This window comes from Salmo salar, chromosome 17 (genome assembly GCF_965601325.2).
Source record: "Salmo salar chromosome 17, fSalSal1, whole genome shotgun sequence".
In the NCBI taxonomy this organism is placed as follows: Eukaryota; Metazoa; Chordata; class Actinopteri; order Salmoniformes; family Salmonidae; genus Salmo; species Salmo salar.
In genome coordinates, this window is record NC_138307.1 from 28806531 (window position 1) to 28947509 (window position 140979).

General features: G+C 47.2%; 8 protein-coding genes across 19 annotated transcripts in view; 3 read left to right on the forward strand and 5 right to left on the reverse strand.

Moving 5' to 3' along the window:
* The window catches only part of dis3 (DIS3 exosome endoribonuclease and 3'-5' exoribonuclease), a 17663-nt gene extending 13575 nt beyond the window's left edge, over positions 1-4088 (reverse strand). The window contains exons 1-7 of the mRNA XM_045699552.2: positions 3757-4088; positions 3192-3349; positions 2241-2434; positions 1594-1667; positions 1220-1387; positions 607-882; positions 244-381 (exon numbers count right to left, since the gene is read on the reverse strand). Coding sequence (XP_045555508.1) covers positions 244-381; positions 607-882; positions 1220-1387; positions 1594-1667; positions 2241-2434; positions 3192-3349; positions 3757-3975 — 1227 coding nt within the window. The 5' untranslated portion in view covers positions 3976-4088. The remainder of the gene's footprint in view (positions 1-243; positions 382-606; positions 883-1219; positions 1388-1593; positions 1668-2240; positions 2435-3191; positions 3350-3756) is intronic.
* A 7801-nt stretch (positions 4089-11889) lies between these two features.
* LOC106575921 (uncharacterized) lies at positions 11890-19783 on the forward strand. Of its 2 annotated transcripts, XR_014381149.1 has the most exons (10): positions 11890-12743; positions 14453-14632; positions 14904-14978; positions 16008-16052; positions 16188-16268; positions 16398-16925; positions 17829-17897; positions 18668-18773; positions 19258-19344; positions 19423-19783. XR_014381149.1 is itself a non-coding variant. In XM_082963742.1 (9 exons), exons 2-9 carry the CDS (start codon positions 14481-14483, stop codon positions 19279-19281), a joined length of 1080 nt encoding a protein of 359 aa, XP_082819868.1. In that variant the 5' UTR covers positions 11891-12743; positions 14453-14480; the 3' UTR covers positions 19282-19783. The 2 variants fall into 2 exon arrangements, 1 of the variants encoding a protein (XP_082819868.1); XM_082963742.1 differs by having other exon boundaries at positions 11891-12743; positions 19258-19783.
* On the reverse strand, positions 19739-34714 carry LOC106575919 (transforming growth factor, beta receptor associated protein 1). Of its 3 annotated transcripts, none has more exons than XM_014152657.3 (12): positions 34360-34714; positions 31349-32056; positions 31054-31248; positions 30152-30306; positions 27309-27547; positions 26976-27161; positions 26636-26693; positions 26236-26379; positions 25877-26047; positions 24637-24796; positions 23781-24229; positions 19739-23482 (listed from the first exon to the last, which is right to left on the reverse strand). In XM_014152657.3, the coding sequence occupies exons 2-12, from the start codon at positions 32034-32036 to the stop codon at positions 23291-23293; spliced, it is 2637 nt and encodes an 878-aa protein (XP_014008132.2). In that variant the 5' UTR covers positions 32037-32056; positions 34360-34714; the 3' UTR covers positions 19739-23290. The 3 variants fall into 3 exon arrangements, with proteins under 3 accessions (XP_014008132.2, XP_014008131.2, XP_014008130.2); XM_014152656.3 differs by having other exon boundaries at positions 31349-32098; positions 34360-34713; XM_014152655.3 differs by having other exon boundaries at positions 31349-32059; positions 34360-34712.
* A 1583-nt stretch (positions 34715-36297) lies between these two features.
* On the forward strand, positions 36298-63874 carry LOC106575909 (cullin-4A). 5 transcript variants are annotated; one of them, XM_082963743.1, is made up of 19 exons: positions 36305-36934; positions 37583-37698; positions 39342-39445; positions 42175-42244; positions 42362-42435; positions 42702-42864; positions 43484-43573; positions 43715-43797; positions 43952-44019; positions 45412-45530; positions 46491-46683; positions 46877-47092; positions 49573-49658; positions 52275-52382; positions 52684-52797; positions 55757-55862; positions 60305-60477; positions 61410-61562; positions 63103-63874. In XM_082963743.1, the coding sequence occupies exons 1-19, from the start codon at positions 36793-36795 to the stop codon at positions 63196-63198; spliced, it is 2274 nt and encodes a 757-aa protein (XP_082819869.1). In that variant the 5' UTR covers positions 36305-36792; the 3' UTR covers positions 63199-63874. The 5 variants fall into 5 exon arrangements, with proteins under 5 accessions (XP_045555519.1, XP_045555521.1, XP_082819870.1 ...); XM_082963744.1 differs by lacking the exons at positions 55757-55862; positions 60305-60477; positions 61410-61562; positions 63103-63874 and adding an exon at positions 53026-53163 and having other exon boundaries at positions 36300-36934; XM_082963745.1 differs by lacking the exons at positions 55757-55862; positions 60305-60477; positions 61410-61562; positions 63103-63874 and adding an exon at positions 53563-53622 and having other exon boundaries at positions 36301-36934.
* A 4959-nt stretch (positions 63875-68833) lies between these two features.
* On the forward strand, positions 68834-92569 carry LOC106592791 (lysosome-associated membrane glycoprotein 1). The gene is made up of 9 exons (XM_045699566.2): positions 68834-69137; positions 82680-82798; positions 82965-83181; positions 83423-83584; positions 85904-86112; positions 86201-86326; positions 86693-86759; positions 86962-87129; positions 91223-92569. The coding sequence occupies exons 1-9, from the start codon at positions 69086-69088 to the stop codon at positions 91360-91362; spliced, it is 1260 nt and encodes a 419-aa protein (XP_045555522.2). The 5' UTR covers positions 68834-69085; the 3' UTR covers positions 91363-92569.
* A 93-nt stretch (positions 92570-92662) lies between these two features.
* On the reverse strand, positions 92663-101807 carry LOC106575911 (growth hormone-regulated TBC protein 1-A). 2 transcript variants are annotated; one of them, XM_082963746.1, is made up of 8 exons: positions 101016-101807; positions 99377-99528; positions 98339-98506; positions 97328-97452; positions 95940-96036; positions 95347-95519; positions 94173-94358; positions 92663-93840 (listed from the first exon to the last, which is right to left on the reverse strand). In XM_082963746.1, the coding sequence occupies exons 1-8, from the start codon at positions 101111-101113 to the stop codon at positions 93748-93750; spliced, it is 1092 nt and encodes a 363-aa protein (XP_082819872.1). In that variant the 5' UTR covers positions 101114-101807; the 3' UTR covers positions 92663-93747. The 2 variants fall into 2 exon arrangements, with proteins under 2 accessions (XP_082819872.1, XP_045555524.2); XM_045699568.2 differs by having other exon boundaries at positions 99377-99880; positions 101016-101805.
* Positions 101808-108967: 7160 nt separating this feature from the next.
* adprhl1 (ADP-ribosylhydrolase like 1) lies at positions 108968-127500 on the reverse strand. Of its 2 annotated transcripts, XM_045699569.2 has the most exons (7): positions 126906-127447; positions 118871-119035; positions 117794-117919; positions 113821-113961; positions 113514-113641; positions 110316-110448; positions 108968-110181 (listed from the first exon to the last, which is right to left on the reverse strand). In XM_045699569.2, exons 1-7 carry the CDS (start codon positions 127117-127119, stop codon positions 110012-110014), a joined length of 1077 nt encoding a protein of 358 aa, XP_045555525.1. In that variant the 5' UTR covers positions 127120-127447; the 3' UTR covers positions 108968-110011. The 2 variants fall into 2 exon arrangements, with proteins under 2 accessions (XP_045555525.1, XP_045555526.1); XM_045699570.2 differs by lacking the exon at positions 117794-117919 and having other exon boundaries at positions 126906-127500.
* Positions 127501-130763: 3263 nt separating this feature from the next.
* Positions 130764-140979, reverse strand: part of LOC106595652 (DCN1-like protein 2) — a 24181-nt gene continuing 13965 nt past the window's right edge. For all 3 annotated transcript variants that reach the window (XM_045699579.2, XM_045699578.2, XM_045699580.2), the window contains exons 5-7: positions 135551-135633; positions 134784-134880; positions 130764-134440 (exon numbers count right to left, since the gene is read on the reverse strand). In XM_045699579.2, the coding sequence (XP_045555535.1) occupies positions 134361-134440; positions 134784-134880; positions 135551-135633 (260 nt within the window). In that variant the 3' untranslated portion in view covers positions 130764-134360. The remainder of the gene's footprint in view (positions 134441-134783; positions 134881-135550; positions 135634-140979) is intronic.

Sequence of the window (140979 nt, forward strand, 5' to 3'; positions counted from 1 at the left end):
GAAGGAGAGGAGGAGAGAGGGGTGGGTGAGGAGAGAATGGTGCCTAGTCTCTGCTAGCTCCTCGAAGACAGAAAGAGGAGAGAGAAGCAGTTGACTATGATTGAGGTGCGTTCCAGGTCCTCTTCATTGCAGTCACGCTGCACATCTCATGTACATCCTACACTTCTCCAGACATTGATATCCGGTAATGATACGTGATCATCTGAGCAGCCCAGCTGTAATAAAGACCTGAGAGACACATACATTAGGGTATCTGGAGTGCTTGGGCCAGCCGTCGATGGCCACCATGATCCTCTGTCCTGCCAATGTGGCCGCCTGGCGCGTCTCGATACGGATCCTGGGGATACGACGGTCAGCTGGGGTGAAGAGGTGACGGGTCGCCTGGGAAGGGAAGAAGGGGTAAAAGACCAGGAACAATGAGATATCTTTGGTCTTGTCCACATTCGTCAGCACAAAACAAGTACGACAGACGACAAATAATCACAAGAGAAACCAAAGCATGGTGGTATATGCATCCATATTGACAAATACTCATGTAGGAATTCTGAAGGGTTTGATTTGATTGATGTATTGATTGACAGAGCAGAGTGAGGTGACGCTAGCCACCTCTTTGATTTGGGACAGGAAGAGCATGCCACAGAACGGTCTCCAGTTCCTCTTGATGATCCCCACCACCCTGCCTGTGGGCTTCCGTGACCCCGCCCCCGACGGACCACTCTTCAACTCTGCCTCCTCCTCCTCTGTGACATCATCCTCCTTGGGCCCCTCGTCCTGCAGCACCACAGAGGACGGAGCCACCCATTGGTTCAGAGGCAGGATCTCCACAGCAACCAGGTCCTGATGGACAGCCCTGTTCAAGTTCTGTAGGCCTTGGATGAGAACCTGAGGGGCGGGACAGGAAGAGGAAGTGTTACCATGGTAACCAACGCTGCTTCGTTTACATTTCCCATCCAATCACTCGCTCACTCACTCATCCCCATGTCACCAGCTGGCTCTTAGAACAGCATCAAAGATTCTCCACTCCCATCCAATGGTAAAGGAAAAATAATACTGTTGATAACTCACTTTTCAAAACCAGGTACATGAACAGAGGAGCTAACTAACAATGAGGAAATATTCAATAACTGTTGGAGGACTTAAAGAATGTTCCATACTTCTATGGCAGGTTACACGGCCAGAATACACAAATGAACATGAGCTATGCTTTAGCAGCACTCACCTCTGTACTGTCATCTCCTTCTCCGTGGACAAACACAGTAGCCTCCAGGTAGTTGTCTCTGCTAGCCCGGAACGTTCCCTGTTGGAAGGTCCCACTCTTAATCCCAGACTGGATCCTAGACAGGGGCAGGTGCTCCGAGAACAACACCTTACTGCTGGTGATCTCATTCTGGGGGAGGGAGGGAGGGAGGGAGGGAGGGAGGGAGGGAGGGAGGGAGGGAGGGAGGGAGGGAGGGAGAAATTAAACAAATAACCATGAATATGCAGATCTAACATTCTTTATGAATATGCAGATCTAACTTTCTCTATGAATCTAAAATAGCTGCTGCAGAAAGTACATGTGTGTAAATGTGATATTGTGTAGATATTAGTTACCTTGTCATCGTTGGTCAAAGCCAGTCGATCCACCAGCTCAGGGTTGGCTATCAGACTCTTGACGTACTCCTCACCTGTGTGGAACAGAGGATGGATGTAGTCGGCATCTCCTAAAGTAAACATGTAGTCGGCATCTCCTAAAGTAAACATGTAGTCGGCATCTCCTAAAGTAAACATGTAGTCGGCATCTCCTAAAGTAAACATGTAGTCGGCATCTCCTAAAGTAAACATGTAGTCGGCATCTCCTAAAGTAAACATGTAGTCGGCATCTCCTAAAGTAAACATGTAGTCGACATGTTGAACCTATGTAGTATTGTGACCTTGTGATTAAGGTTAAAGACATGAACAGCGGTCTCATCTTGGAGTATTGAGGTAACAGATATTGTGATATTAAAGACATGAACAGCGGTCTCATCTTGGAGTATTGAGGTAACAGATATTGTGATATTAAAGACATGAACAGCAGTCTCATCTTGGGGTATAAGGTAGTTGTTGTGAAATTGTTAGATTACTTGCTGTTACGATATTACTGCACTGTCAGAACTAGAAGCACAAGCATTTCGCTACACTCGCATTAACATCTGCTAACCATGTTTATGTGACCAATAAAATGTGATTTGAGGTAACAGAGGTGTGTTGTTTCTTACATCTGTATGTGAGCAGGCCGGCCTCCTCTGCTTTCTCCTTGTTGCCCCGGTCATTGGTCAGCAAAACAACCTTTAACCCCTTGTCCGTGGGGGTGTTGTTCAGGTGATCACTGTACCACTTTGTAGATATGCGGATGGCTCTGTCATTACGATCGTTGGCGCTTTCCCCCTGCTCTCTCTCTATATACGTTTCTCTGGAACAGAACAATACAACCATACATTGCTTTGAAAAGCATTGATCGGTCACAAATGGTTGGACAGTTAAGGCGTCAGCATGCTTCAGTTCGGCTGGCGACTAGCCTGAGCTCGGTTAGCTGAACGAGTGTACTCTCAAACTTAAAAAGACCTTGGCTTGAAAAACAAGAGAAAAAAATGGCAATAGTACTGTTTGTCCATTTTGAGACGCCATAGCCAGTATACACTTCCACAAAATAGTCAGAATTAAGATAACTCAATAAATCTGTCATAAATTTACTTTTTTGCCTAGGAAATCTTAGTCATGCAATTTTTCATCTGATTAGGATGTTTGGTGCAGTATTTCTCAAGAGAAACCGTGAATGAGGACGAGTCGTTACTCGCTGAACGACAGCAGGCACTTCATTGAAGAATCCCTACTGTTGACCAATCAGCGATTAAGGCGTAGACTTCGGTTTGCCTCAAGAACAAAATGTGTGCACGAACAGCTTAAAAAACCCTTGTCAAAGTACAAAAAACTAAACAAAAACTAAACAAAATGGCATCGTAATATATGCGCAAACTCTTCCAAACTGTTTTGGCTGGGAAACATGCTGACTTCAGTCTTGCTTCAACTTATTTCAGTCAATTGGTACATCTGCGTCAGTGGTGGGATAACCCCAAGGGTCACTGATTCAAAATCAAGTTAGGCTGCACCCCCTTAAATCACTACAAAACAGTCAGTTATCTAAGGCAAACAGCAGATCTATTTTCTACCTGTGATGTTCGTTAGTGAAAGTGTAAAAGTGTTTTTCCTTGTCGTGAAGGATGTCTTTCAATCGCTTGTAGATGGGAGCGCTCCTGTGGCGGACCTCTTGGAGTACAGTCTGCAGAATGATCACGTTCTTGATCAAGGGATCCTCCAGGATATCAATCTACAGACATTAAAAGGGATATTGATTCAGCATGGTAGAATGTCACAGCTGAAAGTTAGTCAAATTAGTGTTAGCTAGATCAGGGTTTCCCAAACTTGATCCTGCACGTTTTGTTTTTTGCCCCAGCACTACATAGCTGACGCAAATATCCAACTCATCATCAAGCTTTGATTATTTTAATCTGCTGTGTAGGGCAAAAACCAAAACGTGCACCCGGGGGACGGGGCAGGACCGAGCTTGGGAAACCCTGAGCTTGATAAATTCACACTTTCACCAGAGGCGTGTCAGACATCTAAACTGTAGTTATGCGGTGGGACAATCTAGAGTTTACTTTAGACATGTACTTTTTGTATTGATTTGTTGTTAATAATAACGTTTACGTTAGACATTATTCCACAGTAACTTACCTGGCTCAACACAACGTTTGTGTCTGGGAGTAAATAGTGTGGGAAAGAACACAAGTTGCTTTCAATGCAAGCGTCTTTCTGCAACACAGACTCTTCTTGCTTGCATTCTGTACAAACTTCACTCCCGCACCAAATATCGTCTCGCAGGTAGTGCTCACGGACTATTTTCATGATCCCGCCTGATCGGGTTTTCTTTACGAAAGTTTTTGATTTCAACATTACTACGATAAATATATATTACAACAGTAATTTTGATACGTTTCTACTCATAGGTATACATCAACAAGCATTCCACCCGAGACCGATGTACACACGTGGGAGGAGGGAAGATAAAAACATTCCCGGGGTTCCTTGTGACGGATCATATCTGATTCAGATTCTATTGTGAACGTTACCAGATACTTTGTGTACTTTTTATACATGTATCAATTAAATGTGTGTATTTTAGAAACAATTTAGAGGGAATTTTATGCTAGATAATTAAATATGTCATAATATAATAATTTCCAACTCTGTGTAAAACGTTTTAAGGCCATCTTCTTTTTCTTCTTCATTTTAATCGTGGTGTGCAAACCAACCTTCAGAAGCATTACAGCTCCATAGCGGGCTGGAGTGTGATAGAGACAGCGCAAGTCCTAATCAACAACACTTGCATGCATAATCAGGTTGGAATACGTCATCTTGTTTCCTTGAAAACTATAAAGAGGTCTGTAGCGACTGATAATGTAATAACTGCCAATAATGTAATATCGGCTAATAATGTAATAACTTTCACATTTAACATTTTATAAATGCTGATAATGTAATAAATTGCCAATAATGTGTAATAAATATGCTGAACGCATAACGTAATAACATTTTTGAGTATAATGTAATAGTTACTACAGTTAGTTATTACATTATGCGTTGATTATGACATAAAGTGTGTAACTTTTTTTTCATCAATAGTGTAATGACTTCAACCAATGATGCAATAACAACCTAAAATCACTATCTTTGTTTAATGTCATGCATATTAAGTGTCACACACTTGAGGAATACTTTTCATTTGCATCCATTGCCACAACAGACTTGCAGGGGGAGGGGTTCACTAACAGACTGACTGACTGACTGACTGATTCACTCACTAACACTTAACCCATTGACCCAAGGTCAAAATCTCTGTTTTTCCACCACTTTAATTTATCTGCCTTTACAGTCCTTTTATGTGCCTCACCTATGGAAGTATGACACCTTTTCTTTTTCAGGTCAAACAGTACAAGAACCTTTTAATAGAAAGTTGCCTTAACAGCTCTATTTTACATATGTTCTGGTCTTGTGTAGATGTGACAACATTTTGGGACTGTATTATCTGTAATATCTAAGTGTGTCAGAATTCAAATGCCTCAATCTCCCTGTTTATCTCGGCTGGGAAACATGAGTATGGGCCCTCAGAGGGGTTGGATTAAATGCGGAAGACACATTTGGGACTGTATTATCTGTAATATCTAAGTGTGTATTACATTATCAGCATGTATTACATCATCAGCATGTATTACATTATCAGCATGTATTACATCATCAGCATGTATTACATCATCAGCATGTATTACATCATCAGCATGTATTACATTATAAATGCAAAAGATAATATCTTACTACCAACTATTACATTATTGGCAGTTGTTACATCATCAACTGCCATTTCAGGGCAGATCTCAGTGACCCCTCTGAACAGATGGGGGCCACTAAGTGCAGTGGTTACCTTGGTTACATCATATATGAAGGTACCTCGTAGGTAAGGGGACATTGATTTGTTTATTCAGGTAAGGGGACATTGATTTGTTTATTCAGGTAAGGGGACATTGATTCGTTTATTCAGGTAAGGGGACATTGATTCGTTTATTCAGGTAAGGGGACATTGATTTGTTCATTCAGGTAAGGGGACATTGATTTGATCATTCAGGTAAGGGGACATTGATTTGTTTTTTCAAGTAAGGGGACATTGATTTGTTTATTCAGGTAAGGGGACATTGATTTGTTTATTCAGGTAGGGGGACATTGATTCGTTTATTCAGGTAAGGGGACATTGATTAGTTTATTCAGGTAAGGGGACATTGATTTGTTCATTCATGACGTATGATTTGTCGTTATCTATTCTGCATGTGTGTGGTTGCCCTACTTCTTGCCAATGTCTGCTGCACTCTAATACTGTCCATGGATAGGTTACTGTCTCATACCATCACACTGTCCATGGCTAGGTTACTGTCTCATACCATCACACTGTCCATGGCTAGGTTACTGTCTCATACCATCACACTGTCCATGGCTAGGTTACTGTCTCATACCATCACACTGTCCATGGCTAGGTTACTGTCTCATACCATCACACTGTCCATGGATAGGTTACTGTCTCATACTGTCCATGGATAGGTTACTGTCTCATACCATCACACTGTCCATGGCTAGGTTACTGTCTCATACCATCACACTGTCCATGGATAGGTTACTGTCTCATATTATCCATGGCTAGGTTACTGTCTCACACTGTCCATGGCTAGGTTACTGTCTCATACTGTCCATGGATAGGTTACTGTCTCATACCATCACACTGTCCATGGCTAGGTTACTGTCTCATACCATCACACTGTCCATGGATAGGTTACTGTCTCATACTGTCCATGGCTAGGTTACTGTCTCATACTGTCCATGGCTAGGTTACTGTCTCATACTGTCCATGGCTAGGTTACTGTCTCATACTGTCCATGGATAGGTTACTGTCTCATACCATCACACTGTCCATGGCTAGGTTACTGTCTCATACCATCACACTGTCCATGGCTAGGTTACTGTCTCATACCATCACACTGTCCATGGCTAGGTTACTGTCTCATACTGTCCATGGCTAGGTTACTGTCTCATACCATCACACTGTCCATGGCTAGGTTACTGTCTCATACCATCACACTGTCCATGGCTAGGTTACTGTCTCATACCATCACACTGTCCATGGCTAGGTTACTGTCTCATACTGTCCATGGCTAGGTTACTGTCTCATACTATCCATGGCTAGGTTACTGTCTCATACTGTCCATGGCTAGGTTACTGTCTCATACTGTCCATGGCAAGGTTACTGTCTCATACTGTCCATGGCTAGGTTACTGTCTAATATTGTCCATGGATAGGTTACTGTCTCATACTATCCATGGCTAGGTTACTGTCTCATACTGTCCATGGCTAGGTTACTGTCTCATACTGTCCATGGCTAGGTTACTGTCTCATACTGTCAATGGCTAGGTTACTGTCTCATACTGTCCAGGGATAGGTTACTGTCTCATACTGTCCAGGGATAGGTTACTGTCTCATACTGTCCATGGCTAGGTTACTGTCTCATACTGTCCATGGCAAGGTTACTGTCTCATACTGTCCATGGCAAGGTTACTGTCTCATACTGTCCAGGGATAGGTTACTGTCTCATACTGTCCATGGCTAGTTTACTGTCTCATACTGTCCATGGCTAGGTTACTGTCTCATACTGTCCATGGCTAGGTTACTGTCTCATACTGTCCATGGATAGGTTACTGTCTCATACTATCCATGGATAGGTTACTGTCTCATACTGTCCATGGCTAGGTTACTGTCTCATACTGTCCATGGCTAGGTTACTGTCTCATACTGTCCATGGATAGGTTACTGTCAAAAACTGTCCATGGCTAGGTTACTGTCTCATACCATCACACTGTCCATGGCTAGGTTACTGTCTCATACTGTCCATGGATAGGTTACTGTCTCATACTGTCCATGGCTAGGTTACTGTCTCATACCATCACACTGTCCATGGCTAGGTTACTGTCTCATATTGTCCATGGATAGGTTACTGTCTCATACTGTCCATGGATAGGTTACTGTCTCAGGATAGGTTACTGTCTCATACCATCACACTGTCCATGGCTAGGTTACTGTCTCATACTGTCCATGGATAGGTTACTGTCTCATACTGTCCATGGCTAGGTTACTGTCTCATACCATCACACTGTCCATGGATAGGTTACTGTCTCATACTGTCCATGGCTAGGTTACTGTCTCATACCATCACACTGTCCATGGCTAGGTTACTGTCTCATACTGTCCATGGATAGGTTACTGTCTCATACTGTCCATGGATAGGTTACTGTCTCATACTATCCATGGATAGGTTACTGTCTAATATTGTCCATGGATAGGTTACTGTCTCATACCATCACACTGTCCATGGCTAGGTTACTGTCTCATACTGTCCATGGCTAGGTTACTGTCTCATACTGTCCATGGCTAGGTTACTGTCTCATACTGTCCAGGGATAGGTTACTGTCTCATACTGTCCATGGATAGGTTACTGTCTCATACTGTCCATGGCTAGGTTACTGTCTCATACTGTCCATGGATAGGTTACTGTCTCATATTGTCCATGGCTAGGTTACTGTCTCATACCATCACACTGTCCATGGCTAGGTTACTGTCTCATATTGTCCATGGATAGGTTACTGTCTCATACTGTCCATGGATAGGTTACTGTCTCATACTGTCCATGGCTAGGTTACTGTCTCATACTGTCCATGGCTAGGTTACTGTCTCATACTGTCCATGGCTAGGTTACTGTCTCATACTGTCCATGGCTAGGTTACTGTCTCATACCATCACACTGTCCATGGCTAGGTTACTGTCTCATATTATCCATGGCTAGGTTACTGTCTCATACTGTCCATGGCTAGGTTACTGTCTCATACTGTCCATGGCTAGGTTACTGTCTCATACTGTCCATGGATAGGTTACTGTCTCATACCATCACACTGTCCATGGCTAGGTTACTGTCTCATACTGTCCATGGCTAGGTTACTGTCTCATACTGTCCATGGCTAGGTTACTGTCTCATACTGTCCATGGATAGGTTACTGTCTCATACCATCACACTGTCCATGGCTAGGTTACTGTCTCATACCATCACACTGTCCATGGCTAGGTTACTGTCTCATATTATCCATGGCTAGGTTACTGTCTCACACTGTCCATGGCTAGGTTACTGTCTCATACTGTCCATGGCTAGGTTACTGTCTCATACTGTCCATGGATAGGTTACTGTCTCATACCATCACACTGTCCATGGCTAGGTTACTGTCTCATACTGTCCATGGCTAGGTTACTGTCTCATACTGTCCATGGCTAGGTTACTGTCTCATACTGTCCATGGCTAGGTTACTGTCTAATATTGTCCATGGCTAGGTTACTGTCTCATACTGTCCAGGGATAGGTTACTGTCTCATACTGTCCATGGATAGGTTACTGTCTCATACTGTCCATGGCTAGGTTACTGTCTCATATTGTCCATGGCTAGGTTACTGTCTCATACTGTCCAGGGATAGGTTACTGTCTCATACTGTCCATGGATAGGTTACTGTCTCATACTGTCCATGGCTAGGTTACTGTCTCATATTGTCCATGGCTAGGTTACTGTCTCATATTGTCCATGGCTAGGTTACTGTCTCATACTGTCCATGGCTAGGTTACTGTCTCATACTGTCCATGGCTAGGTTACTGTCTCATACCATCACACTGTCCATGGCTAGGTTAGTGTCTCATACTGTCCATGGATAGGTTACTGTCTAATATTGTCCATGGCTAGGTTACTGTCTCATACTGTCCATGGCTAGGTTACTGTCTAATATTGTCCATGGCTAGGTTACTGTCTCATACTGTCCATGGCTAGGTTACTGTCTCATACTGTCCATGGATAGGTTACTGTCTAATATTGTCCATGGCTAGGTTACTGTCTCATACTGTCCATGGCTAGGTTACTGTCTAATATTGTCCATGGCTAGGTTACTGTCTCATACTGTCCATGGCTAGGTTACTGTCTCATACTGTCCATGGATAGGTTACTGTCTAATATTGTCCATGGCTAGGTTACTGTCTCATACTGTCCATGGCTAGGTTACTGTCTAATATTGTCCATGGCTAGGTTACTGTCTCATACTGTCCATGGCTAGGTTACTGTCTCATACTGTCCATGGATAGGTTACTGTCTAATATTGTCCATGGCTAGGTTACTGTCTCATACTGTCCATGGCTAGGTTACTGTCTCATACTGTCCATGGATAGGTTACTGTCTCATACTGTCCATGGCTAGGTTACTGTCTAATATTGTCCATGGCTAGGTTACTGTCTCATACTGTCCATGGCTAGGTTACTGTCTCATACTGTCCATGGCTAGGTTACTGTCTCATACTGTCCATGGCTAGGTTACTGTCTCATACTGTCCATGGCTAGCAAAATATAGTCATTACTACATCCCTTAATAATGGCAGCCACACATCCATGGTTGATTACCACTGTTGTTGCTTTGTAGAGCAGCTCATTGAGTTTTGTCTTGATGAGTTCTTTATTATCATCCTCCAGTGTTTTTCCAGTCTCACTGATAACAGTCGACTCAGGTAACTCACCTTTCAGGTTTACATGTGTGTACTGTTTTGGCTCAGAGTATGCCACACCTCCCTCCCTGACCACCTTACCCTTCAGCACCTTACCCTTCAGGACCTTACCCTTCAGGACCTTACCCTTCAGCACCTTACCCTTCAGGACCTTACCCTTCAGGACCTTATCCTTCAGCACCTTACCCTTCAGGACCTTACCCTTCAGCACCTTACCCTTCAGGACCTTATCCTTCAGCACCTTACCCTTCAGCACCTTACCCTTCAGGACCTTACCCTTCAGCACCTTACCCTTCAGCACCTTACCCTTCAGGACCTTACCCTTCAGGACCTTACCCTTCAGCACCTTACCCTTCAGCACCTTACCCTTCAGGACCTTACCCTTCAGGACCTTATCCTTCAGCACCTTACCCTTCAGGACCTTACCCTTCAGCACCTTACCCTTCAGCACCTTACCCTTCAGGACCTTACCCTTCAGGACCTTACCCTTCAGGACCTTACCCTTCAGCACCTTACCCTTCAGCACCTTACCCTTCAGGACCTTACCCTTCAGCACCTTACCCTTCAGGACCTTACCCTTCAGGACCTTACCCTTCAGCACCTTACCCTTCAGGACCTTACCCTTCAGGACCTTACCCTTCAGCACCTTACCCTTCAGCACCTTACCCTTCAGGACCTTACCCTTCAGGACCTTACCCTTCAGGACCTTACCCTTCAGCACCTTACCCTTCAGCACCTTACCCTTCAGGACCTTACCCTTCAGGACCTTATCCTTCAGCACCTTACCCTTCAGGACCTTACCCTTCAGCACCTTACCCTTCAGCACCTTACCCTTCAGGACCTTACCCTTCAGGACCTTACCCTTCAGGACCTTACCCTTCAGCACCTTACCCTTCAGCACCTTACCCTTCAGGACCTTACCCTTCAGGACCTTATCCTTCAGCACCTTACCCTTCAGGACCTTACCCTTCAGCACCTTACCCTTCAGCACCTTACCCTTCAGGACCTTATCCTTCAGCACCTTACCCTTCAGGACCTTACCCTTCAGCACCTTACCCTTCAGCACCTTACCCTTCAGGACCTTACCCTTCAGGACCTTACCCTTCAGGACCTTACCCTTCAGCACCTTACCCTTCAGCACCTTACCCTTCAGGACCTTACCCTTCAGCACCTTACCCTTCAGGACCTTACCCTTCAGGACCTTACCCTTCAGCACCTTACCCTTCAGCACCTTACCCTTCAGGACCTTACCCTTCAGGACCTTACCCTTCAGGACCTTACCCTTCAGCACCTTACCCTTCAGGACCTTACCCTTCAGGACCTTACCCTTCAGCACCTTACCCTTCAGCACCTTACCCTTCAGGACCTTACCCTTCAGGACCTTACCCTTCAGCACCTTACCCTTCAGCACCTTACCCTTCAGGACCTTACCCTTCAGGACCTTATCCTTCAGCACCTTACCCTTCAGGACCTTACCCTTCAGCACCTTACCCTTCAGCACCTTACCCTTCAGGACCTTACCCTTCAGGACCTTACCCTTCAGGACCTTACCCTTCAGCACCTTACCCTTCAGCACCTTACCCTTCAGGACCTTACCCTTCAGGACCTTATCCTTCAGCACCTTACCCTTCAGGACCTTATCCTTCAGCACCTTACCCTTCAGGACCTTACCCTTCAGGACATTACCCTTCAGCACCTTACCCTTCAGGACCTTATCCTTCAGCACCTTACCCTTCAGGACCTTACCCTTCAGCACCTTACCCTTCAGCACCTTACCCTTCAGGACCTTACCCTTCAGCACCTTACCCTTCAGGACCTTATCCTTCAGGACCTTACCCTTCAGGACAGAAAGGGTAGAGAGAGACAGAGAGAGACAGAGAGCGAGAAAGACAGAGAGAGAGACGGAGAGAGAGAGAGAGAGAGAGAGAGAGAGAGAGAGAGATAGACGGAGAGAGAGAGAGAGAAAGATAGAGTGAGAGACAGAAAGATATAGAGAGAGACGGAGGAGAGAGAGAGACGGAGAGAGAGAGAGAGAGAGAGAGAGAGAGAGAGAGAGAGAGAGAGAGAGAGAGAGAGAGAAAGATAGAGACAGAGAGAGAGAGAGACGGAGAGAGGGAGAGAGAGAGAGAGACGGAGAGAGAGAGAGAGAGAGAGAGAGAGAGAGAGAGAGAGACGGAGAGAGAGAGAGAGAGAGAGAGAGAGACGGAGAGAGAGAGAGAGAAAGATAGAGTGAGAGACAGAAAGATATAGAGAGAGACGGAGGAGAGAGAGAGACGGAGAGAGAGAGAGAGAGAGAGAGAGAGAGAGAGAGAGAGAAAGATAGAGACAGAGAGAGAGAGAGACGGAGAGAGGGAGAGAGAGAGAGAGACGGAGAGAGAGAGAGAGAGAGAGAAAGATAGAGCGAGAGACAGAAAGATATAGAGAGAGACGGAGGAGAGAGAGAGACGGAGAGAGAGAGAGAGAGAGAGAGAGAGAGAGAGAGAGAATATTCGAAATTCCACGATCATCAGCCACTAACTATTGTGAACATTGGTCTTCTTCACGGTGAGTTAAACAGATACATCTATCATTTTCTATAAAGGGGGTACATCTTTGGTAGTGGTCTCATACCGTTGCTGAGTTTCACAGTTTGAAATGATCCTACATGATACTGACTGAGAGATGCATCATTAAGAGCAGTTGGTAGCTGGGATTTCCGTATTCCTGTGTGTTTTTCTGAGATGTTTAACTTTGTTTGTTAAGGAAAGGCTATGGCATGGTTAGTGTTCTGTTATCACAGTTCTCAATAAGGTGCAAGCCATAACACTATTATGCTATAGCAACACTATTAATCTATAACAACACTATTAAGCCCTAACAACACTATTAAGCCCTAAAAACACTATTAAGCCCTAACAACACTATTAAGCCATGTCAACACTATTAAGCCATGTCAACACTATTAAGCCATAACAACACTATTAAGCCATAACAACACTATTAAGCCATAGCAACACTATTAAGACATGACAACACTATTAAGCCATAACAACACTATTAAGCCATAACAACACTATTAAGCCATGTCAACACTATTAAGCCATAACAACACTATTAAGCCATAACAACACTATTAAGCCATGTCAACACTATTAAGCCATAACAACACTATTAAGCCATAACAACACTATTAAGCCATGTCAACACTATTAAGCCATAGCAACACTATTAAGCCATGTCAACAATATTAAGCCATGACAACACTATTAAGCCATAGCAACACTATTAAGCCATGTCAACACTATTAAGCCATGACAACACTATTAAGCCATAACAACACTATTAAGACATGACAACACTATTAAGCCATAACAACACTATTAAGCCATAACAACACTATTAAGCCATAGCAACACTATTAAGACATGACAACACTATTAAGCCATGACAACACTATTAAGCCATAACAACACTATTAAGCCATAACAACACTATTAAGCCATGACAACACTATTAAGCCATGACAACACTATTAAGCCATGACAACACTATTAAGCCATAGCAACACTATTAAGACATGACAACACTATTAAGCCATGACAACATTATTAAGCCATAACAACACTATTAAGCCATGACAACACTATTAAGCCATAGCAACACTATTAAGCCATAGCAACACTATTAAGACATGACAACACTATTAAGCCATGTCAACACTATTAAGCCATGGCAACACTATTAAGCCATGACAACACTATTAAGCCATGACAACACTATTAAGCCATAGCAACACTATTAAGACATGACAACACTATTAAGCCATGACAACACTATTAAGCCATAACAACACTATTAAGCCATGTCAACACTATTAAGCCATAACAACATTATAAAGCCATAACAACACTATTAAGCCATAACAACACTATTAAGCCATAACAACACTATTAAGCCATAACAACACTATTAAGCCATAACAACACTATTAAGCCACATGGAACCAAAGTCTGTTGTTCTCAACCAGTTAAGTTTGTGATTGTTCAATCATAACTTATGTTCTGTGTGTTGAACATTATTGCTTAATCAAACATACCATCTAGCATGCCATTCTTAACCACATCAGGAAGCGTTCATCATAAAACAGATAAATCCACATTCAGGTATGTCCTCAGGACAGGTAATTGGAATGTTGGAACGTGGCAGGTGACCCAGGTAGGTGAGTGTTCATCACACCAATATCTTTGTTACATTTCATTTTTCTTCTAGCACAGATTGGAACATCCTCGCCTGCTTTCTACAATGTCTGTTTTCAGTCAGAAGTCTAAGCCTGTCAGATGGAGTAAGGAGATGAGTGCCAGTCAAAACATCGCTGACAGCAGCAGGAAGAAGACCAGTCTGCTGAAAGACAACAGCTGGATCAGACGCAGCATGGAGGAGGAGGAGCTAGTGGAGTAAGTGGGACACACACACACACACACACACACACAAAAACACACACATCCTTAGAGACAAACACATACACGAGTACACACACACATACCACACACTACACACACACACACAGTGTGGAGAGGTTCTGAGCTGTCTCAAATCTACTGACACTGTCACCATGGTAAGAAGTTTACCAATGTCAAACATCTAAATGATTTGACAATATCAAATTTGGTAAAATTCTCTCTCTCTAACATCCATCTCCCTCTGTCTGTTTGATGCTAACCACAGCCTGCAGTCTGAAGTGGGCCAGCCCAACCCTTCCACTGCCAGCCCTAGCACCCCAGTCAACCATCTGACCAAGAGGTACATTTACATTATGTTTATCTTAGCAGTGTTCCTGCCTAGAAGGCCAGCATCCCGGAGTCGCCTCTTCACCGTTGACGTTGAGACTGGTGTTTTGCGGGTACTATTTAATGAAGCTGCCAGTTGAGGACTTGTGAGGTGTCCGTTTCTCAAACTAGACACTAATATACTTGTCTTCTTGCTCAGTTGTGCACCGGGGCCTCCCGCTCCTCTTTCTTTTCTGGTTAGAGCCAGTTTGCGTTGTTCTGTGAAGTTTCTTGGCAATTTCTCGCATTGAATGACTTCATTTCTCAGAACAAGAGTAGACTGACGAGTTTCAGAAGAAGGTTCTTTGTTTCTGGCCATTTTGAGCCTGTAATCGAACCCACAAATGCTGACGCTCCAGATACTCAACTAGTCTAAAGAAGGCCAGTTTTATTGCTTCTTTAATCAGAACAACAGTTTTCAGCTGTGCTAGAATAATTGCAAAAGGGTTTTCTAATGATTAATTAGCCTTTTAAAATGATAAACTTGGATTAACTAACACAACGTGCCATTGGAACACAGGAGTGATGGCTGCTGATAATGGGCCTCTGTACGCCTATGTAGATATTCTATAAATAAAATCTGCCGTTTCCAGCTACAATAGTCCTTTACAACATTAACAATGTCTACACTGTATTTCTGATAAATTTGATGTTATTTTAAATGGACAAAAAAAATTGCTTTTCTTTCAAAAACAAAAACATTTCTAAGTGACCCCAAACTTTGAACGGTAGTGTATATCTACTATCTGGTAGTCACAGTGTTTTCTTTAAGTCTATATCTACTATCTGGTAGTCACAGTGTTTTCTTTAACTCTATATCTACTATCTGGTAGGCACAGTGTTTTCTTTAACTCTATATCTACTATCTGGTAGGCACAGTGTTTTCTCTAACTGATAGTCACTCTCTACCTGTATCTTCATCATATTTAGTCATTCTCACACAGGTGTGTCTCTTTACCTCACAAATGTATTTGTGTTTTTCATTTGTTTCGTTTTACCTCAGCCCTCCACTTCCTCCAAAGACCAAGACTGTGTCCTTCGTTTTAAGGTAAAGAGGTCCAAATTCTAACTCAGGGGACTAAAATTGTACCAAACTCACCAAAAAACTGTCAGACCCTCCTATTCGTGCACTTATCCCTCCTATTAGTGCACTGAACCGTAACTGTCTTCCCTCTCCTCACAGCACCCCCTCAAAGAGCATGAAAGACTCCAAGACAGCCAGAAGTCCTGGCAGCACCTCCCCAAAGTCCCTAAACTCCCCCACGTAAGTCAGACACATAGAACAAGTGACTTTACATGAATTTAAAGTTTGATTATGTATGTGAGCTTTTATTTAATGCTGTATTACAGTAACTGACCAAAAATCTTGTTTCATTTCCGTGTGGTCATGTAGAAGCTCATCGCTGAAGAGCCCATCCTTGTCCCTCTTTATGGCAAGGGTCTTTTCCTCCCCCAAAAAACGATTCTACTCCCCACTAAGCCCTCCAGAAGTACTCCCCCACTCCATTACCCACATCACTGATGAAGAGCCACCGGCAGTCCCAACAACTCCACCACCTCCAACATCTCTACCTCCACCACTGCCTCCAACAACTCTACGACCACCACCTCCTCCAACAACTCCACCACCACCACCTCCAACAACTCCAGCACCACCAACAACAACTCTACCACCACCACCTCCAACAACTCCACCTCCAACAACTCCACCACCACCACCTCCAACAACTCCACCACCACCTCCAACAACTCTACCACCATCTCCATCAACTCTACCACCACCTCCAACAACTCCACCACCACCACCTCCAACAACTCCACCACCACCACCTCCAACAACTCCACCACCTCCAACTACTCCACCACCACCACCTCCAATGACCGAGTCACCAATGCCCCAAGCTTCAATCAGTGAGATCAGGTACTTCTGACATAATGAACATTGATGATTGGCAGTATGCATTCAAAGTCATGACTACAATGAACAGTTATTTTATTGTGTTACTATTTCCTGTTTTATTTAGCAAATTCTTCTTACTTTTTAACTCCGCACTGTGATTATTATTTGATCCTGCTGGTCATCTATGAACGTTTGAAAATCTTGAAGAACGATCTGGCCTTAATGACCATGTACTCTTATCTCCACCCAGCACAGCCAGAAGAGGAATTTGCTAAATGTATGATATGTTACGAATTCCAATTTGTTGTGGCTTACGTTGGCTAGGTGGCTAAAGCTAATGTTAGCGAGGTGGATAACATTAGCTAGGCTAGGGGTTAGGGTTAAGATTAGGAGTTAAGTTAAAGGGTAGTTGCAATGTTGCTAATTGGCTAAAATGCTAAAGTTGTCCATGATGAGATTTGAACACGCAACATTTGGGGTTTTGCCTTAAGTAACCTTCTGTCTTATGTAACCATACCCAACGTAACATATCATACTGATTTGTCCTGGAATTATTTTTACTATGTTACGTCTAGTCTATGAGACCAGGCTGTCATAAGGGGGAAGATTTGTTTTTAGAATTCTCTAAATATTTCCAATGTTATTCATTTCTATGTTGGCTTTATGCCTGGAAATGCCTTTCTCCGGATTTCAAACTCTCCAAAAAAGTGTTTAAAATTCTAAAAACTGAAAAAGGATTTAATGTATTTTCTTGCAATAGCCCTCTCTGACTTTAAATAATATTTATCTCAAAACTGTGATTCCGATAAAATGTGTCCGGAGATTTGATCAAATCTGTCAGATTTGTCTAAAATCCTAAATGAATCAGGACTGAGCAGGGTCAGCGACACCATAACAACCCTTCTTCATTCTCTCCTCTCTCAGTTTAGAGACCAGACTCACTGACCCTCCGTCCCTGACTCCAACCCAGACTCTACTCTCCATACCTAACAGGTCAGTCCTGACTCCAACCCAGACTCTCCTCTCCATACCTAACAGGTCAGTCCTGACTCCAACCCAGACTCTCCTCTCCATACCTAACAGGTCAGTCCTGACTCCAACCCAGACTCTCCTCTCCATACCTAACAGGTCAGTCCTGACTCCAACCCAGACTCTCCTCTCCATACCTAACAGGTCAGTCCTGACTCCAACCCAGACTCTCCTCTCCATACCTAACAGGTCAGTCCTGACTACAACCCAGACTCTCCTCTCCATACCTAACAGGTCAGTCCTGACTCCAACCCAGACTCTCCTCTCCATACCTAACAGGTCAGTCCTGACTCCAACCCAGACTCTACTCTCCATACCTAACAGGTCAGTCCTGACTCCAACCCAGACTCTCCTCTCCATACCTAACAGGTCAGTCCTGACTCCAACCCAGACTCTACTCTCCATACCTAACAGGTCAGTCCTGACTCCAACCCAGACTCTACTCTCCATACCTAACAGGTCAGTCCTGACTCCAACCCAGACTCTCCTCTCCATACCTAACAGGTCAGTCCTGACTCCAACCCAGACTCTCCTCTCTAGTCCATACCCAACATGTCAGCCATTTGTTTTGTGTTCATGTAGCAAATCAATTTGTCTGAACAGTTCAATAAATGTTAAAGATTATAATGTGTAAATTAACACTGTATCAGGGCTGTGTTTGTCTTATTGAACATCACAGGTGCTAACACTGTGTTCTCTCTATACCCAACTCACTACTGCCCTCTGCTGTACAGGAGTGTGACCAAGGGCCTGTGTTCGTACTGCTGTAAACCAATGGTGGCTGGATCCAACATGATCCTGGAGGATCTTCAGATCTACAGCCACTCATCCTGCTTCAAGGTAAAGCAACACACCTGTCTATTCAACATATATCTATGTGTGTCCCAATTGCCTCTCCTAAGCTCTTTAAACTGCACTACTTCAGACCAGGCCCAATGGATCCTATAGGCTCTGGTCAAAAGTAGTGCACTATATAGGGAATAGTGTGGCATTTTCACACACCTACAGTACGTCTCACACATCTACACGTCTATCTATTCAACACACATCTACACAACACACATCTACATGTCAATCTATTCAACACACATCTACAGGAAGTCACACATTCCACATAGTTGTGCTGTAGTGATAACTGGATATGCCCTCTAGATGTGTATCATGTGTGCAGTCAGGCAGTCAGTCAGTCAATCAGCAGTCAGTCAGTCAATCAGCAGGCAGTCAGTCAATCAGTTGGCAGTCAGTCAATCAGTAGGCAGTTATTCATGTGATTGAAATAATCTGTCTCTGAACCCATACTGTATGTAACCATCTTCCTCTACAGTGTGAGGTGGAGACCTACATGTAGGAGACAGTATGTGGCTCCACAGAGGGACAGTGCACTGTGAAGGCTGCTTCAGCACAACCAGAGGTGTGTGTGTGTGTGTGTCCACAACAAATCCGTCATGCTGGCTTGGCTCTAATCCAGTCCCGTACGGTTTCTTTACAGAGAAGTATCTCCTCTAGGGAAGGATGACAGAACGCTCTCGTCTCCACGGTAACACAGACAGAACAAGGAGACACCGCTTCAGAAGTCATAAAAGGACACATTGCTTTTACATGGGTGGATCTGGTGGTTGACTCAACAGTAAATTACATTTTATAATGTAATCTGGATCTATAATCTTCACAACCTCTCTTGCTAATTATTGTCTCATATAGAATCAGATCCAATGATCTGGATGGATTCTTTATGTACTTGTGTATTTATCTACTTTCATGTGATGTGATTTAACAAATCGTCATATTACAATATAACCACCAACTGACATCAGCATGTAGACATGTTTATTAAAATGGACATCTTCACATGTTGTACATTCCACCTACATTGATTTACAAAGCAACAAACTACTATATATACAGTATATACACATACCAGTATCTATATAAAATACATCAGGAGAGAGCCAGAGAAGGAGGTTTGTTTAAGGTCATGTTTATACACATTGTGTTATTGGTGTCAGGGGAGAAGGCAGAAGACAGTAAGTCCTTGTTTGTGCAGAGTAAACCACTGCATCCCAAATGGCACCCCATTCCCTATATAGTGCACTACTTTAGACCTGAGCCCATGTGTATAACGTCGACAGCCCAGGCACTAAACAGAAGGAAGCCTGGAACCAAAGTTAAGATGTTATTCAACATGTAACAATCTAAAAACAGGCCAATCTTGAAATCAGACGTCACTGAAACGATGGGTCCATTTTGAATAACCATCCAGAGATGACCATACAGAAGGATGGATGGTACTGAAGCTGTCTGAAATGGAACCCAATGTCCTATATACTGCACTACTTTTGACCAGACCCATTATGTGCCCTGGTCCAAAGTAATACACTACATACTAAATAGGGTGCCAGACAGTGTTAAAGGTGTTGTCCATCCACTGACATCATCTCCTCCAAAACGTGCCACTCTTGGGGGGGGGTGGAGTTACTGTGATTAATGTGTCCAATCGGTACGCCTGACCTAGTTATCCTGGCCAATCACTGTGCATGGAATCAGCGACTGGAATAGTCCGCCATGCCCACAAATATGCTACTGGCTTTACACACACAATAATTATTATTTTTTATTTGTGTTTTCCCCAAATATCAGGGGAACAATACCTTTGGCGTGTAACAAAACCTTGAAGACTGCTCAGTCTGGTATTCTACACTTCCATCCTACTTCACCCTCTTTCAATGATTAAAGAAACATCATTTAGATCTTCAATCATGTAACAGACAGTGATTCATTCCTTTATGAAATAACAGAACATTAAGTACAGAACCGGTGCAGGTGCCAATAGGGAATCAAAGCAGTAGTGAAGTATGGAGGGAATAGAGAGGCAGACAGCAACACCTTCATCTACAACATGTAGAGTCATACCTGGCTGTTTCTATTCACATGGTAGCACTGTGATCAGGACTGGCTTTTCAATTAAAGGCTGAATTAAAAATAAACATTGTTTTGATCAGAGCTCCATCCCCAAAGACAGAGGGTGCATCCCAAATGGACAGAGGTCCTGGTCAAATGTAGTGTATTATATAGGAAATAGGGTGCCACCTGAGAAACAGACAGAGACACAACACCCTTCACCAACAGAGAAACAAACTGAATCTTCATCATAGAGAAGAAGAACCGAGAAGGAAGTGTGTGTGAAAAGAGGTGTTTCACTTAGTCTGTGCTCATCAAATGGTCTATTGCAAAATCCATCAAAAGTTTGACATTTCACACATTTTAAAAAGTCAAAATAGTTTGACAGATAAATCAGTTCGCTATAAACCTTGCAAGCAGCGTGAGAACAAAACAATTAAAGCAAATAGACTGCAATGCATTTTCCCTTTTACTGTTCACAAAATGCTCATCTGGTTCTAACGCATCGGTACTAAAACTATTTATATTTTACCGGCTAAGTTGCATAATTGAAGGATTCCCTGTAAATCAATGTGTTAATACAAAGGCTGATTTCTTGCTTTGTTCGACCCACAATCATGTTGTTCACTGATCTACATGAACTGGGACAGGACCATAGAGATGTATAGAGATCATTACTTGGAAATAACACGATTTGCATGAGCTTTGCCACTGAGCGCTTCCACCATTTTAAAGTAGTGAACTGGACAGTGCTTCCTATGAGTTGGGAGTGATCAGTCAATGATCAGAGCATTGTCTTCTTCAAAATTGGTTTGCTTAGTTTATAAATGGCTTTAAGCTACATCACTGCCTTCTAGTGGCCACAATAAATTAATTAATTACAAGATTTGGTTCAAGACCCCAGACAATGCAGGTGGCGGTAAATCACTAATATGAGCGATACACCTTTTCAAACATCAAAAGAATTAGAAAATGTACTACTTTAAAATGGTGATGGCCTCAGTGGTGCTGCCCATGCTGTCACTGACACCATAATGGGACAGATACAAGGCTGAGAACTCTATAAATAGGACATAGCTTAGCCTGAATGCCAGTCTGTTTGTGTCACCATGACAACTCCTTGTCACTCATAGTCATGCCAAAAATAATTGGCATGACTAATAGCAATGAAGTTGGCATGAGCACGAACAGATCTGGGACCAGGTTAAACGTAGCTTTGGTTAGTGAAACATTAGCCAATTCTTCTGTTCAGTGTTTTAGCATTTCACATCCCATAGAGCTGGGTCACGTTCATCAGGGAACACCGAAGCAAAACGTTTTGCAGTGGAAAAGGAAAACAAGTTTGTTTTTCGAGATGGCTCAGCTAGTCCCTCTCCCGTTTTCTTCAGTTTGGTGCCTAATGAATACGGCCCTGGTCTGAGCTGAAACCAGCTAGCATCAGGTTAGCTGGATGTTTCAACCCCACCTTGGTTAGCAAAGTGAAAACCAAACCATTGTTTTTTTGCTTGAAGGCAGAGAGACAGTTCTTGAGAAGTGTGGACACAAGGTTTGGGTTGGGGAGCAGGTTGGAGGGGTGAGAGAGCGTGTGCAACACAGCAGAACATTTAGCAACACTTAGGAACTCTCCTGGCTGTGAACGCAGCCTCACTGGGGAATCATCGTCTTCAAGTTCAGTCTCAGATACCAGCAGCAGAGAGGAGCCACTGTAGTGAAGGAGGTGCCTAACTGGTCTGCTAGTACTGTGTTCTGCAGTAAGACCCTGCCCAGGGATAGACTCAAACTCACCTCAGGTTTGGGCCTGGACCAGGACAGACATAGCAGAGGAGGGGTTCAGCACTGGACCAGGACAGACATAACAGAGGAGGGGTTCAGCACTGGACCAGGACAGACATAACAGAGGAGGGGTTCAGCACTGGACCAGGACAGACATAACAGAGGAGGGGTTCAGCACTGGACCAGGACAGACATAACAGAGGAGGGGTTCAGCACTGGACCAGGACAGACATAACAGAGGAGGGGTTCAGCACTGGACCAGGACAGACATAACAGAGGAGGGGTTCAGCACTGGACCAGGACAGACATAGCATGTTTAGAGTCATTATGGATGATGTGGAGTTAGTTCTTGTTGTACAACTTCATTCACAACTCAGTCGGTCATCAGTCTCCCTGTTGTTTATGAATGGTGGCACTGGAATAAATACCTTCCTTCATTCATTCACAAATGAGCACACACACACACACGGTAGAGAAGTGCAGTCAGCTCTGTGTTTCTGAGTATGCTCCAGGGCTGCTCCCACTATGCTGGACCACGGTAGCCATGGTAACCGCTGTGCTTTTATCCACCATAGTCATCATCTGATGTGACCCCCCACACGCAACCAATCACAGCCCGGGCTGTTGCTAGGCTCCTCCCATCACACTGGCTCTGGGCGAGGCTTGGGTGGTGGTGGGAAGGGGCTTCATGTGTGGTTGTTGCTATTGGCTAGTTGTCTCCTGGTGGGCGAGTCTCGTACCACCCTCTGGGCGGCACAGTGTGTGTGTACGGGCACGCCTCCTGGAAGACACACGCAGTCCGGCTCGCTGAAGGTGTTGTGACACAGAACACAGCCCTTCTTCTCTGATACCAGGACTGGGCTTCTCCTCTGCTTCAACTGATGACACGACAACATGGGCAGAGTTACATCTCACCTTCATCATGACTCAGCAGAACGTAGGAGCAATTACAAACATTTAAAATCACAAGAGCTTTGTAGTAAATACATAATACAGAGTTGTGTGTGTATTGTTGTGAATGGTTAGATATTACTACACTGTTGGAGCTAGAAACACAAGCATTTCGCTACATCCACAATAACATCTGCTAAACACGTGTATGTGACCAATAAAGTGTGATTTGATTTTGTGTGTGTGCGTGATTGACGTGTGTGTGTCTCATCGTTCCAGTCTCACCCTGTTGTGCTGCAGCTGTAGGTTCTCTGACCTCGCCAGCCCCAGTGCAACCTGGGAGGTACGGCAGGCGTGCATACTCCCCCGCAGGGCGCGTCCGAGGAACGGGCGAAGCAGCTGCAGGGACCACCCTTCAGGAAGCAGGTCCAGCACGCGCACCGCGTCAAACAGCTCCCCATGCCGGTTTAACAGATCCACCGCTGCCATCTCCAGCTCCCCGGTGCCGGTACTACTGGGAAGGTCCCGGTCCAGATAGACCCCCAGAAGGAGGTGGAGGAGGCGCTGCTGGTAGGCCGGGTCCCGGGAGGCGGAACCCCTTACGCAGTAGGCCTCAGCAGCGGGGAAGTCTTTGAGCTGGTGCACCAGGATGTGTAACGCCTTATCGTGCTCCTCTAGTTTCCCGTGGAGCGTGGCTCTCTCCAGAAACAACTGGTCATACTCCTGGATCTTACCTGAGGGAGGGAGGGAGGGGAGGGAGGGAGGGAGGGAGGGAGGGAGGGAGAGACAGACAGAGCCATAGGTTATGGTAGGTTATAGCCATGTCATCATGGATAAAACCAGGGTTATAGCAGGTTATAGACATTCTCTGGTTACATGCCTCATACCATGTCCTTTTGGATGACCCCATTATTCTGCCAGGAAACTAAATGTGGGGTATTGGTATTGTCTCATGTTTAAACAGTAACAATACTTCAACTGGACTACATCAAACTAACATTTAACGTGGAAATCAACAACATTGACCACCTCCAAAATTACACCCCATTTCCTGACGTAGTGCACTACTTTTGACCTGAGCCCTATTCAATGTATACGGAATAGGGTGTCATTTGGGACACAATTACAATGGACAGCTCACCCAGTAGTAGTTGGACGCGGTACAGGCTGGACTCCCTGAGGAGGAGCTGGAGTTTGTCCCGTGCTAGAGACACCTGTTGGTCCGCTGTGGGGGACTGAGACAGGAGAGACAGGACTCTGTCTGTATACTGCACTGCCAGGTGGGTGTGGAGCTTCTCTTTCTACAGAGACAGACAGACAGCGTGAGAGAGAGAGACAGAGAGAGAGACAGCGTGAGAGAGAGAGAGACAGCGTGAGAGAGAGAGAGACTGACAGACAGCGTGAGAGAGACAGAGAGAGAGAGAGAGAGAGAGAGAGAGATAAAGAACAAGCACCAGGGAAAGTTGAAGGAGGTAAATCGTGGAGTAATATGCAGAGGGACTAGACAGTTATAATATAATATATATAATATATAATATAATAGTTGAAGGAGGTAAATCGTGGAGTAATATGCAGAGGGACTAGACAGTTATAATATAATATATATAATATATAATATAATAATTGAAGGAGGTAAATCGTGGAGTAATATGCAGAGGGACTAGATAGTTATAATATAATATATATAATATATAATATAATAATTGAAGTAGGTAAATCGTGGAGTAATATGCAGAGGGACTAGACAGTTATAATATAATATATATAATATATAATATAATAATTGAAGGAGGTAAATCGTGGAGTAATATGCAGAGGGACTAGACAGTTATAATATAATATATATAATATATAATATAATAGTTGAAGGAGGTAAATCGTGGAGTAATATGCAGAGGGACTAGACAGTTATAATATAATATATATAATATATAATATAATAATTGAAGGAGGTAAATCGTGGAGTAATATGCAGAGGGACTAGACAGTTATAATATAATATATATAATATATAATATAATAATTGAAGGAGGTAAATCGTGGAGTAATATGCAGAGGGACTAGACAGTTATAATATAATATATATAATATATAATATAATAATTGAAGGAGGTAAATCGTGGAGTAATATGCAGAGGGACTAGACAGTTATAATCAACCAATGTCAACAATCGTTACGTCTCGTCCGTTGTAAATGCTCGGCACTGCTTATGAATGGGTTATAGTTGTGCTATGAATGGGTTCTAGTTGTGCTATGAAGTCCTAAGTAGGTACTCTTCAAGTGAAGTATTACCATTATAGATGCTGTTGTTGTAATTATGGCATTTCTTATGAACATGTTCTGAATATGTTCTCTAGTCCTATGTAGTGTATGTTCTGACCTGTATCCGTTGGCCCAGCACCAGGTGTTCCAGGTACAGCAGCAGAGCCTGGCTGTGTTTCCCCAGGTACGTGATGACGTCGTCTGGGTTCACCTGCTCCTTAACTTGGTCCTTCTGCTCCTTAACCTGGTCCTGACCCACCGGCCTCCTGGTGAAGATCTGCACCCCTATCTAGAGAGAGCACAGATAAACACCCATAGAATTACAATAAGTAGAGTCTTCTTTACTCCTATGGGTTTATCCAAAATGGCCGGCAGTCGACATCATTACTTAGTTTCTGCTAGAACTTAGGGCCCTGGTCAAAAGTAGTATACAATATAGGGATTAAGGTGTCATTTGGAACGCAGGCAGAAACATACCGTCTGGTCTCTCTGCAGGGCCCAGTCTGCATATTTCCACACCAGGTCCGGGTTGGAACAGAAACTCAGGAAGTCCACAATGTACTCATACAGATCAGACCTGGTAGAGTCCTGAAGGTCCCCATTCACTACCCGCACCCACAACTACAGGAGGAGAGGGGAGGCAGAGGAGAGATGTATTCTACAACCCCGTAGTCATTTCATTACAATTCATATTAAATAATAATCAAGATAATGGATTGGATTTATAGGGCTTTTCGACCTAGGTGCTCAAAACGCATTAGTTTAAGATGTGACCATGTTGGATTAGATTTATTAGGATATGACTTGCCATATAAGAGCCATGGTGGTACTGTCACCGTGTTCAAACTAAGGTACTGTACAGTAGTAGCATGTTTACCTGTAGAGCAGCTGAATCCTGTCCGTTATAATGGTAGAGGAGGCCTAGTGCAAAATACCTGATGTACAGGAGAAAGATAAACCAACATAAAAACACACTCATTACACACTTTGAAGGCAATAGCATAGCAGGCTACTTTGAAGGCAATATCTTAGTGCCCACTAGGCTGGGCTAGCTTCCGTACCCACTAGGCTAGGCTAGCTGCAGTAACCGCTAGGCTAGCAGCAGTAACCGCTAGGCTAGCAGCAGTAACCGCTAGGCTAGCAGCAGTAACCGCTAGGCTAGCAGCAGTAACCGCTAGGCTAGCAGCAGTAACCGCTAGGCTAGCTGCAGTACCCACTTGTGGTGTTTCTCTAGCCAGGGGGCGCTGTCTGCCAGTAAACAGGCGTTGGGGGAGGCCAGCAGGTCCAGAAGACTCTCGTGGTCCTGCTCAGCGTACAGCTTCAACAGAGCCGTGTCCACATCCTCCCGGCAGCCGTTAGCCCCCTCCGTGCTTCGCACCTCACCCAGGTACGTGATGAGGAACCTATAATAATAATAGCCATTTAGCAGGCACTTTTATCCACTTTTATCTGTATTTTACGTACAGATGGTCCTGGGAATCAAACCCACTATTATGGTGTTGCAAACATCATACTCTACCAACTAAGCTACAGAGGACCACATCTCTTACCTCTTGCACCTCTGGACCTTCTCCTGGTCCCCCTGCGCCAGGTGGTTGAGGTCGGCGAACTCGTGGAGCGGCGGGTGGCAGCGGGTGAAGGAGGAGGAGGCTGGGAGGAGGAGAGGGTAGAGGGAGATCAACTCCCGGACGTCCAACTGACCTGTCCTGAAGTGTTCTTTTGCTTCTAAAAACTGAAGCTGTCCAAACTGTATGAATCCTGCTTGCTGGAGGATTCTTTTGTGCAATATCTGAGGAAGGGGGGGGTAATGAAAGAGAAAGTGAATGATGCATCACATCTCATCCCTCCTATTCTATATTTTACATTTTATAAGGACACAATCACCCCAGTTAAATGAGCCACCTGGAAACACATGATGCATCACTGTCACAATAACCCCCTGGACTGTACTCACAAAAGACCAAAATAAACTATAGAAATCAACTTTTTGTTGTTATTAAAAATAAAATAAAAACATTTTTACCCCCCTTTTCTCCAATTTCGTGGTATCCAATTGGTAGTAATTACAGTCTTGTCTCATCACTGCAACTCCTGTACAGACTCAGGAGAGGTGAAGGTCGAGAGCCATGCGTCCTCCGAAACACAACCCAACCAAGCCGCACTGCTTCTTGACACAATGCCCACTTAACCCGGAAGCCAGCCGCACCAATGTGTCAGAGGAAACACTGTACACCTGGCGACCGTGTCAGAGTGCATTGCACCCGGTCCACCACAGGAGTCGCTAGTGCGCAATGGGACAAGAACATCCCTGCCGGCCAAACCCTCCCCTAACCCGGACGACGCTGGGCCAATTGTGCGCCGCCCCATGGGTCTCCCGGTTGCAGTCGGCTGCGACACAGCCTGGACTCGAACCAGGATCTCTAGTGGCACAGCTTCACTGCCTTAGACCCCTGGTCCACTAGGGAGGCCAGTGTCTTAGACCCCTGCTCCACTAGGGAGGCCGCCAGTGCCTTAGACCCCTGGTCCACTAGGGAGGCCAGTGCCTTAGACCCCTGGTCCACTAGGGAGGCCAGTGCCTTAGACCCCTGGTCCACTAGGGAGGCCAGTGTCTTAGACCCCTGGTCCACTAGGGAGGCCAGTGCCTTAGACCCCTGGTCCACTAGGGAGGCCAGTGCCTTAGACCCCTGGTCCACTAGGGAGGCCAGTGCCTTAGACCCCTGGTCCACTAGGGAGGCCGCCAGTGCCTTAGACCCCTGGTCCACTAGGGAGGCCGCCAGTGCCTTAGACCCCTGGTCCACTAGGGAGGCCAGTGCCTTAGACCCCTGGTCCACTAGGGAGGCCGCCAGTGCCTTAGACCCCTGCTCCACTAGGGAGGCCAGTGTCTTAGACCCCTGGTCCACTAGGGAGGCCGCCAGTGCCTTAGACCCCTGGTCCACTAGGGAGGCCGCCAGTGCCTTAGACCCCTGGTCCACTAGGGAGGCCGCCAGTGCCTTAGACCCCTGGTCCACTAGGGAGGCCAGTGCCTTAGACCCCTGGTCCACTAGGGAGGCCGCCAGTGCCTTAGACCCCTGGTCCACTAGGGAGGCCGCCAGTGCCTTAGACCCCTGGTCCACTAGGGAGGCCGCCAGTGCCTTAGACCCCTGGTCCACTAGGGAGGCCAGTGTCTTAGACCCCTGGTCCACTAGGGAGGCCGCCAGTGCCTTAGACCCCTGGTCCACTAGGGAGGCCAGTGCCTTAGACCCCTGGTCCACTAGGGAGGCCAGTGCCTTAGACCCCTGGTCCACTAGGGAGGCCGCCAGTGCCTTAGACCCCTGGTCCACTAGGGAGGCCGCCAGTGCCTTAGACCCCTGGTCCACTAGGGAGGCCGCCAGTGCCTTAGACCCCTGGTCCACTAGGGAGGCCAGTGCCTTAGACCCCTGGTCCACTAGGGAGGCCGCCAGTGTCTTAGACCCCTGGTCCACTAGGGAGGCCAGTGCCTTAGACCCCTGGTCCACTAGGGAGGCCGCCAGTGCCTTAGACCCCTGGTCCACTAGGGAGGCCGCCAGTGCCTTAGACCCCTGGTCCACTAGGGAGGCCAGTGCCTTAGACCCCTGGTCCACTAGGGAGGCCAGTGCCTTAGACCCCTGGTCCACTAGGGAGGCCGCCAGTGCCTTAGACCCCTGGTCCACTAGGGAGGCCAGTGCCTTAGACCCCTGGTCCACTAGGGAGGCCGCCAGTGCCTTAGACCCCTGGTCCACTAGGGAGGCCGCCAGTGCCTTAGACCCCTGGTCCACTAGGGAGGCCGCCAGTGCCTTAGACCCCTGGTCCACTAGGGAGGCCAGTGTCTTAGACCCCTGGTCCACTAGGGAGGCCGCCAGTGCCTTAGACCCCTGGTCCACTAGGGAGGCCAGTGCCTTAGACCCCTGGTCCACTAGGGAGGCCGCCAGTGCCTTAGACCCCTGGTCCACTAGGGAGGCCGCCAGTGCCTTAGACCCCTGGTCCACTAGGGAGGCCCAGTGCCTTAGACCCCTGGTCCACTAGGGAGGCCAGTGCCTTAGACCCCTGGTCCACTAGGGAGGCCAGTGCCTTAGACCCCTGGTCCACTAGGGAGGCCGCCAGTGCCTTAGACCCCTGGTCCACTAGGGAGGCCAGTGCCTTAGACCCCTGGTCCACTAGGGAGGCCAGTGCCTTAGACCCCTGGTCCACTAGGGAGGCCGCCAGTGCCTTAGACCCCTGGTCCACTAGGGAGGCCGCCAGTGCCTTAGACCCCTGGTCCACTAGGGAGGCCAGTGTCTTAGACCCCTGCTCCACTAGGGAGGCCTAGAAATCAGCCTTTTGATCATCTGTTTTCAGCTAGTGGCGAGTATTGAAAAGCTCTCTAGCAGAAACACTATTTGTGGCAGACAGTCTGTACCTGGAACTTGTCTTTGGGAATGTTCCTCCTGGCTCCCTCTGTAAGGGTGAGGGCCTCCTCCACTCTGTGTCCAGCTAGCAGCTCCTGGATCTGTCTCTCCAGAGGTAGGGGCACCAGCACGTACACAGCCTTAGTGGAGGCCAGAACCACCTTACCTATAGGGACAGAGACATGGGACAGGGACACAGTTAGGGACAAGGGTAGGGGCACCAGCACGTACACAGCCTTAGTGGAGGCCAGAACCACCTTACCTATAGGGACAGAGACAGTTAGGAACAGAGACAGGGGACAGGGGTACGGACATAGACAGAGTTAGGGACAGAGACATGGGACAGGGACACAGTTAGGGACAGGGGCACCAGCACGTACACAGCCTTAGAGGAAGCCAGAACCACCTTACCTATAGGGATATAGACAGTTAGGAACAGAGACAGGGGACAGGGACACAGTTAGGGACAGGGGTAGGGGCACCAGCACGTACACAGCCTTAGAGGAAGCTGGAACCAGATTACCTACAAAAACACCAACAGGGACTGGTCAGGGACAGGTCACGGTTAGGTTTAGGGACACGGACAGGTCAGGGTTAGGTTTAGGGACACAGACAGGGATAGGTCAGGGTTAGGTTTAAGGACACAGACAGGGATAGGTCAGGGTTAGGGACACAGACAGGTCAGGGTTAGGTACACAGACAGGTCAGGGTTTGGGACACAGACAGGTCAGGGACACAGACAGGTCAGGGTTAGGTTTAAGGACACAGACACAGACAGGGATAGGTCAGGGTTAGGGACACAGACAGGAACGGGTCACCATCTCCACAGCCATAGATACTGTAGACATAGGTCTACTGAGGTAAGCCAACAAGGTTAGACATTTATAGAAGTGTAGGGGAGCCATGTTGGGACCTTCAAAGTCCTGTAGGATGTGTCCGTCTCTGAAGGAGAGGGTCTGTTTGAGCTGCTGGTCCAGCATACTGTGGACGGTGACGAAGCCCTCGTCTAGCGCCACCACATAGGGAAAGCACACCGCTGCTCCCATCACACTCTCTGACCAGTTCACTGGGGCACGCTGGGATATACCTTCTGCATTGGCAAACATACCTGAGAGACAAAGCGAGACAGAGAGCATACTTCACTAGTGATATGTTAGTAATAAGATCATTTGATAAATCATACAGCTGCTGTTGTTGTAATGACTCACCCAGGCCACCGGGGGCAGCCAAGAGGAACTCCTCCCTGCCGATCCTCTTGACGATGGGCTTCCTCTCCTCGCTGTCGTAGGGGAACAGGTCCTGCGCGGCCCCTGTGCTGTAGTTAAGGATCATGTACTGCGTGGAGAGGGCCAGGCACAGGAAATAACCGTCCAGACTGACCGCACATGGCTGCTCCGGTGTGTTGACCTCTTTCACCAGTTGCACCCTGTCCTCGTACACCATGTATATCTGCACGGTGCGCCGCCGGGCCGAGATCACCCCGATCTCCACGCAGAACGGGTCCCCGTTCACCGGGTTCTCGTTGACGCAGAACGCGGCCACGCCCTTAATCTTGGCCCCGCCCGAAGGCACGGGTTCTAAGGTGATCATGTCAACAACACTAACTGTAGCATCACAGAGCACAATGATGCGTTCTAACGCTGAGGCGGCCTTCAGGGCCTCCACAGGCTTTTTCAGGCCCAGGTACCTGAACAGCAGCTTCTGGACGGTGTAGGATAGCATCCCCTTGGTCGTGGCATGCTCCTCCAGCAGGAAGTGATGTATGAAGCAGTCGTTGGTGCCCACGTACAGGTGCTTGCCGCAGCACTCAATGCACTCAATGTTGATGCGGGCCTTGTCTCCCATCAGGAGCTCCCGCTCCACGGCAGGGACCAGCTCAAATGCCTTCACACTCATCTTGAAGGCACAGCACACATCTACTGCAAGAGAGGAGGAGATCAGGTCAACACAGACATCTCCTGCAAGAGAAAGGGGGATCAGGTCAACACAGACATATACTGTACGAGTCAGGAGGGTGAGATCAGGTCAACACAGACATATACTGTACGAGTCAGGAGGGTGAGATCAGGTCAACACAGACATATACTGTACGAGTCAGGAGGGTGAGATCAGGTCAACACAGACATATACTGTACGAGTCAGGAGGGTGAGATCAGGTCAACACAGACATATACTGTACGAGTCAGGAGGGTGAGATCAGGTCAACACAGACATATACTGTACGAGTCAGGAGGGTGAGATCAGGTCAATACAGACATATACTGTACGAGTCAGGAGGGTGAGATCAGGTCAACACAGACATATACTGTACGAGTCAGGAGGGTGAGATCAGGTCAACACAGACATATACTGTACGAGTCAGGAGGGTGAGATCAGGTCAATACAGACATATACTGTACGAGTCAGGAGGGTGAGATCAGGTCAATACAGACATATACTGTACGAGTCAGGAGGGTGAGATCAGGTCAACACAGACATATACTGTACGAGTCAGGAGGGTGAGATCAGGTCAATACAGACATATACTGTACGAGTCAGGAGGGTGAGATCAGGTCAACACAGACATATACTGTACGAGTCAGGAGGGTGAGATCAGGTCAACACAGACATATACTGTACGAGTCAGGAGGGTGAGATCAGGTCAACACAGATATATACTGTACGAGTCAGGAGGGTGAGATCAGGTCAATACAGACATATACTGTACGAGTCAGGAGGGTGAGATCAGGTCAACACAGACATATACTGTACGAGTCAGGAGGGTGAGATCAGGTCAACACAGACATATACTGTACGAGTCAGGAGGGTGAGATCAGGTCAATACAGACATATACTGTACGAGTCAGGAGGGTGAGATCAGGTCAATACAGACATATACTGTACGAGTCAGGAGGGTGAGATCAGGTCAACACAGACATATACTGTACGAGTCAGGAGGGTGAGATCAGGTCAATACAGACATATACTGTACGAGTCAGGAGGGTGAGATCAGGTCAACACAGACATATACTGTACGAGTCAGGAGGGTGAGATCAGGTCAACACAGACATATACTGTACGAGTCAGGAGGGTGAGATCAGGTCAACACAGACATATACTGTACGAGTCAGGAGGGTGAGATCAGGTCAACACAGATATATACTGTACGAGTCAGGAGGGTGAGATCAGGTCAACACAGACATATACTGTACGAGTCAGGAGGGTGAGATCAGGTCAACACAGACATATACTGTACGAGTCAGGAGGGTGAGATCAGGTCAACACAGATATATACTGTACGAGTCAGGAGGGTGAGATCAGGTCAATACAGATATATACTGTACGAGTCAGGAGGGTGAGATCAGGTCAACACAGACATATACTGTACGAGTCAGGAGGGTGAGATCAGGTCAACACAGACATATACTGTACGAGTCAGGAGGGTGAGATCAGGTCAACACAGACATATACTGTACGAGTCAGGAGGGTGAGATCAGGTCAACACACGTGGATGCGTCCCAATTCTCCACCCTTTTCCCAAAGTGGCTTAAAGGTTATTTCTGTAACAATGGTGGAAATTTCCTTCAGCTAATTACATAGATCCAATGCTTTTAAATCCATGCACACTTTGGGAGAAGGGTGGATAATTGGGATGCATCCTGTAAGTGCAAAGAAACAGCCTTTGCAATAATATTTTACAAGCTCTCTGAGAGTCCCAACTCCAAGGCTAGTGTGGAATCAGTAAGACCGGGAACTTTTCCTGATCACGTGAACGGACCTGGAAAAACTCTAGGGCCTAACTAGTTAGCGAGGAGGATACCGAAATAATGGTACAACTAGAGACTACTAGCAATTATCACTTGACAGTTAGCCATCATGCTAGCTAGCCTAGCTGGCAACAAACCTTCTCTATACGATAATTTCTAGAGATATTCTGGGGCACTTGGATTAGCAAACCCAGAGCCAAAAATGGGCAGTTAATTACCTAGCAACATCATGCAAATATTGACTATCAGTTGTGGAAGTAGAGCAATGACTGAAGTAAAGTAAGCTCTCCAGCTAATGTTAACCAGTTTTAGCAGCTAGCTAGCTAGCTGACTGGCTGTATGTAACTAGCTACTAAGCAATGACTCAGGCCGTCATTATTGGTAAATCGGTGCAGCTGTTTACTGTAAAAAAAAACGTTCGAAAACAGCTATTTACATGTCCATACAAAGACGATAGCTAGAAGCTGTCATACCCCAGCCGTAGCCACTGCAGATCTAGTATAGGAGACGCCGATGTACCACGGCCTTCCTTCCTGCCTTTTCACTTCTCAATCTCTCCACTCCCTTCGCTGCTAACTGCTTGCTAACCGCTAGGGAGAGCTGCCGCTTCGTTTTCAGCTCGAAGAAGGTCATGAGGAGGTTGTGCTTCCTGTTTACGATGCATTGGGGCAATATATGCATATATTGACAAAATACATGTCTTTCCGCCCTAAAATGGGAGTTGTTGTCCACAAAGCGTAAGGGCGGGCTGTTTAGCTCCCAGCTATCCTTTCTTTGGATTAGTGGAATTTATATTCAATCAAATAAACCTCACGTTGCAGATAAGACATTCATTGTTTTGTTGACCAATTTTTTGACTAACACTCCTTCACCTCCATACAAAAACTCCTTGCTTGGTGGGCGAAAAAACGACACCTGCTGGAGGGAGACAGATTTTCCCCAGAGTTGAGCCTCTCTTCCTGGTTGGTGGGAGGAGCTATAGAAGGATGGGCTCATTGTAATGGCTGGAATGGATTTAATGGAACGGAGTCAAACATGGAGTTTCCATGTGTTTTATGCCTTTCTATTATTCCATTCCAGACATTACAATGAGCCCATCCTCCTATAGCTCCTCCCACCGTCCTCCTCGTGAGAATGCAATTGAGATTCTCCCAGACATTAAAACCAGATTAGGGGCTAAAGATCCTGCCAGCTTGTAGTCCTAAAAAACGGAAATGAGTTACCTATGGTTCCTTCAGCCATTTCTATGCCGATAATAAGGTCTGAGGTTAACACAGGCTTAGGAGATCTTATTCGTTTTGTGAGATAATATCAGTCAGTTAACATGACCTTTATGAATTTTAAAACCTTTATGTGCTTTTGATTACACAAATGCTTCAAAATTCACAAAAAGTGACATTTGCTGATGAAAATGATGAAAATGTACAAGATCTCATAAGCCTGTGTTTTACCACAGACCCCATTATCACAGTTTATCCAAACACCCTACAAAAACTCCATTCATTTCCCCATAGGCTTTGTCCTTCAACTCTTGGTGGAGTACCAGAGCCTACAAACATATGCTTGGTCTGTTCCAATAGTGTGTGATTGCGGCCCGCAATTCGGGGCGTTCCTTCATATGGGCACGCCCACCTCGAGCATTCCATTGGTTACTGCATGAACGTCCCCCGTCGAGCATCCCATTAATACCTGCATGAACACCCCCCCACCCCTCGAGCATCCCATTGGTTACTGCATGAAGGTCCCCGTTGAGCATACCATTAATAGCTGCATGAACGCCCCCCCCCCCCCCACATAAACACAGACACACACAAGCATCCCATTGTTTCCTGCATGAACACACCCCCTCAAGCACGCCATCTTCATGTTTGCATGACACTTTTTATATTCTAGATTTCCTCTGATTGTCTATGCGATTCAAAATTGACCAATAGAAGTATAAAGAGGGGTTCCCAAAGATGCAGCAATGCCCCAAATTGCAGGCTGCAATTACACCTTTCTCGTCTGTCCAAGAAAATGAAATCATTTAAACATGTTTAAAATTAGCAACTAAATGTAGAATACTGTACTCTATCATACCTTTTAATCTAGTTAACTTTTAGAACAGGGTAAACTGATAAAATCACGATGCACCAATCCTGCACCAATTTATATTCCACCATCACAGTTGGAAACACATATTTTCAGCCTTGAGTCTACATCATTTGAATAAGAGTTTTATGTGTTATTGCTTGTACCTAAAATGCTTTTACATCATGCAAAATCGACAAAAGTCGATGAATTTCACTGAAGTAATTGAATAGGAAATGTAATTGGGACCCTTTAAAGATGAACTCTTGTAAGATTTTTTTTTTAAAAGGTCAAAATACTGTTGAAGATTCAAACATCACATGGGTAGAATGCGAATCTCCCAAGATGCACTTGTCAAGGGGGGTGTAGAAAGCCATTTTGTTATGTTTGCTATGTGGCTAGCGCCACATCTCCAGCGGTAGCATAATGCTGGATCATTTCAGATTGAATATAGCTTTTAATTTGTTTCACACATGGAAGTCTGAAATATATAACATTTAATATTTGCCTAATTTTAATACGGGCCAGGGAGGGACGCAGCGGATATACTAAATTGTTTGATTCGCTAACGCGTTAGCTTACTTGAACGAAATCTAATTTTCAGTTGTTCGGTTCATCCAAAGGTTTCCCTGAGTTTTATGGCTTTGGTCTAAGTATCTACTTTTGCTCAAGTGAGGGATCGGACTAAGTGGTGCATCGTAAATGATTTAAGAAACAAGGTCAGAGTTGTATAATCCAACTTTAGGCTCGTTTGAGAGGACGAGTAGAAGTGCCGCTGACAGGCTAACGTTAGCTAACAACTCTTCACAACAACGGCCCTCTGCATTAATCTAATAATGGCAGAAGACATACGACAGGACAAGAAAGCAAACTTCTCTGCTCTGACGGAGCACAACAACAACGGAGTGACGAAGATTTCTGGCCTGGCCTCCAACAAAACTGGCGCCTCCAAGAAATTAGTTATTAAAAATTTCAAAGGTAACGCGTGCTGAATAGCTAGCTAGCTAAACGTTATTTAGCCGTTTTGCCTGACAATCAACTATCTGTTAGTAATTGGCTAACTAGTTAACTCTACTTATGTAACTCCCCATAAATGGCAGCGTAACTAAAGTTCATATTTGAAAGTTGTCCATGATGGCCAGCTGGGTAGCCTAGGACGTTTCTAGACCAAGTTAGCTTGTGACATATTTGAAGCAATTGATAGCCATGGCATGTAAACAACAGAATATTCCGTTGCAACCAGACCCTGGAAATATTGCTCAACTCTGTTTACGTCATCTAGCTAACTTTACCAAGCTAATGACATTCTGGCAGAATAAATATATATATATATATAGATATATATATATATATATATATATATATATATATATATATATTTGCATCCTATTACATTTTTGACATTTGTTGACTGTCCCTGCCAGATATTTACATATGGTTGAGCATGCAAACAATAGTGAACTGTTTACAAACAATATTCTCCTTGTTTACAAATAAACTTTACATTTCTCCTCATTTAAATGAGGTACCCAGCTAGAGGCTTAAAAAAACCAATGGTTGCATTGATTGTCTGTCTAACCATTTTGCTTTACCTTGGTGTGGCGTAACTGTGTTGTGTGTTCCCAGACAGGCCAAAGCTAGCGGACAACTACACTGAGGACACCTGGCTGAAGCTGAGGGATGCGGTAGGAGCCATCCAGAACAGCACCTCCATCAAGTACAACCTGGAGGAACTCTACCAGGTCAGGCCTAAAGCATCAAACATCATGCACACAGTGGCACTTTCAGGACATGAAACGCATCGTTTGTGGAGAGCTACAGCCCATATTTGCCTTTCTAAAATAGGCCAAGTTCATGTGCCCACCGGGCCTTGATGACATGCCTATAGCCAAGTCCGTGTTTCCATGTGAATAATATGTACCGATATGGGCACTTTTATTGTCTGCATCTGTATGACACCATTACTCCAGCTGTCTTGTCATGTGACCTGCTGTTCGCCCTTTACTGTCTGTATCTGTACCATTACTCCAGCTGTCTTGTCATGTGACCTGCTGTTCACCCTTTACTGTCTGTATCTGTACCATTACTCCAGCTGTCTTGTCATGTGACCTGCTGTTCACCCTTTACTGTCTGTATCTGTACCATTACTCCAGCTGTCTTGTCATGTGACCTGCTGTTCACCCTTTACTGTCTGTATCTGTACCATTACTCCAGCTGTCTTGTCATGTGACCTGCTGGTTGTCCTTTACTGTCTGTATCTGTACCATTACTCCAGCTGTCTTGTCATGTGACCTGCTGTTCACCCTTTACTGTCTGTATCTGTACCATTACTCCAGCTGTCTTGTCATGTGACCTGCTGTTCACCCTTTACTGTCTGTATCTGTACCATTACTCCAGCTGTCTTGTCATGTGACCTGCTGGTTGCCCCAGCCAGTCTGGGTTGGTGGTGCCAGTCTGGGTCGGTGGTGCCAACTGACACCCTATTCCCTATGTGGTGTACTATTTAGGGTATAGGGTGCCATTTGGGACGTTACCCGATTCCAACTGGGGCAGCATAGATCGGTCCTAGGACACACTGCCTCTCTAGTCTCAAAGTATTGGAGAGGAGCGCTGCTCCATGCCAACCAGCAGGTTCTGTAGCTCACATCAGCAGTCAGTATACCCAACCACCGTGCTGACCATTCACCAGCCTGTTGACTTGGTTAACCCTATCACTCTGACCATTCACCAGCCTGTTGACTTGGTTAACCCTATCACTCTGACCATTCACCAGCCTGTTGACTTGGTTAACCCTATCACTCTGACCATTCACCAGCCTGTTGACTTGGTTAACCCTATCACTCTGACCATTCACCAGCCTGTTGACTTGGTTAACCCTATCACTCTGACCGTTCACCAGCCTGTTGACTTGGTTAACCCTATCACTCTGACCGTTCACCAGCCTGTTGACTTGGTTAACCCTATCACTCTGACCATTCACCAGCCTGTTGACTTGGTTCACCCTATCACTCTGACCATTCACCAGCCTGTTGACTTGGTTCACCCTATCACTCTGACCATTCACCAGCCTGTTGACTTGGTTCACCCTATCACTCTGACCATTCACCAGCCTGTTGACTTGGTTCACCCTATCACTCTGACCATTCACCAGCCTGTTGACTTGGTTCACCCTATCACTCTGACCATTCACCAGCCTGTTGACTTGGTTAACCCTATCACTCTGACCATTCACCAGCCTGTTGACTTGGTTAACCCTATCACTCTGACCGTTCACCTGCCTGTTGACTTGGCTAATCCTGTCTTTCCTGTTATAAAGCCACTAAACAGGAAGGGATGACTTCCAGAATTGAGGAATACTTAGTATGTTTCCCTGTCTCTGTTTCAGGCGGTGGAGAACCTGTGTTCGTATAAAGTCTCCCCTACACTCTACAAGCAGCTGCGTCAGGTCTGTGAGGACCATGTCCAGGCCCAGATACATCAGTTCAGAGAATATCCTTCACACTGTGTGTCTGTGTCTTTGTGTGTGAAAGTGTGTTCCTATATCTTTGCCAGTGTGTGTGGATGTTTATAAAAGCCTGTTTGATAGGTTACAAGTCGACTTGATAAGAACATCTGTCATTTTTTATGCTGCATGACAGTGTCTCCTCTGAGGAGATAAACATGTTTTATAGAAATGTTGATTTGTATCGCTGCACCTTGTTTCTTGGCTATTTACATTGTTTTGTTCACAACCTACGTTGTTTTTCAATGTTTGGCTTTGCTTCAACTACCAGTGAAGACGTCAGACTAGTCTACTGTGTTATAACCTGGCTGGTTCCAGCCCTGAATACTGATTGGCTGACAGCCGTGGTATGACATAACATTTTTTACTGCTCTAATTACGTTGATAACCAGTTTATAATATCAATGAGGCGCCTCAGGGATTTGTGGTATATGGCCAATATACCTCAGCTAAGAGCTGTATCCAGGCACCCTGTGATGTGTTGTGCCTAAGAACAGCCCTTAGCTGTTGTATATTGGCCATATACCACACCTCGGGCCTTATTGCTTAAATATTTCACAGGCACACTGTCACAGACCATCCAGCGGCTGGAATACCATCATTGCCACGATAACCTTGGCCTGGGTCTCTCTGATAACACTTGTTTATCTGGTTAGTTGTGACTGGTGGGGCTTAAAAGGAACCTGGCAGCCTCCTGTCTTAGAGCTGTCTTCTCAGCAGGCTGCTGTGTAGTAGTCTCTCTGTACCAGCTGTATGTCTTCTCAGCAGGCTGCTGTGTAGTAGTCTCTCTGTACCAGCTGTATGTCTTCTCAGCAGGCTGCTGTGTAGTAGTCTCTCTGTACCAGCTGTATGTCTTCTCAGCAGGCTGCTGTGTAGTAGTCTCTCTGTACCAGCTGTATGTCTTCTCAGCAGGCTGCTGTGTAGTAGTCTCTCTGTACCAGCTCTATGTCTTCTCAGCAGGCTGCTGTGTAGTAGTCTCTCTGTACCAGCTGTATGTCTTCTCAGCAGGCCGCTGTGTAGTAGTCTCTCTGTACCAGCTGTATGTCTTCTCAGCAGGCTGCTGTGTAGTAGTCTCTCTGTACCAGCTGTATGTCTTCTCAGCGGGCTGCTGTGTAGTAGTCTCTCTGTACCAGCTGTATGTCTTCTCAGCAGGCTGCTGTGTAGTAGTCTCTCTGTACCAGCTGTATGTCTTCTCAGCAGGCTGCTGTGTAGTAGTCTCTCTGTACCAGCTGTATGTCTTCTCAGCGGGCTGCTGTGTAGTAGTCTCTCTGTACCAGCTGTATGTCTTCTCAGCAGGCTGCTGTGTAGTAGTCTCTCTGTACCAGCTGTATGTCTTCTCAGCAGGCTGCTGTGTAGTAGTCTCTCTGTACCAGCTGTATGTCTTCTCAGCAGGCTGCTGTGTAGTAGTCTCTCTGTACCAGCTGTATGTCTTCTCAGCGGGCTGCTGTGTAGTAGTCTCTCTGTACCAGCTGTATGTCTTCTCAGCGGGCTGCTGTGTAGTAGTCTCTCTGTACCAGCTGTATGTCTTCTCAGCAGGCTGCTGTGTAGTAGTCTCTCTGTACCAGCTGTATGTCTTCTCAGCAGGCTGCTGTGTAGTAGTCTCTCTGTACCAGCTGTATGTCTTCTCAGCAGGCTGCTGTGTAGTAGTCTCTCTGTACCAGCTCTATGTCTTCTCAGCAGGCTGCTGTGTAGTAGTCTCTCTGTACCAGTTCTATGTCTTCTCAGCGGGCCGCTGTGTAGTAGTCTCTCTGTACCAGCTGTATGTCTTCTCAGCAGGCTGCTGTGTAGTAGTCTCTCTGTACCAGCTGTATGTCTTCTCAGCAGGCCGCTGTGTAGTAGTCTCTCTGTACCAGCTCTATGTCTTCTCAGCGGGCCGCTGTGTAGTAGTCTCTCTGTACCAGCTGTATGTCTTCTCAGCAGGCCGCTGTGTAGTAGTCTCTCTGTACCAGCTCTATGTCTTCTCAGCAGGCTGCTGTGTAGTAGTCTCTCTGTACCAGCTGTATGTCTTCTCAGCAGGCTGCTGTGTAGTAGTCTCTCTGTACCAGCTGTATGTCTTCTCAGCAGGCTGCTGTGTAGTAGTCTCTCTGTACCAGCTGTATGTCTTCTCAGCGGGCTGCTGTGTAGTAGTCTCTCTGTACCAGCTCTATGTCTTCTCAGCGGGCCGCTGTGTAGTAGTCTCTCTGTACCAGCTGTATGTCTTCTCAGCAGGCCGCTGTGTAGTAGTCTCTCTGTACCAGCTGTATGTCTTCTCAGCGGGCCGCTGTGTAGTAGTCTCTCTGTTCCACTACGTTTGACATGTTGTTCATTTAGCAGACACTCTTATCAGAGATACTAACAGGAGAAATTAGGTTTACGGTGCTTTGCTTAATGGCACATAGACATATTTTCTCCTAGTCGGCTCGGTATTCTAACCAGCAGCTTTCTGGTTACTGGCCCAACTCTCCTAACCGCTAGGCTACCTGCCGCCCAGGGGGCACTTTGGACCTCTTCAGCCAGCTAGCTGCATACAGCGACACGCTGCTTGGACTGATGGTACATAAAACAACAATGAACATCCCTGTAACGGGGATCTCTATAAACTAACTACAGTTTGTAGTCATCGGAAGGTCATGTTTTTTAACCACAACCTGGTGCGACCCAAGGCCCCGTCCAAAGAGAGAGTGTTTGACTGTTGTTTGATTGAATTGAGGCCTGTTCCTTAACCTTAGCGCCTCACAGAGTCCCTGGACAGCCTGTCTTTCCTGAAGAGGATGAACCGATGCTGGCAGGACCACTGCAGACAGACGGTTAGTCAGACAGCCTTTATCTCACCTTTGTGTTTATCATGTGACATTTCATCTGTCTAAAGTGTATGTTGTAGATTAGTCTGATGTAAGTGTGTTGTGTAACCTGGTTTACTGCAGATCATGATCCGGAGTATCTTTCTGTTCCTGGATCGTACCTACGTGCTCCAGAACTCCCTGCTCCCCTCCATCTGGTAAGAGCCTTGTCCACTAGCTATTAGAAACACACACATTCATCCATTCTCTGGCAAACGGCTTTTCCTGTTCTGAGATGGGCAACGTTTGTTTCTGTCCTCTGACAGAGACCATGTCTGAAATGGTTCCCTATTCCTTACGTAGTGCACTACCTTTGACTAGGTCCTGATTGGGCTAAAAGAGTTCACTGTGTAGGAAATAGGGTGCCATTTGGGATGCAGACCATTACTGTTCACCGTCCACCGTGACTGTGTGTGTTCCACAGGGATACCGGGCTGGAACTCTTCCGGAACCACATCGTGAGCGACGGGGCTGTCCAGAAGCGCACGGTCGATGGGATCCTGGAACAGATCGAACGTGAACGCAACGGGGAGACCGTGGACCGCAGCCTTCTCCGCAGCCTACTGGGCATGCTCTCAGATCTGCAGGTGATTGGTCAATGCTTCATAAAGCTTGTCTTACCATTTGGCCAATGAACCAATCAAGTCAAGGCAGTCAATTGCTAGTCATATGAGTGCATTTTCTTAGCAGTCTAAAACTATTGTTCCATAGGCAGATAGTATGTAGATTCTCTAATCTCCTGGTGTCTATTGTCTCTCTCCTCAGGTCTATGTAGATTCTCTAATCTCCTGGTGTCTATTGTCTCTCTCCTCAGGTCTATGTAGATTCTCTGATCTCCTGGTGTCTATTGTCTCTCTCCTCAGGTCTATGTAGATTCTCTGATCTCCTGGTGTCTATTGTCTCTCTCCTCAGGTCTATGTAGATTCTCTGATCTCCTGGTGTCTATTGTCTCTCTCCTCAGGTCTATGTAGATTCTCTGATCTCCTGGTGTCTATTGTCTCTCTCCTCAGGTCTATGTAGATTCTCTGATCTCCTGGTGTCTATTGTCTCTCTCCTCAGGTCTATGTAGATTCTCTGATCTCCTGGTGTCTATTGTCTCTCTCCTCAGGTCTATGTAGATTCTCTGATCTCCTGGTGTCTATTGTCTCTCTCCTCAGGTCTATGTAGATTCTCTGATCTCCTGGTGTCTATTGTCTCTCTCCTCAGGTGTATAAAGAGTCGTTTGAGGAGCGTTTTTTGATGGAGACTAACAGACTGTACGCTGCAGAGGGACAGAGGCTGATGCAGGAACGAGATGTGAGTGACAGCCGCCAATCAAGTGCTTTAATTCCATATTATGACCACGCCCCTATATAGATGGCATACCTGGCTTTCTCCTAGTGACGGTCATAAGTGACGTGTGTGTGTGTGTGTGCGTCCGTCCGTCCGTCCGTCCAGGTGCCGGAGTACCTGCATCACGTGGCTCGTCGGTTGGAAGAAGAGAACGATCGTGTCATCAGCTACCTCGACCAGAGCACTCAGTAAGACCCGCCTCTTCCTCCACACCCCTTAGACTGACAGGCCTGTGGTCCAATCAGAGTACACTAGATCATCTCACAGATTTGAACCACTTTACTTTCTCTTTCACCCCCTCCATCTCTTTATCATGTCTCTCTCTCTGTTTGTATTCAACAGGAAGCCACTTATCTCTAATGTAGAGAAGCAGCTGCTTGGAGAACACATGACGGCCATCTTACAGAAAGGTATCTATCAGCAGTATGTGATATTGACCCTCTCCTCCAGGTCTCAGTATTCTGTTAGACGGTAACCGGGTGATATTGACCCTCTCCTCCAGGTCTCAGTATTCTGTTAGACGGTAACCGGGTGATATTGACCCTCTCCTCCAGGTCTCAGTATTCTGTTAGACGGTAACCGGATGATATTGACCCTCCCCTCCAGGTCTCAGTATTCTGTTAGACGGTAACCGGGTGATATTGACCCTCTCCTCCAGGTCTCAGTATTCTGTTAGATGGTAACCGGGTGATATTGACCCTCTCCTCCAGGTCTCAGTATTCTGTTAGACGGTAACCGGGTGATATTGACCCTCTCCTCCAGGTCTCAGTATTCTGTTAGATGGTAACCGGGTGATATTGACCCTCTCCTCCAGGTCTCAGTATTCTGTTAGATGGTAACCGGGTGATATTGACCCTCTCATCCAGGTCTCAGTATTCTGTTAGACGGTAACCGGGTGATATTGACCCTCCCCTCCAGGTCTCAGTATTCTGTTAGACGGTAACCGGGTGATATTGACCCTCTCCTCCAGGTCTCAGTATTCTGTTAGATGGTAACCGGGTGATATTGACCCTCTCCTCCAGGTCTCAGTATTCTGTTAGATGGTAACCGGGTGATATTGACCCTCTCCTCCAGGTCTCAGTATTCTGTTAGATGGTAACCGGGTGATATTGACCCTCTCCTCCAGGTCTCAGTATTCTGTTAGACGGTAACCGGGTGATATTGACCCTCTCCTCCAGGTCTCAGTATTCTGTTAGATGGTAACCGGGTGATATTGACCCTCTCCTCCAGGTCTCAGTATTCTGTTAGATGGTAACCGGGTGATATTGACCCTCTCCTCCAGGTCTCAATATTCTGTTAGATGGTAACCGGGTGATATTGACCCTCTCCTCCAGGTCTCAGTATTCTGTTAGATGGTAACCGGGTGATATTGACCCTCCCCTCCAGGTCTCAGTATTCTGTTAGATGGTAACCGGGTGATATTGACCCTCCCCTCCAGGTTTCAGTATTCTGTTAGATGGTAACCGGGTGATATTGACCCTCCCCTCCAGGTTTCAGTATTCTGTTAGACGGTAACCGGGTGATATTGACCCTCTCATCCAGGTCTCAGTATTCTGTTAGACGGTAACCGGGTGATATTGACCCTCTCCTCCAGGTCTCAGTATTCTGTTAGATGGTAACCGGGTGATATTGACCCTCCCCTCCAGGTCTCAGTATTCTGTTAGATGGTAACCGGGTGATATTGACCCTCCCCTCCAGGTCTCAGTATTCTGTTAGATGGTAACCGGGTGATATTGACCCTCTCCTCCAGGTCTCAATATTCTGTTAGATGGTAACCGGGTGATATTGACCCTCTCCTCCAGGTCTCAGTATTCTGTTAGATGGTAACCGGGTGATGGAGCTGGCTCTGCTCTACCAGCTCTTCAGTAAGGTGAAGGGAGGACTCCCCACTCTGCTGCAGCACTGGAGAGACTACATCAAGGTACGCTCTCTGTCTCGCTCTCCTCTCTCTATACTACTCTCACTCGATCTCCTCTCTCTCCTGTCTCTCCTCTCTCTATACTACTCTCTCTCCGGTCTCTCTCTCTCTCCTGTCTCTCCTGTCTCTCCTCTCTATACTACTCTCACTCGGTCTCTCTCTCTCCTGTCTCTCCTCTCTCTATACTACTCTCTCTCCGGTGTCTCTCTCTCCTGTCTCTCCTCTCTCTATACTACTCTCTCTCCGGTGTCTCTCTCTCCTGTCTCTCCTCTCTCTATACTACTCTCTCTCCGGTGTCTCTCTCTCCTGTCTCTCCTCTCTCTATACTACTCTCTCTCCGGTGTCTCTCTCTCCTGTCTCTCCTCTCTCTATACTACTCTCTCTCCGGTGTCTCTCTCTCCTGTCTCTCCTCTCTCTATACTACTCTCTCTCCGGTGTCTCTCTCTCCTGTCTCTCCTCTCTCTATACTACTCTCTCTCCGGTGTCTCTCTCTCCTGTCTCTCCTCTCTCTATACTACTCTCTCTCCGGTGTCTCTCTCTCCTGTCTCTCCTCTCTCTATACTACTCTCTCTCCGGTGTCTCTCTCTCCTGTCTCTCCTCTCTCTATACTACTCTCTCTCCGGTGTCTCTCTCTCCTGTCTCTCCTCTCTCTATACTACTCTCTCTCCGGTCTCTCTCTCTCTCCTGTCTCTCCTCTCTATACTACTCTCTCTATACTACTCTCACTCGGTCTCTCTCTCTCTCCTGTCTCTCCTCTCTATACTACTCTCTCTCCGGTGTCTCTCTCTCCTGTCTCTCCTCTCTCTATACTACTCTCTCTCCGGTGTCTCTCTCTCCTGTCTCTCCTCTCTCTATACTACTCTCACTCGGTCTCTCTCTCTCTCCTGTCTCTGCTTTCTTTATACTACTCTCACTCTGAAAGACTTCTATTGATTCCTTTCTCACTGAGATGTCTCCTAACAGAGTTTTGGTGGTGAGATTGTGGGCACCCCAGAGAAGGATAAGGACATGGTTCAAGACCTGTTGGACTTTAAGGATAAGATGGACAACGTGGCTCAGGGCTGTTTCAACAGAAACGAGAGCTTCATCAACGCTATGAAGGAGGCCTTTGAAGCTTTCATCAACAACAGACCCAACAAACCTGCTGAACTCATCGGTGAGGACAAGACCGCTGTGTGTGTGTGTGTGTGTGTGTGGCAAAGAGTCAGGGCAGGAGATATTTAAAGGCACCTACCTGGAATCTTAAAACGAATTGCTTATAATACCAGTCAGAGGTCCAACGCCTGGTATGTTGATATGAGTGTTTCCTGTATGTTTTATCTAACTGGCGATGTCCTGTCTCTGCACAGCGAAGTACGTGGACTGTAAATTGCGGGCGGGCAACAAGGAAGCTACCGAGGAGGAGATGGAGAGGATTCTAGACAAGATCATGATCATCTTCCGCTTCATCCATGGGAAGGATGTGTTCGAGGCCTTTTATAAGAAGGACCTTGCCAAACGCCTGCTGGTTGGGAAGAGTGCCTCCGTGGACGCTGAGAAGTCCATGCTGTCCAAACTCAAACACGGTAAGTTGTCCAAACACTATGATAACGGGATACAATGCAGTGATCTCCAATGCAGTGTTATGATATGTGTTGTAGCAGGCTTTGTCTGTGGGTAGGGACTAAAACTAACTTTTTGGTCTACCAGCCACTCCAGTTTTATTACCAGACAAAATATTGTTTTGTTACAAAAGAAACCAATGAGCAAGCTTTGTAATACTTCCAAAACAAATGTATTACTAGTAAGAAGTGATGTGGTATAGTGCTAATCATTTGAACAAACCTTTTTAACCAAAATATCGCAGATGAGACATGTTAAGCCGCCCCTTTAAGGGCGGCAGGTTACCGTGGCAACGATGGTACTCCAGCTGCTGCTGCCTGTGAGATATTAGAGTAGATGGTCTGACTCGTAGCTGACGTCTTCACTGGCAGATGAAGCAAAGTCAAACATTGAAACTCAAACGTAGCTTGTGAACAAAACAATGTAAATAGCCAAGGAACACAAGTTCTCACTTCAGTGGACTTTCCAGTAAATTAGACTTCTATGCCTGTGCATCTTGAGCACTTTCAATCCCAGTGTTCACAGCTCCCCAGCCAGGCATTGTTGCTGTGCCTCACTGGATATATATATATTTTAGAGGATACCTAGTTCTTTGTGATTATCTACCATCTGAAACAAAACGACACAGTTACTGCATCATTTATTTAGTTATAAATGTTCTCCTACTTGACTTCTAACTACATGTTTATTTGTAAATGTAAGTGAAATGCTCGAGCTCTGTTGCCCTGACCACCCACCAACATGGCTGGTGACATGGACGTCTCTACCCACCAACATGGCTGGTGACATGGACGTCTCTACCCACCAACATGGCTGGTGACATGGACGTCTCTACCCACCAACATGGCTGGTGACATGGACGTCTCTACCCACCAACATGGCTGGTGACATGGACGTCTCTACCCACCAACATGGCTGGTGACATGGACGTTTCTACCCACCAACATGGCTGGTGACATGGACGTCTCTACCCACCAACATGGCTGGTGACATGGACGTCTCTACCCACCAACATGGCTGGTGACATGGACGTCTCTACCCACCAACATGGCTGGTGACATAGACGTCTCTACCCACCAACATGGCTGGTGACATGGACGTCTCTACCCACCAACATGGCTGGTGACATGGACGTCTCTACCCGCCAACATGGCTGGTGACATGGACGTCTCTACCCACCAACATGGCTGGTGACATGGACGTCTCTACCCGCCAACATGGCTGGTGACATAGACATCTCTACCCACCAACATGGCTGGTGACATGGACGTCTCTACCCACCAACATGGCTGGTGACATGGACGTCTCTACCCGCCAACATGGCTGGTGACATGGACGTCTCTACCCGCCAACATGGCTGGTGACATGGACGTCTCTACCCGCCAACATGGCTGGTGAAATAGACATCTCACCCACCAACATGGCTGGTGACATGGACGTCTCTACCCGCCAACATGGCTGGTGAAATAGACATCTCACCCACCAACATGGCTGGTGACATGGACGTCTCTACCCGCCAACATGGCTGGTGACATGGACGTCTCTACCCGCCAACATGGCTGGTGACATGGACGTCTCTACCCGCCAACATGGCTGGTGACATGGACGTCTCTACCCGCCAACATGGCTGGTGACATAGACGTCTCTACCCGCCAACATGGCTGGTGACATGGACGTCTCTACCCGCCAACATGGCTGGTGACATGGACGTCTCTACCCGCCAACATGGCTGGTGACATGGACGTCTCTACCCGCCAACATGGCTGGTGACATGGACGTCTCTACCCGCCAACATGGCTGGTGACATGGACGTCTCTACCCACCAACATGGCTGGTGACATGGACGTCTCTACCCACCAACATGGCTGGTGACATGGACGTCTCTAATGGCTGGTGACATGGACGTCTCTACCCGCCAATGTCAAAATCTACCCGCATTTGGCCGGTGTTTTTATTTTAGGCCCTGTGTCTGTGGGATAATGTCAAATGTCCTCCGGCAGATTCTGATTGTTGCCTCAGCAGGGAGGTTAGCCCATCGGTGGTTTGTCACTACCGCTGGTGTGTGACTGTAAACCACCACCACAGTCAACAGGTCATGCAATGTATTTAAGCAGTAAGGCCTGTAGCAGGTGTGGTATAGGGCCAATATACCATGGCTAAGGGCTGTTCTTAAGCACGACGCAACGCGGAGTGCCTGGATACAGCCGTTAGCCGTGGTATATTGGCCATATACCACAAACCCCTGAGGTGCCTTATTGCTATTATAAACAAGTTATCAACGTAATTAGAGCAGTAGAAATAAATGTGTTGTCATACCCGTGGTATACGGTCTGATATACCACGGCTGTCAGCATTCAGGCCTGGAACCACCCCGTTTGTAATACTCTATAAAACTTGTTAACAGGAAGTGAGTGTGATGGTTTGTGACTTCCTGTCCCTGCAGAGTGTGGAGCGGCCTTCACCAGTAAGCTGGAGGGGATGTTTAAGGACATGGAGCTCTCCAAAGACGTCATGATCCAGTACAAACAGGTTAACACACACTCCTCAATATCACTGAAGTAGTTACTGTAATATACATTTACCACCAGGGAATCATAGGTTAACACACACTCCTCAATGTCACTGAAGTAGTTACTGTAATCATCCACGGATCTGGTCCCACCCAGCCGGACGCCCCCGGAATCATAGGTTAACACACACCTCCTCAATGTCACTGAAGTAGTTACTGTAATATACATTTACCACCAGGGAATCATAGGTTAACACACACTCCTCAATGTCACTGAAGTAGTTACTGTAATATACATTTACCACCAGGGAATCATAGGTTAACACACACTCCTCAATATCACTGAAGTAGTTACTGTAATATACATTTACCACCAGGGAATGATAGATGCCATCTGACTTGAGACAATGTTGTCGTCACTCCTCCGTGACGCTCGTCTTGTAGGTCAATTCCTCCGTGACGCTCGTCCCTCAACCCATCTGTCTTGTAGGTCACTCCTCCGTGACGCTCGTCCCTCAACCCATCTGTCTTGTAGGTCACTCCTCCGTGACGCTCGTCCCTCAACCCATCTGTCTTGTAGGTCACTCCTCCGTGACGCTCGTCCCTCAACCCATCTGTCTTGTAGGTCACTCCTCCGTGACGCTCGTCCCTCAACCCATCTGTCTTGTAGGTCACTCCTCCGTGACGTTCGTCCCTCAACCCTTCTGTCCTGTAGGACGTGGAACTCGTATTTGAATATTTAGTGTCCACCATTTTAAAATCAAAACATACTGTAGTACCTCATTGTTTTATTTCACTGCGCTCTCGGTATGACTCCATGAAATAGGAAGAATAACTAGCTAAATTATTACAAATGTTGTGACAGGGATTTATCAGTTTGCAATTGTGAGAAGGAAGAAAACGGGTATCTGTCTCCTGTACAAGTTGTGTGGCAGGACGTTGGTCACCAGTGCCGTGACTTTCAGCTGTGGAGCTGTTGTAGCTAGCCACCCTACTGACATGGCTACAGTTGTAGCTAGCCAGCCTACTGACATGGCTACAGTTGTAGCTAGCCAGCCTACTGACATGGCTACAGTTGTAGCTAGCTAGCCTACTGACATGGCTACAGTTGTAGCTAGCTAGCCTACTGACATGGCTACAGTTGTAGCTAGCTAGCCTACTGACATGGCTACAGTTGTAGCTAGCTAGCCTACTGACATGGCTACAGTTGTAGCTAGCTAGCCTACTGACATGGCTACAGTTGTAGCTAGCTAGCCTACTGACATGGCTACAGTTGTAGCTAGCTAGCCTACTGACATGGCTACAGTTGTAGCTAGCTAGCCTACTGACATGGCTACAGTTGTAGCTAGCTAGCCTACTGACATGGCTACAGTTGAAGTCGGAAGTTTACATACACTGAGGTTGGAGTCATTAAAACTCGTTTTTCAACCACTCCACAAATTTCTTGTTAACAAACTATAGCTTTGGCAAGTTGGTTAGGACATCTACTTTGTGCATCACACAAGTAATTTTTCCAACAATTGTTTACAGACAGATTATTTCACTTATAATTCACTGTCACAATTCCAGTGGGTCAGAAGTTTACAAACACTAAATTGACTGTGCCTTTAAACAGCTTGGAAAATTCCAGAAAATGTCATGGCTGTAGAAGCTTCTGATAGGATAATTGACATCATTTGAGTCAATTGGAGGTGTACCTGTGGATGTATTTCAAGGCCTACCTTCAAACTCAGTGCCTCTTTGCTTGATATCATGGGAAAATCAAAAGAAATCAGCCAAGAACTCAGAAAAAAAATGGTATTCGTCCACAAGTCTGGTTCATCCTTGGGAGCAATTTCCAAACGCCTGAAGGTACCACGTTCAGCTGTACAAAAAATAGTACGCAAGATTAAACACCATGGGACCACGCAGCCGTCATACCGCTCAGGAAGGAGACGCGTTCTGTCTCCTAGAGATGAACGTACTTTGGTGCGAAAAGTGCAAATCAATCCCAGAACAGCAGCAAAGGACCTTGTGAAGATGCTGGAGGAAACAGGTACAAAAGTATCTATATCCACAGTAAAACAAGTCCTATACCGACATAACCTGAAAGGCCGCTCAGCAAGGAAGAAGCCTCTGCTTCAAAACCGCCATAAAAAAGCCAGACTACGGTTTGCAACTGCACATGGGGACAAACATCAAACCTTTTGGAAAAACGTCCTGTGGTCTGATGAAACACAAATGGAACTGTTTGGCCATAATGACCATCGTTATGTTTGGAGGAAAAAGGGGGAGGCTTGCAAGCCGAAGAACACCATCCCAACCGTGAATCACGGGGGTGGCAGCATCATGTTGTGGGGGTGCTTTGCTGCAGGAGGGACTGGTGCACTTCACAAAATGGATGGCATCATGAGGATGGAAAATTGTGGATATATTGAAGCAACATCTCAAGACATCAGTCAGGAAGTTAAAGCTTGGTCACAAATGGGTCTTCCAAATGGACAATGACACAAAGCATACTTCCAAAGTTGTGGCAAAATGGCTTGAATGTATTGAATCAGGTTGTCTGTCTCCTCCAGTACATGAATGTATTGAATCAGGTTGTCTGTCTCCTCCAGTACATGAATGTATTGAATCAGGTTGTCTGTCTCCTCCAGTACACCCAGAACCAGAGTGAGCCCAGCCAGCTGGAGCTGACGGTCAACATCCTCACCATGGGCTACTGGCCCTCCTACACTCCTATGGAGGTCCACCTGCCCCCTGAGGTATGTCTGTCTGTCTGTGTGTGGTTGGGTGGTGTGTATGCTAGCAAAAAGTATTGAGGAAGGTATGAATCTAATCTGAGTGTTGGTTAGGTTTTATGAAGCCTATATAAAGTTTCTCTCCCCTCCCTCCTCACTCTTCCCCTCCCTCCTCGCTCTTCCCCTCCCTCCTCGCTCTTCCCCTCCCTCCTCGCTCTTCCCCTCCCTCCTCGCTCTTCCCCTCCCTCCTCGCTCTTCCCCTCCCTCCTCGCTCTTCCCCTCCCTCCTCGCTCTTCCCCTCCCTCCTCTCTCACGCTCTTCCCAGATGGTGAAGCTCCAGGAGGTATTCAAGCTGTTCTATCTGGGGAAACACAGTGGCAGGAAGCTCCAGTGGCAGCCCACCCTGGGCCACGCTGTTCTGAAGACTGAGTTTAAAGAGGTGAGACTGAAAGGGATCCCTACAATAGTGCTTCTCTGGTCCTCAAATACCCACCAGGTTAAACATGCTGGGATACAATAGAAATGGTAGGTGAAGACCAGAGCAACACTGTCCTAGAAGATGGGCAGCTTTCTTTGTTTGAAATGTTACATTTGTAATGTGTTTTTTTTACCAAGGAGCTGCAGGTCTCTGTTCCAGACGTGTCTCTAACTGTGTGTCTGTCTACAGGGTAAGAAGGAGCTGCAGGTCTCTGTTCCAGACGTCTCTAACTGTGTGTCTGTCTACAGGGTAAGAAGGAGCTGCAGGTCTCTGTTCCAGACGTCTCTAACTGTGTGTCTGTCTACAGGGTAAGAAGGAGCTGCAGGTCTCTGTTCCAGACGTGTCTCTAACTGTGTGTCTGTCTACAGGGTAAGAAGGAGCTGCAGGTCTCTGTTCCAGACGTCTCTAACTGTGTGTCTGTCTACAGGGTAAGAAGGAGCTGCAGGTCTCTGTTCCAGACGTGTCTCTAACTGTGTGTCTGTCTACAGGGTAAGAAGGAGCTGCAGGTCTCTGTTCCAGACGTCTCTAACTGTGTGTCTGTCTACAGGGTAAGAAGGAGCTGCAGGTCTCTGTTCCAGACGTCTCTAACTGTGTGTCTGTCTACAGGGTAAGAAGGAGCTGCAGGTCTCTGTTCCAGACGTGTCTCTAACTGTGTGTCTGTCTACAGGGTAAGAAGGAGCTGCAGGTCTCTGTTCCAGACGTCTCTAACTGTGTGTCTGTCTACAGGGTAAGAAGGAGCTGCAGGTCTCTCTGTTCCAGACGTGTCTCTAACTGTGTGTCTGTCTACAGGGTAAGAAGGAGCTGCAGGTCTCTGTTCCAGACGTCTCTAACTGTGTGTCTGTCTACAGGGTAAGAAGGAGCTGCAGGTCTCTGTTCCAGACGTGTCTCTAACTGTGTGTCTGTCTACAGGGTAAGAAGGAGCTGCAGGTCTCTGTTCCAGACGTGTCTCTAACTGTGTGTCTGTCTACAGGGTAAGAAGGAGCTGCAGGTCTCTGTTCCAGACGTCTCTAACTGTGTGTCTGTCTACAGGGTAAGAAGGAGCTGCAGGTCTCTGTTCCAGACGTGTCTCTAACTGTGTGTCTGTCTACAGGGTAAGAAGGAGCTGCAGGTCTCTGTTCCAGACGTGTCTCTAACTGTGTGTCTGTCTACAGGGTAAGAAGGAGCTGCAGGTCTCTCTGTTCCAGACGTGTCTCTAACTGTGTGTCTGTCTACAGGGTAAGAAGGAGCTGCAGGTCTCTGTTCCAGACGTCTCTAACTGTGTGTCTGTCTACAGGGTAAGAAGGAGCTGCAGGTCTCTGTTCCAGACGTGTCTCTAACTGTGTGTCTGTCTACAGGGTAAGAAGGAGCTGCAGGTCTCTGTTCCAGACGTGTCTCTAACTGTGTGTCTGTCTACAGGGTAAGAAGGAGCTGCAGGTCTCTCTGTTCCAGACGTGTCTCTAACTGTGTGTCTGTCTACAGGGTAAGAAGGAGCTGCAGGTCTCTGTTCCAGACGTGTCTCTAACTGTGTGTCTGTCTACAGGGTAAGAAGGAGCTGCAGGTCTCTGTTCCAGACGTGTCTCTAACTGTGTGTCTGTCTACAGGGTCAGAAGGAGCTGCAGGTCTCTGTTCCAGACGTCTCTAACTGTGTGTCTGTCTACAGGGTAAGAAGGAGCTGCAGGTCTCTGTTCCAGACGTGTCTCTAACTGTGTGTCTGTCTACAGGGTAAGAAGGAGCTGCAGGTCTCTGTTCCAGACGTGTCTCTAACTGTGTGTCTGTCTACAGGGTAAGAAGGAGCTGCAGGTCTCTGTTCCAGACGTGTCTCTAACTGTGTGTCTGTCTACAGGGTAAGAAGGAGCTGCAGGTCTCTGTTCCAGACGTGTCTCTAACTGTGTGTCTGTCTACAGGGTAAGAAGGAGCTGCAGGTCTCTGTTCCAGACGTGTCTCTAACTGTGTGTCTGTCTACAGGGTAAGAAGGAGCTGCAGGTCTATGTTCCAGACGTGTCTCTAACTGTGTGTCTGTCTACAGGGTAAGAAGGAGCTGCAGGTCTCTGTTCCAGACGTGTCTCTAACTGTGTGTCTGTCTACAGGGTAAGAAGGAGCTGCAGGTCTCTGTTCCAGACGTGTCTCTAACTGTGTGTCTGTCTACAGGGTAAGAAGGAGCTGCAGGTCTCTGTTCCAGACGTGTCTCTAACTGTGTGTCTGTCTACAGGGTAAGAAGGAGCTGCAGGTCTCTGTTCCAGACGTCTCTAACTGTGTGTCTGTCTACAGGGTAAGAAGGAGCTGCAGGTCTCTGTTCCAGACGTGTCTCTAACTGTGTGTCTGTCTACAGGGTAAGAAGGAGCTGCAGGTCTCTGTTCCAGACGTGTCTCTAACTGTGTGTCTGTCTACAGGGTAAGAAGGAGCTGCAGGTCTCTGTTCCAGACGTGTCTCTAACTGTGTGTCTGTCTACAGGGTAAGAAGGAGCTGCAGGTCTCTGTTCCAGACGTGTCTCTAACTGTGTGTCTGTCTACAGGGTAAGAAGGAGCTGCAGGTCTCTGTTCCAGACGTGTCTCTAACTGTGTGTCTGTCTACAGGGTCAGAAGGAGCTGCAGGTCTCTCTGTTCCAGACGTGTCTCTAACTGTGTGTCTGTCTACAGGGTAAGAAGGAGCTGCAGGTCTCTGTTCTAGACGTGTCTCTAACTGTGTGTCTGTCTACAGGGTAAGAAGGAGCTGCAGGTCTCTGTTCCAGACGTGTCTCTAACTGTGTGTCTGTCTACAGGGTAAGAAGGAGCTGCAGGTCTCTGTTCCAGACGTGTCTCTAACTGTGTGTCTGTCTACAGGGTAAGAAGGAGCTGCAGGTCTCTGTTCCAGACGTGTCTCTAACTGTGTGTCTGTCTACAGGGTAAGAAGGAGCTGCAGGTCTCTGTTCCAGACGTGTCTCTAACTGTGTGTCTGTCTACAGGGTAAGAAGGAGCTGCAGGTCTCTCTGTTCCAGACGTTGGTGCTACTGATGTTCAACGAGGGGGAGGAGTTCAGCGTGGAGGAGATCAAATCAGCCACTGGCATAGGTACAGCTCCTCCCTCTGTCTGTCTGTCTTCATAGGTACAGCTCCTCCCTCTGTCTGTCTGTCTTCATAGGTACAGCTCCTCCCTCTGTCTGTCTGTCTTCATAGGTACAGCTCCTCCCTCTGTCTGTCTGTCTTCATAGGTACAGCTCCTCCCTCTGTCCCTCTGTCCCTCTGTCTGTCTGTCCCTCTGTCTGTCTGTCCATCTGTCTGTCTGTCCGTCTGTCTGTCTTCATAGGTACAGCTTGTCCCTCTGTCTGTCTGTGTCTTCATAGGTACAGCTCCTCCCTCTGTCCCTCTCTGTCCCTCTCTGTCTGTCCCTCTGTCTGTCTGTCCATCTGTCTGTCTGTCCGTCTGTCTGTCTTCATAGGTACAGCTTGTCCCTCTGTCTGTCTGTGTCTTCATAGGTACAGCTTGTCCCTCTGTCGGTCTGTCTGTCTGTCTGTCTGTGTCTTCATAGGTACAGCTTGTCCCTCTGTCTGTCTGTGTCTTCATAGGTACAGCTTGTCCCTCTGTCTGTCTGTCTGTCTGTCTGTCTGTCTGTCTGTCTGTCTGTCTGTCTGTCTGTCTGTGTCTTCATAGGTACAGCTTGTCCCTCTGTCGGTCGGTCTGTCTGTCTGTCTGTCTGTCGGTCGGTCTGTCTGTCTGTGTCTTCATAGGTACAGCTTGTCCCTCTGTCTGTCTGTGTCTTCATAGGTACAGCTTGTCCCTCTGTCTGTCTGTCTGTCTGTCTGTCTGTCTGTCTGTGTCTTCATAGGTACAGCTTGTCCCTCTGTCGGTCTGTCTGTCTCTTCATAGGTACAGCTTGTCCCTCTGTCGGTCGGTCTGTCTGTCTGTGTCTTCATAGGTACAGCTTGTCTCTCTGTCGGTCGGTCTGTCTGTCTGTGTCTTCATAGGTACAGCTTGTCCCTCTGTCGGTCGGTCGGTCTGTCTGTCTTCATAGGTACAGCTTGTCTGTCTGTCTGTCTGTCGGTCTGTCTGTCGGTCGGTCTGTCTGTCTGTGTCTTCATAGGTACAGCTTGTCCCTCTGTCTGTCTGTCTGTGTCTTCATAGGTACAGCTTGTCCCTCTGTCGGTCTGTCTGTCTGTCTGTGTCTTCATAGGTACAGCTTGTCTGTGTCTTCATAGGTACAGCTTGTCTGTCTTCATAGGTACAGCTTGTCTGTCTTCATAGGTACAGCTTGTCTGTCTTCATAGGTACAGCTTGTCTGTCTTCATAGGTACAGCTTGTCTGTCTGTCTGTCTGTCTGTCTGTCTGTCTGTCTGTCTGTCTGTCTGTCTGTCTGTCTTCATAGGTACAGCTTGTCCCTCTGTCTGTCTGTGTCTTCATAGGTACAGCTTGTCCCTCTGTCGGTCTGTCTGTCTGTCTGTCTGTCTGTGTCTTCATAGGTACAGCTTGTCCCTCTGTCGGTCTGTCTGTCTGTCTCTGTCTGTCTGTCTGTCTTCATAGGTACAGCTTGTCCCTCTGTCTGTCTGTCTGTCTTCATAGGTACAGCTTGTCTGTCTGTCTGTCTGTCTGTCTGTCTGTCTGTCTGTCTGTCTGTCTGTCTGTCTGTCTGTGTCTTCATAGGTACAGCTTGTCCCTCTGTCGGTCTGTCTGTCGGTCGGTCTGTCTGTCTGTGTCTTCATAGGTACAGCTTGTCCCTCTGTCGGTCTGTCTGTCTGTGTCTTCATAGGTACAGCTTGTCCCTCTGTCTGTCTGTCTGTGTCTTCATAGGTACAGCTTGTCTGTCTTCATAGGTACAGCTTGTCTGTCTTCATAGGTACAGCTTGTCTGTCTTCATAGGTACAGCTTGTCTGTCTTCATAGGTACAGCTTGTCTGTCTTCATAGGTACAGCTTGTCTGTCTGTCTGTCTGTGTCTTCATAGGTACAGCTCCTCTGTCTGTCTGTCTGTCTGTCTGTCTGTCTTCATAGGTACAGCTTGTCCCTCTGTCTGTCTGTCTGTGTCTTCATAGGTACAGCTTGTCCTTCTGTCTGTCTGTGTCTTCATAGGTACAGCTTGTCCCTCTGTCGGTCTGTCTGTCTGTCTGTCTTCATAGGTACAGCTTGTCTGTCTTCATAGGTACAGCTTGTCTGTCTTCATAGGTACAGCTTGTCTGTCTTCATAGGTACTGTCTGTCTGTCTGTGTCTTCATAGGTACAGCTCCTGTCTGTCTGTCTGTCTTCATAGGTACAGCTTGTCTGTCTGTCTTCATAGGTACAGCTTGTCTTCATAGGTACAAAGGTCTACATGAATTTTCTCTGGTCCTTTCCTTAGATCAAACTAACTACTCTCCTTATTTATCTCCAGTTTAGATTGATTAGGATCCCCTTTAGCCGATGCCAATGGTGACAGCTAGTGTTACTGGGCTCCGACACATCATGAAGAAGACATTCCAGACTGATTTTACAATGTACAAACATTTAAACATTAACATGTAGTCTTGTCATTGTAACCAGAAAATAAAGTAACATCACGGCACCAGGCCTCTCCCCATGTGACCTGCCTGTTGTCTGTCCGTTCCACGTACATGTCAGTACACACACACACGTAGGTCACATGGGGAGAGTCGTGGTGCCGTGATGTTTGCTGTCCACTTGCGCTCTATAAGACGGAGGAGTTCCATGCAGTCATGGCTCTGTATAATACTGTACATTTGTTCTGGACCTGGGGACTGTAAAAAGACCCCTGGTGGCATGTCTGGTGTCAGTTGACTAAGCAAACCATTTGGAATTTCCAACAGTGTTTTTATAAAAACAAGAAGTGATGCAGTCAGTCTTTCCTCAGCTCTTAGCCAAGACAGACTGGCATGCATAGTTTCTACATTATCCCTCTGATTACAATGAAGAGCAAGACGTTCTGCTCTGTTCTGGGCCAGCTGCAGCTTAACTAGGTTTTTCTTTGTAGCACTTGACCACATGACTGGACAATAATCAAGATGAGATAAAACTAGAGCCTGCAGGACTTGCTTTGTGGAGTCAAAAAGCAGAGCATCTCTTTATTGCGGCTATTTAGTCTCCTCAACTTGTTCAACAGCCACACCATTCATTACCAGATTCAGCTGAGGTCTAGAACTTAGTGAATGATTTGTACCAAATACAATGCTCTTAGTTTTAGATGTTCAGGACCAGTTTATTACTGGCCACTCATTCCACAACAGACTGCAACTCTTTAAGGGTTTCAGTGACTTCACTAGCTGTGGTTTCTGATGTGTTTAAGGTTGAATCATCAGCATACATAGACACACATGCTTTGTTTAATGCCAGTGGCAGGTCATTGGTAAAAATATACTGAACAAAAAATGTAAACGCAACAATTTCAACAGTTTTACTGAGTTAGTTCATATAAGGAAATCGGTCAATTAAAATAAATAAATTAGGCCTGAATCTCTGGCGCAGCCAGTCCCAGCCAATCAGAATGAGGTTTTCCCCTCAAGGGCTTTAATACAGACAGAAATACTTGTCAGTTTCATCAGCTGTCTGGGTGGCTGGTCTCAGACTAACCTGCAGCTGTGGCAGTCCTGGGCTGGTGTGGTAACAGGTGGTCTGCTGTTGTGAGGCCAGCTGTGGCAGTCCTGGGCTGGTGTGGTAACAGGTGGTCTGCTGTTGTGAGGCCAGTTGGACGTACTGCCATATTATCTAAAACTACATTGGCTGCAGTTTATGGTAGATAAATGAACGTTCAATTCTCTGGCAACAGCTCTGGTGGATGTTCCTGCAGTCTGCATGCTAATTGCACACTCCCTCAAAACTTCAGACGTCTGTGGCATTGTGTTGTGACACAACTGCACATTTTAGTTGCCTTTTATTGTCCCCAGCACAAGGTGCTCCTGTGTAATGATCATGCTGTTTAATCAGCTTCTTGATAAGCCACACCTGTCAGGTGGATGGATTATCTTTGCAAAGGAGAAATGTTCACTAATGGGGATGTAAGCAAATTTGTGCACAAAATTTGAGAGAAATACGCTTTTTGTGGTTATGAAACTTTTCTGGGCTCTTATTTCTGCTCAGGAAACATGGAACCAACACTTGTTGTGTTTATATTTTTGTTCAGTATAGAAAAAGTAGAGGACTTCGAGCGGCCCTGCGGTACACCACACTTTACATGTTTGACATTAGAGAAGGTTTTATTAGATTACCATATCGTAGATTCAGAGCTGAGGTTAGAAAACCCACGTTTTCTCAACAACCGGTTAGGGTCAATAATATCAGGCTTCACTGAATTCTAACAGTACAGCTCCTGCAATCTGATCCATTTCTTTTAACCAGTCATTAGTGATTTGTGTCAGTACCGTACATGTTGAGTGCCCTTCACATCACCTTTATCTCTCTTCTACATTAATCTCATTGCGTATTTGGGGTAAATAACATTTTGGCTCATTCATGAAACGCAAGTAATTTCCCCAATTAAACTTGATGAAAGGAGGTAGTGTAACCGTGATCTGTGTCCCCTTTCCGTCCCCAGAGGAGGGTGAGTTGAGGCGTACCCTGCAGTCTCTGGCCTGTGGGAAGGCGCGCGTCCTCAATAAAAGTCCCCGGGGGAAGGACATAGAAGACGGAGACCGCTTCAACTTCAACAACGACTTCAGACACAAACTGTTCCGCATCAAGATCAACCAGATTCAGATGAAGGAAACGGTAGGGTTAACACCTCTCTCTGTCTCTGTGAAGGAAACGGTAGGGTTAACACCTCTCTCTGTCTCTGTGAAGGAAACGGTAGGGTTAACACCTCTCTCTGTCTCTGTGAAGGAAACGGTAGGGTTAACACCTCTCTCTGTCTCTGTGAAGGAAACGGTAGGGTTAACACCTCTCTCTGTCTCTGTGAAGGAAACGGTAGGGTTAACACCTCTCTCTGTCTCTGTGAAGGAAACGGTAGGGTTAACACCTCTCTGTCTCTGTGAAGGAAACGGTAGGGTTAACACCTCTCTGTCTCTGTGAAGGAAACGGTAGGGTTAACGCCTCTCTCTGTCTCTGTGAAGGAAACGTTAGGGTTAACGCCTCTCTCTGTCTCTGTGAAGGAAAATGGTAGGGTTAACGCCTCTCTCTGTCTCTGTGAAGGAAACGGTAGGGTTAACGCCTCTGTCTCTGTGAAGGAAACGGTAGTGTTAACGCCTCTCTCTGTCTCTGTGAAGGAAACGGTAGGGTTAACGCCTCTCTCTGTCTCTGTGAAGGAAACGGTAGGGTTAACGCCTCTCTCTGTCTCTGTGAAGGAAACGGTAGGGTTAACGCCTCTCTCTGTCTCTGTGAAGGAAACGGTACATTGTCAGGTCTGTGCCTGCCTGTTGAACAGAAAGGAGTGCTGACTCCTCTAATCATTCTGTTATATCAGACTAATTCATCCATATAATGGTGCTTTCCACTGAGGTTGACACCTCAAGTTCCCGTCATTTAAATCTTATTGCCTAAGTTTTGAGTTCTCCCTTGCCCATCATTGGAGGAAGTGTGGCCATCATGCATTCACACAGTCAACTCCAGAGTTGGAGTCATTTCATTCAGGAAGTGAAACGTTCACAGAAAATAAATGGTGAATTACAATTGTTTGTGTTGTTTCTCTGTGTGTGTGTGTCCAGGTGGAGGAGCAGGTGAGCACCACTGAGCGTGTGTTTCAGGACAGACAGTACCAGATCGACGCGGCCGTTGTACGCATCATGAAGATGAGGAAAACTCTGGGCCACAACCTGTTGGTGTCAGAACTATACAACCAGCTCAAGTTCCCTGTCAAGGTACTCTTTCATTTTCACTCTCTCATTTATTTTCTTTCGCGTTTGTTCTTTTTTTCCTACCCTGAAATATAGTCACATGCGAAACAGGCATTCACATCAAGTTAGCTGCACTGTATACCCTCAGCTCTAAGCTGCATATCCTTCAGTGTCATTCCTCTGTGTTCTCTCCTCAGTGTGTCATTCCTCTGTGTGTTCTCTCCTCAGTGTGTCATTCCTCTGTGTGTTCTCTCCTCAGCGTGTCATTCCTCTGTGTTCTCTCCTCAGTGTGTCATTCCTCTGTGTGTTCTCTCCTCAGTGTGTCATTCCTCTGTGTGTTCTCTCCTCAGTGTGTCATTCCTCTGTGTGTTCTCTCCTCAGTGTGTCATTCCTCTGTGTGTTCTCTCCTCAGCGTGTCATTCCTCTGTGTGTTCTCTCCTCAGCGTTCCATTCCTCTGTGTGTTCTCTCCTCAGCGTGTCATTCCTCTGTGTGTTCTCTCCTCAGTGTGTCATTCCTCTGTGTGTTCTCTCCTCAGCGTGTCATTCCTCTGTGTGTTCTCTCCTCAGCGTGTCATTCCTCTGTGTGTTCTCTCCTCAGTGTGTCATTCCTCTGTGTGTTCTCTCCTCAGCGTGTCATTCCTCTGTGTGTTCTCTCCTCAGTGTGTCATTCCTCTGTGTGTTCTCTCCTCAGTGTGTCATTCCTCTGTGTGTTCTCTCCTCAGCGTGTCATTCCTCTGTGTGTTCTCTCCTCAGTGTGTCATTCCTCTGTGTGTTCTCTCCTCAGTGTGTCATTCCTCTGTGTGTTCTCTCCTCAGCGTGTCATTCCTCTGTGTGTTCTCTCCTCAATGTGTCATTCCTCTGTGTGTTCTCTCCTCAGTGTGTCATTCCTCTGTGTGTTCTCTCCTCAGTGTGTCATTCCTCTGTGTGTTCTCTCCTCAGTGTGTCATTCCTCTGTGTGTTCTCTCCTCAGTGTGTCATTCCTCTGTGTGTTCTCTCCTCAGTGTGTCATTCCTCTGTGTGTTCTCTCCTCAGCGTGTCATTCCTCTGTGTGTTCTCTCCTCAGCGTGTCATTCCTCTGTGTGTTCTCTCCTCAGCGTGTCATTCCTCTGTGTGTTCTCTCCTCAGCGTGTCATTCCTCTGTGTGTTCTCTCCTCAGTCGTGTCATTCCTCTGTGTGTTCTCTCCTCAGCGTGTCATTCCTCTGTGTGTTCTCTCCTCAGCGTGTCATTCCTCTGTGTGTTCTCTCCTCAGCGTGTCATTCCTCTGTGTGTTCTCTCCTCAGCGTGTCATTCCCTCTGTGTGTTCTCTCCTCAGTCGTGTCATTCCTCTGTGTGTTCTCTCCTCAGTGTGTCATTCCTCTGTGTGTTCTCTCCTCAGTCGTGTCATTCCTCTGTGTGTTCTCTCCTCAGCGTGTCATTCCTCTGTGTGTTCTCTCCTCAGCGTGTCATTCCTCTGTGTGTTCTCTCCTCAGCGTGTCATTCCTCTGTGTGTTCTCTCCTCAGTCGTGTCATTCCTCTGTGTGTTCTCTCCTCAGCGTGTCATTCCTCTGTGTGTTCTCTCCACAGCCTGGAGACCTGAAGAAGCGGATTGAGTCGCTGATCGACAGAGACTACATGGAGAGAGACAAGGAGAGTCCCAACCAGTACCACTATGTGGCCTGAGGGGGGCGCCACCTCCATCCTCACCACCCCTCCGGTGCCCTGCCAGTGGGCTCAGCTAGTCAGCATCAGCTGTCCCTGATATAGCCCCACCCCTTCACCGCCCTTCTCCCCTGCTTCTGGGGCCCCAGCTCTGAGAGGGCCAGTCTGGAGGCCAGAGACCAACCTGGTCCAACACCAGCCCAGCCAACACCACCCTCGGGGTGGGGGAAGACTCAGGGCAGGCTGGGTCCTGGGGCTGGAGGAGTCTGTCTGGTGGGTGGAAGGCCGGCCGGCACAAATCACCGCTGACGATGCTAACAACAAGAACAATGTAGCACTTTCTCAAATGTGTTGTTTTGGGTGGGGGGGGGGGGCTGTGATCCATCCACATCTATCTTTATCAGTCTCAGTTCCACTGTAGTTTAGCTCCTGTTGATGATCTTTTTTCTGTGAGGTAACTTAACGTACCGGCCTGGGGTAACACTGGCAGTGTTGTCAGACGGTGCAGGAACAGTTTGGGGGGGTCACGTAGATACCGATACAAGGAGTGACAAGGGGAGGGATGATTTTGGGTCGGGGGACACTCTCCTGTGTTTTGATCAACACTTTCCACGCTCTGAATTTTGTAGACCAGATTGTATTCTTTGTAAGAGAGAGAAAGGAAACATGAATAAATTGATATTTAATGAAGAGTTAATTCATGGTGTGAACATCAAATGGATTGAGTACTTGTGTATAACATAAGTGGTGTGACTGAGTAGTTGGTTGACCTTGTGAGAAATAATCCTCGACTGAATCTCAAGTGTTCTCCGTTCATCCTTTCAACTGTGTTCACCAACATGATGTTAATGTGTGTCTATGGAGGGGCTCCGGGCCGACGGTGCGCGGCTCCGGGCCGACGGTGCGCGGCTCCGGGCCGACGGTGCGCGGCTCCGGGCCGACGGTGCGCGGCTCCGGGCCGACGGTGCGCGGCTCCGGGCCGACGGTGCGCGGCTCCGGGCCGACGGTGCGCGGCTCCGGGGCCGATGTGATTTCTGCCTGTGAAGCGTAGTCATTCCTCAGAAACAAATTCTAATTGCTTTAGTGGGAGGAGCATGAGTGACCTGTGATGTCAGAGATTCTGGTCCCAGCTGGTCTCCTCATCCCTGGGTGTCTAAAGTGGCTTCTTCTTGTCTCCTCTCCATCTCAACTAAAACTCAGTCTGTTTACCAGCAGTTTGCTATTGAATAATGAAATTATTTCACAAGTACAGTAAAGCAAGGTATTTTAAACTATTGCAATTCTCTTTAGTGAGGCTGCCGCTCCACTCCTCCCAACAGGATGTATGTGGCTTAGTGATGAGTCAGAGGAGCTGCTGCTGCTTGTAAGTGTTGCATTTAGAGTAGTCCTCTTATCACACCACCACCCCTACATTCTCAACAACCTTACTGGCTAGGACCCCTGAAGAAATCAACCTTACTGGCCAGGAGCCCTGAAGAAATCAACCTTACTGGCTAGGAGCCCTGAAGAAATCAACCTTACTGGCCAGGAGCCCTGAAGAAATCAACCTTACTGGCTAGGAGCCCTAAAGAAACCAACCTTACTGGCCAGGAGCCCTGAAGAAACTAACCTTACTGGCCAGGAGCCCTGAAGAAACCAACCTTACTGGCCAGGAGCCCTGAAGAAACCAACCTTACTGGCCAGGAGCCCTGAAGAAACCAACCTTACTGGCCAGGAGCCCTGAAGAAATCAACCATGTTGTTTTAGTCAAATAAAACCCACATACGCACACACACAACACACACTTTTACACATTTGAAACTTATTATCTATGATGCCTAGTCACTTAACCTGCCTTGATGTACATATCTACCTCAAATAGCTCGTACCTCTGCATGTTAATCTGGCACTGGTACTCCTGTATATAGCTCCACATTGATCTGGTACTCCTGTATACAGCTCCACATTCATCTGGTACTCCTGTATATAGCTCCACATTCATCTGGTACTCCTGTATATAGCTCCACATTCATCTGGTACTCCTGTATATAGCTCCACATTGATCTGGTACTCCTGTATACAGCTCCACATTGATCTGGTACTCCTGTATACAGCTCCACATTCATCTGGTACTCCTGTATATAGCTCCACATTCATCTGGTACTCCTGTATATAGCTCCACATTCATCTGGTACTCCTGTATATAGCTCCACATTGATCTGGTACTCCTGTATACAGCTCCACATTCATCTGGTACTCCTGTATATAGCTCCACATTCATCTGGTTCTTCTTGTATATAGCTCCACATTCATCTGGTTCTTCTTGTATATAGCTCCACGTTGATCTGGTACTTCCTGTATTATAGCTCCACGTTGATCTGGTACTTCCTGTATTATAGCTCCACGTTGATCTGGTACTTCCTGTATTATAGCTCCACGTTGATCTGGTACTTCCTGTATTATAGCTCTACGTTGATCTGGTACTTCCTGTATATAGCTCCATTGTGTATTTCATTCCTCTTGTTACCATTATTTTTAAACTGCATTGTTGGGGGGCTCGTAAGCAAGCATTTCAAAGTGAAGTCTACACCAGTTGTATTCAGCGCATGTGGCAAATAAAATTGGATTTGATATATTTGTTTGGGCTTCTTACAGTCAAATTGCAGTCTACAAATATATATTTTTTTATCAGCCCGCAACTGAATCTAGTTGATGATCCCTGAAATAGACGGATGAAACCGAAGATGAGAAAGTCAAACTAACTGAAGGCGAGCCACCAGTTGTCTCATATCTCGCCTTGATACTGCTTGTATCCCAAACGGCACCCTAGTCCCTATTTAGTGCACTACTTTTCACCAGAGCCCCTATAGGGTGCTGTGATAAGAGGTCAACATAACTATGTATTGTTGTAGTGATAAAGGTCAGACTAACAGTACTACTGGAAGTCCAGGCATTCATGGCTTCACTCATTCCTTCCCAGGTTCCCGCACCCCCTCCTCAATTGCTAAAGAGAGAGAGAGAAAGTCGATACACACCCCAAATGACACCCTATTCCCTATATAGTGCACTACGTTTGAACAGAGTCCTTAAGATCCATAGTGCTCTGGTCAAAAGTAGTGCACAATATAGGGAATAGTGTGCCATTTGAAACACCGAAACAGTCAGCTGACTGCCCAGGGTGGTACTCTACCCTGACCTGGCTCCTCACATGGCTCAGTCTCAATGCCTTTCCTCTTTACTATAAGACACTGACTACTGCTGTCTGCCTTTCCTCTTTACTATAAGACACTGACTACTGCTGTCTGCCTTTCCTCTTTACTATAAGACACTGGCTACTGCTGTCTGCCTTTCCTCTTTACTATAAGATACTGACTACTGCTGTCTGCTGTTCCTCTTTACTATAAGATACTGACTACTGCTGTCTGCTGTTCCTCTTTACTATAAGATACTGGCTACTGCTGTCTGCCTTTCCTCTTTACTATAAGACACTGACTACTGCTGTCTGCCTTTCCTCTTTACTATAAGACACTGACTACTGCTGTCTGCCTTTCCTCTTTACTATAAGACACTGACTACTGCTGTCTGCCTTTCCTCTTTACTATAAGACACTGACTACTGCTGTCTGCCTTTCCTCTTTACTATAAGACACTGACTACTGCTGTCTGCCTTTCCTCTTTACTATAAGACACTGGCTACTGCTGTCTGCCTTTCCTCTTTACTATAAGATACTGGCTACTGCTGTCTGCCTTTCCTCTTTACTATAAGACACTGACTACTGCTGTCTGCCTTTTCTCTTTACTATAAGATACTGACTACTGCTGTCTGCCTTTCCTCTGTACTATAAGACACTGACTACTGCTGTCTGCCTTTCCTCTTTACTATAAGATACTGGCTACTGCTGTCTGCCTTTCCTCTTTACTATAAGATACTGACTACTGCTGTCTGCCTTTCCTCTTTAGTATAAGAGACTAGCTACTGCTGTCTGCCTTTCCTCTTTACTATAAGACACTGGCTACTGCTGTCTGCTGTTCCTCTTTACTATAAGACACTGACTACTGCTGTCTGCCTTTCCTCTTTACTATAAGACACTGGCTACTGCTGTCTGCCTTTCCTCTTTACTATAAGATACTGACTACTGCTGTCTGCCTTTCCTCTTTACTATAAGATACTGACTACTGCTGTCTGCCTTTCCTCTTTACTATAAGATACTGACTACTGCTGTCTGCCTTTCCTCTTTACTATAAGACACTGGCTACTGCTGTCTGCCTTTCCTCTTTACTATAAGATACTGACTACTGCTGTCTGCCTTTTCTCTTTACTATAAGATACTGACTACTGCTGTCTGCCTTTCCTCTTTACTATAAGATACTGACTACTGCTGTCTGCTGTTCCTCTTTACTATAAGACACTGGCTACTGCTGTCTGCCTTTCCTCTTTACTATAAGATACTGACTACTGCTGTCTGCCTTTCCTCTTTACTATAAGATACTGACTACTGCTGTCTGCCTTTCCTCTTTACTATAAGATACTGACTACTGCTGTCTGCTGTTCCTCTTTACTATAAGACACTGACTACTGCTGTCTGCCTTTCCTCTTTACTATAAGATACTGACTACTGCTGTCTGCTGTTCCTCTTTACTATAAGACACTGGCTACTGCTGTCTGCCTTTCCTCTTTACTATAAGATACTGGCTACTGCTGTCTGCCTTTCCTCTTTACTATAAGACACTGGCTACTGCTGTCTGCCTTTCCTCTTTACTATAAGATACTGGCTACTGCTGTCTGCCTTTCCTCTTTACTATAAGACACTGACTACTGCTGTCTGCCTTTCCTCTTTACTATAAGATACTGGCTACTGCTGTCTGCCTTTCCTCTTTACTATAAGACACTGGCTACTGCTGTCTGCCTTTCCTCTTTACTATAAGACACTGACTACTGCTGTCTGCCTTTCCTCTTTACTATAAGACACTGGCTACTGCTGTCTGCCTTTCCTCTTTACTATAAGATACTGGCTACTGCTGTCTGCCTTTCCTCTTTACTATAAGATACTGGCTACTGCTGTCTGCCTTTTCTCTTTACTATAAGATACTGACTACTGCTGTCTGCTGTTCCTCTTTACTATAAGATACTGACTACTGCTGTCTGCTGTTCCTCTTTGCTATAAGACACTGGCTACTGCTGTCTGCCATTCCTCTTTACTATAAGACACTGACTACTGCTGTCTGCCTTTCCTCTTTAACATAAGACAATAGACTTTATATATCTCTCCACATAGATCACAGACAAGTTATAAAACATTGGCTACCATCCTTTATTTAACCAGACAGGTCACATTGACATCTTTTCCAAGTGAGCCAAGACAGCAGTATACATAGTTAACCAACATAAAACACATAAATCTACTAGATCATTAGTACTTGTTTATCTGCTATGTAAATATGTTTTTCCTTTTTGAGGGTTGCTCGGGCCTCCCCGTGGCCTATAAATAGCTGTTGTTTTTAAATATCCAGAATGAAATAACCCATTCTATGATACAGTATTTTACAGTAGAAATCTGATTCTGATTTGAGCAGGGTTTGCCAGTAGTAGCATAGTACTGAGTTGTGTCTGGGAGGGGAGCTGTAATAAGAGGGTGTTGCTGGCCTCCTCACGTGACGGTGCTGGGTGCTTCTAAAGCTGGGTTCACGTGACTGGACGTTCCCTCCTCGTATGAAGGACATGAAAGGGAGCGATACTGTCAGACTTCTGCAACCTGCTCGGAAAACAGGACCACGAATATGAAAAAAGATTAAATAACCGCCAAATAAAGGGGACTAACAAGAAAAGGAAGGTAGATCTTTACTTTTCGGGGTTGTTATTGCACTGCCTGGACAGCTGCGTTGGACAAGCGGTGTGTGCTATCCATTAAACTGAACTCTGGACTTGAAACATGACTCGAACATGTCCATTCGTTGTCGGGATCGCCTGCTTTGCGATTCTTGGTAAGTGTTTATTATAGTGGTGGTCGATCGAGGACCGTTACTGAGACGGAGGGGGACATGAAACGACGTCATAATCTCCGCTAGTGTTATATTATCGTGTAGTATGGTGACTGTTAATTCGGCGTAAGGAAGTTGGAAATAAATAGATAATTCTTTAGGAGCCTATGACATAAAGCATATTCTTTTATTATGTATTTGGATATACGTTTTTATTTATGGACGTTTCAGTGTAACGTGTTATTTTTTTCTCTCTGTCGTATTTGTACACATGTTGATTTCGTCACGATGTCCAGGACATGTTGTGTGACAGACAGTAGAAGGTCAAGTGAATCAAATGGGAACAGACAAACGGGCAGTTTGTTTTCCTAAAATCAACAACGCGTCTGTCTCTCTGTCAACCCATTGTTCCGGGAACGCTTCACGTGACTGTAGAGGTGCTTTGTGTGTTGAAACACTGGCTCCTCTATGACCGACCATTAGCTGGCCGGTGGCCGCTCAGACTGAGTGACACACACACACACACACACACGAACACACAGATGTGTTGTCACAACACTGTCACTGTCAACCGACTATAAGCTATAGGCCTAATGTAGGTTTGTTTCTACTGTTTTGTGGACAGTTTGTGTGCTGTGCTGCTGTTCATGGACCAGGTCACAGTTTGTGTGCTGTGCTGCTGTTCATGGACCAGGTCACAGTTTGTGTGCTGTGCTGCTGTTCATGGACCAGGTCACAGTTTGTGTGCTGGGCTGCTGTTCATGGACCAGGTCACAGTTTGTGTGCTGTGCTGCTGTTCATGGACCAGGTCACAGTTTGTGTGCTGTGCTGCTGTTCATGGACCAGGTCACAGTTTGTGTGCTGTGCTGCTGTTCATGGACCAGGTCACAGTTTGTGTGCTGTGCTGCTGTTCATGGACCAGGTCACAGTTTGTGTGCTGTGCTGCTGTTCATGGACCAGGTCACAGGTTCATTGACATTTGAAACATTTGCCTTTATTTAGTATTTAATGTTGATAAGATCCAGGCCTACATAAAAGGGAATCAGGATGCTAAGGTGTGTGTGTGGTAGTTAACCTGTGATTACAGTGTTGAGTCACATGTCTTCTCTCTACTGCTGTGGAAACAGTATTATAGTGTGGTTGCTCTTTTTTTTCAGTTGTGTGTGTGTGTGTGTGTGTTTTAGGGAGGATGTGAGGCAGGCAGGGTCATGTTCAACCCCTGGAGTAAAACTCCCTGAGTCATCACACACACACACACACACACACACACACACACACTCCTTTTCTGGTCTATATCTGTGTGATGTGATCAATCAGTTTATTCCAGTTATTCCAGTTAAGAATAAAAATTATGATTTTTATTTTAACAGTTCCAACCTGGACTAGTTTTCAACAATAATGTCTACAGTGAGATGTACAGTAGGCCTGATCATTTCTACAGTGAGATAGATGTACAGTAGGCCTGATCATTTCTACAGTGAGATGTACAGTAGGCCTGATCATTTCTACAGTGAGATAGATGTACAGTAGGCCTGATCATTTCTACAGTGAGATAGATGTACAGTAGGCCTGATCATTTCTACAGTGAGATAGATGTACAGTAGGCCTGATCATTTCTACAGTGAGATAGATGTACAGTAGGCCTGATCATTTCTACAGTGAGATAGAGTACAGTAGGCCTGATCATTTCTACAGTGAGATGTACAGTAGGCCTGATCATTTCTACAGTGAGATGTACAGTAGGCCTGATCATTTCTACAGTGAGATGTACAGTAGGCCTGATCATTTCTACAGTGAGATGTACAGTAGGCCTGATCATTTCTACAGTGAGATGTACAGTAGGCCTGATCATTTCTACAGTGAGATGTACAGTAGGCCTGATCATTTCTACAGTGAGATGTACAGTAGGCCTGATCATTTCTACAGTGAGATGTACAGTAGGCCTGATCATTTCTACAGTGAGATGTACAGTAGGCCTGATCATTTCTACAGTGAGATAGATGTACAGTAGGCCTGATCATTTCTACAGTGAGATGTACAGTAGGCCTGATCATTTCTACAGTGAGATGTACAGTAGGCCTGATCATTTCTACAGTGAGATGTACAGTAGGCCTGATCATTTCTACAGTGAGATAGATGTACAGTAGGCCTGATCATTTCTACAGTGAGATGTACAGTAGGCCTGATCATTTCTACAGTGAGATGTACAGTAGGCCTGATCATTTCTACAGTGAGATGTACAGTAGGCCTGATCATTTCTACAGTGAGATAGATGTACAGTAGGCCTGATCATTTCTACAGTGAGATAGATGTACAGTAGGCCTGATCATTTCTACAGTGAGATAGATGTACAGTAGGCCTGATCATTTCTACAGTGAGATAGATGTACAGTAGGCCTGATCATTTCTACAGTGAGATAGATGTACAGTAGGCCTGATCATTTCTACAGTGAGATAGATGTACAGTAGGCCTGATCATTTCTACAGTGAGATAGATGTACAGTAGGCCTGATCATTTCTACAGTGAGATAGATGTACAGTAGGCCTGATCATTTCTACAGTGAGATAGATGTACAGTAGGCCTGATCATTTCTACAGTGAGATAGATGTACAGTAGGCCTGATCATTTCTACAGTGAGATAGATGTACAGTAGGCCTGATCATTTCTACAGTGAGATAGATGTACAGTAGGCCTGATCATTTCTACAGTGAGATAGATGTACAGTAGGCCTGATCATTTCTACAGTGAGATAGATGTACAGTAGGCCTGATCATTTCTACAGTGAGATGTACAGTAGGCCTGATCATTTCTACAGTGAGATAGATGTACAGTAGGCCTGATCATTTCTACAGTGAGATAGATGTACAGTAGGCCTGATCATTTCTACAGTGAGATAGATGTACAGTAGGCCTGATCATTTCTACAGTGAGATAGATGTACAGTAGGCCTGATCATTTCTACAGTGAGATAGATGTACAGTAGGCCTGATCATTTCTACAGTGAGATAGATGTACAGTAGGCCTGATCATTTCTACAGTGAGATAGATGTACAGTAGGCCTGATCATTTCTACAGTGAGATAGATGTACAGTAGGCCTGATCATTTCTACAGTGAGATAGATGTACAGTAGGCCTGATCATTTCTACAGTGAGATAGATGTACAGTAGGCCTGATCATTTCTACAGTGAGATAGATGTACAGTAGGCCTGATCATTTCTACAGTGAGATAGATGTACAGTAGGCCTGATCATTTCTACAGTGAGATAGATGTACAGTAGGCCTGATCATTTCTACAGTGAGATAGATGTACAGTAGGCCTGATCATTTCTACAGTGAGATAGATGTACAGTAGGCCTGATCATTTCTACAGTGAGATAGATGTACAGTAGGCCTGATCATTTCTACAGTGAGATAGATGTACAGTAGGCCTGATCATTTCTACAGTGAGATAGATGTACAGTAGGCCTGATCATTTCTACAGTGAGATAGATGTACAGTAGGCCTGATCATTTCTACAGTGAGATAGATGTACAGTAGGCCTGATCATTTCTACAGTGAGATAGATGTACAGTAGGCCTGATCATTTCTACAGTGAGATAGATGTACAGTAGGCCTGATCATTTCTACAGTGAGATAGATGTACAGTAGGCCTGATCATTTCTACAGTGAGATAGATGTACAGTAGGCCTGATCATTTCTACAGTGAGATAGATGTACAGTAGGCCTGATCATTTTATCTTCATCTGTACTGTTACTTAGTGTTGCACTATCAGTAGCTAACTTGCTTTGGTGAATGTTTGCTATTAGCTGTGTACAAGGCCAGGGGATTGTTTGAAAGAGAAACTCACATCTACTACCATGAGAGTTCGTTAGTACTCCCTTATTTCTGCTTCTCATCACCTGTTATAAAATGACAACAATGCCTTGCTAGTTGACTTACTTTTCCACTGTCGAAGCGCTGTTTCCTGAAGCATTCTGCCCTGTTCTGAAAGAACTCCCTGGGTTTACCATCATGCTGTGGATGTTTGGTCAGGATATGTCGTTTTATTAATTTGTTCCTTATGCGAGACTCATTACTAAGTACTTCCACACACAAAACACATTGTGGGCGCTCCTCGTTATAAGTTTGTATGAAAGAGAGAGAAACTCATCGCTGTATTTGCGTTTAATGACAATTGAGTTGAGTCAGAACTTGCTGTGGCTAGCTTGACTCCATTTAATGACAGCGGTGAGTGGGAACAACAAGTCATTGGCTGACAGCGCATCATCTGCTGCTGAACCACAGCACTGCGTCGTGTGGGTCGCGGAGTGATCTTCAAGAAAACTGCAGAAAAAAGATCCGGTAAACCGTGAAGCACACCAGGCATCTCCCTCTCCCTCACACTCGCCCAGCTGCCAAACTGACCAGAGATCACTGCTTAAGCAGAAAGCGCACTGAACAGAGAGCAGATGCATTTGGCCAAATCAATTCCAGTAATTAATGAAACCAGAGCCAGCATCAGGCCTCGTCAGGCTCCCTGCTCTGGATGCTGATGACCTCATCTTAGACAGGCTGTGTCTCAAGTGGCACCCTATTCCTAATGTAGTGCACTACTTTTGACCAGGGCCTATAGGGGATAGTGCACTACTTTTGACCAGGGGCTATAGGGGATAGTGCACTACCTTTGACCAGGGGCTATAGGAAATAGTGCACTACCTTTGACCAGGGGCTATAGGAAATAGTGCACTACCTTTGACCAGGGGCTATAGGAAATAGTGCACTACTTTTGACCAGAGGCTATAGGAAATAGTGCACTACTTTTGACCAGGGGGTATAGGGGATAGTGCACTACCTTTAACCAGGGCCTATAGGGCTGCTCAAAAATAGTCCTGGTCAAAAGTAGTTCACTATATAGGGAATAGGATGTCATTTAGAATTCACTCTTAGTTCATCTGACATTCATTCTGTCTGAACACTAGTGCTGATTTGGATGAATTGATCCTCTGAGGAGAGATAGGAAGCCAGTCTAGACTATTGAGGCACGCCCTCTGGTCAGGTACTCCTTAGCCACACACTAATAACCTGACCTTTAAAGAGTATGTTGGTAGACACATATTTAACCCCTCGACCTCTGTCTGTTGTGGTAGCCAGCAGCTGTAAATGAGTCTGAATAGTGCACTATATAGGGTGTGCCATTTGGAACAGGTATTAGTCTGTAGTAGGCTGTGTGTGCCAGACTAGAGGGTTGGTAATAAATGGTTTGGTAATGGTACATGGTATTAATAGTCTGTCGTAGGCTGTGTGTGCAGGACTAGAGGGTTGGTAATAAATGGTTTGGTAATGGTACATGGTATTAATAGTCTGTCGTAGGCTGTGTGTGCAGGACTAGAGGGTTGGTAATAAATGGTTTGGTAATGGTACATGGTATTAATAGTCTGTCGTAGGCTGTGTGTGCAGGACTAGAGGGTTGGTAATAAATGGTTTGGTAATGGTACATGGTATTAATAGTCTGTCGTAGGCTGTGTGTGCAGGACTAGAGGGTTGGTAATAAATGGTTTGGTAATGGTACATGGTATTAATAGTCTGTAGTAGGCTGTGTGTGCCAGACTAGAGGGTTGGTAATAAATGGTTTGGTAATGGTACATGCGAAGGAGGAGGGAGGGACCTGCCAGTTTTACATCTGTACTGTCCTTACATCATCACGGGAAACATTCTAGAACTCCTCTCATGCTTGGAACTGAACTGCTAGAACTTAATTTGGTCGTACGGACAGGTGGTGATGCTTCTCAGCTGTAGACCTGAGGGTTCTGGATTATGTTCTAGACTTGTGTTCAGGCTGTGAAATCACTTATCTGTCTATCTAGATTGAAATGTGACCTGAGTCCCTGTCTCAACTCTAGATTGATATGTGACCTGAGTCTCTGTCTCAACTCTAGATTGATATGTGACCTGAGTCTCTGTCTCAACTCTAGATTGATATGTGACCTGAGTCTCTGTCTCAACTCTAGATTGATATGTGACCTGAGTCTCTGTCTCAACTCTAGATTGATATGTGACCTGAGTCCCTGTCTCAACTCTAGATTGATATGTGACCTGAGTCCCTGTCTCTCTCTCAACTCTAGATTGATATGTGACCTGAGTCCCTGTCTCTGTCTCAACTCTAGATTGATATGTGACCCGAGTCTCTGTCTCAACTCTAGATTGATATGTGACCTGAGTCCCTGTCTCAACTCTAGCCCTCTACTACCCTCTGCTGGTCATTGCTTAGTACTGATGTTTCCCTGCACTGGATGGAGTTTGCTTGATGTTGTTGCTCAGGTTGTACAGTCGTGGCCAAAAGTTTTGAGAATGACACAAATATTAATTTCCACAAAGTTTGCTGCTATTGTGTCTTTAGATATTTTTGTCAGATGTTACTATGGAATACTGAAGTATAATTACAAGCATTTCATAAGTGTCAAAGGCTTTTATTGACAATTACATGAAGTTGATGCAAAGAGTCTTTTTCAAGACCTCTGCAATCCGCCCTGGCATGCTGTTAATTAACTTCTGGGCCACATCCTGACTGATGGCAGCCCATTCTTGCATAATCGATGCCTGGAGTTTGTCAGAATTTGGGGGGTTTTGTTTGTCCACCCGCCTCTTGAGGATTGACCACAAGTTCTCAATGGGATTAAGGTCTGGAGAGTTTCCTGGCCATGGACTCAAAATATCTATGTTTTGTTCCCCGAGCCACTTAGTTATCACTTTTGCCTTATGCAAGGTGCTCCATCATGTTGGAAAAAGCATTGTTCGTCACCAAACTGTTCCTGGATGGTTGGGAGAAGTTGATCTCGGAGGATGTGTTGGTACAATTCTTTATTTATGGCTGTGTTCTTAGGCAAAATTGTGAGTGAGCCCACTCCCTTGGCTGAGAAGCAACCCCACACATGAATGGTCTCAGGGTGCTTTACTGTTGGAATGACACAGGACAAGCTTTTTTCCGGATGCCCCAAACAATCGGAAAGGGGATTCATCAGAGAAAATGACTTTACCCCAGTCCTCAGCAGTCCAATCCCTGTACCTTTTGCAGAATATCAGTCTGTCCCTGATGTTTTTCCTGGAGAGAAGTGGCTTCTTTGCTGCCTTTCTTGACACCAGGCCATCCTCCAAAAGTCTTCACCTCACTGTGAGTGCAGATGCACTCACACCTGCCTGCTGCCATTCCTGAGCAAGCTCTGTACTGGTGGTGCCCCGATCCCGCAGCTGAATCAACTTTAGGAGACAGTCCTGGCGCTTGCTGGACTTTTTTTGGGTGCCCTGAAGCCTTCTTCACAACAATTGAACCACTCTCCTTGAAGTTCTTGATAATGCGATAAATGGTTGATTTAGGTGCAATCTTACTGGCAGCAATATCCTTGCCTGTGAAGCCCTTTTTGTGCAAAGCAATGATGACGTCACGTGTTTCCTTGCAGGTAACCATGGTTGACAGAGGAAGAACAATGATTCCAAGCACCATCCTCCTTTTGAAGCTTCCAGTCTGTTATTCAAACTTAATCAGCATGACGGAGTGATCTCCAGCCTTGACTTCGTCAACACTCACACCTGCGTTAATGAGAGAATCACTGACATGATGTCAGCTGGTCCTTTTGTGGCAAGGCTGAAATGCAGTGGACATTTTTTGGGGGATTCAGTTAATTTGCATGGCAAAGAGGGACTTTGCAATTAATTGCACTCTTCATAACATTCTGAAGTATATGCAAATTGCCATCATACAAACTGAGGTAGCAGACTTTGTGAAAATTAATATTTGTGTCATTCTCAAAACCATGACTGTACAGCAGCTGTGAGATGAGACTAGCACCACAGAATTTCTAAACCAAGACTGCTTACGAAGCGCATCACACAGGAATGCTTGCGAAACAGACCAGGCCGAGGTTTGGGGTTTGAGAAGTCAATAAGAGAAGTGAAGAATTCTTCCTTAGTAGTTGGTTTTCTCTAAATCTTGAGTCACAACCTAGATTGGAGGCGATGTCTGAAGTAGTTGAACATGTTATTACTCCATGTAAGAGTTTCTAGTTTGGCTGGTTCTAGTGAATGGTGATGGCCACCCAGGGGCTCCTGACAGAGTGACTGATTCAAAACTTCTCTTCAACCACTTGGATCCATTTCTATTCAACCAGGTCAATCAGAGAACAGTGAAGTTATAGGATGTAATATGTATGTATGGTTTCTGTAACTGATGGAAACAAGTATTAAGGTTTAAATAATCAATGGAACAATTACATTTACGTCATTTAGCAGACGCTCTTATCCAGAGCGACTTACAAATTGGTGCATTCACCTTATGATATCTAGTGGAACAACCACTTTACAATAGTACATCTATATCTTTTTTTTGGGGGGGGGGGGGTTAGAAGGATTACTTTATCCTATCCCAGGTATTCCTTAAAGAGGTGGGGTTTCAGGTGTCTCCGGAAGGTGGTGATTGACTCCGCTGTCCTGGCGTCGTGATAGAGCTTGTTCCACCATTGGGGTGCCAGAGCAGCGAACAGTTTTGACTGGGCTGAGCGGGAACTGTGCTTCCGCAGAGGTAGGGAGGCGAGCAGGCCAGAGGTGGATGAACGCAGTGCCCTTCTTTGGGTGTAGGGACTGATCAGAGCCTGAAGGTACGGAGGTGCCATTCCCCTCACAGCTCCATAGGCAAGCACCATGGTCTTGTAGCAGATGCGAGCTTCAACTGGAAGCCAGTGGAGTGTGCGGAGGAGCGGGGTGACGTGAGGGAACTTGGGAAGGTTGCGGCGTTCTGGATGAGTTGTAGGGGTTTAATGGCACAGGCAGGGAGCCCCGCCAACAGCGAGTTGCAGTAATCCAGACAGGAGATGACAAGTGCCTGGATTAGGACCTGCGCCGCTTCCTGTGTGAGGCAGGGTCGTACTCTGCGAATGTTGTAGAGCATGTACCTACAGGATCGGGTCACCGCCTTGATGTTAGCGGAGAACGAAAGGGTGTTGTCCAGGGTCACGCCAAGTCTCTTAGCACTCTGGGAGGAGGACACAATGGAGTTGTCAACCGTGATGGCGAGATCATGGAACGGGCAGTCCTTCCCCGGGAGGAAGAGCAGCTCCGTCTTGCCGAGGTTCAGCTTGAGGTGGTGATCCGTCATCCACACTGATATGTCTGCCAGACATGCAGAGATGCGATTCGCCACCTGGTTATCAGAAGGGGGAATGGAGAAGATGAATTGTGTGTCGTCAGCGTAGCAATGATAGGAGAGACCATGTGAGGATATGACAGAGCCAAATGACTTGGTGTATAGCGAGAATAGGAGAGGGCCTAGAACTGAGCCCTGGGGGACACCAGTGGTGAGAGCACGTGCTGCGGAGACGGATTCTCGCCACGCCACCTGGTAGGAGCGACCTGTCAGGTAGGACGCAATGCAAGAGTGAGCCGCGCCGGCGATGCCCAACACGGAGAAGGTGGAGAGGAGGATCTGATGGTTCACAGTATCAAAGGCAGCAGATAGGTCTAGAAGGATGACAGCAGAGGAGAGAGAGTTAGCTTTAGCAGTGCGGAGAGCCTCCGTGACACAGAGAAGAGCAGTCTCAGTTGAATGACCAGTCTTGAAACCTGACTGATTTGGATCAAGAAGGTCATTCTGAGAGAGATGGCAAGAGAGCTGGCCAAGGACGGCACACTCAAGAGTTTTGGAGAGAAAAGAAAGAAGGGATACTGGTCTGTAGTTGTTGACATCGGAGGGATCGAGTGTAGGTTTTTTGAGAAGGGGTGCAACTCTCGCTCTCTTGAAGACGGAAGGGACGTAGCCAGCGGTCAAGGATGAGTTGATGAGCGAGGTGAGGTAAGGGAGAAGGTCTCCGGAAATGGTCTGGAGAAGAGAGGAGGGGATAGGGTCAAGCGGGCAGGTTGGTGGGCGGCCGGCCGTCACAAGTCGCAAGATTTCATCTGGAGAGAGAGGGGAGAAAGGGGTCAAAGCATAGGGTAGGGCAATGTGAGCAGGACCAGCGGTGTCATTTGACTTAACAAACGAGGATCAGATGTCGTCAACCTTCTTTTCAAAATGGTTGATGAAGTCATCCGCAGAGAGGGAGGAGGAGGGGGGGGAGGGGGAGGAGGATTCAGGAGGGAGGAGAAGGTGGCAAAGAGCTTCCTAGGGTTAGAGGCAGATGCTTGGAATTTAGAGTGGTAGAAAGTGGCTTTAGCAGCAGAAACAGAGGAAGAAAATGTAGAGAGGATGGAGTGAAAAGATGCCAGGTGCGCAGGGAGGCTAGTTTTCCTCCATTTCCGCTCGGCTGCCCGGAGCCCTGTTCTGTGAGCTCGCAATCTGTCGTCAAGCCACGGAGCAGGAGGGGAGAACCGAGCCGGCCGGGAGGATAGGGGACATAGAGAGTCAAAGGATGCAGAAAGGGAGGAGAGGAGGATTGAGGAGGCAGAATCAGGAGATTGGTTGGAGAAGGTTTGAGCAGAAGGAAGAGATGATAGGATGGAAGAGGAGAGGGTAGCGGGAGAGAGAGAGAGAGAGAGAGAGAGAGAGAGAGAGCGACGGCGGCGCAATACCATCTGAGTAGGGGCAGAGTGAGTGGTGTTGGAGGAGAGCGAGAGAGAAAAGGATACAAGGTAGTGGTCGGAGACTTGGAGGGGAGTTGCAGTGAGATTAGTAGAAGAACAACATCTAGTAAAGATGAGGTCAAGCGTATTGCCTGCCTTGTGAGTAGGGGGGGACGGTGAGAGGGTGAGGTCAAAAGAGGAGAGGAGTGGAAAGAAGGAGGCAGAGAGAAATGAGTCAAAGGTAGACGTAGGGAGGTTAAAGTCACCCAGAACTGTGAGTGGTGAGCCATCCTCAGGAAAGGAACTTATCAAGGCATCAAGCTCATTGATGAACTCTCCAAGGGAACCTGGAGGGTGATAAATGATAAGGATATTAAGCTTGAATGGGCTAGTGACTGTGACTGCATGGAATTCAAAGGAGAAGATAGACAGATGGGTCAGGGGAGAAAGAGAGAATGTCCACTTGGGAGAGATGAGGATTCCAGTGCCACCACCCCGCTGACCAGATGCTCTCGGGGTATGCGAGAACACGTGGTTAGACGAGGAGAGAGCTGTAGGAGTAGCAGTGTTTTCTGTGGTAATCCATGTTTCCGTCAGCGCCAAGAAGTCGAGGGACTGGAGGGTAGCATAGGCTGAGATTAACTCTGCCTTGTTGGCCGCAGACCGGCAGTTCCAGAGGCTGCCGGAGACCTGGAACTCCACGTGGGTAGTGCGCGCTGGGACCACCACGTTAGAGTGGCAGCGGCCACGCGGTGTGAAGCGTTTGTGTGGCCTGTGCAGAGAGGAGAGAACAGGGATAGACAGACACATAGTTGACAGGCTACAGGAGAGGCTACGCTAATGCAAAGGAGATTGGAATGAAAATTAACTAAACAATTGGGGAAGCGAGAGAGCAGGGCCTCCCTCACTAACCATTCACTGAAACACTCAAATATAACTTTTCCAACTTCCACTTTAGAAATGATAATTGATGTAAACTTCAGTGGTTCAATGTTCCCAGGAATAGGCTCAAACTTAGTTTGTTCAGCTAGATAACTTGGTATAGTATTCTTCCGTGAAACCCACCCAGTGCACCGTTTCCTATGACGCCGTAGCGAACTAGCATGCTAGCATCCAATAACACATGGTTAGCACCAATACTTGGTTACAACAAACTACCAATGAATCATTCGTGTCCGTGTCTAGTTCCTTTCATAACGCAGAAGTAATTAAATGTTGGCTAGCTAACACAAAGTCAGTCCTGCTAGCTACACAAGTGGACTACACGTCTCGAAAGTTCAGAAAGTTAAGCTTACGTTGCAAAAATCTTATTGACTATAAATTATACAGTGCTGGTAGAGTTGGCTAGCTAGCAATGGCTGCGTTTACCTTTATCTTTGATACAAAGACAACTATGTAGCTAGCTAACATTACACTAATCAAAAGGTTCCGTTGTAATGTATTTAGTTTCTACAGTACTGCTAGTTGGTAAAGTTGGCTAGCTAGCTGTGGTGTTGTGGTGTTGACGCCGTTTTCGCTGCGTCGCTGCGAACGAATACAGCTGGCTAGCTAACCTTGTTAGTTTCTCAAAGCTACACCTTTATCCTTGATACAAAGACAGCAAAGACAACTATGTAGCTAGCTAGCTAGCTAGCTACTCAAATCGTTCCGTTGTAATGTAATATTACCCGCGGAGCGAAGCACAGCACGACTACTCACTCCAGCATCCGGTCCAGAATTAGCATTATAAAAGATAAAACCTTAACATACTGTGAACTGATCAAAGTACACGATTGTCCTAAGGTAATAGACAGAGGTTAGTAGGCTACAGTTAACCCAATATTTTTAAATGTTTATTTATTTAACTAGGCAAGTCAGTTAATAAGAACAAATTCTTATTTTCAATGACAGCCAAACCCAGACGACGCTGGGCCAATTGTGCACCGCCCTATGGGACTCCCAATCACAGCCAGATGTGATTCAGCCTGGATTCAAACCAGGGACTGTAGTGACACCTCTTTCACTGAGATGTAGTGTCTTAGACCGCTGCGCCACTCGGGAGCCCTAATATAATATAATGGGCCCTAGGGCCTTCGATAGGCTATAAAACATCATTGTGTGTGTGTGTGTGTGTGTGTGTGTGTGTGTGTGTGTGTGTGTGTGTGTGTGTGTGTGTGTGTGTGTGTGTGTGTGTGTGTGTGTGTGTGTGTGTGTGTGTGTATATATGTATGTATATATTAAACATAAAGGACCATAAGTAGCATAATGTGAACCACAACATGTGGTCCTTAGGTCAATACATACCTGAATGGGCCCTAGCAAACCATATGCTAAAGGCTACTAGTTAGCATTATCATACAACATGGGTTCTACAATCTATTAACAGTATGTCCTTAATATAGCACAGGACACAGATAACTCGCTTAGTCAAGAAGGCATACTGGAGAGTTCTCTGATGGCTACCAAACAATGTCTGGTGTAGTGTGTGTGTGTGTATGCTGGTCAGCTGGGGACCATCTGATGCGTCAGGTGAGCGGTCAGGTGACTAGGCGGCCATTTTGGAGAAACACTTTGCCACTATGATAGTGAGTTTTGTAGTGAACTGGGAATAATCCACAACACTCCAACCTCATGAGAGTGAAAAACTTTAAATTTTCCTGAAAAACAACTTAATGTGAAAGGAGGGTCTTTGATTTGACGGCATGCACACGTGCAGTTTGGCACGAGACCACCGTTAGAACAGATAACGTGTTTCTGCACATGAGCTTGATATCACTTTATAAGCCTGATCATGGATTTCTATTGGAGAAGCAGTTTCTGCCTGTCTTCATACTGTACTGACTGATAATACTACTCAGTTTGTGTGACCGTAGTCCAGTCAGTCATGGTTATAGTGGTAATGATGATATCTCCTCCCAGGTTGTGTGACAGTAGTCCAGTCAGTCATGGTTATAGTGGTAATGATGATATCTCCTCCCAGGTTGTGTGACAGTAGTCCAGTCAGTCATGGTTATAGTGGTAATGATGATATCTCCTCCCAGGTTGTGTGACAGTAGTCCAGTCTCAGGTCACTCTGGAGGTGACAGAGGGAAACTCCACCTGTATAAAAGCTGAACTCTCCGCCTCCTTCTCCATCACCTATGACACCGCCAACGGCACGGTAAACTACATCCCCCACAATCCTCTCCGGCTTAGAGAAACAGATTGTACTTTTGATAATGTCCTGAACATAAGTCTCTCTTCCCAAGACAACTGTGTGCATGAGTTTGGGCAAACGATACTATCCTGAACATGTTTTAAATGTACAAACTTCTTCTTCTCTCCAGCGTACGGTGATGGTGCCCCTCCCAGGGTCGGCGGTGGTGGGTGTGGCCAGCTCGTGTGGGGGTGACGGCCGCTCCCCCTGGCTCGTGGCGTTGTTCGGGGATGGCCACGCCCTGGGCCTCGGCTTCTCATCCAATGACAGTCTGTACAGCGTTGCTAACCTCACCCTGCAGTATAACCTCAGTGATGTCTCCAACTTCCCAGAGGCCAACAGCACCGGTGAGAAAGAGACACGCACACACACACATACTAACACACGGAGGCACGCTACACACACATACTAACACACGGAGGCACGCTTCACACACACACATTAACACACGGAGGCACGCTTTGCGCATACACAAACACACACACACACACACACATTAACACACGGAGGCACGCTTTGCGCATACACACACACGGAATGGATTATTATTTGATTTCTGACCAATGTGTCTTGTCTGTTTTTCTACAGATGTGGTAACTGTGGAGACGACCTCTGTAGGGATGGTTGCTAGGGTCAACACCACCTACAGATGTATCAGTGCCTCACCTGTCATTGTGGGAGGAGCCACCGTCACCTTCTCTAACGTCACCATGGAGGCCTTCATGACAGGAGACGATCTGAGCCCCAACGGTACAGCCCCCAATCCCACCCTTTTCCCTAAATAGTGCACTACTTTGGACCAGGGATAATTTGGGATGCAGCCTTATTGTCCATCACTGACCATCAACCATTAACAACTGTACACTGACCATTAACAACTGTACACTGGCCATTAACAACTGTACACTGACCATTAACAACTGTACACTGACCATTAACAACTGTACACTGACCATTAACAACTGTACACTGACCATTAACAACTGTACACTGGCCATTAACAACTGTACACTGACCATTAACAACTGTACACTGACCATTAACAACTGTACACTGACCATTAACAACTGTACACTGACCATCAACAACTGTACACTGACCATTAACAACTGTACACTGACCATCAACCATTAACAACTGTACACTGACCATTAACAACTGTACACTGACCATTAACAACTGTACACTGACCATCAACCATTAACAACTGTACACTGACCATTAACAACTGTACACTGACCATTAACAACTGTACACTGACCATTAACAACTGTACACTGACCATCAACCATTAACAACTGTACACTGACCATTAACCATTAACAACTGTACACTGACCATCAACCATTAACAACTGTACACTGACCATTAACAACTGTACACTGACCATCAACCATTAACAACTGTACACTGACCATTAACAACTGTACACTGACCATCAACCATTAACAACTGTACACTGACCATTAACAACTGTACACTGACCATTAACAACTGTACACTGACCATCAACAACTGTACACTGACCATCAACAACTGTACACTGACCATTAACAACTGTACACTGGCCATTAACAACTGTACACTGGCCATTAACAACTGTACACTGGCCATTAACAACTGTACACTGACCATTAACAACTGTACACTGACCATCAACAACTGTACACTGACCATCAACAACTGTACACTGACCATTAACAACTGTACACTGACCATCAACCATTAACAACTGTACACTGGCCATTAACAACTGTACACTGGCCATTAACAACTGTACACTGGCCATTAACAACTGTACACTGACCATCAACCATTAACAACTGTACACTGACCATTAACAACTGTACACTGACCATTAACAACTGTACACTGGCCATTAACAACTGTACACTGACCATCAACCATTAACAACTGTACACTGACCATTAACAACTGTACACTGGCCATTAACAACTGTACACTGACCATCAACCATTAACAACTGTACACTGACCATTAACAACTGTACACTGACCATTAACAACTGTACACTGACCATTAACCATTAACAACTGTACACTGACCATTAACAACTGTACACTGGCCACCAACCATTAACAACTGTACATTGACCATTAACAACTGTACACTGACCATTAACAACTGTACACTGACCATCAACACTTTGGTTATTCCTTTACATGTTTGACTTTGACCACTTACCTTATGGTGTTTAAATGAACAGTATGAGGGTATTGACCCGTGTTGTGTTGTGTGATAGTTGGTCTGAACAGTATGAGGGTATTGACCCGTGTTGTGTTGTGTGATAGCTGGTCTGAACAGTATGAGGGTATTGACCCGTGTTGTGTTGTGTGATAGTTGGTCTGAACAGTATGAGGGTATTGACCCGTGTTGTGTTGTGTGATAGTTGGTCTGAACAGTATGAGGGTATTGACCCGTGTTGTGTTGTGTGATAGCTGGTCTGAACAGTATGAGGGTATTGACCCGTGTTGTGTTGTGTGATAGCTGGTCTGAACAGTATGAGGGTATTGACCCGTGTTGTGTTGTGTGATAGCTGGTCTGAACAGTATGAGGGTATTGACCCGTGTTGTGTTGTGTTGTGTGATAGCTGGTCTGAACAGTATGAGGGTATTGACCCGTGTTGTGTTGTGTGATAGCTGGTCTGAACAGTATGAGGGTATTGACCCGTGTTGTGTTGTGTGATAGCTGGTCTGAACAGTATGAGGGTATTGACCCGTGTTGTGTTGTGTGATAGCTGGTCTGAACAGTATGAGGGTATTGACCCGTGTTGTGTTGTGTGATAGCTGGTCTGAACAGTATGAGGGTATTGACCCGTGTTGTGTTGTGTGATAGCTGGTCTGAACAGTATGAGGGTATTGACCCGTGTTGTGTTGTGTGATAGCTGGTCTGAACAGTATGAGGGTATTGACCCGTGTTGTGTGATAGCTGGTCTGAACAGTATGAGGGTATTGACCCGTGTTGTGTGATAGCTGGTCTGAACAGTATGAGGGTATTGACCCGTGTTGTGTGATAGCTGGTCTGAACCGTCTGTACTGTTCTTCCCAGAGAGTGTGTGTACTGCTGACCAGAGCTTCACCACAGCCCCGCCTCCACCCCCCTCCACCACCACAGCAGCCCCCGCCCCCGTCCCCACCCCCCCTGGAACCCCCAGCCAGGGCAGCTACTCTGTCTCCAATAGCAACGGGACCGTCTGTCTGCTGGCCCGCATGGCACTGCAGCTCAACATCTCCCACTTCTCTGCCTCGCAGAATAAGGTAACCCACACACTCATGTACACACACATACACACACACATTGTCCCAGTAACACACAATAACCTGTCCCTCTCCTCCTCATTGACAGACTATCCAGGAAGTAGTAAACCTGCTGCCCAATCAGACGACCAGCTCAGGATTATGTGACCCCACCAGCGCCACCCTGGTGCTGACGCAGGCCAATGCCACGAACCTCAGCTTCCTGTTTAGTCTGGTGACATCATCACTCTACTGTTTACCTGTCTGTCAGTCTTTTACACTTTTGTCTGTGTCTGTCTGTCTGCCTCCCTGCCTATCTGGTTATCAGTCTGTCTGTTTACCTATCTGTCTGTCTCCCTGTCTGTTTACCTGTCTGCCTGTCTGTTGGTCTGTTTACCTATCTGTCTGTCTGCCTGTCTGTCGGTCTCTACCGATCTGTCTGTCTGTCTGTCTGTCTGTCTGTCTGTCTGTCTGTCTGTCTGTCTGTCTGTCTGTCTGTCTGTCTGTCTGTCTGTCTGTCTGTCTGTCTGTCTGTCTGTCTGTCTGTCTGTCAGTTCTCTCTCCTCTCCTCCGTGACTGATGTTCTTTCTTCTCTTTCCAGAACAGCACGTCTAACAGGTACCACCTGACTGGTCTGTCTGTGGTAGCAGCTTGGTCTGATATGACAGGTTAGTGTTTCCTCTGTTATCAATAGTGTCCATATAGACCAAACAGGACTGAGATTATATATACTACCCCTCACCTTTACCACCTCTCTCTCTCTGTTGAGGATTTACTGTTCCATAACAATGTCTGGATCTCTGTTCACCTCTACCTCTCTACACTACCCCTCTCTCTCCCTCCCTCCGTCCTGTCTCTCCCTCCCTCCAGCCCCGTTCGACACCAGTAACAGTAGTCTGGACTACCTGCGTGGCTCCCTGGGCCGTAGCTACATGTGTATTTCAGAACAGACTCTGGCTGTAGACCAGAACTTCTCCCTCAACACCTTCCAGCTGCAGGTCCAGCCCTTCGGCATCACCAGAGGACAGTTCGCACAAGGTACTGGACACGATCTAATCTAGTGTTCTCTCTCTCTACCCTTTCATATGATCTATCCATCTCTCCTCTCTCTCTCTACCCTTTCATATGATCTATCCATCTCTCCCCTCTCTCTCTCTACCCTTTCATATGATCTATCCATCTCTCCTCTCTCTCTCTACCCTTTCATATGATCTATCCATCTCTCCCCTCTCTCTCTCTACCCTTTCATATGATCTATCCATCTCTCCTCTCTCTCTCTACCCTTTCATATGATCTATCCATCTCTCCTCTCTCTCTCTACCCTTTCATATGATTTATCCATCTCTCCTCTCTCTCTCTCTCTACCCTTTCATATGATCTATCCATCTCTCCTCTCTCTCTCTACCCTTTCATATGATCTATCCATCTCTCCTCTCTCTCTCTACCCTTTCATATGATTTATCCATCTCTCCTCTCTCTCTCTCTCTACCCTTTCATATGATCTATCCATCTCTCCTCTCTCTCTCTCTCTCTACCCTTTCATATGATCTATCCATCTCTCCTCTCTCTCTCTCTCTCTACCCTTTCATATGATCTATCCATCTCTCCTCTCTCTCTCTCTCTCTACCCTTTCATATGATCTATCCATCTCTCCTCTCTCTCTCTCTCTCTACCCTTTCATATGATCTATCCATCTCTCCTCTCTCTCTCTCTCTACCCTTTCATATGATCTATCCATCTCTCCTCTCTCTCTCTCTCTCTACCCTTTCATATGATCTATCCATCTCTCCTCTCTCTCTCTCTCTCTACCCTTTCATATGATCTATCCATCTCTCCTCTCTCTCTCTCTCTCTACCCTTTCATATGATCTATCCATCTCTCCTCTCTCTCTCTCTCTACCCTTTCATATGATCTATCCATCTCTCCTCTCTCTCTCTACCCTTTCATATGATCTATCCATCTCTCCTCTCTCTCTACCCTTTCATATGATCTATCCAGCTCTCCTCTCTCTCTCTCTCTCTACCCTTTCATATGATCTATCCATCTCTCCTCTCTCTCTCTCTCTAACCTTTCATATGATCTATCCATCTCTCCTCTCTCTCTCTACCCTTTCATATGATCTATCCATCTCTCCTCTCTCTCTACCCTTTCATATGATCTATCCATCTCTCCTCTCTCTCTACCCTTTCATATGATCTATCCATCTCTCCTCTCTCTCTCCCATCTCTCCTCTCTCTCTACCCTTTCATATGATCTATCCATCTCTCCTCTCTCTCTACCCTTTCATATGATCTATCCATCTCTCCTCTCTCTCTACCCTTTCATATGATCTATCCATCTCTCCTCTCTCTCTCTCTCTCTACCCTTTCATATGATCTATCCATCTCTCCTCTCTCTACCCTTTCATATGATCTATCCATCTCTCCTCTCTCTCTACCCTTTCATATGATCTATCCATCTCTCCTCTCTCTCTACCCTTTCATATGATTTATCCATCTCTCCTCTCTCTCTCTCTCTCTACCCTTTCATATGATCTATCCAGCTCTCCTCTCTCTCTCTACCCTTTCATATGATCTATCCAGCTCTCCTCTCTCTCTACCCTTTCATATGATCTATCCATCTCTCCTCTCTCTACCCTTTCATATGATCTATCCAGCTCTCCTCTCTCTCTCTCTCTACCCTTTGTCAATGGTTGTCCTTGATTAGAAGTTCTCTATTTGTATCAATGACCTTGACATTATTTTTTCTGTGTCTCCTCCCTCCACATCCCTCCTCCCTCCTCCACATCCCTCCTCCCTCCCTCCACATCCCTCCTCTCTCCCTCCACATCCCTCCTCTCTCCCTCCACATCCCTCCTCTCTCCCTCCACATCCCTCCTCTCTCTCCCTCCTCTCCCTCCCTCCTCTCCCTCCACATCCCTCCTCTCCCTCCACATCCCTCCTCTCCCTCCACATCTCTTCTCTCCCTCCCTCCTCTCCCTCCCTCCACATCCCTCCTCTCTCCCTCCCTCCTCTCTCTCCTTCCACATCCCTCCTCTCTCCCTCCACATCCCTCTCTCCTCTCCCTCCACATCCCTCCTCTCCCTCCCTCCTCTCTCTCTCTCCCTCCACATCCCTCCTCTCCCTCCCTCCACATCCCTCTCTCCTCTCCCTCCACATCTCTCCTCTCCCTCCTCTCCCTCCCTCCTCTCTCTCTCTCCCTCCACATCCCTCCTCTCTCTCCCTCCACATCCCTCCTCTCTCTCCCTCCACATCCCTCCTCTCCCTCCCTCCTCTCTCTCCCTCCCTCCTCTCTCTCCCTCCACATCCCTCCTCTCTCTCCCTCCACATCCCTCCTCTCCCTCCCTCCACATCTCTCCTCTCCCTCCCTCCACATCTCTCCTCTCCCTCCCTCCTCTCTCATCCCTCCTCTCCCTCCCTCCACATCCCTCCTCTCCCTCCCTCCACATCCCTCTCTCCTCTCTCTCTCTCCCTCCCTCCTCTCTCTCTCTCCCTCCACATCCCTCCTCTCCCTCCCTCCACATCCCTCCACATCTCCCTCCCTCCACATCCCTCCTCTCTCTCCCTCCTCTCTCTCCCTCCAAATCTCTCCTCCCTCCCTCCACATCCCTCCTCTCCCTCCCTCCACATCCCTCCCTCCACATCCCTCTCTCCTCTCCCTCCACATCCCTCCTCTCTCTCCCTCCTCTCTCTCTCTCCACATCCCTCCTCTCCCTCCCTCCTCTCTCTCTCCCTCCACATCTCTCCTCTCCCTCCCTCCACATCCCTCCTCTCCCTCCACATCTCTCCCCTCCCTCCTCCCTCCTCTCTCCCTCCACATCCCTCCTCTCTCCCTCCACATCCCTCCTCTCTCCCTCCACATCCCTCCTCTCTCCCTCCACATCCCTCCTCTCTCTCCCTCCACATCCCTCCTCTCTCCCTCCACATCCCTCCTCTCTCCCTCCCTCCACATCCCTCCTCTCCCTCCCTCCACATCCCTCTCTCCTCTCCCTCCACATCCATCCTCTCCCTCCTCTCTCTCTCCCTCCTCTCTCTCTCTCCCTCCTCTCTCTCTCTCCCTCCTCTCTCTCTCTCCCTCCTCCTCTCTCTCTCTCTCCCTCCTCTCTCTCTCCCTCCTCTCTCTCTCTCTCTCTCTCTCTCTCCCTCCACATCCCTCCTCTCTCTCCCTCCACATCCCTCCTCTCCCTCCCTCCACATCCTTCTCTCCTCTCCCTCCACATCCCTCCTCTCCCTCCCTCCTCTCTCTCTCTCCCTCCACATCCCTCCTCTCCCTCCCTCCTCTCTCTCTCTCCCTCCTCTCTGTCTCTCCCTCCACATCCCTCCTCTCCCTCCCTCCTCTCTCTCTCCACATCCCTCCTCTCCCTCCCTCCTCTCTCTCTCCCTCCACATCTCTCCTCTCCCTCCCTCCACATCTCTCCCCTCCCTCCTCTCTCTCCCTCCACATCCCTCCTCTCTCCCTCCACATCCCTCCTCTCTCTCCCTCCACATCCCTCCTCTCCCTCCCTCCACATCCCTCCTCTCCTCTCTCTCCCTCCCTCCACATCCCTCCTCTCCCTCCCTCCACATCCCTCTCTCCTCTCTCTCTCCACATCCCTCCTCTCCCTCCCTCCACATCCCTCTCTCCTCTCTCTCTCTCCCTCCACATCCCTCCTCTCCCTCCCTCCCTCCACATCCCTCTCTCCTCTCTCTCTCTCCCTCCACATCCCTCCTCTCCCTCCACATCCCTCTCTCCTCTCTCTCTCTCCCTCCACATCCCTCCTCTCCCTCCCTCCACATCCCTCTCTCCTCTCCCTCCACATCCCTCCTCTCCCTCCCTCCACATCCCTCTCTCCTCTCTCTCTCCCTCCACATCCCTCCTCTCCCTCCCTCCACATCCCTCTCTCCTCTCTCTCTCTCCCTCCACATCCCTCCTCTCCCTCCCTCCACATCCCTCTCTCCACATCCCTCTCCTCTCTCTCTCTCCCTCCACATCCCTCCTCTCCCTCCCTCCACATCCCTCTCTCCTCTCTCTCTCTCCACATCCCTCCTCTCCCTCCCTCCACATCCCTCTCTCCTCTCTCTCTCTCCCTCCACATCCCTCCTCTCCCTCCCTCCTCTCTCTCCCTCCACATCCCTCCTCTCCCTCCCTCTAGCGGAGGAGTGCCAGTTGGATCAGGACAACATGTTGATTCCCATTGTTGTGGGAGCCGCTCTGGCCGGCCTGGTTCTCATTGTTCTCATCGCTTACCTCATCGGCAGGAAGAGGAGCCATGCTGGATACCAGACCATCTGAGAACACTGACACACAACCTGTGTGTATCAAACGGCACCCTATTCCCTATATAGTGCACTACTTTTGACCAGAGGTCTATGGGGTAGTGCACTACTTTTGACCAGAGGTCTATGGGGTAGTTTACTACTTTTGACTACATTTTACATTTTAGTCATTTAGCAGACGCTCTTATCCAGAGCGACTTACAGTAGTGAATGCATACATTTCATACATTTTTTTTTTTTTCCCTCCGTACTGGTCCCCCGTGGGAATCGGACCCACAACCCTGGCGTTGCAAACACCATGCTCTACCAACTGAGCCACACGGGACTAGAGGTCTATGCGGATTCTGGTCAAACTTAGTGCACAATATAGGGAGTCTTTTCAGACAGATTGCAGAGAGCCTGACGCTCCAACCAACCACTGCTTCTGATGACTGACTGGACCATGTACAAACCAAGCCCTCTCTGCAGTGTGTGTGTGTGTGTGTCCTCTGTATATTGTTATTCACAGCAGCTCATGCTCTGCTACCTACTAACAGACTACTGCCTGGTCAAACCTACTATCCCCCTCGTCTCTCTGTCTCTAGCCCATCTCCACTGCAGCTGGCTCAGTATACCTTTTTAGTTCTGATATCATTTCATGTTTGACTTGGATGGATTCTCACTTAAAAAGGAATTTAAAGATTTTTTTTAAATAGCAGTTTTTGTGTAAATGAATCTGATATTAAATGATATAGTATTCTCTTATGGAAGAGTGGGTCTTTCCTAGAACCACATTTTGTGATGGACTCAACCAGCTTCCCTTCCTTCCTCATCTCCTTTCCTTCAGGACCACCATCTTTTCTATGACATCACCTAGGGAGGTCTGAAGACTCCTGTGGGGGAAAAAAAGGGAAACTTCAATGTCTAACAACTCCACTGTGGTCAGAAATACTGACCGGATTATCTTGTAAGTCACAAGAACATTTGACAGGCCTTATGGGGGGGGTTGTGTTTTTACTGCATTTCAAAACAAAGGGTTGTGGACGGTGTTAGACTGAGGAACAGAACAAGGTTGTTACATGGATGTGTTGAACTGGTGTGAAATATAGTGGAACTCTTCCTCTCCTCCCATGAGATTGTGTTGATATCGATTGTAGCAAGTTGATCTTATTTTTGTAGAGAATGCTTTGATCATTTTTCTTATATGCATCTTGCTAAGGTCAATAAAAGACGTTTGAAACTTTCTTCTGCTTCCTGAGTTGAGAATAGATGGGGTTTGTAGTTCCCAGCACTAGGGACTACAAAAGTATCAGAAAGAACAGACGGGGGTCACACGATTGAAGGAGGAATGAGTCAGTAGTTTATTTAATAGTGTCTGGTGTACAAAGAATCAGGCTAGTTTATAGTGAACTACAACAGACACTATCATTCATGTATGACAACATACCATATGCTTCTAGTCTACTTCCCATCATCAGTGATCTCATCACTCAGGAGAAGAGTGCAAAGTCATAGAATCCAAATCTTGTTCTTAAATAAATGTTAAGATGAGCTTCAGTCAGCAACATACTATGTAGGGAATAGGGTGTATAATGGAATCCTCAGTTAGCAGGGTGTGAGTTAAGACATTACACTCATACATTCAGGTCTACATTAACTATCTCGCTACATGTCATACCGCACATGTATACATTCAGGTCTACATTAACTATCTAGCTACATGTATACATTCAGGTCTACATTAACTCTCGCTACATGTATACATTCAGGTCTACATTAACTATCTAGCTACATGTATACATTCAGGGCTGGTTTCCCCCAATGCTGGATTAAAACTCTAGACTTCGTGCATCTCTACAGTGCACTGTGCAGCCCCCATTTGATGAATGATATCCAGCGATGTCACTCATTAGGTCTACGTCAGTCTGGTAAACTCACCTGATGTGTCCACTGCTGATCGCTAAATGTCACTTACTGCCAAACCACATCGCATCTGAGCGTATTCCATGTTTTCATGTCCATTCGCTAAATATTTTTATTTCATGTGACTTTCATACAGTAATGATAATAGTGTAATAGCCAAAAGGTTTCATGGGCATCTTTGTTGTTAATTACTGTGATAGGCTCATGTTTAACCGGTACGGCGTACCCCCACAGCATAGTTACTAATTCATTTGCCGGTACTCCTAACACCTTATTTTCACCCCTAGTAGTCTACATAGCTACGCGGTAGTCTACATAGCTACGCGGTAGTCTACATAGCTACGCGGTAGTCTACATAGCTACGCTAAAGAGTACACAACAGTCTAGGGCACTGTCCCAACAGTGAGGGATAGGATCCGAGGAGAGGAGACCATTAAGGAGTGTTGGGACCCAGCCCGGAATGTGCAGTGTGTTTGATTGACAGGTCAGGAGGATGGGGTCAGGACTCCTCAGCGATGATGCGCGCTCGACACGTCTCCCGGAGCTTGGTGATGGTTGCCATGGAGAGGCTTCCGGGTTCCGTGAAGATTTTCTGGGAAAGCAGCAAGACAAAGGATTACAGAGGGATGAACAGAGATTATTATGGTGCCACACACACACACACACACAGTCTTGTACAGCTAACCTTATGGGGACACAATTTAGTCCCACTCAAAATCCTATTTTCCCTAACTGTAACCCATACTCTTACCTTAACCCTAAACCCCCTAGAAATAGCATTTGACCTTGTGGGGACTAACAAAATGTCCCCAGTTGGTCAACTTTTTGTTTGTTTGCTATTCTTGTGGGGACTTTTGGTCCCTGCAAGAGTAGTTAAAACATCCACAAACACACGTTCATTTCAGTGTGTATGTGTGTGTGTACCTGCATGAAGGTGTGGCAGTCCTCTACAAAAGGCCCTCTGGTCATGTGTTTGAAGCTGTCACAGACGTCAGGCAGGGAACCGGCCTGTTGGACCTCAGCCTGCTGGTTCCTTATCAACGTCAGAGCCACACGGAACAGTATCTTAGAACCCTCGTAGAACAGACAGTCCCAGATACGCAGAACCGTCTGAGGACGAGAACCAAGGAGAGAGACGATAGAGTCGGGCTTAAATGGGCTGCAGGACAGTCGGGCTTAAATGGGCCGCAGGACAGTCGGGCTTAAATGGGCCGCAGGACAGTCGGGCTTAAATGGGCCGCAGGACAGTCGGGCTTAAATGGGCCGCAGGACAGTCGGGCTTAAATGGGCCGCAGGACAGTCGGGCTTAATGGGCTGTAGGACAGGTCATCAAGCTGAGATGGTAGACAGTGACATTAGGCATGGTGATGAAATATGTAAAGATTGATCTTCATTATGCTGTCTCATTCTTCCCTTCCTGCTGCTCCAGGACACAGCCCTGGACTTAGTTCAGCTCAGCAGACTGATCTCCTGACACAGAACCCATTCTGCCCTGTAAACCTGATTCAGTCCTGTGGTGGGGCTGAGTCCCCATTCTGCCCTGTAAACCTGATTCAGTCCTGTGGTGGGGCTGAGTTCCCATTCTGCCCTGTAAACCTGATTCAGTCCTGTGGTGGGGCTCAGTCCCCATTCTGCCCTGTAAACCTGATTCAGTCCTGTGGTGGGGCTCAGTCCCCATTCTGCCCTGTAAACCTGATTCAGTCCTGTGGTGGGGCTCAGTCCCCATTCTGCCCTGTAAACCTGATTCAGTCCTGTGGTGGGGCTGAGTCCCCATTCTGCCCTGTAAACCTGATTCAGTCCTGTGGTGGGGCTGAGTCCCCATTCTGCCCTGTAAACCTGATTCAGTCCTGTGGTGGGGCTCAGTCCCCATTCTGCCCTGTAAACCTGATTCAGTCCTGTGGTGGGGCTGAGTCTCTGAAAGCTCAGCACTGATAAAACATTATTTAATAGCCCTTCTACAACAGATCACTGACCCAAACCTGACTGGGTGTCTACATGTTCAATAGTTACATCAACTTAGTAATAGTACTCCAACAACAACAAAGATTTGGCCAAAGTTCTCTCCTTGCTTTTCAACCCCCCCCCCCATCCCCCTCACCTCTACAGGCAGGACGTCTATGTAGAGACAGATGAACCACCTGGAGACCACCAGGGTCCACATGACGTTGTGTTGCCCCATGGCCTGCCACACAACTGGGGCTTTGGTCCTCACAAGCTCCCCTAAAACCTCCTGGTCCATCTTCAGCCCCAGCATGGCCGGGGTGTAGTAGTCTGGACAGGAGACAGACAGGACACACAACTTAGTATCAACAGTCCCTTCCATTACACTGTTGCTTTTTTACTGTCGTCAAGGGACAGCGCACACACACACACACACACACACACACACACACACACACACACACACACACCTCAAAGATATGAGCCCTGAACTCAGTGACGAATGTGATCTCAGATCAAATCCACCTGTTTGTCAGAGTGGAGCCCGACTATGCCAGAACAGGAAGTGAGGTAGTGGGCTGGGGCGTGATGTAATTTCCTGTGTAACATCATCGGATTACCCCCTCCCTCCCCTCCGTGTGACGGGACATGGTTCTTAACGAGGCTCAAGACCATGTGACCTCCACTGGGTTATACATAGACCCACGGCAGGGAGAGAAGACAGGAATAGAGCTGCTGTCTCTCACACACCTGGTAGTATCCTGCTCAGTAGAGTGTCCATCAGCCAGAATGATTTCTCCTCATCTTTAGTGATGATGATGAGGTACCCAGCGATGAAGTTCATGCCCTGAAGACAAGACAGTTTAGATACATATGAATATTACATTTCAGCCACAATAAATGGTTAATAGTAATTCAACAGTGTTTAAGGTGTTGTCTGTAGGTTGTAGACATCCTCTCCTTGACAGCTTAGTGAGGGACACAAGCCATTCTAATTCAACAGCCCTCTCTCTCTCCCTCTCCCTGCTAATACAGCCTGTTGCTAAGAGGAAGAGAGAACAGGTCTGTATTCTGGAAAATTAGTTCAGAGAGAGGGAGACATGAACAGGTGGACAGAGATACACAAAAGAGTCCCAAATGGAACCCTATTCGCTATATAGTGCACTACTTTAGACCAGGGCCCTATATAGTCCATTACTTTTGACCAGAGTCCTATTCCCTATATAGTGCACTACTTTTGACCAGGACCCATGGCACCCTATTCCCTATATAGTGCACTACTTTTGACCAGGGCCCATGGCACCCTATTCTCTAGTAAGTAACTATTGGAATTGATGTGATTTAATGTGTCTTTGATGGTCAAAAAGACAGACTAATAAACAGAGAAGCAGACAGACTAATAAACAGAGAAGCAGACAGACTAATAAACAGAGAAGCAGACAGACTAATAAACAGAGAAGCAGACAGACTAATAAACAGAGAAGCAGACAGACTAATAAACAGAGAAGCAGACAGACTAATAAACAGAGAAGCAGACAATATGAGAGGGAGACAGAGGACTGACTCTCCACACACCAAACCTTCAGCCATAATGCTGTTTCTTTGCATTGCAAAAGGCTGAAAATCTCCCTATCAAATCACACACAACCACACACACAGTAGCCTTGTCTATTCGAACATGCCATTCCAACTATAGAATTCCCATTTAGGAACAAAAGCTGATTGAATGATCGAGGAAGGGTTGGGATTCCTGAAAAGGCTAGCAGGTAATGCCAGGACCAGCCACAGGGGGCACTGTGAACACGGTGCAGTAGCAGTGAGGGCTGAGAAACAATAGAACTGTGTTTCCCAACTCCAGTCTTCCAGGACCCCCTGATCCAACTCAATCAGGTGTGCTGGTCCAGGGCTACAACAATAATGTGTACTGTTGGGGGTACTGGAGGACTGGAGTTGGGCACCACTGGAGTAGAGGACTGGAGTTGGGAACCACTGGAGTAGAGCAGTAAAAGGTGACTAAGCCTGTAAAGTGGAATCTGAGGCTGCCTGTGGGCTCTGGTCTAAAGTAGTGCACTATATAGGGAATAGGGTGCCATTTGGGATGCAGTAAATAACCGGCAGGTGTAACAGGATAAACGTACTTGACAGTAGCCCACGGCTGGGTTGTGGTGTCCGTACGCTAGCAGCACGTTGTACAGGGTTTTCTGGAGACATGGGTTGGACGTCTTGCGGAACTGGATGTTGTCAGGAAAGGTTCTGTTCAGGTCTGCCAGGGAGGGAGGGATGGAGGCGGTTAGAATCACCACCAAAAATAACCTGCTGCCAACTCCACAAAGATCTCTAACCCTTTCAGCTATTTGTCAAAACAGAGTACATACAGAGAGAAATATCTCAGAGCTCAAGCTCCCATGTTCAGGTGTATATCAGCTAACCCGTGACGATCTATATCAGCTAACCCGTGACGATCTATATCAGCTAACCCGTGACGATCTATATCAGCTAACCCGTGACGATCTATATCAGCTAACCCGTGACGATCTATATCAGCTAGCCCGTGACGATCTATATCAGCTAACCCGTGACGATCTATATCAGCTAACCCGTGACGATCTATATCAGCTAACCCGTGACGATCTATATCAGCTAACCCGTGACAGTCTATATCAGCTAACCCATGATGATCTATATCAGCTAACCCGTGACGGTCTATATCAGCTAACCCGTGACGATCTATATTAGCTAACCTGTTCAGGTGTATATCAGCTAACCCATGATGATCTATATTAGCTAACCTGTTCAGGTGTATATCAGCTAACCCATGATGATCTATATTAGCTAACCTGTTCAGGTGTATATCAGCTAACCCATGATGATCTATATTAGCTAACATGTTCAGGTGTATATCAGCTAACCCATGATGATCTATATTAGCTAACCTGTTCAGGTGTATATCTGCTAACCCATGATGATCTATATTAGCTAACCTGTTCAGGTGTATATCAGCTAACCCATGATGATCTATATCAGCTAACCCATGATGATCTATATTAGCTAACCTGTTCAGGTGTATATCAGCTAACCCATGATGATCTATATTAGCTAACCTGTTCAGGTGTATATCTGCTAACCCGTGATGATCTATATTAGCTAACCTGTGCGTATGGAGTCTACCAGCTTGGGGTCATGCTGTTGCTTCGTAGTGTCCAGTAGAGAGTGATAGTAGCCTGGGTTCCTCTCCAGGTGCTCCTGGGCCCCGCTGGCTGACATCCAGATCAACCCTCGGTGCTCGTTGGGCACGCCCTTACGCACATACCGCTTCACTGTGGGAGTGCTTCATGAGTCAGTGATGCAACTTAAGTCTCTTTTTCGCTCTCACACACACCCCCAAGAAGCAGCATGAACAAAAACACTGATTTGACGTGAACACCTGCCAAACGTATAAGCTGGAAGTGGAAGCCAAAGTATTTTCCATTTGTTTACTCCAGTTGGGGGGAGGGGTGGTAGGGTTAAGGGAAAATAATCTAAACATTATTATTTTTTTAAATAACATATTTACAAAAAAAATAATAATAATAAAATACAGTACCAGTTAAACGTTTGGACACACCTACTCATTCAAGGGTTTCTCTTTATTTTGACTATTTTCTACATTGTAGAATAACAGTGAAGACATCATAACTATGAAATATCACATTTGGAATCGTGTAGTAACCAAAAAAAAGTCTCAAACAAATAAAAATATATTTTATACTTGAGATTCTTCAAAGTAGAAAAGTTGAATCATTGCCTTGAGGACAGCTTTGCACACTCTTGGCAGTCTCTCAACCAGCCTGGTTAGAGAAGAGAAGACAATGCTTCTACTAGTCAAGACTCAATCTCACAGGCACAAACATGACTCGGGTTGTGCTACCGCGGTAACCTCCCGCCCTTAAATGGGGCAGGTGAACATTTTTGTCTAATCTGTAATATTTTGGTTAAAAGTCTTGGAATACAAAAAATATAATGAAACAAAATACCACATTACTTCTTAGATGTATTGTTTTAGAAACATTACAATGTATACTCATCAGTTTTTTGGTGTTTTGTTGGTTTCATTTTAGCAGAAAACAATATATTTTTGCTGGTAAAAAATATCTACCTGCCACTAAAAAGTTTATTTTATGCTCTGACTCTGATGAAGTCCCACTCACTCTTGATGCTCTTCTCCAGCCGTCCCCGGCCCTGCAACAGCTTGGACCATCTGATGGACCTCCTGGTGAGCACGGCCAGGTACTCTGACATCAACTCCTCATACGACTCATAGTCAAAGTCCTCCAACCGCTCAAAGCCATACGGGTCCACACTGAAACAGAGTCACAGCCATACGGGTCCACACTGAAACAGAGTCACAGCCATACGGGTCCACACTGAAACAGAGTCACAGCCATACGGGTCCACACTGAAACAGAGTCACAGCCATACGGGTCCACACTGAAACAGAGTCACAGCCATACGGGTCCACACTGAAACAGAGTCACAGCCATACGGGTCCACACTGAAACAGAGTCACAGCCATACGGGTCCACACTGAAACAGAGTCACAGCCATACGGGTCCACACTGAAACAGAGTCACAGCCATACGGGTCCACACTGAAACAGAGTCACAGCCATACGGGTCCACACTGAAACAGAGTCACAGCCATACGGGTCCACACTGAAACAGAGTCACAGCCATAAGGACTCTAGCTAGCAGGAGTGAGAAACTAAGTCAATCTAAAGGGAATAGTGAGTGACGAGCGTAGTGAGACTGGTTTTTCCAGAGGACTAGATTTAATAAGAGCAATGATATCATGTGTATTAGTGACCTAATGGGATTTTCCCACTGTAGCTGGGTGAATACTGAAAGGTGGTTGCATAAGACCACACTATGGAAAGGAGGAGCAAGAGGAAAGGAAGAAGGAGGAGAGAAAGAATGAGGAAAGGAAAGGAAGAATGAGGAAAGGAGGAGAGGAAAGGAAGAATGAGGAAAGGAGGAGAGGAAAGGAAGAAGGCGAGGAGAGGAAGAATGAGCCCTGAGAGGCCACCAAGGTTATTATTGTAAACTAAAATCATGAAAAAAAGTTTGAAACTAAGAAACGATTATATTTTACTCCAAAACTAAATAAAAATATATGTTTAAATCATGATGCATGTTTTAACTAATAGAAATAAAAACGAATATAAAAACACTAAACTATAATACATTGTGGCCCCCAAGGTTGTACCCGATCATGTAGAAAAATATACAACCGGAAGAAAAAAAACGTCAGTGAACTTCAGTGCAAAGCTGTGTTTAAGTAAGTAGCCTAGGCCTACTGTTTTGGTTGGGAACTTTCCTAGCCAGCAATGTTCATCGACTGCACGGTGTTTCAATGTTCACAACAGCGGAGGACTCCTGTGCGTAGCACAACACTTGTGACTAGCTACTAAAACGTGTAGTCTCCATGGTGGGGGACCGGGTGTCGGGTGGAGGTTGTGAGGCAGCTTGGAATAGTGCACATGCCATTACGAAGGACTGAGCCCAACAGTCCTCGCATTCTCAACACATCAACTAGCTAGCTAACTACTGTATGAGGTAACTTTGCAAAACACAAGTACAACCAAGCAACACCTGCCATGGTTTGTCGATAGTCAGCTTGACTAACTAGCGTTGGCCATTTTCTTTACATAACTCTCCCTAAAATGGTTTAACTTTTGTGTAACGCTAAGAACATTCAATTGTCAGATGTATGGTGGTAGGGACGGGCAAAACTATGCGAAGCTTCTTGGACAGCTAATTTGTTAAGTTGCTGGCTATAAAGAGTGGCTACCTGTGAACTCTCTCTCTGGCGCTGCTGCCGCTGGGAGGACAGATGATAGTTGAGTTCAGGCTTCGAAGTTGTGGCGAGCGAACCCTGTTCTCTTTCATGGTTTTCTTTTCCACGAGTGAAGACAGATATATTCCAGATATGCCGTGGAAATATGGCCTTTAGTTAATTTCAGTAGGCTATTCTGTAGTCCAAAAGTTGAAACGATATCGCTGCTCTCTCCATGAAGCGAGTCCCACAACTGCAAATCCCAGGCGTGGACTCGGATGGCGACCAGGGACAGGAGGAGTCACTCGATGTCCCAGACAGTCAAACAGGGATTTGTATTGACCCACCCGAGGCACAAGCTAATTTACCTGGAAGAGGAGAGTAAAGTGTCTCGATCTTTCATCCTAACTGGAAGAGAGAAACCCGTTTATGCACCTGGGTTTTTAATTTTGGTGGCTGAAACTGGAGAACAACCGCAACAACAATGTTAAACGCGATCGGCTGACTCCACAGCGTGTCGAAACATGGTCCATCATTAATAGATATGTTGAAATGTCTATGAATCCGCCGGGTGGTTTGTTTCCATGTTCTCCAAGGTAGACCGCCTGACTGCGTGAGCTCCGCTTAGCCTCGGGGCACCTGTCAATCAAGCATGAGCGGGAAATAGAACCGCCCTCTCATAAATATTCTAGGTACGCAACTCCAAAACGATCTGCGATGAAATAATTAACCTATTCAATTATATATAATCACATCTCATTTTCTTAAATTAATCTTCGTTATATAGTTGGTTTACAAAATGTCCACAATGCCACGTCATGATAACGGAATGGGGAAACCCTTCTGATGCTCACCTTAAGCCACTCCCCCTGACAGGTGATTTTTACAGTGGATGACGTCATGCATCTCACACGCCATGACAAAATCCTTGTAAAAAAATCAATGTTAAATTTCTAAAATGTATATTTGAAGTAGCTACATCTTCAAATTAATATTAATCTAAGGACTTTAAGGACATATTCTTATACCCAGTTTTTTTCCAGAAACGAATGTCTCTCTGTGTGTGTATGCATGTGTGTTTGAGCATAACCCATCAATAAAAGTGCACATCGTCCATTTCTTAGCATAAAATAGTGTGTTTAGGGCTGTTTTTCCAACCGTCAGTGAAAGGCGACAGGTGTGAATAGTATGAGATAAGTGGCTTATTTCCCCAGGTTATAGTCCATGTCTGTAGCCAAAACACTGGCAGTGAGGGCACATTTACCGTGTGGTGGTAGTAGAACATCTAGATGGCACACAAACAACCTGTGTGTGGGGTGTGGGTGTATCTGGGACCTTGGAACATTCCAGAAAAAAATTAACCCTCTGGTGTCAACATTTGAACAAAGATTCTCTTGTAAACTTCATTGATACATGTAGTGGCCAAATATGTACCTCATTTCTGAGATTATTCTAATGACATTAAATGAAATGTATGGTGCCTTGGTTCTGGTTTACTTGTGATAACGACAAGTCACGAGCCTTAGGGAGAGTACAGATACGCCAAGGTCAGTAGAGCTAACTCAAACAGGCTAATGAATGAAAGGTTGATTAGAAGGGAACAGTTAAACTGTTTCAGATTGATCACAACGTCAACAATACAATAACTACAAGATAAAGGGTTGAGTTTCTTTAATCTGATAAAGAGCAGAGGTTCATTTGACTCGGTTGTCATAGTTACAGTTTAAGTCCTGATATTATTGCTTCACATTGTTTTCCAGGAAAATCCCATTCTAAAGATTAGGCTTAGTTTAGTCAATGTTTAACACCGCTGTTCTGTCTTTCCACTGTTACAGTACGGACCACACACACACACACACACACACACACACACACACACACACACTACTCTACACACTGCTCTACACGTAGAGCGTAGGCTGCTTCCTGCAACACCACGGCTTTCAGAGGACAGCAACACATGGGATAGCTAGCATGACCTTGAAGGTGTATTGTGTTTCACTGTGAGGAGAGAGAAAGTTCAGAAGGCTTTTATCTTTCTTTCACAGACAGACGCATCACTGAAGTTAGAGTGAGTGAACGAGTGACTTAGAAATGAAAGGTATCGGTGAATCGGATGATTTTGGGTTTATAAATCAGTTTCGCTGAAGGGTCGCCGTAGTTTAATGTCCTGTACTTTGGTCTCTCCTGCTTTTCTGTCTGTAGTCTTTCTGGCTCTGCAACACTTGAACCACGCATAGTGATGACATCATCTTTGTGTGAAATCACAGCGCTACCCTGCCCCTCCCCCTTCTGACATGTCACCTCCCCCTCCCCACTTTGCAGTGCCATGGGGACATTTACTTCCTGTTTGGCTTCATGTGGGCGGGGCTCCTGGTTGGACGTTGTGGGTGCTGATGGCAGGAAGCAAAGGTCAAGATCAGGGGTTGTGGGGACAGAGGTCATGACATCAGTGGTCGTAGATTCAGAAGGTGGGGGTGAGAGGCTGGTGTTAAGGGCCTGGCCCAGTTCCGATGGTTCTGATTCTGAGCCGTAGGCCCTCCTAGGGATGGGGTGTCTGGGCTGGCCTCTCTGGGTGGACCGGGGTTGGGGTGGATCCATGTACTGTTTTCTCCAGGGGTAGGAGAGATGTGAGCCTTCCAGGGTCCTGGTTTTGGACCCTAACCCTGAGTATTTCTGTGCTGGTGGATCCACAGAGGAAGCTAGGGCCCACACAGGAGGACAAGGGAGCAGCGTTGCCAGGTACCCAGACTGCAAGGCCTCTAGCTCAGGTATCCCTACCTGGGGTGCTTGGGGAGACCACTGCACCACTGCAGCAGAGCAGAGCAGCTCTACCTGCTCATAGCTGAGCTCCTGACCTAAGATCTGTACCTTTAATTCCTGATCTGAAACCTGTACCTTGACCTCCTGATCTGAAACCTGTACCTTGACCTCCTGACCTGTAACCTGTACCTTGACCTCCTGACCTGAAACTTCAATGTCACTGTCTTGATCAGGATCCTGATTCTCCTGATGTGAAGCCTGTACCACCACTTCCTGACCCACTGAAGCTTTAACTTCAATGTTTTCACTCTGAACCTTTAGCTCCTTGTCAAACTCTGAACCATGGCCTTCTAGTCTTTGACCTGAGCTAACAATCTGTTCTTGTTTCGTACCTTGAATCTCTACCTGTTGGTTCATCCCCAGAGTCTCTACCTGTTGGTTCGTACCCAGAGTCTCTACCTGTTGTTTCGTACCCAGAGTCTCTACCTGTTGTTTCGTACCCAGAGTCTCTACCTGTTGGTTCATACCCAGAGTCTCTACCTGTTGGTTCATCCCCAGAGTCTCTACCTGTTGGTTCGTACCCAGAGTCTCTACCTGTTGTTTCGTACCCAGAGTCTCTACCTGTTGGTTCATACCCAGAGTCTCTACCTGTTGGTTCGTACCCAGAGTCTCTACCTGTTGTTTCGTACCCAGAGTCTCTACCTGTTGGTTCGTACCCAGAGTCTCTACCTGTTGGTTCATTCCCAGAGTCTCTACCTGTTGGTTCATACCCAGAGTCTCTACCTGTTGGTTCATCCCCAGAGTCTCTACCTGTTGTTTCGTACCCAGAGTCTCTACCTGTTGGTTCATACCCAGAGTCTCTACCTGTTGGTTCATCCCCAGAGTCTCTACCTGTTGGTTCATACCCAGAGTCTCTACCTGTTGTTTCGTACCCAGAGTCTCTACCTGTTGGTTCATACCCAGAGTCTCTACCTGTTGTTTCGTACCCAGAGTCTCTACCTGTTGGTTCATACCCAGAGTCTCTACCTGTTGGTTCGTACCCAGAGTCTCTACCTGTTGGTTCATACCCAGAGTCTCTACCTGTTGGTTCATACCCAGAGTCTCTACCTGTTGGTTCATCCCCAGAGTCTCTACCTGTTGTTTCGTACCCAGAGTCTCTACCTGTTGGTTCATCCCCAGAGTCTCTACCTGTTGTTTCGTACCCAGAGTCTCTACCTGTTGGTTCATCCCCAGAGTCTCTACCTGTTGTTTCGTACCCAGAGTCTCTACCTGTTGTTTCGTACCCAGAGTCTCTACCTGTTGGTTCATCCCCAGAGTCTCTACCTGTTGGTTCATTCCCAGAGTCTCTACCTGTTGGTTCATACCGAGAGTCTCTACCTGTTGGTTCATACCCAGAGTCTCTACCTGTTGGTTCATCCCCAGAGTCTCTACCTGTTGGTTCATACCCAGAGTCTCTACCTGTTGGTTCATACCCAGAGTCTCTACCTGTTGGTTCGTACCCAGAGTCTCTACCTGTTGGTTCATCCCCAGAGTCTCTACCTGTTGGTTCATCCCCAGAGTCTCTACCTGTTGGTTCATACCCAGAGTCTCTACCTGTTGGTTCATACCCAGAGTCTCTACCTGTTGGTTCATCCCCAGAGTCTCTACCTGTTGGTTCATCCCCAGAGTCTCTACCTGTTGGTTCGTACCCAGAGTCTCTACCTGTTGGTTCATCCCCAGAGTCTCTACCTGTTGGTTCATCCCCAGAGTCTCTACCTGTTGGTTCATCCCCAGAGTCTCTACCTGTTGGTTCATCCCCAGAGTCTCTACCTGTTGGTTCATACCCAGAGTCTCTACCTGTTGGTTCATACCCAGAGTCTCTACCTGTTGGTTCATCCCCAGAGTCTCTACCTGTTGGTTCGTACCCAGAGTCTCTACCTGTTGGTTCGTACCCAGAGTCTCTACCTGTTGGTTCATCCCCAGAGTCTCTACCTGTTGGTTCATCCCCAGAGTCTCTACCTGTTGCTTCATACCCAGAGTCTCTACCTGTTGGTTCATACCCAGAGTCTCTACCTGTTGTTTCGTACCCAGAGTCTCTACCTGTTGGTTCATCCCCAGAGTCTCTACCTGTTGGTTCATCCCCAGAGTCTCTACCTGTTGGTTCATACCCAGAGTCTTTACTTGTTGATTAGCGCCCCAAACTTCTACCTCCTTAATTGAATCCTGAATCTGTCCTTCAGCTTCTTGATCTGAACCCGGACCCCTTATCTGCTTATTGACTACAGGCTGACCTTTCACCTTCTGATTCCAGTTCCTCCCTTTTCTGTTTTGAGGTGAATCCTTCAGACCAGCTACTGTCTTCTCTGATACTCTATCTCCTTCCTGCATTCCAGAGGGGTTCTCTTTCCTTTGCTGTCCCCAGCCTTTACTCTTAACCTGCTGCTTCACTGAACTCTGACCTTTGATGGGTTGACCTGGTTGACCTAAGCACTGTTGTCCCTCTTCTTCCTGACGACTCACTAATTCTTTGACAAGACCTTTGACTTTGACTTTACCAGGTGAGCTGGTACCAGGAGAAGAGCTTTTCTTCAGGCAACTCACGTCACTTCCTCGTTGCACCATCGCCATGGTTTCAAACTTGTCCATTATGGCAGACAGTAGCTGCCCCTTGCCGATCGGTCGGGGTCTTTTCGACGCTCCTCCCCCCTGTGTGGCCCCTCCCCTCTCTTTCTGCGTTGCTGCGGCAAACCTGGCCAGCACATCCTTAACAGTGTTCCCCTTTCTCACTCCACGTCCTGTTTTGGGAATGCAGCCTTTAACCTGTCCACTAGGGGTCTCTCTGCCATAGCTCTGGCTCCCACAGCCTCCCCCTCCACCTCCTCTGGAGGACAGTGCCAGGGTCCCCACCTCCCGGCGGTGAGTGAGCGGAGGGTTGGGGGTGTTCCTCAGGAACTTGACCTGGAGAAGCTGGAAGGAGGAGAGGCGCCTTGAGACGTCACTCCCTGCTGGTCGACCTCCACACCTGCTCAACTGGGGCACCTCCAACCCCACACTGACCTCCAGCCCTAACCTCTCAGGGGGCCTCATGGTGGGGCTCCGGCTGGGCAGGTCCTGGGTCAAGTAGTGGAGCAGGCTCTCCAGAACCCCTCTGAGCTCCGGGCGGGTCGTCCGGTCCCAAACCAGCCTCCTCAGGGCGCTGGTGTCCACAATGAGGCCTGATGGCCCTGCATTCGCTGCTCTCTCTGCTCTGTAGGGAAACAGAAGGGCCTAGCTTTGTTCTCAGGACAGAACAGGGACCATAGAAATAGAATCTAGATTATATTTCTCTGCCGGAAACATTCTGTGAGAGTGCTGACTAACCTCGACCATCTCTGTACTACTATAACCTCGACCATCTCTGTACTACTATAACCTCTACCATCTCTGTACTACTATAACCTCTACCATCTCTGTACTACTATAACCTCTACCATCTCTGTACTACTATAACCTCTACCATCTCTGTACTACTATAACCTCTACCATCTCTGTACTACTATAACCTCTACCATCTCTGTACTACTATAACCTCGACCATCTCTGTACTACTATAACCTCTACCATCTCTGTACTACTATAACCTCTACCATCTCTATACTACTATAACCTCGACCATCTCTGTACTACTATAACCTCTACCATCTCTGTACTACTATAACCTCGACCATCTCTGTACTACTATAACCTCTACCATCTCTGTACTACTATAACCTCTACCATGGACAATGAATTATTTATACATAACAGAATATTAATTCCTTGTTCGGTACATTAGCTACAGCAGTAGATTTCGGGATTATTTACATTTCCAGTGAGTGTTCTAGCAGTGTAGAATTGTTTAGTTGATCTGTAAAAGGGACTGTTTAGTTGATCTATAACAGGGACTGTTTAGTTGATCTATAACAGGGACTGTTTAGTTGATCTATACCAGGGACTGTTTAGTTGATCTATAACAGGGACTGTTTAGTTGATCAGTAACAGGGACTGTTTAGTTGATCAGTAACAGGGACTGTTTAGTTGATCAGTAACAGGGACTGTTTAGTTGATCTGTAACAGGGACTGTTTAGTTGATCTGTAACAGGGACTGTTTAGTTGATCTGTAACAGGGACTGTTTAGTTGATCTGTAACAGGGACTGTTTAGTTGATCTGTAACAGGGACTGTTTAGTTGATCTGTAACAGGGACTGTTTAGTTGATCTGTAACAGGGACTGTTTAGTTGATCTGTAACAGGGACTGTTTAGTTGATCTGTAACAGGGACTGTTTAGTTGATCAGTAACAGGGACTGTTTAGTTGATCTGTAACAGGGACTGTTTAGTTGATCTGTAACAGGGACTGTTTAGTTGATCTGTAACAGGGACTGTTTAGTTGATCTGTAACAGGGACTGTTTAGTTGATCAGTAACAGGGACTGTTTAGTTGATCTGTAACAGGGACTGTTTAGTTGATCTATAACAGGGACTGTTTAGTTGATCAGTAACAGGGACTGTTTAGTTGATCTGTAACAGGGACTGTTTAGTTGATCAGTAACAGGGACTGTTTAGTTGATCAGTAACAGGGACTGTTTAGTTGATCTGTAACAGGGACTGTTTAGTTGATCTGTAACAGGGACTGTTTAGTTGATCAGTAACAGGGACTGTTTAGTTGATCTGTAACAGGGACTGTTTAGTTGATCTGTAACAGGGACTGTTTAGTTGATCTGTAACAGGGACTGTTTTGTTGATCAGTAACAGGGACTGTTTAGTTGATCTGTTGCAGGGACTGTTTAGTTGATCTGTTGCAGGGACTGTTTAGTTGATCTGTTGCAGGGACTGTTTAATTGATCAGTAACAGGGACTGTTTAGTTGATCTGTTGCAGGGACTGTTTAATTGATCTGTAACAGGGAGGTGGGGGTAAGTAGAGAAGATAGAGAAACAGACTATTGGTTGTTTCTAGGGTCCTGGTACAGTGAGGTGGCCATGTCCCAATTATCTATCCTTCCTCCCAGAGTGTGCACTTGTTCACTTCCCTTCACTGATTTGAAAGGAAATGACTGGTATAAGAAATGTGGTGGACAGAATATGGTGGTGGAGTGCACACTTCAGCAGAAAGGAGATATTATTGGGACACGTCAATGGTGTTAGTATTGACCTCTGACCTCTACAACATTATAAAGACAGTAGCAAAGAGAGACGCAGACCTCAGAGGTAATATATAGATATCCACTTTAATCTGATAATAACACGATTATTATCATGGCAGGCACCATGTCACTCGTGGTGAATCCACAGCAGACAATAATAAACCAAAACATGAGATGAGTACAAATAACAGACTAAGAGTGGATCCCAAATAACACCCTAGTGCACTACCTTTGACCTGGGCACATAGGATTCGGGTAAAAAGTAGTGCACTATATAGGGAACATATACTATATGGGTGAGGGGCAGACTATTAACAAGCCTGTTGTTTAAAATCACATTTACACAGGACCGTCTTCTTTGTCTACAATCACATGTTTTAAACCCAGGACTGGTGTATGTACAGTATGTAGGGATGTTAGTTCATCCATGTTCATCTATAGATGAGAACACACTCTGGAACCTATGGAATAGTTACATTACATATCCAGTTTAGGAGTTCCAATTCTGATTCAGTTCCACATGAATGACTTTAGTTTGTTTTTTTTAAACAAAACACTTCTGGAACTGGAAAGGGAACAGAACTATTCCAGAGACCCCAGCAGGAGCAGTTGAGAGAGAGATAGAGAGGAGGGTACAGGCCGGGCTAGGGGGGCTGCAGTGCTGTGGGATAGGTAGGTGGGCAGAGGAGGCTGGTAGGAGGAGATATAGAAGGACAAGCTCATTGTAATGGCTGGAATGGAATAAATGGAACAGTAGCATATGTATTCCCCTTCAGCCATTACAATGAGCCGTCTTCCTATAGCTCCTCCCAGCAGCCTCCACTGGTAGGTAGTTGAGCAGCCAGTAGCCAGCCACGGTGGAGTCATTCATGTGTAGTTCCTATGTCAGTAGGTAGGTGAGCAGCCAGTAGCCAGCCACCGTGGAGTCATTCATGTGTAGTTCCTATGTCAGTAGGTAGTTGAGCAGCCAGTAGCCAGCCACGGTGGAGTCATTCATGTGTAGTTCCTATGTCAGTAGGTAGGTGAGCAGCCAGTAGCCAGCCACGGTGGTCATTCATGTGTAGTTCCTATGTCGGCCAGAAGAGGGCGGTGTGGGCAGGGTGGTGGTGTTACTTTTCTGTGCTCCTCTCTGCGGAGGCTGCCTTGTACAGCTCGGCTCCGAGCTCCTCCAGCCGCGTGCGTCGGTCCACATACTGGTGCAGCCCTTCAGGGACCTGGGACAGGCCGAACAGGAGACCGTACAGACAGCCTGCTATCAGCCCTGTGGCACTGCTCTCCCCTGGGGGACACAATGACACACACACACAAATAAATATACAAACACAACAAGAACACACACACTCTTACCTACACAACTCTTATATAGACTACTTACACGGACAACAAACAAATGCACACACACACACAGCCCACCTCCGTGGAACATGGCGCGGCGGCAGAGCTGGGTCCAGTCGGAGCCTGAGGCCAGGAGAGCATCGTAGGCTATCATGGGAGCATCATGACCCCTCCGTCCAGCCCGGCCCTCTGAGCTCCAGCGCTTATACACCTGTAGAGAGGAGAACACACCTGAGTTAAATACTTCTACACCTGGAGAGAGGAGAACACACCTGAGTTAAATACTTCTACACCTGGAGAGGAGAACACACCTGAGTTAAATACTTCTACACCTGTAGAGAGGAGAACACACCTGAGTTAAATACTTCTACACCTGGAGAGAGGAGAACACACCTGAGTTAAATACTTCTACACCTGGAGAGAGGAGAACACACCTGAGTTAAATACTTCTACACCTGGAGAGAGGAGAACACACCTGAGTTAAATACTTCTACACCTGGAGAGAGGAGAACACACCTGAGTTAAATACTTCTACACCTGGAGAGAGGAGAACACACCTGAGTTAAATACTTCTACACCTGGAGAGAGGAGAACACACCTGAGTTAAATACTTCTACACCTGGAGAGAGGAGAACACACCTGAGTTAAATACTTCTACACCTGGAGAGAGGAGAACACACCTGAGTTAAATACTTCTACACCTGGAGAGAGGAGAACACACCTGAGTTAAATACTTCTACACCTGGAGAGAGGAGAACACACCTGAGTTAAATACTTCTACACCTGGAGAGAGGAGAACACACCTGAGTTAAATACTTCTACACCTGGAGAGAGGAGAACACACCTGAGTTAAATACTTCTACACCTGGAGAGAGGAGAACACACCTGAGTTAAATACTTCTACACCTGGAGAGAGGAGAACACACCTGAGTTAAATACTTCTACACCTGGAGAGGAGAACACACCTGAGTTAAATACTTCTACACCTGTAGAGAGGAGAACACACCTGAGTTAAATACTTCTACACCTGGAGAGAGGAGAACACACCTGAGTTAAATACTTCTACACCTGTAGAGAGGAGAACACACCTGAGTTAAATACTTCTACACCTGGAGAGAGGAGAACACACCTGAGTTAAATACTTCTACACCTGTAGAGAGGAGAACACACCTGAGTTATATACTTCTACACCTGGAGAGAGGAGAACACACCTGAGTTAAATACTTCTACACCTGGAGAGAGGAGAACACACCTGAGTTAAATACTTCTACACCTGGAGAGAGAACATAGCTTGGTCAAATACATCTGTCAAATTGCCCTCGCCGGAAGCCTGTGTGTCAGACATAAGGAAGTGGATGGCTGCAAATGCTCTACTTTTAAACCCGGACAAAACAGAGATGCTTGTTCTAGGTCCCAAGAAACAAAGAGATCTTCTGTTAAATCTGACAATTAATCTTGATGGTTGTACAGTCGTCTCAAGTAAAACTGTGAAGAACCTCGGCGTTACTCTGGACCCTGATCTATCTTTTGACGAACATATCAAGCCTGTTTCAAGGACAGCTTTTTTCCATCTACGTAACATTGCAAAAATCACAAACCTTCTGTCCAAAAATGACGCAGAAAAATGAATCCATGCTTTTGTCACTTCTAGGTTAGACTACTGCAATGCTCTACTTTCCGGCTACCCGGATAAAGCACTGAATAAACTTCAGTTAGTGCTTAACACGGCTGCTAGAATCTTGACTAGAACCAAAAAATGTGATCATATTACTCCATATTACACTGGCTTCCTGTTAAGGCAAGGGCTGATTTCAAGGTTTTACTGCTAACCTACAAAGCATTACATGGGCTTGCTCCTACCTATCTTTCCGATTTGGTCCTGCCGTACATACCTACATGTACGCTACGGTCACAAGATGCAGGCCTCCATATTGTCCCTAGAATTTCTAAGCAAACAGCTGGAGGCAGGGCTTTCTCCTATAGAGCTCCATTTTTATGGAATGGTCTGCCTACCCATGTGAGAGATGCAGACTCGGTCTCAACCTTTAAGTCTTTATTGAAGACTCATCTCTTCAGTGATTGAGTGTAGTCTGGCCCAGGAGTGTGAAGGTGAACGGAAAGGCACTGGAGCAACGAACCGCCCTTGCTGTCTCTGCCTGGCCGGTTCCCCTCTCTCCACTGGGATTCTCTGCCTCTAACCCTATTACGGGGGCTGAGTCACTGGCTTACTGGTGCTCTTCCATGCCGTCCCTAGGAGGGGTGCGTCACTTGAGTGGGTTGAGTCACTGACGTGATCTTCATGTCTGGGTTGGCGCCCCCCCTTGGGTTGTGCCGTGGCGGAGATCTTTGTGGGCTATACTCTGCCTTGTCTCAGGATGGTAAGTTGGTGGTTTAAGGTATCCATCTAGTGGTGTACACTTTGCTTTGGCAAAGTGGGTGGGGTTATATCCTGCCTGTTTGGCCCTGTCCGGGGGTATCGTCGGATGGGGCCAAAGTGTCTCCTGACCCCTCCTGTCTCAGCCTCCAGTATTTATGCTGCAGTAGTTTGTGTCGGGGGGCTAGGGGCAGTCTATATCTGGAGTATTTCTCCTGTCTTATCCGGTGTCCTGTGTGAATTTAAGTATGCTCTCTCTAATTCTTTCTTTCTCTCTCTCTCTCGGAGGACCTGAGCCCTAGGACCATGCCTCAAGACTACCTGGCCTGATGAGTCCTTGCTGTCCCCAGTCCACCTGGTCGTGCTGCTGCTCCAGTTTCAACTGTTCTGCCTGCGGCTATGGAACCCTGACCTGTTCACCGAAGGTGCTACCTGTCCCAGACCTGCGGTTTTCAACTCTCTAGAGACAGCAGGAGCGGTAGAGATACTCTCAATGATCGGCTATGAAAAGCCAACTGGCATTTACTCCTGAGGTGCTGACCTGTTGCACCCTCGACAACCACTGTGATTATTATTATTTGACCCTGTTGGTCATCTATGAACATTTGAACATCTTGGCCATGTTCTGTTATAATCTCCACCCGGCACAGTCAGAAGAGGACTGGCTACCCCTCATAGCCTGGTTCCTCTCTAGGTTTCTTCCTAGGTTCTGGCCTTTCTAGGGAGTTTTTCCTATCCACCGTGCTTCTACACCAGCATTGCTTGCTGTTTGGAGTTTTAGGCTGGGTTTCTGTACAGCACGTTGAGATATCAGCTGATGTAACAAGGGCTTTATAAATACATTTGATTTGAAATATCTTTAAATATCCAGTTTGCCAGGTAGAGTGGAACCAATAGATGACCTTGTCTGTCTCCTCAGCGTTGTAGGTGTCAGGAAACAGTGGCTTGTTCTGCCCCTCCTCCTCCACGCCTCTCTCCTCCAGGTAGAACTGCCACTTAGCCTCGAAGTAGAACCACTTCTCCTGGTACTCTGCAGTGGACACAACATACAGTACCATTTAATTACACACACACACACACACACACACACACACACACACACACACACACACACACACACACACACACACACACACACACACACACACACACACACACACACCACACACACACACACACACACACACACACACACACACACACACACACCTGCCATGTGGCGTATGGTCTTCTTACAGTACTCCTCAGCCTTGGGGATGACCTTCATGAGGTCGCGACCCCAGGTCACCAGTGGTTTGCCCTGCACCGCGTACGACGCAAACAGAGCCGTGGTCAGAGAGCCCAGGAAACCTGTTGGAATCAGCCAGGTCAGTATTATGTCATTATAGATTGTGAAACCAGGTAAATCCAGTGAGCCCACTCCCAGATCTGATGCTGTTGTCTTCCCTATAGGAGTTGGTAAGACACTAACTTCGTCCCCAGGCTAATCACTAGAGCAAGACAGCACAAACAGATGTGGGACCAGGCTAGTTATATAACAGGCTATACTATAATGTCTAGCCTATGGTACATGTAGGGTGGTTGGGTCATGGTGTATGGTACATGTAGGGTGGTTGGGTCATGGTGTATGGTACCTGTAGGGTGGTTGTGGGTCATGGTGTATGGTACCTGTAGGGTGGTTGTGGGTCATGGTGTATGGTACCTGTAGGGTGGTTGTGGGTCATGGTGTATGGTACCTGTAGGGTGGTTGTGGGTCATGGTGTATGGTACCTGTAGGGTGGTTGTGGGTCATGGTGTATGGTACCTGTAGGGTGGTTGTGGGTCATGGTGTATGGTACCTGTAGGGTGGTTGTGGGTCATGGTGTATGGTACCTGTAAGGTGGTTGTGGGTCATGGTGTATGGTACCTGTAGGGTGGTTGTGAGTCATGGTGTATGTAGGGTGGTTGTGGGTCATGGTGTATGTAGGGTGGTTGTGGGTCATGGTGTATGTAGGGTGGTTGTGGGTCATGGTGTATGTAGGGTGGTTGTGGGTCATGGTGTATGGTACCTGTAGGGTGGTTGTGGGTCATGGTGTATGGTACCTGTAGGGTGGTTGTGGGTCATGGTGTATGTAGGGTGGTTGTGGGTCATGGTGTATGTAGGGTGGTTGTGGGTCATGGTGTATGTAGGGTGGTTGTGGGTCATGGTGTATGTAGGGTGGTTGTGGGTCATGGTGTATGTAGGGTGGTTGTGGGTCATGGTGTATGTAAGGTGGTTGTGGGTCATGGTGTATGTAGGGTGGTTGTGGGTCATGGTGTATGTAGGGTGGTTGTGGGTCATGGTGTATGTAGGGTGGTTGTGGGTCATGGTGTATGTAGGGTGGTTGTGGGTCATGGTGTATGTAGGGTGGTTGTGGGTCATGGTACCTGTAGGGTGGTTGTGGGTCATGGTGTATGGTACCTGTAGGGTGGTTGTGGGTCATGGTGTATGGTACCTGTAGGGTGGTTGTGGGTCATGGTGTATGGTACCTGTAGGGTGGTTGTGGGTCATGGTGTATGGTACCTGTAAGGTGGTTGTGGGTCATGGTGTATGTAGGGTGGTTGTGGGTCATGGTGTATGTAGGGTGGTTGTGGGTCATGGTGTATGTAGGGTGGTTGTGGGTCATGGTGTATGTAGGGTGGTTGTGGGTCATGGTGTATGGTACCTGTAGGGTGGTTGTGGGTCATGGTGTATGGTACCTGTAGGGTGGTTGTGGGTCATGGTGTATGTAGGGTGGTTGTGGGTCATGGTGTATGTAGGGTGGTTGTGGGTCATGGTGTATGTAGGGTGGTTGTGGGTCATGGTGTATGTAGGGTGGTTGTGGGTCATGGTGTATGTAGGGTGGTTGTGGGTCATGGTGTATGTAGGGTGGTTGTGGGTCATGGTGTATGTAGGGTGGTTGTGGGTCATGGTGTATGTAAGGTGGTTGTGGGTCATGGTGTATGTAGGGTGGTTGTGGGTCATGGTGTATGTAGGGTGGTTGTGGGTCATGGTGTATGTAGGGTGGTTGTGGGTCATGGTGTATGTAGGGTGGTTGTGGGTCATGGTACCTGTAGGGTGGTTGTGGGTCATGGTACCTGTAGGGTGGTTGTGGGTCATGGTGTATGGTACCTGTAGGGTGGTTGTGGGTCATGGTGTATGGTACCTGTAGGGTGGTTGTGGGTCATGGTACCTGTAGGGTGGTTGTGGGTCATGGTGTATGGTACCTGTAGGGTGGTTGGGTCATGGTGTATGGTACCTGTAGGGTGGTTGTGGGTCATGGTGTATGGTACCTGTAGGGTGGTTGTGGGTCATGGTGTATGGTACCTGTAAGGTGGTTGTGGGTCATGGTGTATGGTACCTGTAGGGTGGTTGTGAGTCATGGTGTATGTAGGGTGGTTGTGGGTCATGGTGTATGTAGGGTGGTTGTGGGTCATGGTGTATGTAGGGGGGTTGTGGGTCATGGTGTATGTAGGGTGGTTGTGGGTCATGGTGTATGGTACCTGTAAGGTGGTTGTGGGTCATGGTGTATGGTACCTGTAGGGTGGTTGTGAGTCATGGTGTATGTAGGGTGGTTGTGGGTCATGGTGTATGTAGGGTGGTTGTGGGTCATGGTGTATGTAGGGTGGTTGTGGGTCATGGTGTATGTAGGGTGGTTGTGGGTCATGGTGTATGTAGGGTGGTTGTGGGTCATGGTGTATGTAGGGTGGTTGTGGGTCATGGTGTATGTAGGGTGGTTGTGGGTCATGGTGTATGTAGGGTGGTTGTGGGTCATGGTGTATGTAGGGTGGTTGTGGGTCATGGTGTATGTAGGGTGGTTGTGGGTCATGGTGTATGTAGGGTGGTTGTGGGTCATGGTGTATGTAGGGTGGTTGTGGGTCATGGTGTATGTAGGGTGGTTGTGGGTCATGGTGTATGTAGGGTGGTTGTGGGTCATGGTGTATGTAGGGTGGTTGTGGGTCATGGTGTATGTAGGGTGGTTGTGGGTCATGGTGTATGTAGGGTGGTTGTGGGTCATGGTGTATGTAGGGTGGTTGTGGGTCATGGTGTATGTAGGGTGGTTGTGGGTCATGGTGTATGTAGGGTGGTTGTGGGTCATGGTACCTGTAGGGTGGTTGTGGGTCATGGTACCTGTAGGGTGGTTGTGGGTCATGGTACCTGTAGGGTGGTTGTGGGTCATGGTGTATGGTACCTGTAGGGTGGTTGTGGGTCATGGTGTATGGTACCTGTAGGGTGGTTGTGGGTCATGGTGTATGGTACCTGTAGGGTGGTTGTGGGTCATGGTGTATGGTACCTGTAGGGTGGTTGTGGGTCATGGTGTATGGTACCTGTAGGGTGGTTGTGGGTCATGGTGTATGGTACCTGTAGGGTGGTTGTGGGTCATGGTGTATGGTACCTGTAGGGTGGTTGGGTTATGGTGTATGGTACCTGTAGGGTGGTTGTGGGTCATGGTGTATGGTACCTGTAGGGTGGTGGGTCATGGGTGGTACCTGTAGGGTGGTTGTGGGTCAGGGGTGGTACCTGTAGGGTGGTTGTGGGTCATGGTGGTTGGCACCTGTAGGGTGGTTGGGTCATGGTGTATGGTACCTGTAGGGTGGTTGTGGGTCATGGTGTATGGTACCTGTAGGGTGGTTGGGTCATGGTGTATGGTACCTGTAGGGTGGTTGTGGGTCATGGTGTATGGTACCTGTAGGGTGGTTGTGGGTCATGGTGTATGGTACCTGTAGGGTGGTTGGGTCATGGTGTATGTACCTGTAGGGTGGTTGTGGGTCATGGTGTATGGTACATGTAGGGTGGTTGGGTCATGGTGTATGGTACCTGTAGGGTGGTTGGGTCATGGTGTATGGTACATGTAGGGTGGTTGGGTCATGGTGTATGGTACCTGTAGGGTGGTTGTGGGTCATGGTGTATGGTACCTGTAGGGTGGTTGTGGGTCATGGTGTATGGTACCTGTAGGGTGGTTGTGGGTCATGGTGTATGGTACCTGTAGGGTGGTTGGGTCATGGTGTATGGTACCTGTAGGGTGGTTGTGGGTCATGGTGTATGGTACCTGTAGGGTGGTTGTGGGTCATGGTGTATGGTACCTGTAGGGTGGTTGTGGGTCATGGTGTATGGTACCTGTAGGGTGGTTGTGGGTCATGGAGTATGGTACATGTAGGGTGGTTGGGTCACTGTGTATGGTACCTGTAGGGTGGTTGTGTGTCATGCGCCCCGTCTCAATGCTGACCTCCACTAGGTTGTCTAGCCTCTCAGGCTGCCAGTACTTCATCCCCACACACATGGCCTTGGTGGCTGCTCCAAACCCAGAACCTGGAGAGAACCCACCAGGACAATGACCACATGGTAAGAACCCACCAGGACAATGACCACATGGAGAGAACCCACCAGGACAATGACCACATGGAGAACCCACCAGAACAATGACCACATGGAGAGAACCCACCAGGACAATGACCACATGGTGAGAACCCACCAGAACAATGACCACATGGAGAGATCCCACCAGGACAATGACCACATGGAGAACCCACCAGGACAATGACCACATGGAGAGAACCCACCAGAACAATGACCACATGGAGAGAACCCACCAGGACAATGACCACATGGTGAGAACCCACCAGAACAATGACCACATGGAGAGAACCCACCAGAACAATGACCACATGGAGAACCCACCAGAACAATGACCACATGGAGAGAACCCACCAGGACAATGACCACATGGAGAACCCACCAGAACAATGACCACATGGAGAGAACCCACGAGGACAATGACCACATGGAGAGAACCCACCAGAACAATGACCACATGGAGAGAACCCACCAGAACAATGACCACATGGAGAACCCACCAGAACAATGACCACATGGAGAGAACCCACGAGGACAATGACCACATGGAGAGAACCCACCAGAACAATGACCACATGGAGAGATCCCACCAGGACAATGACCACATGGAGAACCCACCAGAACAATGACCACATGGAGAGAACCCACGAGGACAATGACCACATGGAGAGAACCCACCAGGACAATGACCACATGGAGAACCCACCAGAACAATGACCACATGGAGAGAACCCACGAGGACAATGACCACATGGAGAACCCACCAGAACAATGACCACATGGAGAGAACCCACCAGAACAATGACCACATGGAGAGAACCCACCAGAACAATGACCACATGAGACTGCACATGTGCATGTTGATCTAAACCATGTCACCATCAGAGGTCTGATGTGACCTCTGACCTTTCTCATTGAAGGGCGTGTGCCAGGCCAGCAGGAAGTTGTTGGGTTTGAGGTGAGCACATCCCTCCACGGTGGCTGGGTCAGGAGGGCGACCCTGGAGAGACGCCATGGCCTCAACATACACCCTTACCAGCTCCCTGTAGAGGTCCTCCAAACACCAGTAGTCTGGAACAACACAGAACACATCACAGTTTACACACCGCATAGTTACCGCACCACAGTTTACACACAGCATAGTTACCACATCACAGTTTACACACAGCATAGTTACCACATCACAGTTTACACACAGCATAGTTACCACATCACAGTTTACACACAGCATAGTTACCACATCACAGTTTACACACAGCATAGTTACCACATCACAGTTTACACACAGCATAGTTACCGCACCACAGTTTACACACAGCATAGTTAACACATCACAGTTTACACACAGCATAGTTACCGCACCGCAGTTTACACACAGCATAGTTACCGCACCGCAGTATACACACAGCATAGTTAACACACAGCATAGTTAACACATCACAGTTTACACACAGCATAGTTAACACACAGCATAGTTAACACATCACAGTTTACTCACAGCATAGTTAACGCATCACAGTTTACACACAGCATAGTTAACACATCACAGTTTACTCACAGCATAGTTATTAACACATCACAGTTTACACACAGCATAGTTAACGCATCACAGTTTACACAGCATAGTTAACACATCACAGTTTACTCACAGCAAAGTGACCGCACCACAGTTTACACAACAACACAGTAAACAACTGTAAATCGATCAGTCTGGAAGCTTGTCATTAAATACACTTGCAAAGGGCCAACTATGCATCATGATGCATACTGTGAAAAGTTATCCACACACACACACACACACACACACACACACACACACACACACACACACACACACACACACACACACACACACACAGTGGTTGGGAGTCAGACACTGTCTGTCCATGGGGGGACGTACCAGCCAGATGAGAGTCTATGTTTAGCCTGCTGTGCTTAGATTATACCATGTGATCTGCTGGGGGGGGCTCCACACGTGTGAATCATGGGTTTGTGCATATGCTTTTGTGTGTGTCATTTGTGTGGTGTGTGTTTGTCACCTCTGATTCAGGAGCAGAGGGCTTTGGGCTCAGGGACTCACACCCAGGACAGGGAGGAACCAGACGGGTGTCAGGGAGAGAGGGATGGGCTGTTCCAGTCAGTGTGGGCGTAAAGAAGAGGAGTGATGGGGGGATTACTGGTGTCAAAATAACTGAATGAAAATCATTCATTCCATCTTCTCATCCTAGTTTACCAGACAAGACAAGCGGTGTGAATACCCTTCACTACACTGTCTACCTCCTAAATAGAACCCTATTCACTACACTGTCTACCTCCTAAATAGAACCCTATTCACTACACTGTCTACCTCCTAAATAGAACCCTATTCACTACACTGTCTACCTCCTAAATAGAACCCTATTCACTACACTGTCTACCTCCTAAATAGAACCCTATTCTCTACACTGTCTACCTCCTAAATAGAACCCTATTCTCTACATTGTCTACCTCCTAAATAGAACCCTATTCTCTACCTCCTAAATAGAACCCTATTCTCTACCTCCTAAATAGAACCCTATTCTCTACCTCCTAAATAGAACCCTATTCTCTACACTGTCTGGCTCCTAAATGGCACCCTCTATTATAGTGCATTACTTCTGACCAGGGCCCATCTGGCTCGGGTCAAATGTAGTGCACCATGTGGAATAGGCCCTAGTCAGAAATAGTGGACTATGGGAAAAGGGTGCCATTTGGAACAGAACCTGTGTTTAGAACCAGTTGCCTGCAATCTAACCAGTCATGTCTTGATGTACCATCTCTGAAGCCCTTTCCCCTTGTTCCAGGACAATTGTTCCTATCCGTCTCTTTTCCATGGTCCTTCGAGCTGAATAGGGTTGTGTACATCCCTACTTTATCAAGGAGGGGTTTGATGTTGGGTACTTGTTGCTGTTTGACCTATGCTTTGTTACACATCAGGTTTGATATTCACAAAGCATCTCAAGGTAAGAGCACTGATCTAGGACCATTTCTACATGTTAGGTCATAATGAATAAGATAACATGGACAGAACCCTATTCTCTCCACTGTCTACCTCCTAAATAGAACCCTATTCTCTCCACTGTCTACCTCCTAAATAGAACCCTATTCTCTACACTGTCTACCTCCTAAATAGAACCCTATTCTCTACACTGTCTACCTCCTAAATAGAACCCTATTCTCTACACTGTCTACCTCCTAAATAGAACCCTATTCTCTCCACTGTCTACCTCCTAAATAGAACCCTATTCTCTCCACTGTCTACCTCCTAAATAGAACCCTATTCTCTCCACTGTCTACCTCCTAAATAGAACCCTATTCTCTACACTGTCTACCTCCTAAACATAACCCTATTCACCACACTGTCTACCTCCTAAATTTAACCTTCTTCTCTATGCATCCTTCTTTGGGATGCTTTAAAAATACATGCCCAGCATCACTGTTCTCATGATACGTAGGCCGGCCTAGGCTGTAATAAAGGCCTATACTTGCATGGGCCAAGAGATACATTGACATCCACCTCTTCTCTCTGTCCCCTGTGGTATATGGATCAGGGACGGTGTGTATTAAGCGTTTCAGAGTAGGAGTGCTGATCTAGGATAATTTCCTATCTGTCCATTCATTATAATCTAACAAGAAACACGGATACCACATCAGTACTCCTAGATCTTTTATGAATATGGACCCAGATCAGAGTTTATAACATAGGCCTATACCTGCGTGGGCCAAGACTAGATACACTGAAATCTTCCATCACCCTCCTCCTCCTCCTCTCTACTCCCCATCTCCTCCTGTCCTCCCTCCTCCTCTCCTCTCTTCCTCTCCTCCTCTCCCCTCCTCTTCTCTCCCCACCTCCTCCATGATCTGTGCTATAGATCAGATCAGTATTGTTTGCTTCCAGCTCCTGTCAGTTTCAGTGATTCATGGTGGTTGTCTGGCCTGACTTGGTGAGAGTCCCAAATTACACCCTATTCCTTATATAGTGCGCTAGATTTAACCAGTCTTATGGAGTGGGAGGCTGGTCAAAAGTAGTGCACTACATAGGGAATAGGGTGCCATTTGGGACACATCCCAGGCTGTGTTGTTGGAATGCGGCTAAGCAGCAGGCTTATCCGTAAGGCTGTCATCGCTCTACAGGAGCACCGCTGGCTTTGAACACAATCCACCGGCCAAATACGATACAGGATCACCAAGGGGGATCGCTACTGTGATGTGATGAGACCTGGTCTCTCTATTGTTCTCCTCTGCCTGAGGACAGGCTCATGTTCTCCTCCCTAGTTCTATTTTGGACTTATCTGATCTGGCAGCTCCAGACTCCAGGCCAGCGGTCGGTAGGTGACATGCGTGTTGTCCTGTCAGGCTGTCCACCTATAGAACTCCAGACTGATCCCAGATCTGTTCCTGTTGTCTTGCTAACTCCCAGTTGTGTAAAGTACTTCCAAGTAAAAATACTTGAAAGTACTACTTAAGTAGTTTGTACGTAAGTAGTCTGTACTTTAATTTACTATTTATATTTTTGACAACTTTTACTTCACTAGATTCCTAAAGTAAATGATTTACTTTTTACTCCTTACATTTTGAATGCTTAGCAGGACAGAAAAATGGTCTAATTCACACACTTATCAAGAAAACATCTTTGTTCATCCCTACTGCCTCTGATCTGCTGATATATTTGAGCAATTACATTTATTTTTGAAACTGAAGTATATTTAAAACCAAATACTTTTAGACTTTTACTCAAGTAGTATTTTACCGGGTGACTTTCACTTTTACTTGAGTCATTTTCTATGAAGGCATCTTTATTTTTACTCAAGTATGACAATTGGGTACTTTTTCCACAACTGTTAACTCCTATGGTCTTGCCAATTCCATTGCCATGACCATAGGAGTTGGCAAGACAGCACAAACAGATCTGGGCTAGACTCCTCTGATGAAGAGATGAAGAGTAGATGTGATGACATGTGAAGGTGTTTGGGATTACGGCCTGCGCTGAGTCATTTCTGACTGCTATAGGGATTATGGTGTCAGCCAGGCATTGTCCTGAAGAAATATGTCCCATTGAGTGATTAGGAGTTTCCACAGACTGCTATTCTGGTCTCTGTGTAACATCAGACTGGACAGGTGTGTGTGTGATTGAGGAGAGTTTAGGTGCGTGAGGAGAGTAAGTGAGGAGAGTAAGTGAGGAGAGTAAGTGAGGGAATGTGTCAGTGTGAATGAGAGAAACACCAAACTACTGGTGCTCTCACCGTCTCTGAGAGCTCTACAATGCAGGGCAATCATTCTGTTGCTATTCTATTTTACTTTCCCTTTACTCGTTCCCCTTACTCGTTCCCCTTACTCGTTCCCCTTACTCGTTCCCCTTACTCGTTCCCTTTACTAGGCTTACACAGGCACTGTATCATAGAAGGTCATGAAGTGATGATATCGTTGGAACCAATGAGGAAGTACTATTGATTGGTTAATGTTACTATTTAGTTAGTATACATCCCTTCTAGCATGGTCAACCAGCACCAACCCTCCATGTCCCCTAACCCTCTACGTCCCCTAACCCTCCATGTCCCCTAACCCTCTACGTCCCCTAACCCTCTACGTCCCCTAACCCTCCATGTCCCCCTAACCCTCTACGTCCCCTAACCCTCCATGTCCCCCTAACCCTCTACGTCCCCTAACCCTCTACGTCCCCTAACCCTCTACGTCCCCTAACCCTCTACGTCCCCTAACCCTCTACGTCCCCTAACCCTCTACGTCCCCTAACCCTCTATGTCCCCCTAACCCTCCATGTCCCCTAACCCTCTACGTCCCCTAACCCTCTACGTCCCCTAACCCTCCATGTCCCCTAACCCTCTACGTCCCCTAACCCTCCATGTCCCCTAACCCTCTACGTCCCCTAACCCTCCATGTCCCCTAACCCTCTACGTCCCCTAACCCTCTACGTCCCCTAACCCTCTACGTCCCCTAACCCTCTACGTCCCCTAACCCTCTACGTCCCCTAACCCTCTATGTCCCCCTAACCCTCCATGTCCCCTAACCCTCTACGTCCCCTAACCCTCTACGTCCCCTAACCCTCCATGTCCCCCTAACCCTCCATGTCCCCTAACCCTCCATGTCCCCTAACCCTCTACGTCCCCTAACCCTCTACGTCCCCTAACCCTCCATGTCCCCCTAACCCTCTACGTCCCCTAACCCTCTACGTCCCCTAACCCTCCATGTCCCCTAACCCTCCATGTCCCCTAACCCTCTACGTCCCCTAACCCTCCATGTCCCCTAACCCTCTACGTCCCCTCTACGTCCCCTAACCCTCTACGCCCCCCAACCCTCAATGTCCCCAACCCTCTACGTCCCCCAACCCTCTACGCCCCCAACCCTCTACGTCCCCTAACCCTCTACGCCCCCTAACCCTCCATGTCCCCCAACCCTCCACGTCCCCTAACCCTCTACGTCCCCCAACCCTCTACGCCCCCCAACCCCTCGCCTCTCGCCCCTAACCCTCTACGTCCCCCTAACCCTCTACGCCTCCCCTAACCCTCCATGCCCCCTAACCCTCCACGCCCCCTAACCCTCTACGTCCCCTAACCCTCTACGTCCCCTAACCCTCTACGTCCCCTAACCCTCTACGTCCCCTAACCCTCTACGTCCCCTAACCCTCTACGTCCCCTAACCCTCTACGTCCCCTAACCCTCTACGTCCCCTAACCCTCTACGTCCCCTAACCCTCTACGTCCCCTAACCCTCTACGTCCCCTAACCCTCTACGTCCCCTAACCCTCTACGTCCCCTAACCCTCTACGTCCCCTAACCCTCCATGTCCCCCTAACCCTCCATGTCCCCTAACCCTCTATGTCCCCTAACCCTCTACGTCCCCTAACCCTCCATGTCCCCCTAACCCTCTACGTCCCCTAACCCTCCACGTCCCCTAACCCTCTACGTCCCCTAACCCTCCATGTCCCCTAACCCTCTACGTCCCCTAACCCTCTACGTCCCCTAACCCTCTACGTCCCCTAACCCTCATGTCCCCTAACCCTCTACGTCCCCTAACCCTCTACGTCCCCCTAACCCTCTACGTCCCCTAACCCTCTACGTCCCCTAACCCTCCATGTCCCCTAACCCTCTACGTCCCCTAACCCTCTACGTCCCCTAACCCTCCATGTCCCCCCCCCTCGCCCCCCAACCCCTCTACGTCCCCCCCCCCCGTCCCCCAACCCTCTCTACGTCCCCCCCCCCCGTCCCCCAACCCCCGTCCCCCACCCCTCGTCCCCTAACCCTCTACGTCCCCTAACCCTCTACGTCCCCTAACCCTCCATGTCCCCCTAACCCTCTACGTCCCCTAACCCTCTACGTCCCCTAACCCTCCATGTCCCCCTAACCCTCTACGCCCCCCAACCCTCTACTACGTCCCCCAACCCTCTACTACGTCCCCCAACCCTCTACTACGTCCCCCAACCCTCTACTACGTCCCCCAACCCTCTACTACGTCCCCCAACCCTCTACTACGTCCCCCAACCCTCTACTACGTCCCCCAACCCTCTACTACGTCTCCCAACCCTCTACTACGTCCCCCAACCCTCTACGTCCCTCAACGTCCCCCAACCCTCTACGTCCCCTAACCCTCTACGTCCCTCAACGTCCCCCAACCCTCTACGTCCCCTAATCCTCTACGCCCCCTAACTCTCAACGTCCCCTAACCCTCTACGTCCCCTAACCCTCTACGTCCCCTAACCCTCTACGTCCCCTAACCCTCTACGTCCCTCTACGTCCCCTAACCCTCTACGTCCCTCAATGTCCCCAACCCTCTACGTCCCCCAACCCTCTACGCCCCCCAACCCTCTACGTCCCTCTACGTCCCCTAACTCTCTACGCCCCCCAACCCTCAATGTCCCCAACCCTCTACGTCCCCCAACCCTCTACGCCCCCCAACCCTCTACGTCCCTCTACGTCCCCTAACTCTCTACGCCCCCCAACCCTCAATGTCCCCCAACCCTCTACGTCCCCCAACCCTCTACGTCCCCCAACCCTCTACGCCCCCCAACCCTCTACGTCCCTCTACGTCCCCTAACTCTCTACGCCCCCCCAACTCTCTACGCCCCCCCAACTCTCTACGCCCCCCAACCCTCTACGCCCCCCAACCCTCTACGTCCCCCAACCCTCTACGTCCCCCAACCCTCTACGCCCCTAACCCTCTACGCCCCTAACCCTCTACGTCCCCCAACCCTCTACTTCCCCCAACCCTCTACGCCCCCTAACTCTCTACGCCCCCTAACCCTCTACGCCCCCTAACCCTCTACGTCCCCTAACTCTCTACGCCCCCTAACCCTCTACGCCCCCTAACCCTCTACGCCCCCCAACCCTCTACGTCCCTCTACGTCCCCTAACTCTCTACGCCCCCTAACCCTCTATGCCCCCCAACCCTCTACGTCCCTCTACGTCCCCTAACTCTCTACGCCCCCAACTCTCTACGCCCCCAACTCTCTACGCCCCCCAACTCTCTACGCCCCCCAACTCTCTACGCCCCCCAACCCTCTACGTCCCCCAACCCTCTACGTCCCCCAACGTCCCCCAACCCTCTACGTCCCCCAACCCTCTACGTCCCCCAACCCTCTACGTCCCAAACCCTCTACGTCCCAAACCCTCTACGTCCCAAACCCTCTACGCCCCCCAACCCTCTACGCCCCCCAACCCTCTACGCCCCCCAACCCTCTACGCCCCCCAACCCTCTACGCCCCCCAACCCTCTACGCCCCCCAACCCTCTACGCCCCCTAACCCTCTAAGCCCCCCAACCCTCTACGCCCCCCCAACCCTCTACGCCCCCTAACCCTCTACGCCCCCTAACCCTCTACGCCCCCTAACCCTCTACGCCCCCCAACCCTCTACGCCCGCTAACCCTCTACGCCCACCCTCCTTTAACCTCTGTGGGTATGTACTGTCCTCACCTGTGATGAGGGCCTCAGCGGTGGTCATGTGCATCAGGGCTCCGTCGCTGAGGGGCCAGTTGTCAGGGTCCAGTTTCAGAGCCCCAAGGCCCCCCAGAGAGGCCAGCTCTTTCTGGATCTGTGGCCCAGAAGGGCAGCTCTCCCAGCGGCCCTTACGGTATCCCAGGGCGTCCCCCACCCCCGCTAGGACCATACCAGCCTGGAACTTCTCCATGAGGGTTAGGGTTCAAGATGCCCACCAACCCTGACTAAAACGAAGGATGAGCTGTAATGTAGGTTTCAAAAGTAAGACTAGTTCAGTTTCAGTCCTTCTCTATACCGACTGACTGACGCAGCTACAGAGAACACAGGCTCCAGGTAGACAGAGTCTCTCTACGGGTTCTAGAGAACACAGGCTCCAGGTAGACAGAGTCTCTCTACGGGTTCTAGAGAACACAGGCTCCAGGTAGACAGAGTCTCTCTACGGGTTCTAGAGAACACAGGCTCCAGGTAGACAGAGTCTCTCTACGGGTTCTAGAGAACACAGGCTCCAGGTAGACAGAGTCTGTCTACGGGTTCTAGAGAACACAGGCTCCAGGTAGACAGAGTCTGTCTACGGGTTCTAGAGAACACAGGCTCCAGGTAGACAGAGTCTCTCTACGGGTTCTAGAGAACACAGGCTCCAGGTAGACAGTCTCTCTACGGCTTCTAGAGAACACAGGCTCCAGGTAGACAGAGTCTCTCTACGGGTTCTAGAGAACACAGGCTCCAGGTAGACAGAGTCTCTCTACGGGTTCTAGAGAACACAGGCTCCAGGTAGACAGAGTCTGTCTACGGGTTCTAGAGAACACAGGCTCCAGGTAGACAGAGTCTCTCTACGGGTTCTAGAGAACACAGGCTCCAGGTAGACAGTCTCTCTACGGGTTCTAGAGAACACAGGCTCCAGGTAGACAGTCTCTCTACGGCTTCTAGAGAACACAGGCTCCAGGTAGACAGAGTCTCTCAGAAACACTATAGTCCTCTTCTAGAAGCCTGAGATGGTGTTCCTCTGGTTAAACAGACAGAGCTATCTAGAGCTTCTCCGCAGCCTGCTGGTAAACAAAAACAGTCCACTGTCCGTCTGGTCCACCTATCCTCAGGGGACCTATAAGGCTCGCTGGTCTGGTAATCTAATGGTGTGTTCTTCCTAAACTGGATGGGGACGGGCCGTGGTTGGAGCTCTTTTTAACTGTGAACGGTAGCAGTACAGTCCCCACCCCCATAGCTCTCCAGCTCATCTATCAGCCTAATCACCAGTCACTCTCTCTCACTCAGTCTAACACACAAGGACACACACACACATCTTTATCAGCAGCCTCAGTGTGTGTGTAGAGGCACTGGGCTGCGATCAGGTGTCTCCTAAAAAGGCAATACCCTCGTCCCCAGAACTCCAGGGCTACAGCCAGGGCTGGAGGGTTAGAGGGCTGGAGGGTTAGAGGGCTGGAGGAAGGGAGGGTAGGAGGGTTAGAGGGCTGGATTAGAGGGCTGGATTAGAGGGCTGGAGGAAGGGAGGGTAGGAGGGTTAGAGGGCTGGATTAGAGGGCTGGATTAGAGGGCTGGAGGAAGGGAGGGTAGGAAGGTTAGAGGGCTGGAGGAAGGGAGGGTAGGAAGGTTAGAGGGCTGGAGGAAGGGAGGGTAGGAAGGTTAGAGGGCTGGAGGAGGGGTGGGTAGGATGGTTAGAGGGCTGGAGGAGGGGTGGGTAGGATGGTTAGAGGGCTGGAGGAGGGGTGGGTAGGATGGTTAGAGGGCTGGAGGAGGGGTGGGTAGGATGGTTAGAGGGCTGGAGGAGGGGTGGGTAGGATGGTTAGAGGGCTGGAGGAGGGGTGGGTAGGATGGTTAGAGGGCTGGAGGAGGGGAAGGTAGGAGGGTTAGAGGACTGGATTAGAGGCCTGGAGGAAGGGAGGGTAGGATGGTTAGAGGGCTGGAGGAAGGGAGGGTAGGAAGGTTAGAGGGCTGGAGGAGGGGTGGGTAGGATGGTTAGAGGGCTGGAGGAGGGGTGGGTAGGATGGTTAGAGGGCTGGAGGAGGGGAAGGTAGGAGGGTTAGAGGACTGGATTAGAGGGCTGGAGGAAGGGTGGGTAGGATGGTTAGAGGGCTGGAGGGCTAGAGGAGGGTTAGACTTCGGTTTCCAAACTTCGGCTTGCCTCCAGAACAATTTGTGTGTGCCCAAACAGCTGAAGAAACCCTCACCGAAATCCAAAACGAACAAAAATGTTGTCATAATATATGCACGAAGTCTACCGATCCGTTTTGGCTGGGAAGCATGTGGTAAAGGGGAGGACTGAAGCCCCAGGGCAATAACCAGGGCTGGAGGTTTAGAGGGCTGGAGCCCAAGAGGGCTGGAGGAGGGGAGGACTGAAGCCCCAGGGCAATAACCAGGGCTGGAGGGTTAGAGGACTGGAGCTCCAGGGTTATAACCAGGGCTGGAGGGTTAGAGGACTGGAGCTCCAGGGTTATAACCAGGGCTGGAGGAGGAGAGGACTGGAGCTCCAGGGTTATAACCAGGGCTGGAGGAGGAGAGGACTGGAGCTCCAGGGTTATAACCAGGGCTGGAGGAGGAGAGGACTGGAGCTCCAGGGTTATAACCAGGGCTGGAGGAGGAGAGGACTGGAGCTCCAGGGTTATAACCAGGGCTGGAGGAGGAGAGGACTGGAGCTCCAGGGTTATAACCAGGGCTGGAGGAGGAGAGGACTGGAGCTCCAGGGTTATAACCAGGGCTGGAGGAGGAGAGGACTGGAGCTCCAGGGTTATAACCAGGGCTGGAGGGTTAGAGGACTGGAGCTCCAGGGTTATAACCAGGGCTGGAGGGTTAGAGGACTGGAGCTCCAGGGTTATAACCAGGGCTGGAGGAGGAGAGGACTGGAGCTCCAGGGTTATAACCAGGGCTGGAGGAGGAGAGGACTGGAGCTCCAGGGTTATAACCAGGGCTGGAGGAGGAGAGGACTGGAGCTCCAGGGTTATAACCAGGGCTGGAGGGTTAGAGGACTGGAGCTCCAGGGTTATAACCAGGGCTGGAGGGTTAGAGGACTGGAGCTCCAGGGTTATAACCAGGGCTGGAGGAGGAGAGGACTGGAGCTCCAGGGTTATAACCAGGGCTGGAGGAGGAGAGGACTGGAGCTCCAGGGTTATAACCAGGGCTGGAGGAGGAGAGGACTGGAGCTCCAGGGTTATAACCAGGGCTGGAGGAGGAGAGGACTGGAGCTCCAGGGTTATAACCAGGGCTGGAGGAGGAGAGGACTGGAGCTCCAGGGTTATAACCAGGGCTGGAGGAGGAGAGGACTGGAGCTCCAGGGTTATAACCAGGGCTGGAGGAGGAGAGGACTGGAGCTCCAGGGTTATAACCAGGGCTGGAGGAGGAGAGGACTGGAGCTCCAGGGTTATAACCAGGGCTGGAGGAGGAGAGGACTGGAGCTCCAGGGTTATAACCAGGGCTGGATGAGGAGAGGACTGGGGGGGATGGATGGTAGGCTCTGTCAGATGGACCAGTAGGTCTAGTGTTGAGACCCCTTCCTTCCTTCCCTCCCCACTGGGGCAGGATAAGACTGGAGTGTTAATCAGCCCCCCTCCCTTGTTACCCCTCATCACCCCTAAACCCTCATTCTCACCAACAAACCAGCCCCCCTCTGCCTCAACCCCTCTCTCACAATCCCCCCCCCCTCCCTCATCCTTAACCTTTGCACCTAAACTGTCCCTAAAAGCTTCCCACCCTCTCATTCTGAACGGCGCTGCCCGTGCGCTCACAGACGCCGTAATGGGACAGAGACAACATTGTGATCTCTTAACATCTCTGTGATGCACTAATCTTTATGAAACCCTGAACAAAACAGATGGATACAAAGTCTCTCGTTCCATTTGTGTTAAAAACAACATGCTTTATTGACGGGACCTTCCTTTGCCAAAACAAAGTCATGTATAATGTCTCCATAGCAGAAAGATGACAAATGTTTTAAATGCTTTTTCTTTTCTCTCAGTGAAAATAATACTGATGTGATGAGCTGAATATGACTAACACACAGACAGTCAACACACTGGACACTCTCTCAGCGCGTACCGTAGTGTACCGTACCTCACCGTACCGTACCTCACCGTACCGTAGTGTACCGTACCTCACCGTACCGTAGTGTACCGTACCTCACCGTACCTCACCGTACCGTACCTCACCGTACCGTAGTGTACCGTACCTCACCGTACCTCACCGTACCTCACCTCACCGTACCTCACCGTACCGTACCTCACCGTACCTCACCGTACCGTAGTGTACCGTACCTCACCGTACCGTAGTGTACCGTACCTCACCGTACCGTACCTCACCGTACCGTAGTGTACCGTACCTCACCGTACCGTAGTGTACCGTACCTCACCGTACCTCACCGTACCGTACCTCACCGTACCTCACCGTACCGTACCTCACCGTACCGTAGTGTACCGTACCATAGTGTACCGTACCTCACCGTACCGTACCTCACCGTACCGTACCTCACCGTACCTCACCGTACCGTACCTCACCGTACCGTAGTGTACCGTACCATAGTGTACCGTACCTCACCGTACCGTAGTGTACCGTACCTCACCGTACCGTACCGTAGTGTACCGTACCTCACCGTACCGTACCGTACCGTACCGTACCTCACCGTACCGTAGTGTACCGTACCTCACCGTACCTCCCCGTACCGTAGTGTACCGTACCGTAGTGTACCGTACCGTACCGTAGTGTACCGTAGTGTACCGTACCGTGTGTGTGTGTGTGTGTGTGTGTGTGTGTGTGTGTGTGTGTAGTAGCTAGTAGACGTGTCTCAGTCTGGTCTGATGAAAGTACTATAACATTCACTTCACTGGGCTGTCTAGCAGTAACCCATGACGACTAACCAAAACAACACTAACAACTGAAACTGTTTAAAAACAGAACTGGGGCATGTTGACAAGCATTTCACTACACCTGCAATAACATCTGATAAACACCTGTATGTGACCAATAACATGAGATTTGATTTAAACTGCTGCTGTAGACTGAATACGATTCATAGATTCAACTATGAACTATATACAGTGCTGTAGACTGAATACGATTCATAGATTCAACTATGAACTATATACAGTGTTGTAGACTGAATATGATTCAACTATGAACTATATACAGTGTTGTAGACTGAATATGATTCATAGATTCAACTATGAACTATATACAGTGTTGTAGACTGAATATGATTCAACTATGAACTATATACAGTGTTGTAGACTGAATACGATTCATAGATTCAACTATGAACTATATACAGTGTTGTAGACTGAATATGATTCAACTATGAACTATATACAGTGTTGTAGACTGAATATGATTCAACTATGAACTATATACAGTGTTGTAGACTGAATACGATTCAACTATGAACTATATACAGTGTTGTAGACTGAATACGATTCAACTATGAACTATATACAGTGTTGTAGACTGAATACGATTCAACTATGAACTATATACAGTGTTGTAGACTGAATATGATTCAACTATGAACTATATACAGTGTTGTAGACTGAATATGATTAATAGATTCAACTATGAACTATACACAGTGTTGTAGACTGAATACAATTCAACTATGAACTATATACAGTGTTGTAGACTGAATACAATTCAACTATGAACTATATACAGTGTTGTAGACTGAATACAATTCAAATATGAACTATACACAGTGTTGTAGACTGAATATGATTCATAGATTCAACTTCCTGTGCGTTGCTTGTGAAAATCAAAGAAGTGCCAGACCAACAGTCTGGTCTCTGGTGATGTGAGCAGTTACACCCCAAACAAACCAACTCAGATCAAACAGAAAGCTTGGAGACATGGCACATCCCAAATGGACAAACCTGTTCCCTATATAGTGCACTACTTTTCACCAGTACTATATAGGGAATAGGGTACAGTTTGGGACACGGCCTAGAAATCTGAGGACCTCGTACACATTTCAAAAACTTCTTCCTCTCTCTCATGATTATAAATGTCATTGTGTCTTTTTTATATTGTATTCATTATTCTAAAATGGTATATCTATACATGAATCCTATGGTTCCAGTATGTTCCAACTGTAGCAATAGTATTTCTGCTGGTGTTGAGCTTTAAAGCATGCTGCTCTGTTGGTCGGTCCAGTTCTATCTGAATACCACAGTGGATCTGAACTGGGCCTGTATTCCTAAAGCGTCTCAGAGTAGTAGTGCTGATCTAGGATCAGGTCCTCTCTGTTCATGTGATCTCACTCATTATTATCTAAACGGCTAAACTGATCCCAGATCAGCACTAGGATCTGGTCCTCTCTAGTATTCATTATTATCTAAAAGGCCAAACTGATCCCAGATCAGCACTAGGATCTGGTCCTCTCTGGTATTCATTATTATCTAAAAGGCCAAACTGATCCCAGATCAGCACTAGGATCTGGTCCTCTCTGGTATTCATTATTATCTAAAAGGCCAAACTGATCCCAGATCAGCACTCCTGCTCTCAAACGCTTTGTGGATACAGACCCTGAACCTCACATATTAACAACAAAACTGACCCAACTTTTACACGTTAGATTGAAATGGAAGCAGAACATTACACTGGCGTTGGATTGGATGACGACCACATCCCTCACCTCTGATTCGATGAGAAGAAACTCAATGATAATAATAAAAAAGTTGTTGTTGTTCTTCCGTCCACGCAGCCGCTTAACGCTCAACATGCAGAACCTCCAAGCTCCTAGTTCATCCATCGTGGGCCGGCAGAGAGGACACGTCTAACTACTGTGGGATCAGACCACAGGAGGCTGGTGGCACCTTAATAGGGGAGGACGGGCTCGTGGTAATGACTGGATCTGAATCAGTGGAATGGTATCAAATACAAACACATGGTTTCCATTCCATTCGCTCCATTCCAGACATTATTATGAGCCGTCCTCCCCTCAGCAGCCTCCACTGGATCAAATATCACACCCTTCTGTCGGTCTGCTGCAGAGAGCAAACCGGCCATCCCTCTCTGCCGTTCTGTTTGCTCTCCCTGGTCGTTCTTTAGTAAGGAGGGGGCGGGGCCGGGTGGGGGGGTGGGACCAGAGCACCAGTTCTAGAATCTATAGACACACCCACTGATCTGATGGTGGCTGGTGTATGGTACTGTAGTCGCTGGCCGATCAGTTTGATCCAGCCAGCCAATGGGAGCAGAGCTCATAGCTCCGCGACAATCCCACCCCCTGCTGACAGCCCGCCTCCCGGAGTGACTCAGTCCCAAAACAAAGAAAAAGATAACTTCCTCTTCCTGTTGTTGTTTTCCTTCTCTCCGATTGGCTGTCATGTCGCTCCCCAGCCCCTGATTGGCAGCTCAGTCTCACAAACTTGGACAGTCTTGTAGAAGTCTCTTTTTGGCTGGTGTGTATAAAATCCTCAGCCCCTGCTGGGAACTGGGTATGACCTATATGGTTTTACGCTTGCCCCCTGTCACGATTGGCCGGGCAAATTCCACAAAATCGTCTATGAGGACGGGCCAAGCTCCTGAGTGGACAGAAAAGGGTCACATGATTAGCTGCATAGTTAGTGATTGGCAGAAATGTTTTGATAGTGATTGCACTGTATGGTAGAAGTCCCAATCCCTAACTGCTGACTCCAGGTCAGATCTTAGTTATACGCCTAGTGGTTATGGATATGGGGGTAGAGGAATCCTGGATCTGAGGTCAGGGTGGGCAGGGTGTATGTTTTATTGGTCCTACAGAAATATTTGGCTGCGTTTCAAATGGCACCCTAATCCATATCTAGTGCACTATGGCGCCTGGTCAAAAGTAGAGCACAGGAAAAGGTGCCATTTGGGACCCATCCTTAATAGGTGGTTATATCTCACCTTCCTCGTCGTAGTTGGACATGTCGTCTGCGATCATGTTACCAAAGTCCAGTAGCAGGTTCCACGTGTCTTTGGGGATCGACCGCTTATGATGCTCCTGCATTAATCACACAGATAGATGACATCAGAGATTATGATGCTCCTGCATTAATCACACAGATAGATGACATCAGAGATTATGATGCTCCTGCATTAATCACACAGACAGATGACATCAGAGATTATGATGCTCCTGCATTAATCACACAGATAGATGACATCAGAGATTATGATGCTCCTGCATTAATCACACAGATAGATGACATCAGAGATTATGATGCTCCTGCATTAATCACACAGATAGATGACATCAGAGATTATGATGCTCCTGCATTAATCACACAGATAGATGACATCAGAGATTATGATGCTCCTGCATTAATCACACAGATAGATGACATCAGAGATTATGATGCTCCTGCATTAATCACACAGATAGATGACATCAGAGATTATGATGCTCCTGCATTAATCACACAGATAGATGCACAGAGATTATGATGCTCCTGCATTAATCACACAGATAGATGACATCAGAGATTATGATGCTCCTGCATTAATCACACAGATAGATGACATCAGAGATTATGATGCTCCTGCATTAATCACACAGACAGATGACATCACCAGAGACTATGGATACATGGAGGAAACCCCTAGACTCTGTCCAGAGTAGTACATTATTTAGGGAACAGCCATTAATACAGACTGGCATCCACTCCACTCACCAATAGAAACCTGTTCCAGAGGTCCAGGAACTTGAATCGACCTGTTAGAACCAGGTTCCAGTAGGCTACAGCCATCTCCAGGTCTGATAGAGAGAGAAGAGGGGTTAGTAACACCATCAGTAGGCTACAGCCATCTCCAGGTCTGATAGAGAGAGAAGAGGGGTTAGTAACACCATCAGTAGACTACAGTCATCTCCAGGTCTGATAGAGAGAGAAGAGGGGTTAGTAACACCATCAGTAGTCTACAGTCATCTCCAGGTCTGATACAGAGAGTAGAGGGGTTAGTAACACCATCAGTAGACTACAGTCATCTCCAGGTCTGATACAGAGAGTAGAGGGGTTAGTAACACCATCAGTAGTCTACAGACTACAGGTCTGATACAGAGAGAAGAGGGGTTAGTAACACCATCAGTAGACTACAGTCATCTCCAGGTCTGATACAGAGAGTAGAGGGTTAGTAACACCATCAGTAGTCTACAGACTACAGGTCTGATACAGAGAGAAGAGGGGTTAGTAACACCATCAGTAGACTACAGACTACAGGTCTGATACAGAGAGTAGAGGGGTTAGTAACACCATCAGTAGACTACAGACTACAGGTCTGATACAGAGAGAAGAGGGGTTAGTAACACCATCAGTAGTCTACAGACTACAGGTCTGATACAGAGAGAAGAGGGGTTAGTAACACCATCAGTAGTCTACAGACTACAGGTCTGATACAGAGAGAAGAGGGGTTAGTAACACCATCAGTAGTCTACAGACTACAGGTCTGATACAGAGAGTAGAGGGGTTAGTAACACCATCAGTAGTCTACAGTCATCTCCAGGTCTGATACAGAGAGTAGAGGGGTTAGTAACACCATCAGTAGTCTACAGACTACAGGTCTGATACAGAGAGAAGAGGGGTTAGTAACACCATCAGTAGTCTACAGACTACAGGTCTGATACAGAGAGTAGAGGGGTTAGTAACACCATCAGTAGTCTACAGTCATCTCCAGGTCTGATAGAGAGAGTAGAGGGGTTAGTAACACCATCAGTAGTCTACAGACTACAGGTCTGATAGAGAGAGTAGAGGGGTTAGTAACACCATCAGTAGTCTACAGACTACAGGTCTGATACAGAGAGTAGAGGGGTTAGTAACACCATCAGTAGACTACAGTCATCTCCAGGTCTGATACAGAGAGTAGAGGGGTTAGTAACACCATCAGTAGACTACAGACTACAGGTCTGATACAGAGAGTAGAGGGGTTAGTAACACCATCAGTAGACTACAGTCATCTCCAGGTCTGATACAGAGAGAAGAGGGGTTAGTAACACCATCAGTAGTCTACAGACTACAGGTCTGATACAGAGAGTAGAGGGGTTAGTAACACCATCAGTAGACTACAGACTACAGGTCTGATACAGAGAGTAGAGGGGTGACAGGGAGGTTAAACATCATTAGGGCGGTGCAGTGGTCTCAGGCTAGAGATTCTGGGTTGAGTCCAGGCTCGGTTGCAGCCGGCCGCGACTGGGAGACTCATGGGGCGGTGCACAATTGGGCCAGCATCATCCAGGTTAGGGGAGGGTTTGACCGGCAGGGATGTTCTTGTCCCATCATGCTCTAGCGACTCCTGTGGTGGGCCGGGCGCAGTACATGCTGACCAGGTCGCCAGGTGTACGGTGTTTCCTCCGACACATTGGTGCGGCTGGCTTCCGGGTTAAGTGGCGTTGTGTCAAGAAGCAGTGCAGCTTGGTTGGGTTGTGTTTCAGAGGACTCACCTTCACCTCTCCTGAGTCCGTACGGGAGTTGCAGCGATGAGACAAGACTGCGCCCGGCCCGCCACAGGAGTCATTAGAGCGCGATGGGAAATGGACATCCCGGGCCGGCCAAACCCTCCCCTAACCCGGACGACGCTGCCTCATGAGTCTCCCTGTCGCGGCCGGCTGCGACACAGCCTGGGATCGAACCAGGATCTGTAGTGACGCCTCAGCAGTGCCTTGGAAAGCTGCACCACTCGGGAGGGTGTTATGTTTTTCTGTTTCTATGGAGTCGGAATAGTTTGATAACATAACTGTTGACCTTGGAGTTAGTGTGTGACTGAGAGCGACAGAGATAAAGAGAGAGAGAGCGACAGAGATAAAGAGAGAGAGAGAGCGACAGAGGTAAAGAGAGAGAGAGCGACAGAGAACGAGAGAGAGAGCGACAGAGAAAGAGCGACAGAGATAAAGAGAGAGAGAGCGACAGAGATAAAGAGAGAGAGAGCGACAGAGAAAGAGAGCGACAGAGAAAGAGAGCGACAGAAAGAGAGCGACAGAGAAAGAGAGCGACAGAGAAAGAGATAGAGAGAGAGCGACAGAGATAAAGAGAGAGCGACAGAGATAAAGAGAGAGCGACAGAGATAAAGAGAGAGAGAGAGCGACAGAGATAAAGAGAGAGAGAGAGCGACAGAGATAAAGAGAGAGAGAGAGCGACAGAGGTAAAGAGAGAGAGAGCGACAGAAAGAGAGAGAGCGACAGAGAAAGAGAGAGAGCGACAGAGAAAGAGAGAGAGCGACAGAGAAAGAGAGAGAGCGACAGAGAAAGAGAGAGAGAGCGACAGAGATAGAGAGAGAGAGAGAGCGACAGAGAAAGAGAGAGCGACAGAGAAAGAGAGAGAGAGCGACAGAAAGAGAGAGAGCGACAGAGATAAAGAGAGAGAGAGAGCGACAGAGAAAGAGAGAGAGAGCGACAGAGAAAGAGAGAGAGCGACAGAAAGAGAGAGAGATAAGAGAGAGAGCGACAGAGATAAAGAGAGAGAGCGAGCGACAGAGATAAAGAGAGAGAGAGCGACAGAGAGAGAGAGAGCGACAGAGAAAGAGAGAGAGCGACAGAGATAAAGAGAGAGAGAGCGACAGAGAAAGAGAGCGACAGAGAAAGAGAGCGACAGAGAAAGAGAGCGACAGAGAAAGAGAGAGAGAGCGACAGAGAAAGAGAGAGAGAGCGACAGAAAGAGAGAGAGAGCGACTGAGATAAAGAGAGAGAAAGAGCGACAGAGGTAAAGAGAGAGAGAGCGACAGAGGTAAAGAGAGAGAGAGCGACAGGTAAAGAGAGAGAGCGACAGAGAAAGAGAGAGAGCGACAGAGAAAGAGAGAGAGCGACAGAGATAAAGAGAGAGAGAGCGACAGAGATAAAGAGAGAGAGAGCGACAGAGATAAAGAGAGAGAGAGCGACAGAGAAAGAGAGAGAGCGACAGAGATAAAGAGAGAGAGAGCGACAGAGATAAAGAGAGAGAGAGCGACAGAGATAAAGAGAGAGAGAGCGACAGAGATAAAGAGAGAGAGAGCGACAGAGATAAAGAGAGAGAGAGCGACAGAGGTAAAGAGAGAGAGAGCGACAGAGGTAAAGAGAGAGAGAGAGCGACAGAGGTAAAGAGAGAGAGAGAGCGACAGAGGTAAAGAGAGAGAGCGACAGAGGTAAAGAGAGAGAGAGCGACAGAGGTAAAGAGAGAGAGAGCGACAGAGGTAAAGAGAGAGAGCGACAGAGAAAGAGAGAGAGCGACAGAGATAAAGAGAGAGAGAGCGACAGAGATAAAGAGAGAGAGAGCGACAGAGATAAAGAGAGAGAGAGCGACAGAGGTAAAGAGAGAGAGAGCGACAGAGGTAAAGAGAGAGAGAGCGACAGAGGTAAAGAGAGAGAGAGCGACAGAGGTAAAGAGAGAGAGAGCGACAGAGGTAAAGAGAGAGAGAGCGACAGAGAAAGAGAGAGAGAGCGACAGAGAAAGAGAGAGAGCGACAGAGATAAAGAGAGAGAGAGAGCGACAGAGAAAGAGAGAGCGACAGAGATAAAGAGAGAGAGAGAGCGACAGAGAAAGAGAGAGCGACAGAGAAAGAGAGAGCGACAGAGAAAGAGAGAGCGACAGAGAGAGAGAGCGACAGAGATAAAGAGAGAGAGAGCGACAGAGATAAAGAGAGAGAGAGCGACAGAGATAAAGAGAGAGACAGAGAAAGAGAGCGACAGAGAAAGAGAGCGACAGAGAAAGAGAGCGACAGAGAAAGAGAGCGACAGAGAAAGAGAGCGACAGAGATAAAGAGAGAGAGAGCGACAGAGATAAAGAGAGAGAGAGCGACAGAGATAAAGAGAGAGAGCGACAGAGATAAAGAGAGAGAGCGAAAGAGATAAAGAGAGAGAGAGCGACAGAGATAAAGAGAGAGAGAGCGACAGAGATAAAGAGAGAGAGAGCGACTGAGAAAGAGAGAGAGAGCGACTGAGAAAGAGCGACTGAGAAAGAGAGAGAGAGCGACTGAGAAAGAGCGACTGAGAGAGAGCGACTGAGAAAGAGAGAGAGAGCGACTGAGAAAGAGAGCGACAGAGATAAAGAGAGAGAGAGCGACAGAGATAAAGAGAGAGAGAGCGACAGAGATAAAGAGAGAGAGAGCGACAGAGATAGAGAGCGACAGAGAAAGAGAGAGAGCGCGACAGAGATAAAGAGAGAGAGCGCGACAGAGATAAAGAGAGAGAGAGCGACAGAGATAAAGAGAGAGAGAGCGACAGAGATAAAGAGAGAGAGCGACAGAGATAAAGAGAGAGAGAGCGACAGAGATAAAGAGAGAGAGCGACAGAGATAAAGAGAGAGAGCGACAGAGATAAAGAGAGAGAGCGACAGAGATAAAGAGAGAGCGACAGAGATAGAGAGAGAGAGAGCGACTGAGATAAAGAGAGAGAGAGCGACTGAGATAAAGAGAGAGAGAGCGACTGAGATAAAGAGAGAGAGAGCGACTGAGATAAAGAGAGAGAGAGCGACAGAGATAAAGAGAGAGAGCGACAGAGATAAAGAGAGAGAGAGAGAGCGACAGAGATAAAGAGAGAGAGAGAGCGACAGAGATAAAGAGAGAGAGAGAGCGACAGAGATAAAGAGAGAGAGAGCGACAGAGATAAAGAGAGAGCGACAGAGATAGAGAGAGAGAGCGACAGAGATAAAGAGAGAGAGCGACAGAGATAAAGAGAGAGAGCGACAGAGATAAAGAGAGAGAGCGACAGAGATAAAGAGAGAGAGCGACAGAGATAAAGAGAGAGAGAGCGACAGAGATAAAGAGAGAGAGCGACAGAGATAAAGAGAGAGAGCGACAGAGATAAAGAGAGAGAGAGCGACAGAGAAAGAGAGAGCGACAGAGAAAGAGAGAGCGACAGAGAAAGAGAGAGCGACAGAGAGAGAGAGCGACAGAGATAGAGAGAGAGCGACAGAGATAAAGAGAGAGAGAGCGACAGAGATAAAGAGAGAGAGAGCGACAGAGATAAAGAGAGAGAGAGCGACAGAGAAAGAGAGCGACAGAGAAAGAGAGCGACAGAGAAAGAGAGCGACAGAGATAAAGAGAGAGAGAGCGACAGAGATAAAGAGAGAGAGCGACAGAGATAAGAGAGAGAGCGACAGAGATAAAGAGAGAGAGAGCGACAGAGATAAAGAGAGAGAGA

What these genes read in the sequence shown, in the direction of transcription:
- LOC106575921 (XM_082963742.1), top strand. Translation starts at nt 14,481, where the DNA reads ATGTCTGTTTTCAGTCAGAAGTCTAAGCCTGTCAGATGGAGTAAGGAG. An exon ending in GTCAACCATCTGACCAAGAG is followed by an intron (nt 14,979 to 16,007) that starts GTACATTTACAT and finishes GTTTTACCTCAG; the next exon opens with CCCTCCACTTCCTCCAAAGA. An exon ending in AAGTCCCTAAACTCCCCCAC is followed by an intron (nt 16,269 to 16,397) that starts GTAAGTCAGACA and finishes GTGGTCATGTAG; the next exon opens with AAGCTCATCGCTGAAGAGCC.
- LOC106575919 (XM_014152657.3), bottom strand. Translation starts at nt 32,036, where the DNA reads ATGAGTGTGAAGGCATTTGAGCTGGTCCCTGCCGTGGAGCGGGAGCTC. An exon ending in AAGGTCCAGAGGTGCAAGAG is followed by an intron (nt 27,162 to 27,308) that starts GTAAGAGATGTG and finishes TTATTATTATAG; the next exon opens with GTTCCTCATCACGTACCTGG. An exon ending in TGCTGGGCCAACGGATACAG is followed by an intron (nt 24,797 to 25,876) that starts GTCAGAACATAC and finishes CTGTCTCTGTAG; the next exon opens with AAAGAGAAGCTCCACACCCA.
- LOC106575909 (XM_082963743.1), top strand. Translation starts at nt 36,793, where the DNA reads ATGGCAGAAGACATACGACAGGACAAGAAAGCAAACTTCTCTGCTCTG. An exon ending in CAAATCAGCCACTGGCATAG is followed by an intron (nt 55,863 to 60,304) that starts GTACAGCTCCTC and finishes TTCCGTCCCCAG; the next exon opens with AGGAGGGTGAGTTGAGGCGT. An exon ending in AGATTCAGATGAAGGAAACG is followed by an intron (nt 60,478 to 61,409) that starts GTAGGGTTAACA and finishes GTGTGTGTCCAG; the next exon opens with GTGGAGGAGCAGGTGAGCAC.
- LOC106592791 (XM_045699566.2), top strand. Translation starts at nt 69,086, where the DNA reads ATGACTCGAACATGTCCATTCGTTGTCGGGATCGCCTGCTTTGCGATT. An exon ending in CCCAGAGGCCAACAGCACCG is followed by an intron (nt 83,182 to 83,422) that starts GTGAGAAAGAGA and finishes GTTTTTCTACAG; the next exon opens with ATGTGGTAACTGTGGAGACG. An exon ending in AGCTTGGTCTGATATGACAG is followed by an intron (nt 86,760 to 86,961) that starts GTTAGTGTTTCC and finishes CCCTCCCTCCAG; the next exon opens with CCCCGTTCGACACCAGTAAC.
- LOC106575911 (XM_082963746.1), bottom strand. Translation starts at nt 101,113, where the DNA reads ATGAAAGAGAACAGGGTTCGCTCGCCACAACTTCGAAGCCTGAACTCA. An exon ending in ACTGAGCAGGATACTACCAG is followed by an intron (nt 95,520 to 95,939) that starts GTGTGTGAGAGA and finishes TCTCCTGTCCAG; the next exon opens with ACTACTACACCCCGGCCATG. An exon ending in TAGACGTCCTGCCTGTAGAG is followed by an intron (nt 94,359 to 95,346) that starts GTGAGGGGGATG and finishes TCTCGTCCTCAG; the next exon opens with ACGGTTCTGCGTATCTGGGA.
- adprhl1 (XM_045699569.2), bottom strand. Translation starts at nt 127,119, where the DNA reads ATGGAGAAGTTCCAGGCTGGTATGGTCCTAGCGGGGGTGGGGGACGCC. An exon ending in GACCATACGCCACATGGCAG is followed by an intron (nt 113,642 to 113,820) that starts GTGTGTGTGTGT and finishes TGTCCACTGCAG; the next exon opens with AGTACCAGGAGAAGTGGTTC. An exon ending in CCGCGCCATGTTCCACGGAG is followed by an intron (nt 110,182 to 110,315) that starts GTGGGCTGTGTG and finishes TGTGTCCCCCAG; the next exon opens with GGGAGAGCAGTGCCACAGGG.